The sequence below is a fragment of the Crocodylus siamensis genome, chromosome 4, assembly GCF_052110815.1.
Source record: "Crocodylus siamensis isolate JL-2025a chromosome 4, ASM5211081v1, whole genome shotgun sequence".
NCBI classification, from domain to species: Eukaryota; Metazoa; Chordata; order Crocodylia; family Crocodylidae; genus Crocodylus; species Crocodylus siamensis.
The window spans coordinates 145,677,260-145,791,003 of record NC_143398.1 but is presented as its reverse complement, the minus strand read 5'-3'; the positions used below and the strand labels follow the sequence as shown (position 1 = coordinate 145,791,003).

At 51.3% G+C, this 113,744-nt stretch overlaps 6 protein-coding genes across 10 annotated transcripts; 2 read left to right on the top strand and 4 right to left on the bottom strand.

Annotated features, from left to right (window-relative positions):
- Positions 1–7,747: 7,747 nt before the first annotated feature.
- VPS25 (vacuolar protein sorting 25 homolog) lies at positions 7,748–13,190 on the bottom strand. Its single transcript, XM_090044039.1, has 6 exons — positions 13,046–13,190; positions 12,761–12,906; positions 11,097–11,150; positions 9,753–9,841; positions 9,025–9,100; positions 7,748–8,453 (listed from the first exon to the last, which is right to left on the bottom strand). The coding sequence occupies exons 1-6, from the start codon at positions 13,090–13,092 to the stop codon at positions 8,341–8,343; spliced, it is 525 nt and encodes a 174-aa protein (XP_089900165.1). The 5' UTR covers positions 13,093–13,190; the 3' UTR covers positions 7,748–8,340.
- A 6,631-nt stretch (positions 13,191–19,821) lies between these two features.
- Positions 19,822–26,593, bottom strand: RAMP2 (receptor activity modifying protein 2). The gene is made up of 4 exons (XM_090044038.1): positions 26,502–26,593; positions 23,568–23,657; positions 22,505–22,607; positions 19,822–21,566 (listed from the first exon to the last, which is right to left on the bottom strand). The coding sequence occupies exons 1-4, from the start codon at positions 26,563–26,565 to the stop codon at positions 21,311–21,313; spliced, it is 513 nt and encodes a 170-aa protein (XP_089900164.1). The 5' UTR covers positions 26,566–26,593; the 3' UTR covers positions 19,822–21,310.
- Positions 26,594–30,424: 3,831 nt separating this feature from the next.
- On the bottom strand, positions 30,425–54,700 carry LOC149866714 (receptor activity-modifying protein 1-like; the record flags this gene model as incomplete). Its single annotated transcript, XM_090041648.1, has 5 exons — positions 30,425–30,683; positions 31,690–31,831; positions 33,573–33,599; positions 33,969–34,007; positions 54,661–54,700. Coding segments are annotated over 5 exons (507 nt in total), but the record flags the coding sequence as incomplete, so codon positions are not given.
- A 533-nt stretch (positions 54,701–55,233) lies between these two features.
- EZH1 (enhancer of zeste 1 polycomb repressive complex 2 subunit) lies at positions 55,234–80,975 on the top strand. Of its 2 annotated transcripts, none has more exons than XM_090044037.1 (20): positions 55,234–55,337; positions 58,687–58,807; positions 59,961–60,089; positions 60,419–60,538; positions 61,625–61,745; positions 62,482–62,655; positions 64,060–64,162; positions 64,567–64,730; positions 65,548–65,639; positions 66,840–67,020; positions 67,911–68,107; positions 69,365–69,456; positions 70,114–70,154; positions 70,682–70,807; positions 71,946–72,124; positions 74,982–75,077; positions 76,533–76,614; positions 77,305–77,385; positions 77,836–77,920; positions 78,037–80,975. In XM_090044037.1, the coding sequence occupies exons 2-20, from the start codon at positions 58,691–58,693 to the stop codon at positions 78,095–78,097; spliced, it is 2,241 nt and encodes a 746-aa protein (XP_089900163.1). In that variant the 5' UTR covers positions 55,234–55,337; positions 58,687–58,690; the 3' UTR covers positions 78,098–80,975. The 2 variants fall into 2 exon arrangements, with proteins under 2 accessions (XP_089900163.1, XP_089900162.1); XM_090044036.1 differs by lacking the exon at positions 55,234–55,337 and adding an exon at positions 55,717–55,799.
- Positions 80,976–81,912: 937 nt separating this feature from the next.
- Positions 81,913–104,639, bottom strand: CNTNAP1 (contactin associated protein 1). 4 transcript variants are annotated; one of them, XM_090044032.1, is made up of 24 exons: positions 104,424–104,639; positions 100,489–100,590; positions 99,801–99,994; positions 99,086–99,233; positions 97,153–97,356; positions 96,809–96,993; positions 96,116–96,259; positions 93,766–94,027; positions 93,407–93,556; positions 93,126–93,297; positions 90,937–91,043; positions 90,707–90,826; positions 90,027–90,230; positions 89,462–89,618; positions 88,882–89,009; positions 88,547–88,714; positions 88,098–88,316; positions 87,149–87,388; positions 86,501–86,728; positions 85,926–86,053; positions 85,446–85,539; positions 84,415–84,645; positions 83,712–83,759; positions 81,913–83,421 (listed from the first exon to the last, which is right to left on the bottom strand). In XM_090044032.1, the coding sequence occupies exons 1-24, from the start codon at positions 104,497–104,499 to the stop codon at positions 83,231–83,233; spliced, it is 3,900 nt and encodes a 1,299-aa protein (XP_089900158.1). In that variant the 5' UTR covers positions 104,500–104,639; the 3' UTR covers positions 81,913–83,230. The 4 variants fall into 4 exon arrangements, with proteins under 4 accessions (XP_089900158.1, XP_089900159.1, XP_089900160.1 ...); XM_090044033.1 differs by lacking the exon at positions 104,424–104,639 and adding an exon at positions 103,229–103,325; XM_090044034.1 differs by lacking the exons at positions 100,489–100,590; positions 104,424–104,639 and having other exon boundaries at positions 99,082–99,233; positions 99,801–99,940.
- Positions 104,640–108,771: 4,132 nt separating this feature from the next.
- CCR10 (C-C motif chemokine receptor 10) lies at positions 108,772–111,786 on the top strand. The gene is made up of 2 exons (XM_090041646.1): positions 108,772–108,798; positions 110,546–111,786. Exons 1-2 carry the CDS (start codon positions 108,772–108,774, stop codon positions 111,614–111,616), a joined length of 1,098 nt encoding a protein of 365 aa, XP_089897772.1. The 3' UTR covers positions 111,617–111,786.
- The last annotated feature ends 1,958 nt before the right edge of the window (positions 111,787–113,744 follow it).

Sequence of the window (113,744 nt, the reverse complement as noted above, 5' to 3'; positions counted from 1 at the left end):
TTGGCAGGAAGTTGGCAGTTCAAGAAAGGGACAGGGCGCCTCTCCAACTAGCACTTCTTGACCTAGTCCTAGGCACCACGTGGGAGTCAGACATGGAACAAGGACAGAAACTCTCCACTCTAAATCAACAGCTGAGTTCCAGTGCATAGGAAGTACACACAACACCTGGGTGCCTTATCAGGGTGACATTTCCCTTGGGTTCCTGGGGCTGGTGCTAGCCCTCCTCATTGAGACCTGTTCTAAACTGGCAGATTAACTCATTTTTCACATACATTCAGCTGCCGTGAGAATAACAGAGGCTAGGTAATTACTCTCCCCAGGGACTGGATCACTAATCAAAGGGACGGCTGCTTCACTAAATACTCATGTGTCTCACTTGCTAGCTCCAGCAAATGCTGCCAGGATCCATTCCCTCTGATTTCTAAGCTCCCAGCAGGAAGGCAAAGAAGCTGCAAGAACAGAACACAGAGAGATCTGAGCATCTAATGAACTCAGCACCTCTCACCATTTGGTTATAGGGATTCAGGCCCCTTCTACAAGAGACTGGGTTAGCAAACTGCTACATGGTGCACCATGTAGAGGATGTAACAGGGAACCCGTGTTCTTGTTGCTAGGAAGCCCTGAAAGGCTAAGAAACCCAAAGCCAAAAAGGGCAGCACAGAGTAGCAGTCAAGGTGGATTGAGCAAAGGACTAAAAAGATCAGGCAGCTAATGAAGCAGTTAGCTACACCTGGGTCCCTGGTGCAGACTATCCAGTCACATGGTTGGAAGGAAGCTGGGCTTGGGGATATAAACCCTGTCTCTGACCATGCAAAAGGGCCTCTGCATGTGGTAAGGAGAAGTACTGCCAGAGGTCAGCTAGTTCACCCAACGAAGGTGGGTTGAGAGCATTTTGAAGGAGGTAAACCTGAGGGCAATGTTTACCCAGAGCAAGGGAGACAATTTTTTTTTTTTTTTGTGAAGCAGCTGGCTTGTGTTTGTTACAAAGAAGATGGAGCTAGAGTGTGCTCAGTGTGACAGATGACAGAACAAGGAGCACAGTCTCAAGTTGCAGTGAGGTTTAGGTTGAATGTTAGAAAAAAAGCTGTTTTGTTAGGTGGGTAGTAAAGCACTGGAATGGTTTGCCTAGAGAGGTGGTAGAATCTCTATCCTTCGAGTTTAAGGCCTGGCTCAACAAAGCCTCGGCTGAAATGATCTAGTTAGGAATGCTCCTGCTTTAGGCAGAAGGCTGGACTAGATGACCTCCTGAGGTACCTTTCAACCCTAGTATTCTACGTGCAATTTTGAACTTGAGACCAGAGGACTAGGTTGTGCCTAGAGGGGAGGGAGAAACACTCCCCTGCTGCAGCCAGAGGGGCTGAGACTGGAAACTGGACCCCCAGAAGTGGCCGCCACCATGGCAGGGCTGATACCCAGGAGCTAAGGCCTTAAACAGTGGACCAAGGCTGAGGGTGTAGGCCAGAAGAAAAGGGGTCCAAGGCTGGGATAGCTGAAACCTTGACAGGTACTTGGAAGCCTGGGGGATTACTCTGTTAAGGGAGAAGCACTTGAGGGAGAGCAGAGGCCCCACGTGAGGGGCTGGTCTATCCGGGCAGGCAAAGCTACCAGTGAGGTTACCCCTAGCTCCAAGGACCCCTTTCCCCCAACAAGCAAGATTTGTATGCAACAATTTTGATGTTGAGACTGGGGCACATGGGACCAGGCAAAAGCTGGCAGAGTTGTTGGACCAAAGAAGGAGACCAGGGTGGCAGACTTATTTACACCCCCCCCCACCCCCCAAAAAAGGGGGGGGGTATCAGACAAACTGGCCTGTGTGGAGATTCTGACATGGGGAGGGGGGTCAATCTCTGAGGCTGGTCCTAACCTCTGTACACCCTGGCAAATTATCATGTAGAGAATGGTTCTCTTGTAAGTCCTACTGCATCTTCAAAAGATCCCATCAGAAACCAAACTAAACACAGAACTGAAAACAGCTCTCACAGACCAGCAGGGCTGAAGAAATAGGCAGGAAGATGACAAGCCCCAGGAAAACCATATGTTGTTAGATGTGCTAATTTTACAATACACCTTGGCAGAGTTCTCATTGCAACATAGCCTGCTTCCTGGCAGGCGTGCATGCTGTGCATTGCTTTGGGGGCAAGAGACAATGTCATCTGCTGTAATTGAGAACCAGGAACTTATGAGAGGAAACATGACTAAAGGAGCCCCTAGCTTTCAGCATGCTGATGAGTTTTCAGCATCCTGTTCTTGACTTGTACCATGACCCCATTCACCTTCCTGCTAGGGTTCTAGCCCTGACCTTCTGTACAACTGCAGCTCTCTGGCCCACACATGAGGAGGGAAGGCACCTCAGACCCCAGCCATAGCTTTAGCTCCAGGTGCATAATTCTTCATAAACCCCCAATCCAAAATGGAAGCATCAGGCTAGCCCTGAAATTAGCTATAGGCTCAGTGCATTTTCAGGACTCCTTGAACACAAAATAGTCCTAATTTATCATCTAACTGAAACTACACTTGATCTTAACCATGTACAAAAGTCTACAAGGTTCTTTCCTCCTACTAAGGAGGTATAAGCAGGGCCTGTGCAGCTTGATAACACCTTATCACATTCCTGGGGCCCCTCACACTCCACCTTGTACTGGCTAGTTAGCTTTAATCAGTGTGACCAGCTATAGGGATGGTGACCCACCCTGCAGAACAGCTCACTTGCTGAACTTTGACAGAGATCTGCCAAACTAGACTCCAAAGAGCTTTGTGCAGGGGCAGAGCATGTGCTTTTACATCTGGCAGACCAATCCCAACTGTTGGTCTGGGTTTTGGAGAAGTAGGAACTCTTCCTTCCCTGGCTCAGTGTCCCCAAAAAGCATAGAGTAACAAACCAAAATGACTACAGCCAGGGCCATGGACATTCTGTCTCACAAGGGGTTAAGCTACTTACTGAGGCTCAACCCTGGCTAGAAGAGAGGCATGGAGCTCATTACCACCTATCATCTTCCAGTTTCCTGTGTCTCTTTCTGGCTGCATCTGGGAGCGACAACAAGCCATGTCCCTCCCCAGTGCCTCTGGGGAACCGAAGCCACTTTCTGGACATTGTACCTGAAAGGAGCAGAGCCAAGCAGCTATTGAAAGGCAGATATGCACACTCTTGCTCAACACAGTGCTGCCCAATGCTGCATTTCCAGGCAATGGCTGGTCCTGAAGTCCCCAGACTGCTGAATCTTGGCGCAGGTCACCCATCTGATACCAGCTGCACTGTGCAAACCCAGTCTCTTCTGTATTATAGAATCATAAAAAGTAGGGCTGGGACTTCTGGAGATCATCCAGTCCAAACATGCTGCCCCCCACAGACTCCCAACCTGAGGTAGGATCAACCTTATCCAAGCCATCCCAAGGAAAACTCTATGTAACCTGTGACTAAAGATACATAAATGACCCTGTCAGACAACCACATTACAGTAGGAACTGGTGAAATCTACTCTCCTACTGCTTCTTCAGGTGCCCTTCTCAAGCCCTAGCCCCCACACAGCTCCTGCTGCCCTTCCACCTCAAGCTTTGAACTGCCCCTGCCTGGGTTTTAGAAGCTGACCACCAAAGAATGGACTGCTGTCTTGTCTGCACTGTTAGACTGCAGTTTTCATAGGCGGGTCTGGGAGAACTGGAAGTCTGTTATCTACCCACTCTCAATTCTCCTCTACTCCCAGGAAGCAGAATCTCCGTTGGCTGATGTCCTACTGCTTGGTGGGTCAGAGCCCACATGGAGCTGGATTGTAATTGGCTCTTTCCTCCTCCCTCTGAGCTGAGGTGTGCAATTTCCAGCAAAAATGTTTTCTTGTTGTTTTTATAACTACGTAACATCATTCCATTTCTTTCTGGTCTGCAAAAGAAGTATACAGAAAGAGAGTGAGGTCTTGTGGTTAGTCAGCACTGGGAGAGGGTCAGCCTGCTGCCAAAGGGGTCAGATGTGGAGAAGGCAAGCATGCAAGATGGGCAAATGAGGCAGCCAAGGAGAGATGTCTGCAGCAATAAAAGTGCCACAGCTGGCTCCATGCTTCCTTCCCCATGGAGCATGCACAACTCTTCTGCTCTCCGTAAAGTGCACTGATGAGACGCAATTATTCAAAAGCCAAAGGGGGAAATGTGGTTTGAGGCAATCATGGCAGTTTTCCTCTTACCACTTTAATACCGCCTCCTCCAGCTCCACCCAGCACTTGAGAGCTCTCAAACCAGAACAGCTCAAGCGTAAGCAACACCAGCCCACGTCAGCCAGGTTGGTGCTGATATCCCAATCACGCAATTATCTTGCCAGGCCATGCACTGTATAAAGATGCCAAACAATCAGTGTCACATGACAATAAAAAGTCTTATTTTTATCCTGCTGGCAGCTTTGTTTGCATTGCTGTGGGCTACAAATTATTACTGTTGTCATCCTATGAAGACAGGTAGTAGCTAGCAATATTGTCTGGACTCTAAGGATGCTGTGTTGTCAGCAGGTGGCTGCTATTTTAGTCACAAGGTCTTTCCTATTTATTTGGGCCACTTTGACCATCCTTTTCACACAAAAGGAGCATTTGCCTAGACACCTCTGCTCTGTTGAACATATGTGCTGTAAGAGCAAGCAGGCTTTTTTTTTTTTTAATCGAAGTAACAAAAACTTAGAAGTTCCAACCAAAACAAAAACTTTGAAAGAGCAAGCAGGCACAGGGAAAGTTAATAGTTCTCACAATTAAGGTGAGGTATAACCCAATGGGATGGAGGACAAACATATGCACCCCCCAACTTCCTGGGCCTCCAAGGTGAGGCTGGGTGATGCCTTAATTTGTAAGAGCAAGAAAGACTCCCTTTCTCCTCACCAAATACAAAGCTGGGAAATGAGAACAGGGTAGTGAATGATTGTCAGAATCACTATGGAAAAAGGTGAGTTCTGAGGGCACTGCCTGCTAGTAATAGGTTTATCAAAGACCACATCAGCTGTTTCCAGTGCAGACAGAATGTTTAATTAAGAACACTGACTCAGCCAAGGAGAGCAAGGGTAGGCAATTCCAAAAGGAATGCAAGGTTCAGAGGCAAGTCTGATCCACATGAAGGGGAAAGATGCAAACAACTTGGGCCTGTCTGTCAAGTATTCACTGCTCATGGTCATAGATTATAATTCAGCAGGTACTGTCCTTCAGACATGGCTGGGTGAGGGAAAGGAAGCCTTGTCCTTTGTGTGGACAGAGCAGCCGGCAAGAAAAATAACCTTCGTTGCTATGAATGGAGGGGCACAGAGCCTGGAGTGGGAAAGATGAATGGAGGCAAGAGTCACAGTGTGAAACCTGGTGTCAGACAGCATGGGACAAATGTTAGATATCAGATGTGGCGAACAGGAGGGCCAGGCAAGAATTAAGCCAAAAAGAAAGAACAGGGAGGAATCAAAAGACTCCAGAGATTTCCACTCGTACCAGTCTGGGTTACAAACTCACACAAACTGTTTTTAGGATAGCGATTTAGGGCGCTGCCAAAAAGACCAGCTGAGGGATGCCATTCTGTAAGGAATATTCTGGCTCCCTCTGCTGGGCTAAATACAATAGATAGGATGGGACAGATGATCTGGTACAGACATTTCTGGGGAGTCCTCACAGGAGAAGCCACAGACCCCAACAGAAGACTGTGGCTACTGTTTCCCTGGCACAGCAACTCTCCTGCTTGCTGCTTGTTTGCCTCTATGCTTTGGATGGGCTTGTATCTGTTCTGTCCCTTACACACTTGCTGCCAGATTCCCTTTACCTGCTCAGAACTTGTTTTATCACTTGCTTGCAACCAGGAACCCAAGGCACTTTGGGAAACGGACCAAAAATTTTTGTAGTCTTAGCGGTACCACTTTCCAGTTTAGAGTAGAGGATTTAGGCAGGCAGCATGTTACTCTTAGTATCTATTAACCCAGCAACAATCAGATGGTCAAACAGCCACTAGACTGAGGAGGGAGCAATTCTCCCTAGCTCCCTCCTCCCACGCATTAGGAGGAACAATCAGGTAATGCCAGCAGCAGAGCGGGTACAGTTATGTCTTGCAAAACAAAACAAAACAACCCCATTGTTTAAGGCTTCAACTGTTAAAGTAACAAGCTGTTCTGGCCCCAAGGGGAGGCTGGAACATTTGTGGTGTGCTCCACCATCCTGCTCTGTTTACTCCCCCACCAATAGAGTTTTTGAAGAGATGCAATAGATTCCAGAAAGGACACAAGACTGTGTTAGCCCCATGCTCAGCACTTCCACCTGTACAAAGCCTTCTCCTAGCAGAAAAGCAGAAGCAAGTGAGACTCCCTATGGCAGCATAAAGCACAGTATCCCAGTAGCTGTAGCACAGAGCTGAGACTTTCCATCACAGCCTCCAAATGCTTTTATGACAGAGACATGTCTTGCAAGCATAACTGTAGGGGGCCAGAGGGAGCAGATCCCATTGCTCCCAAGCCAGATGGGCTTCCCCTGCAAGTCAGGGGGAGGTTTTCTTAACAGGCAGCCCAGACTCTGGTACCTTGTCTACACTGAAATTACAAACTGCTGACAACAGATGTCAGCAGCAGCTGCAACTGAACTAGCGCTGAAGGTTGCTTCAGCACAAGGGCAGGACAAACTGTTCAAGGCTGTTTTAGAAATCATGCCTAAGACTGGCCAAGCAGATCGTTCATCTGGGCTCTTTACATTTTGTATGCTGTCATCAGGGTAGTGGCTGCAACAACTAAATTACACCCTTACCGTGATACCTGAAACCTCATTTATGCTCCTACCAACTCTACAGTTGGTTTAATAAAAGACACTGCCCACCAAAAATCCTTGCCTCTTGCATTTTTCCTTAAGTACCACAGCTACAACATCACTCCAACACTACCCTTAGGTACTTCTCATTTCTACAAAGCATGTGTCCCCATCACACCTGCACAGCTCCACTAGCTTTAAGCATGCTGTGGGAGGAGATGAAAGTACATTTATCTTGGAAACACTACTACACAAGCTGGGAAGAATCTAGACAATCTTGCAGTTGGTGGGACATGGACACACAGACAAAACATTTTTCCTTGCAAAGTCAGCCTATTTGTTTTGGAATCAACAAGACCAGGGATTGGCAGCCTACAGCCAGAGGGCTGGATTTAGCCCATGAATATCTGACCCGGTACACAGTAGAGTTCCCCACAGCCGGTAGGGCAGCAGAGGGCTTGCAGGGGTTGTCCTAACATTCCAGGTCTCTTTGTTAGTCTCACACCTCACTTGTGGAAAAAACTGCTGCTGCAGGGGGACGTGTTAATAAGGCCAGCAATCAGGGGGTTAACAAAGGTCCCATACTGCAGCTGCTGCCTTTTTTGCCACCAAATTTAATGCTACAGATTACTACTGACGATGGGAAATGGCAGACCTTGGCAATGGGTGTGAGTGACAATAGTTGCAGTAGGGGATACAAGAGGGTCCTTAGAGCTGATGGCTGCTGCATTACCCTATGAGTTGACACCTCAACAGCAATGGCATCTCTTGGGGTTGTGGGGGAGGGGGCAAAGGAACTGGGGCTACACCTCTGCTGGCAGTGTGCTGGGGCAGGAAGAAAAATTGCCAGCCATTGTTAAAAGGTAGGCAACCCTTCAGCAAGGTGGCACTCTGGACCCCGCACAAGCCCATTTTTACAGTTTTTAGTGACAAATCTCAGGGGAAGGCCAGTGATTCAACATAAAAGCAACACCTATTCTCATACCTGAGAAGTTGGAAGAAAACACCCAGTGCTGGTCTATAAACAGATCTCATTTTAATTATTCAAATTAATTCCCCCAGCACCTGCCCCCAACATACCTGCAGAGTCTGTTTCACAGCAAGCATCACATTATTCCATAGACTGTTTAGAACTCAGAAGTTGGAATTGGTTTTGTGCTCACTCTCACCACACACTTCAATGCAGAAGATGGCTGCAGTGCCCAGCTGTGACCAAGAAGGCAGAGAGAGCTGCCCCTTGAAAGCCAAACCTGGCTAAACCAGCCACCAACTGATTGGTTTGCCAAGGCCTGCTCCTCAGCTGCTTTCTTGGGAACAGGAATCAAGAGGCAAAGTGGTTCCACTTCACTCCCAGAGTGGTCCCCTTAGAATCTTCCTAGAGCAGCTTCAATCCCTCTCATAAACAAAATCAACAGGGAGAAGAAAAAGGCAGGATCTCTGAAGGCTTCTAAAATGTCATGTCTTTGAAAGACTTTACAGCTTCTCTTCACCCCAAGAAATCCAGAATATGCAGCTGCTTCCAGTCACTACTCAATGCCATAGCTGGAGATTGAACCTTCAAAGCTAGAAATGCTTTAGCAGTCAGAAGAGATGGGAAGGGAGGGGTTTAAAAGAACTTGACACCTCGGCCATCATCCAATGTGATAATTTCACTTTTGTGTTCTTGCTGTAAGGCTTGCAGGGCACGAAGTAGTATGGACTCATCCAAGCCATGGAACTCTAGGGAAGGACAAACATATCCCCAGTCAATATGTGCAAAAAGAATCACACTTAATAAAGCAGCATGACTCACAGCAATCCCAGCCTAATAATAGTGAGCTCCAGGGGGTGGTCTTTATGGAGTGTTTCTCAAGTACCAAGAGCACAACGAACAGTGCAGTTAATGCAAACTATTACCACTGTTATCATGGCATAAAAAAAATGGACAACGTGGGTTCTGCTGAACAGCAACAAAAAAAATTACATCATTTCCAGCACAGACTTGAAATCAGAAAGGGAGCCAGGCACATTTTATGAGGAAGAAAATCTTATTCAGATGAAAGCAGCTGAACAAGAGTACTAAGCTTTGGCCGGAGGAAAGAAAATAGCAAACCTGACAAAGCCAACACACCATGGTTAGTCAGATACTGGGACTGACTTGTGACAAGACTTATATACTGCAGCTCTCAGGATGAGAGTTCATTAAAGCAGCAAAACATACAGACCACAACCAATCTGGAATTATTTCACCACTAAAAACTGTAATCTATCAGGAATGTTTATCATTTCTACACCACACAGACAATATTACCTTCATTCTCTGTGTCATCTCCATTGACCAGCTCATACAGCGTGAATACAGAGTTGGTCAGGCCATTCTTCACCACCTGGAAAAATAGAAGAAATTTAGAGAACTTCACTTTAGTAAAAATAAATAAATAAATGAATGAATAGGGCACTCCCAAGACAGCTCTTCACTAGATCTTCATTAAAATGAAGTAGAATCCAGACAGTATTTGTTAGGTAAACAAACACTAAGAGTGCTTAACAACTTTTCAGAAACAAGATTTGGGTCTGGTGCAAAAGGAATAGCTTCCTTCTCTGATCCATCATTCTTATTCCGCTCCAAAATTAACAAGTTTTATGAAAAGTATTCAGGTCTGGAAGGGCAAAGCAACAGCAGTATTATCCTTACTACAGAACACTCAACTATCCTCACTCAGACAGAAGTGTGAGTGTTTAACAGCAGCATTTTATACAAAGTAAGTTCTGTACAACTGCAAGAGCCCATATACTCTGGCAGAAGGAACTGGGACAGGCAAAGGCAAAAGGCAGCAGAAATCAAGACCCCAAAGTTTGAAGGTAGCAGTCTCCACAACGCATAATTAACGTTGCTGTCCTGGAACACAAGGACAGTTTTCAGGCAAGATGACAAATCAACAGTTCAACTTGGTGCTTTTTATAGCAAGTTGGAAACAAAAGCTGCCTTTCCATACACAGAAAGAAAGTCTGCTCTGTGGAGCAAATACAGTCTCTTACCCACTGATAAATGAGCTTCCCCCATTCTTCCGGTCTCCGCCACATGACCAAGAAACTGGATTTGTTCTTGTCTAACCATTCTAGGTTTCCTAGGACACAATGGAAAAAAATGCATTAATCACAGTGTACTGGGCCTAGGATGTCTCCTCATTACAGGTTTTATAGTACACCTTAAATAACATGCATGCATGCAGTCAAGTGCCTGTATTTCTATCGTATTCTCTCACCCCCAGTCGGTTTTCTACACATCTCTTACTTCAACGAAGGCCTCTGACATGTTACATTTGTCACGCTATTCGTGTTTTATCACAACAAAAAGTTAGAGTTTACACATTAGTCTGCTGTACTAAAAAAATGGTAAGTCTGCCACAAAAAACACTGTAGTTTCCAACAGCAACTCCTTTGTCATGTTAAACTTTTCTGCAACAAATCTAACACGCGTGCAAGTCTCTCCCACTACCAGTATCCTACAGTGATCCACTCACATACCCTCCCTCCACCCTGCAAGGTAGGAGGAAGGAAGGACACCTGCTGTCTCCCTGACAGTCTGCCCAACCAGCAAGCTACCAGGGAGCACTGTAGGACTCCTACCACCTCTGTCGTGACTTCCAGGGTACAGTCTTCCCAGTACTCTGACAACAGTGCTTGCATCATGGGAATAACCACAACCATCACCAGTTCTGGCAATGACAAAGCAGGAGTCCCTGCCACCCAATCAGCCTTTACTGCACAGGCAGATTGCAAACAAGTTTCATCAGCTGTTGCTGCTGGATGACAAGGACTGATCAGGAAGCAGAGACTGAACAAAAAGCCCTTGCCACAGTGGCAGGCAGCTCCAACTAACAGGACTTTAGGAATGGCAAGAACTGGTCAGGCAGCAGCAAACAGCTGATGGGGTGGGTGAGTCAGTCAGTGAGCGAGCCTGTTCTGATTATTGAGACTCTTTCCTGGGGGAGCTAAGAAGTAGCCCTCTATCACCCCCTGGTTGGAGAGTGTGCCCTGTTGGCAACTTTGCTGTGCTCCAACCAGGAGGCTGTGTTCACAGGTATGCCTCATAGTGATCTATTTTCTGTAGTGCTACAAAAATCATGCATCAAAAGCCCAAGAAATCCCCCCAATTCTTTTGGGTTTAACTCTCCCACTCCCAAAACAGCAATTTGGGATCCTATAAAAGGAAAGTAGTTCCAAAAATAAAGACTCCATGGATACCAAGGGAATAAAGGAATGTTCCAATAGCAGTGGTAAAACAACCCAGCCTTTTGACACAGCTGCACATCCAGGCACATGGTACTAGGACAGAGCCTGGTGATGTAGCCAACAAGTCAGCAGAGATTTTTCACTCACCTTTTTTTCTCAGCTCTTCTAGCACAACCTGTATAGATTCCATGGGGAGTTTCCCTGTTTCTGCATTGAGGAATCACTCACCATAATTTAGTGCCACAGATAAAGTGCAGAGAATGAGTCAGATGCACGACTATTTCTAAAGCTGTTCAGGGCAGGAATGGGATGAGGGAAGCAATCAGACATATCTGAAGCAACCTAAACTGCACCACTAATGCCTCCTCAACCCCTTTCATCATAGACAGGGCTCACAAAACACATATGTATGTGCCTAATGCATTAGGAACTCTTTTCTACACATACAATCCTTATGATCCTTAATGTCTATCTGGGGCAGGCATACCCATTATAAAAGTTGGCCTAGGACAGTCGTCACCAACCAATGGATCTCTATCCACTGGTAGATCTCGGAGTCTTTTGCAATACTGGAGCCTTCTGGATTCGATCCAAGGCTGGGGTCGGGGGCTGAGTGCCCATGTGCACACCCTAGCCCAGCAGGTCCGTGGGGGAGGGAATGGGCAGGGGCTAGACTGAGGCCCCTGTGGTGAGGGACAGTGCCACAGCGGCAGGAGCAGGGGTAAATTGAGTGGAGCCCTGGCTGGGTGGGACATACCTGGTGGGGAGGTGCATCCCGAAATATTTTTTTCTCCCTCTACCACGATCTGCCCCACAAGCTTCCCTCCCTACAGACTTACCTGCAAGGGGGGGAAGGGTGGCAGCAGCAGATAGATCTTGGATTGTTTTTAAATGCCAGCGGAGACCACTGACCTAGGACCACTAAGGGAACTATAAGCATCCCTTAATCAGAGCAGCCAGTAGGCATCACAATCAATTTGGGGAAACAAGTAAAGGAAAACAGGGCTGGGATTCCACAAGGGGCAGGACGCAGCAAAGCGCTGCAACTTTTTTTTTTTTTTTTTTAATTTCAATTTTCCCTATTCCAGGCCAAATTAGCCAAAACAAATTCCAAATCTGTGACTCAGTCCAGAACCGTAAGTGTCCCTACTACTGGCAAAAATCTTCCACCCCCATTTGGGGCTTTAGATGTTTCCAAAACCTTTGGCGAACATCCTACTTGCAGGTCCAAGCCCAGAGGCTTGGGGTTTGGATGTCCCTGAGTTTTGTTTACCCTCAGCCATATGGCCACAGGAGCAAGCTAGGAAGGAGTCTCCCCTTTCCATAGAGTGAGCATAAAGCCAAGACCTTCTCACTCCAGCAGCTAAGTGGGAGGTTTACTTGACATTACCTTGGCAGGTACTATCCCCATGACAGGAGAGCGGTCTTCCTGGGGTGCGACTGGGAAGACCACCTCAGTGGTCACGGCATTTCCCCTGCCAGGCAAGCACAGGACTACACTTGATCTGAGCCCAATGACTTCAAAAGGAGATTACACTAGCGAATAGGGAACCGCTACTGATGCAACCTTCTTCACTATGGAGCACCACACAAGGGGCTTGCTGCCCTGCTGCTGGGCATCTCCCAGACAAGCCTGGCTTCACGATCAGAGGCGACAGAGCGCCCTTGCAAGTGCCGCAGGCCTGGGCGCAGCACACTGCTCCTACCCCGACCCCAACCCCTTCTCCAGGGCCCCCCTCAGGGCCACCAGCTCCAGAACAGCCCCAGCCGGCTCGCAGCGCTCCTGGGGCAAGGACACGAGACAAGGATACGCTGCAGCTTCCTGTTGTGGAAGAGCGGGCTGTCCTGCGCCTCCATGACCGTCATGCTGCACTGCTTGCTGAGGCGGCAGTAGGACAGCACCAGGGAGCACCAGGCCGCCAGCTGCTTCTGCCGCGTGTCCACATTGGGCTGCAACCTGGGAGAGGACGCGCCGGGCGCCCCAGTCAGCGCCGGGGACGGCCCCGCGGGGAGGGGGAGGGGGAGGGGGAGGAGGGGGCCCGCAGGGCCTGGCCTCCCACCCCCGGGGGGCGGTCCCGCGGGGCGCGCGGACTCACGTGAAGAACGGGGGGAAGCTGTACTGCCACGGCCACTCCGCGCTCATCGCCGCCGCCGCCAACGGAACCGCCGCGCCGCACTTCCGGTCGCCGCACTTCCGGTCCGCCCCGCGAGCCAAGGTTCCGGGCAGCGCCCGTTCCGCCCCCCGCCGCGGCGCCCGCTCGCCCTAGGCCTGGTCGCGGGCCGTGACCCGCGCTCGGACCCTCGATCTCCGCGCCCCGAGACCGTGGGCGGGCTGCTTGGTCGTGTTGCCGACTGTATGACAATTATTCTATTTCTACAATAAGTTCAACCCTTGTACGATCAAGAGTAGCACAAGTGTTCAGAATGCACCACGGTGTTTGAGGTACTTAATTGATGCAGCGTGTGGAAAACCCGCGAGTTTCAGCTGATTTTTTTTTCCAATACATTTTCCGTATTCTAAGCCAAGTTAACCGAAACAAATTCTAAATCTGAGAGTTAGTCCAGAGCCGTAAGTGGCGTCACTACTGGCAAACATCCTCCACCCCCATCTGGGGCTTCAGATGTTTTCAAAACTTTTGGCAGGCATCCTACTTGCAGGCCGGAGGCTTGGGGCTTGGATGCCCCTAAGTTTTGCTCTCCGCTGTAAGGTACCAGAGGCAAAGTACAAGGTAGTCTCCCATTTTTATGAAGTGGGCATAAAGCCAAGATCTTCCTACTCCAACAGCTAAGTCTCTGTATTACCTCCAAAGATATGCCAGTGGGGCTGGGAAGACTGCCTCCATGGTCACAGTGTTTCCTGTGTTAAGTAATCATGGATTATGCTTGACCTAAGTCTTCAAGAGACCAAGCAGCTTTAATTGACACAGTACATGGAAAAGCCAAACCTTGCTCAGGGAATCTCAACTGATTTTTACTTTTCTTGTCAATACTTCATTATGGCTCATTGCTTCAAAATACTAAAATGATTTGACTTTGAGACCCAATTCTCACGGACTCACTAGGCAGCTACAGTGAGCAATATAAAGTAAATAAGAAAACTTATTTGCATGCCTGTTGGTATACTTATCTGCACACTTTCCAGTGTATGGTAGTTTTTCAGCAAATATGATACTTTTGAGCTTCCAATACCATACTTTCACATTTAAGACCTAGGAACAGTGTTACTTTGTGCTGTGTGGGAATGTGGGAGGCCTGCAGCATGGGCTGCAGTGCTTCCTGTGGTCTGAGCAGGGGCAGGCCCACACCTGCTCTCGGATGTGGGGAGCCATTTAGTCAGGCAGGGGCTGATGCCCGGTTGGGCCCTGGGGCCTCTGGCCCAGGTGCTGGTCCCTAGCAGCAGCTGGGAGGCACTTGTGGAACCAGCTGCCTCTGCAGAAGTAACCTGACCTCTGTGATCAGTGTGGTCTACCCAGGTTGCTGCTCCCCACCCTGAGGCAGGGCTGAGCCAGGAGCTGATTCTCTACAGGACACAGGCATCTCCAGGTTAGGCAGCCACTTGTGACTGTCCCAGCCAGAGAGAGGGCAGGGCTTTGCACCTTACAGAGTAACTATATCAAAGATGTCATATCATAGAGGAGTAGGGCTGCAAGGAACCTCCCAAATCATCTAATCCAGGGGTTTTCAACCTTATTTTAATAAGGGTACCCCTGGCAGCTGGATGCAGAGCTAGGGGGGGAGGGCAGCAGGGAGTGCTGCACTGCCAGATGCAGAGCGACAGCAGCACAGGATGGTGGATGGCAGCAGTGGATGCAAGCTTCCCCCCACCCCCAATGCAGCCTGCAGAGGGTTGCCACTGCCCTTGCCCCACCCCGGCCCTGCTTCTGAAAGATGGTGGCCTGGGGTGGTGGGTAGTAGTATTAGGGCCTTTCCAGTATGCCCAGGGATACAAGTATACCCAGCTGGCAACCCCTGGTCTAGGTAACTGCCTTCTGCTTCTACACACCAGGGGGCAGGGTTGCTATTCTGCCTTCACGTGACAAAGACCGGTGACATTGACCTGCACAGTTCAACAGAGGGTAGTGTTGCACTCCTGGTCTCATTCACATGCTACCAGCTGGATGCGCCTGTGTATGATAAGATGGCTGGTGTGCAGTGGTGGCAAGGAGGTGGTGGGTTAGCCATTATCCCAGAGATGACTTCCTCGATGTCCGCTGCTCGGAGATACTGCCTCCCTACATTTGGGATCTACATGGGCTGTACATTAGCTGTTACTGTACTGGAAAGAAATCTAGGTGTCACAGGATGCGTCTACACATGCATTTACACTCCCTTAAATTTACTGTGCAGTAAGGGAATAGGCCAGTGTCTACGCGTGCACGTGTTAAAGCGCATTAATGCTGTGTGTGGTCTGACTTGGGACTAAAGTTAATCCCAAGTCAGTCTACACACAGTGTTACTGTGCAGTAAGACATCTATACGTGTGTTACTGCGCAGTAACTAATTGGGTGTAAATTGCACCTGTATTATGCAGGTATCCAATTTATGCTCAAGTCAACATAAGTCACCATATTTACTGTGCAGTACAGGTGTAGACGCACGCCCATACTGCGCAGTAATTTTGGTTACGGTGCAGTAAATGTGCATGGGTAGATGCGCCCACTGTGTACAATTCACTAAAAACATCAGCTCAGCATTCAGCAGCCATCAAAAAGCCAAACAAAATGTTCGGGATTTTTAAGAATGGACTTCTAAATAAACTGAAAGTATCACCATGTCCCTTTATAAATCCATGGTACCTTTGCACCTTGAATACTATGCCTTATTCTGGTCCCACACCTCAAAGAGCACGTCCCCAAGAGTGGGAATGTACATTTCCCTAAGGACAAAGAGCAGCAGCCCCTGGTGTGGTAGGGAAGCCTTACCTGGGGTCCTGGGGGCCTCTGGGGACTGCAGCTGTGGTGATCCAGCAGCAGGGAGCCTCACCAGCCAGGCTGTGGTTCAGGTGGAGCATGCTACTGCCAAATGCACCATTCTGCTTTTTTTAGGCATATTTTTTTTTACACTGGGATCTCTCAGTGTCAACCCCCGCACTGCAAATTAGCAGCACAGGGAACACCTGCATATGCAATGTATGCAGTGTCACAGACTGGTCTGTAGCACCACATACTGCATGTGTTCACTCAGTTGGACATGCCAAAAAAAAGATACAGAAGAACTAGAGAAGGTACAGAACAGGGCAACAAAAATGATTAGTGGTGTGGAGGGGCTTCCATATGCAAGAGTGATGCGTAGTGGGTGCTCATTGGGTGCACCCCCTGAGCATGGCGCACCCCCTGAGCATGGCGATGCACCCCCTACAAAAAGACACCGCCGACACTGTCAGCAGTCCCTGCGGGCGGTCACCGCTCACCACCCTGCTGCCGACAACTCTGGCGGCATCTGCGGGTGGTCCACAGTCCACGCTGGACACCACTAATGCTGCTGGCGGCATCTGCAAGTGGCTGCTACCCGCTAGTCAGCACTCGCCAGCCCCGCCCCGCCACTGCTGCCAGCACCGGCGGCATCTGCAGGAGCTCCCTGCTTACCATCCCTGCACTCCTGCCAGCGTAGCCATGCCCCCCCAGCCACCTGGGGCACACATCAGTCATGTCAATATGAGGAGAATCTAAAGAGGCTAGGCCTATTCAAAGAGATGCTTGTGTGGGAGGACATGGTAAAGGTTTACAAAATACTACATGGTGAAGAGAAAGTAAATAGGCATTCACTATTTTTAAATCTTTCGCCTTTACTCTTGCACAATACAAGAATTGGGTGTCACAAAACATACTAGTAGGTAGTAAATTGAAAACTAACAAAAGGACGTTCTTTTTCACACAGCACGTAACTAGTGTGGAACTCATTGCACCAAGATGTTGTGGAAGCTGACACTTTAGCCATGCTCAAAAGGGGACTGGAGAAATCTTGGAGAGGTGCATCAATAGCTATGGAGCATGGGAGTTAAGAGTACAGCCTCTGAATCAGAACTTCCTAGAACTGGAGGCTGCAAGTGAAAGAGGAATAGTGGAAAACCCCTGGTGATACGCTGTTCATTTCCCCTTTAAGCATCCAACCTTTGCCTCTGTGATACAGAACACTGTACAAGATGGACCTATAGTCTGACCCAGTAAAGGCAGTTTTTATGTTCTTATTTTCTTATGCTTGGAGAGTGAAGTCTGTCCATGTCTTCAGGAGGGCTCTAGCCCCACACCTTGACCCTGGGCTCTTTGGACTGGTGCAGCATCACACCAATACAGGGAAGGATAGAGAAAGCAGTGCCCACAGCAAGTTGTATTCAACAGGACAGATGTTAGCAAATAGCCATTTCCTTCTCAGCCCAGCACAGGATTGTGACCACTGCACAGCCCTGAGGAACTGGGGCAGCCAGACCCAATGAGGAGCCTGGGGTGTGGGTTGAAGCAGCAGGACTTCCTGCAGTGTGAAAACCACGGTTAAGAGCTGCCCCCACCCATCCCTGCACACACATGGTGCCACTGCTGCTGCTGAGCAACTGAATGCTCAAGGTCCTATATTGGAGATGCCCCAGATGCTCCCCTGGATCTTTCCCCCTGTGCAGTCCAGAGGCAAGTGTCCCAGGTCATGTCAAGGCCATGTCAGCTTTTGCACTCAGCTACACAGAAGTTCTGCCAGAGGGGCCTAGAACAGGGCATTAATGAGTGCTGAGAGATGCAGTCAGGCCCTGGGCGTTGTTCGCCTGGTGTTTCCTTCCACAGGGAGGGAGCTGAAGCTGTTGTCAGCCATCCAGTAGGGTGAGGACAGGAAGGAAGAGGCCAGCCTGGGGGGGCGTGGAGCAGAGTGCAGAGACTGCGTGCAAGGGAAGGGATGGCTCAGCCCAGGCCTCCTGCTCAGCCCAGTAGACCCACATCATATCCACCAGGTCCCCATCAAGCCCTGAGACAGGCCAGCTCCCCACTCTCCTAGTTTCCCAGACTTCCTCAGTTCTGCCATCCAGGTGAAAATGAAACCATAGCAGCAGCATCTCCTTTTCAGCTGTCAGCCTCTGCCCTGGTTGAAGGGGGTTGGCACCCCCAAGGTCCTTAAAACTAGCTTCTGGTCAGGGGTTGGTCAAGCCCCCAACACTAAAGGGAGAGACAGGGACAGTAAGAGGGTTGGTGGGGTGGGGTGGGGCAGAAGGGACCGACAGCCCAGGAATCAGCGTCTACTTGAATTATGGAAGGCAGTAGGAACTACAGCTCTTTCAGTGCCGGAGGAGGGGGGTGCGGGGAATTATGCTGATCACTGGAGAGCAGGGGGTGGGAGTAGAGTCTTACCTGCTCTGGCTTGCTTCATTGTGGGTGGTAGCTTCAACTGCAGCAGCTGAGAAACCAGCAGTGGTGTAGGACCCTTGAGGGCTGCTTCTGGTGCCCTATTTGCTCCTCCACCCTGAGGTACAGGGCTTGTCTCCAATGGCAAAGCCTTCCTGGGAGGGGGGCATGATTTCACTCTCTCCCCCCACAATACATTACTGAGCATGGTTTGTGCCTACCATGACAAAAACTCTTGTGGGGAGGGGACCGCATGGGCACCCCCTCTAAGTTGGTGTGAAGGGCTGGTGCCCTGCTCACTCCTACCTTCTTATGCTACTGAGTGAGATGAGGGGGTGAAGTAGGGGCCAGCCCAGGAGGAAGCCAACTGAAGACAAAGTAAGGGCCAGGAACAATCCCTGTGGCCTGAAGACAGACAACTAATGGGCCTTAGTTCATGCCCCTTCTAGGCCCCATGAAACTCCTGCCTGAAGCAGCTGTGCACCCATGCTGGGGCCCAGCACAGCCAGGTAACTTTGGCTGCAAGGGAGAGGTTAAGCTATTTAGAGAGGCCAAGCTGCCCCTTGTTCTCTGACTGCCACCCAGCCTGGCAGTGGCCCAGGCGGATGGGAGAGGCGGATGAACTGACTGCCTCGGTGTACTCCAGGGGCAGGCACTGGCACTTGAACAAAAAATGTTCCCAGGGTGGGGGCCACACAATGACTCACAGAGCCAGCTAGGGCAGGAAAGGAGGGGCCTCACTTGGGCTCCTGGGTGGGACCTTAAAGGCTGGAGGGCGACCATAGCACAGTGTCCCCCTATGCACAGAGGCACATGTACGCACAGCATACAGGCATACTGACACACACACTTAGATACTGTAGTGATTGCCATGGAGGTGCCTGCCAAGTAACAAACCAGATCCTCCCAGCCCCAGGCCCACCCCCATCCCTGCACAACAGCTAAGCCTTCCTCATGCCCCAGGCCTCAGCCCAACACTGACCCTCCCTGACCATGCCTGGCTCCTTGCCATGTCACTCATACCCTACTCTGCTCCAAGGGAGGAAGCTCCCAAGCCAGGCTTTGGAGTCTGCCTCGCTCTCAGGCCCTATCTGTCTTGGTCTTCCCTATGCCTGCCCCAACATTGCTTTGCATCTGGGACAAATGTGTCCTGATCATTCAGGTCACCCAACAATGTCCGCCCTCCCTCCCTGGATAAGGAGCTGCCTGGCAGTGCAGCAGGGGTGCATCAGATGGACTTGCTGTTACCCAAGAGAGGGACTGCTGAGGCTTGTATGATATAAACAGCAATCTGCTATGGTCCAGGAGGCCTGGGGATTACCGTATGTCCCTGGATAATCCTGGGGAAGGCCCCAAAACAAGGTTGAGCCCCACAAACAGCAGAAGAAAGCACCCAAGAGCCAATTCTCTGTGGGGTTTTAGACTGGAGTGGCACAGGGCAATGCCCAGCTGGCAGCAGGGATGGGGATGTGGTTCTCTCTACCTCCTTGCTCTGTCCAGCATTTGTGTGACACACAGCAACAAACCAATCAGCAGCAGGAAGCAGTCAGTGTCCAGGGAGAGAAGCTCTTTAATCTCCAACAGTGTAACCAATGAGCTGGTTTCCAAAGGGGACTGGAAAACATTTTGGGATGAACCACGACGAGTTGTGTAGCATCCGGTTCTCCACAGAAGGGAAACAGGCACCAGAGTCTAATAAACAAGCAGGGGAAGCCAACTGCCCTGACACCTCTCCAAAGCCACAAGGTTTTCCTGGCAGTGCAAGGCCAGGGGCTGCCTCCACCCATAGCACTAACACCATGCTGCAAGCCAGCTCCTTCTTAGGGGACATACCTACACGTGGGCTGCTGGAGCACCTGGGGCTGCTGGAGCAGGATTCCTAGGGAGACAGGGGTACTGATATGTCCTCCATCGGAGGTCTATATTGAGCAGATTCTTTTTGGTGTTGGGTGGTGGAACCAGAGCTTGCTCCATCCACTCCATGCATTGACCTGGTATTAGTGCTTCCAGGACCGGTGCAAAAAAACAGAACCAACCCGCCCCCCCCCGCCCCCCCCGCCAAAACAAAAAACAAAAAACCAAACTTTCAGCTCAGCTTAGGAGGCTCAGACACAGGAGACTTTAGAGCAGTGGTCAGCAACCTTTCCAGGCTGTAGGTTGGAATGATCCACCTCAGGTCAAAGGCAATAGACAGAACTTTGGGACCCAGCTAATGCCACTGCTTCTCCCCACTGTGGCATGGAGGGAGGGGTGAAGTGCCTGAAGCCGTCTGTGGGTTGGGTCCAATGGCTCCATGGGTCGACTCCAGCTCAAAGGCCATAGGTTACTAATCTCTGCTTTAGAGCATTTAAGTGGCACTGACTGAGTCTTCAGCCCATCCAGTTCTTCCCTGGCAGCTGCCTGGAAAAAAAAATCAGGGACAGACCCTGAGTGTTGGGGCCGCCCAGCCTGAGGTGGCCCCTTCTTCTGGAAGCAGGCTGCATGTGTGAACACCAGCAGGCTGGATTCTGCTCCAAACGTGACCCCAGGGCAAAGTCCTCCAGAATGTGCTGTCCTTACATGGTGGAACTGGTGTTTGGAAGCAAATATGCCTCAGTGCATGGGAGAAGACACAACAAAGATTAGCCACCATGTTCAGCCAGAGATGCATATGGAAGGGTTGCTGAGCTGTTGCTCCAGGGTTCCTCTAAACTGTCAGGTCTGTTAGTCGGCTAGGACCTTTGTGAAACAATGGTTCTTCCAGCTATCAGGTGCAGCCAAATTAGCAACAGCATGAGAAGGGCCGCAATTCCAGTCTGAGCCAGAACCACACACTGCAGGGATTTAGCACTACCCAGCCTCCTTCCAACATTGAACCTTGGTTTGGTTCAGACACTGGACAAAGCTCTGGGGTTGGCATCACAGTGAGCAGGTGACAGAAGTTGGGTTTGTGTTGAAGATTTGGTCCAAGGCCTTGGGTCTGGTTCTTTAATGAGCTTGGGTTAACTCACGTGTCCTTGGTGGCATCTTAACCTGGGATCCCCCACAGGCTCACAATGCTCAGGACTGCATCTTCCCATCCTTGCTCCGCCACACCACCAAAGCAACCAAGAAGGGGATGAGGCAGATGGGGGTGATGATCATGGCCAGCAGCACATCTTCGGGAGGGTCAAAGTACATAGGGCGCTCCAGGGTGCAGTTAAAAAAGTATGTGTGGTGGCTTTGGAAGATGTACTTCTCTGCAACAGCATTGGGGTAGCTGTAATTTATCTTGTCAGCCCAGCCCTCGAGGCAATATCGAAGAATACTGTATGGCCTGGGGGAGAGAGGCAAGAGGTAGCTAAGCCCACTCCAGGACTGGGCATTCTTTGGTGCTGTCAACTGGTGCGAACTGAGAAGAACTGCCACCAGACAACCTCAACACTTTTGCCAAGCAGACGGAGCCAGACCCAACACCACTGGAACAATTCTAAGGAGTCCAGTGTGCCAGCTGGTTCAGAGTAAAAGCCCAGCCTGGGTCTGAGTCAGATATGACATTAGCTCCATCCATTCCTGTGGGTTGGCTCTGAGGACCTTCATCTCACATTTAGTTTTGCCTACCTAGTGCCAGGTATGGCCAAATACCCCTGGCACCTCACTGCCTGAGTTCATCCTCAAGTCCAAATGGCTGTCATGTCACAGCTGCCAGGTAGGAATCAGCCAGCAATGGACAGCTGAAAGAGAACAGCTTTTTGGGTTGCCCTGAAGTGGTTCATGGAGCAATTTTTGGGGGGAAAACAGTTTTCCAGTGTCAAACATTTGTGCCCACAGGGTTTGCACTCTTTGGAATTTCAAGTGTAATGGCTTGAGCTGAATGATTTCATAGCAGTTCCACTGGATCTAGATCACTGTATCAAAAATGCTGCTTAGAAATTGTGAACAAAACAAGCTTTTCCTCTTTCATACAAAATTCTGAGTAGAAAACAACCCCACCCTGCCACCAGCCCTGCACAGGCCTAGAGTGCCACAGGACTCTGGTACAGCCAGTGAGAACCATACCCTGAGTACCAAGGCAGTGCCCATGCACAGCCAGACCCAACTGCTCCCCCAGCAGTTCCCAGCCTTGGACTGAGAGCACCATACATTTAACCTTCTCCCTACTGCCTGGCTAACTGTACTTTAGCAGCTGATGGACATTGGAAAGAGCTCTGTGTGGAGCCTGGCTCACTGGCAAACCCCTGCCAGACGCTATTCAATGCCCTGCACCTCTGGTACCTGCTGATGACACTCCATTCACATAACTGTACCCCGGTCACGTTCTTCATCATTTCAGAGAAATTGGACCAGCAGTCATTCGCTATGTGTGCATAAATCTCACCTGGAAAGAAGAAAACTTAAGCACTGAACAAGATACAAATAGCAGATAGCAAGGATCTAGGAGCCCTGTGCTAGGCACAGGGCCTGCCTGTGGGAGGGAGGGGTAGTGGCTGCACCAACAGAAAGAATGGCAAAGCCAGAGTCTGTATGATCTCAGCAGCTTCCCATGGGACAGAGCCCAAGTACCCTTCTTGCTCTCCTTTACTCATGCCCCAACGGGCCCTCAGTGAGGCCTTTCCTGCACAGTCTAGCGCACAGTGACCTTGGGGAACTCCCCTTCAGGACAGGGGCAGTCTAGCCCTCAGCTAGTGACAAAGCTTCAGCCTGACAGCATAGTAGTGGTTGTGTGTATCTGCTATATTGCTCTATCCAATGGGAAACTGAAGTCAAACTGAGCATCCTACCCCTCTATGGGGATAAGTTACAGCTGTTAAATTAAAATTACTGAAGTTTTGCTTCCTCTTCTCACAGGATACACCACATTCAAGCCAGTTACCATGTATCAGCCTGGCACATAGCAATTTCCCTTCTCTGAAGTTAGTAGAATTATTTTGTCTGTCCAAGCCCGTAGGCACGTGACAGCACCCAGCCCTGAAGCATTTGGGCTCTGCATTCATGGTCATACCCCTCAAGGGGCCCTCACAACTCTCAACACTGGCAGAGGGAAAGCACCAACATGGTCCCTAGTGCCTTCCAAATACAGATGCAGGCTGTGATCCAGAAGGCAGCAAACAAGGGCACAGGGCTAAACCAGGACAAAACATGCCCTGCAGAAATTACAGCACAGGCATTCTATGCAAGTCACCACAGCTGCCCACCTAGGCTGCAACCTGGTAGGGAGACAGTTTCAGAGGAAGAGGCTTCCTGCAGCACTGATCTGATCCCAGCACTGTGGGGGTCTACCCTGATGCTTCTGGCCCTGCTGCTAACCAACCCTAGCCATGCTCTACCCAGTACTTACGTATTAGGAAGTATGCTGCAGTCTCATTTACAGTCAGCTGAGGTGCTTGTGTGGCAGTCCCACCATGGCATACCTTGCTCCCAAGAGCCACTGGGGAGGATGAAAAATCAAAGAATGAAAAACAGGAGTGAAAGGGAGCTCAGCAGTGGTGTAGACCAGCCCCCTGCTCCAGGCAGGACCTGGACTCAAAAGGAGATATGTTGTAAGGACTTTCTTCATCCATCCCTGCAGTTCTGTCTCTCTGGGCACTGCCCCAAAACACCCCCTGGCCTGTGATGTTTGTGAGAAGCTGGGGGCAGCTGTAGGCATAGGGCTAGTGACATAGGTGGTATATTTCTTGGGCTTGGTCAACAGTAGTGTAGAGGTCAAGATTTGCAGAACCGGCCTCTGATACTTGGTACCCAGATGGTTCCGGGCAGCCTGATGGCTACAGGGAACCAAACACTTGCTTGTTGCCGTCAGCTCAGTTGGCACTATGGTGCTCAGGACCCCTCCTGCCCTGGCCCCAGAGTTTCACCCAGCATCCCCACTGCTCCCTGCTACACCCTTCTTTCTGCAACTCTTGGGTGCAGTAGAGGCTGTGTGCAAATGAAATGGCCTGGCGTTGCATGCATGGTGAGTGCCGTGGCCATGGAAGGGCACATAGCACCTGCAGCAGTTGGGAGCACTGGGCAGGGTACCACCCTGCACCAATTCCACAGGGAGATGAACTGGGCATAAGACAGGTAGCTCTAAGACGAAGCATGGGAGCAGAAAGGGGAAGAGGAGAGGACAATCAAAGTGAAGCATGCGATTAGGGGAAGAGCTGGGTTGGGAGGTGTTGGGACCCAGTGGCTTCTGGATCCAGCTTGACAGTACTGGCAATTGGCAAGAGACTACTGTCTGTTTGCTGCATGCTTATTCTTAGCTGCAACCCAGCAGAAATTTGACAGACAGGTGACCCTGACCATGACCTGTCCCTGGTAAAGGAAAAGAAGAAGTCTGGAAGGATCCTGGTTGGATGACCAAAAGCTAATCAGGAAGTTGGCTAACTAAACTGAATAAATATAACTTGGGCAAAAGAGGAACAGTCAGAGCAAAATCTTACCGCCACCTAAGAATAAAAAGATTACCTCAGAATAAAAAAAATTCCAGTTAAAGGTAACCACATATGGCAAGCAGATATTGGCTCGTTAATATGCATTGTAGGGAAGAGTTCATCCTAATATATTAATAGTAATGCAGCAGTGATAAGGTATATAAATACAACCCAGCTTTTCCCCTAATCACATGCTTCACTGTCTCCCTAGGGTAGTGGCTGGACCTGTTCCTCCTACAATGCCATGTCTAAACCTCCCTTGAGATTTCAGAGAGGGAAGAAACTGGTCTTCATGACCTGGACTGCTATTGGTTGGCAGCACCCATTATGATTGTGCAGAGCAGATGAGGTTACCTTGCCCGTCTGGCTGGAGAGTGGACCTGGGTTAGGGCAGCTGTCTTCTTGACCTTTCCTTCCTCATGGGGAGCTGGTCTATGACACAGCAGAGCTGGGGGGCAGTGGGTTGGGTGCTGTTTGTGGTACACTGCCCAGTGGGGGCTGCTCTATGGCATGCCAAGACTGACAGTCCAGTCCCTGAAATTGCAAGGCTGGGCAGACTGGCTAGTGCCATTCCAGCGAGGGCAGGATTGGCTCACTGCTTGGCAGTGCTGGGTGATCCAATCTGTGGCATGCTGAGGCTTGGGACTGGTCTGTGGTATGCCAGGGCTAAGGGACATCTGGCTACTTGCTGTTTCTCTACCTACTTCTGCATTTGTGGGATCTCACAGGCAGCAGTGCTTCCTCTTCCCACCACAGTTTTGCTGTGGGAGCAAATCTGAGGCTCAGTGACAGGCTGCATGCCCCTGGGGAGGGGGAAGTGGGAGGGCAGGCACACTGGTGGAAGACAGGGGTGCCCCACAGTCAAAGTATCACCAGCACCTTTCTGTCCAGGCCCCAGGCAGGTCATCATGCCATTGATTCAGACAGAGGCTTGCAGGTCTGGGGCCTTTCAGTGCGTGTTTTGCCATCCCAAATGTCCCTAAGTCATGATGATAATAAACAGGGGAAAAGGATGGGAAGCAGGAAGAGGTACCCAAAGCCAAGCAGCAGCATTTGCATACCTTCTGTGGTGCAGGCTCAGCATGCTGTTACAGATGCTCACATAGACCTCTCACAAGCTGCTCCCCAGCACAGACACACACCAACCCCATGGCCAGGACTCCCACCAGGCACGTGTGCTAAACGTGCTTCCCACTGCTCACAAGCACCTTGCCAGCCTAGCCTCCTGCCAGATTCCCATCCCCTTTATGCAGGGGGGGACCGAGGCATAGAGGCACAGGTCATCAGAGCCAGAGCCGGGGCTGAAGCCCAGGAGCCCTGTCTCAGAAAGGTAAAAAGGACTCCCTGGAGCCTTCTCCTCTCTGTGGGTTAGTGATTCATTTTTTAGATTTGTGTGCTGCTGTCCCCAGAAGAGGCTCAGGAACAGTCCCACTTTTCACTGGGGCTGCTGTCCCTGCCCTTTTCCCTGCTCCCCTGTACAGAGGGGTCACTGAACCTGGTCAGCAGCATGTACTGCCCTCCCATGCAGAGCTCCCCCGGCTGGAGGCTATCACACAGAAGGAGAGAATATTTGATCTAGAGTCAGTAAAGAGGGCACATTGCTGGAAGGGGAGAAGCCATGCTTGCTCCTGCAAAGCTGCATTTGGGGCTCCCCTGCCTTGCAGTCCCACCCCAAAGAGAGGTGAATATAGCCAGGCTCCAGCAGGGGTCACAGCTCAGAGAGGCTGCAGCCAAGTCTAACATGTCATAGAGCCCAAATCTGTGAACCCTTCCACCCCTTAAAGGCCCCTGGCAGGGAGAAGAGCCAGCCCCAGGCAGCCCCGCACCAGGCTGAGCTCAGCTAGAATTGCACTTACCCCAGAGCAGCAGTAGGAGCCCCCGGGAAAGGCAGCCAGAGCCTGTCTCTTTGCATAGTGCCATCCTACAAAGTCTGCCTGCTAATGACCAGGACAAGTATTTCAATGGAAATAACAGGAAGCAACTCCTTTCCTCTGACAGGGGTGGTATCTACTACAGGAGACGTGTGAAAACTGAGATTACTCAGTGCTGCTTTAAAACAGATCTCCCAGTGGGACTCCTGTCAGAACAGAGCAACCGCTGGGCCCCCATGCTGCTAGGTGTGTGCTTGGCGCCTGTGGGCACCGATCCTCACCACCCAGAGCTGCCCCAGCCTTGGGGTATCTCCGTCACTTTACCCACACATCTGGCCAGTGGCAGGGAGAACTCTGCTCCCTTTACAACACATAAAACTTTTACAAGGCCCATTATTTGTTTGTGTATTTCACTTTAATCCTGTCTGGGCTGGGTTGTGAAATCACCAGTCTCCTGCAAGGAGAGCAGGCAGCCCGGGGGAATGGATGGGGAAAGTGTAATATCTCAGTCGGGCACTGATATTCATGAGCTATGCAGTTTGTGAGCTTGGAGGCAGGTTCAGGGGGCTTCAGAGCCAACCACCCTATGTCTGCTGCTACTACCTCAAAGCCATCTCTCAGCATTTACCTCTGAACGCAGCCTGAACACCACTGCTCAGGGGGTAATCTTTCCACACTCTCCAGCCCCCCGGAAAGCAATGAGGAAGACAGCACTTGTCGCCCACCCCCAGGAGTGCCAGGAAGCCTCACACCAACACAGGAAAACCCTGAGGGAATTCGTGTTTACCAAAGTGGGGGAGCCCAGCAGCTGCTCAAGGCAGGAAAGAAGAGCAAGCACCCACCCCATTGCTCTGCTGAGTGCCTCCACTCCTGATTCCTGGTCCCTGCTAACCCAGCCTTGGGCTCCCCAACCTCACAGCTCTGCTGGTGCCCCTCACTCCTGACCCCAGCCCCTGTTAGCCCAGCCCTGGGCTACCACAAACAGAAATGAATGGCTAGTCCGAATGACACTGCACAGTGCATTCGTTCTGTGATGTGCTCACAGGGGGAAACATGCTGAGACCAAACACACTCATTTCACTTCTGGCTTGAGGCAGAATTTGAGCCTAATGTTTCCTGTTTAGCAGGCAGTTTGTTGAGCTCACAAACCATGTGTAAACTGTGGGGCAAAAAGACTGCAGCTCAGAGGAACCCTCCCTGAACTGGAAAGATAATATCACTCTGTGCTTTGTGCTTTCCCTGCAAATGTCCTCGCCTAATAGGCCAATTGTCTCTGGGCTGCGCAATAGTAGCTTGTTCCAGGACACTGCAAGATCTTCCATGGGAGAGCGGCTGCATCTGGAACACATAATGACCCGCACATGAAGCTCCTGGGGTGTGCTCAGGGGTTAGAGCCCCTCGATCCCATTCTTTGTTGTCTGCACACTTGGAGCCGAGCCTCAAGTTCTGCAGATGGTGTTTCCTTGCCAAGGCAACACCCACTGATGTCATCTGGAGTACTGCTGCTTGAACAGGGCCATGCTTGTCACTCATGTGTGACGCTCCCAGCCAGGACTGGCTGTGGAGGAGTCCCTAGTGCACAGATCCAGGCTGGAGCAGTTCCACAAGCCCGACTGCCTCACTCTGCCAGGCAAACACCATGTTCTTTCCTGATCCCTGAGGAGGAACTCTAGTGGGGCAAGGTGACCAGTGAGTGGCAGACTGAGGACAACGCGCTCCCAAAGAGCCAGGATCCTGAGAGGGGAGCCAGGGGTGACAGTCATGCCTGTCAGTGCTACCTGACTGATAGGGGCCAGGCTGTGCCTCCAGGCTTGCAGGGGGTCTTCTTTCTCCATCCAGGCTGGGGCCTCTCTGGGCAGGGAGAACCCACACCAGAGTGAACAATAAACACTTCTCCTGGTGCTCAGCCTCCAGCCCCTCCCAGCAGGACCTGGAGAAGTCAGCACAGAACCACAGAGCAAGTCCCAGGGTCCTGCTGCAGAGTGAGAAGGGTCTTATAATGAGTCAATGGCAGAGCTTTGAACAGATCCCGGGAGCCCTGACCTCCAGCCTCCTGCACTGCAACCTCATCTCCCCCTACACTTTCAGGGCTAGGACCCCAGAGTCCTGACTAACCCTTTGCTAGACAGCCTTTGGGCCCCATTCCCCTCCCACCTACATCTAGCAGTAGAGCCCAGGAGACCTGACCCCCAGTCCAGTCCCACCCCTATTATTTTAAACTTGATCCTGGTGTCTTCCTGATCCCTCCTGTATTCAGCCGACTCCTGATACACATTAGATCTGGGGGCCTTACACAGTGATGGGTGAGCAGGCATTTGTGACCTGTCTGTTGCTGTGGACCACTGCTCCCCCCTAGCATGCCCCTCCACAGTACCCCAGCTGCCTGCTGCTGTCTCTGTCATGAACCCCACTTCCACCACCTGCACCATATGTTGCTGGTGCCCACTATCCACTAGCAACAGCAGGGAGGAGCAACAATAAACAGTGCCTGCTGTAGGGAGCAAGAAAGATAGCAGGAGGGAGGATTAAGTGGGGTGCTACATATAGCATCTTGCTGAGGCTTCTGGGATGCAAACAACACTCTTGATTATGTACTTAAAGAACTATTGACATGAGAAAAGTAACAGTCTCCCTACTGCCCTTGCAAGGTCTGGGGTCTGCCCTTATTGTGGTCCTGCCACACCAGGAAGTTCCTGCTGGTCCCACCCAGATTATCTCTGAAAATGCCATGCTACTTGGATCCTTTCTGTTTCCAAGATGACTTTGTTATGTTGAGGAGGCACAGCGCAGAGTGGAGAAGGAGGACATGTTGGGCCAAGCTGAGCTGTGTACTGTCAGTCCCCTGTGCCGCCATGGGCCCAACTGGACCATCACAGGCTACATCTAGACCCTTTGTGGGCTGGGCTGGCCAGTGGGCCCTAGGTTGCTGATGCCTGTACTAGACCCTATTCCTGGGGTGGGCAAAATGTGGCCCATGGACCGGATCCAGCCCATGGAGCAATTTTGTCTGGCCCACAGTGGGTTCCTCAGCCCTGCCTGGCCCAGGCATGGGAGCAGTCCAGGTTGTGGCATGTTTTGGGGGGGTTTTTTCTGTTTTTTTGCACTGGTCCTGGAAGCACTTCAATACCAGGTCAATGCATGGAATGGATGGAGCAAGCTCTGGTTCCACCACCCAACACCAAAAAGAATCTGCTCAATATAGACCTCCGATGGAGGACATATCAGAGACGATCACCTGCCCAGGGGAGCCCGCCGACATGGTCACGGTGCTTCCTCTGCCAGCATGTGCCTAGTTGCAATGCAGGGCTGGGGCGGTGCAGCTGCTGGATTCAGCCCTGCTGCTCAGGCACCCCAGCCCATCCACCGACGAGGGCAGGGTGCTTAGCCAGGCAGCTGGGATGGGGCTGCAGGCTGGTGGGGAGTGGTGTTTGGGAGTGGGATAGGCTGAGGAGACCCTGGGATCTTGGGGCAGTGACAGCATGGGGACCAGGATGGGGCAGAGCTACAATCTGTTCTCTGCCCGTGGAATCCACTCTCATCACAGGGGCATGTGGGCAGCAGATCATGGCTCTGCCCTGCCCCATGATCCCAGCCTTGCTTGCCCCTCCCACTCCTGAACACTGCTCCCAGCTCGCCTGTGGGTTTTGGTGAAGTTGCTGCACAAGGATGGGGATGCTAACCTGGCCCGTAAAACTGCAACAAACTCCCTATGCGGTCCATGGGCCCAAGCAAGTACCCGCTATTCCCTGCTAGACCCAACACTCTACGCTGTAGCAGGCCTGTGTTCACAGCCCTCTGCTCGAAGCACTGGACACTCATTTGTCCTTAAGGCTGTTATACATAATGTCCTTTGTCTTCTAAGCCTGGAGAAGGGTGCAAGGAGCACAGAGGGGTGAGGCTGGGCCCCGTTATGGTTTTGGCTCAGACCTCCTGGTTTTGTGGAGAGTGAGAGCAACTGCGAGGGGGGTCAGACAAATTGACAGAGTGGCCAGAGCGTGGATGGGCCTGATGGGAGGCTCAAGGGGCCCAGAGCTTTCAGCTGCTGTGCAGTTGGGAAAATATTCCATATGAATCCGCAGGAAGAAGGAATCAAGAGTAGGGCTGGGCCATGGGCAAGCCAGGGCCTCAGCCAGCAGCTCCGTGCAGTTGGCAAGATTGCTGTAGGCGCTGAGGAAGGAGAGGAGAGGATGTGAGTCTGTGTGTGGCTCAGAGCAGCTTGAATAGTTGGAGTTGGGTCCCTCTGGTAGCCATTCAAGGGGCCATGAGAAACTCAGAGCCCAACATGTGATAGTGACAGAAACCAGCCTCTGTCCTGTCACTGTGTGCTGTACTTCCCCCAGGTGCTCTGTGCTGCACACACTAGACAGTGCTGCATCCAGAATGCTGCACACTGTATACATCAGATGGGGATGCACACAGCACACTATCCAACCAAATGGCATGTGCCATACAGCACCGCATGCACCAGGAAGCATGTGCCACATGCTTACTATGCAGCACCCTGCACACTGAATGCACCGGATGGCAGTGCATGCATCACCTGTCACAGAGCACTGTGCACAGCATGCTTCACATACCAGGCAGCATGGACCATGCAGCGCTGTGCACACTATGTCTCACTGTATGCACCAGAGAGCATACACCATGCAACATGCTATACTGTCCAGCTTCTTACTGGCCAGGGGTTTCACACTACAGGGTCTCCACCAGAAGAGGCTAAGGCCCACCCTCACTTTCCTGACTGCAGGCTCCCCCACTGCACCAAGCTGTGAGCTCTGCATCACTGTGGGCTGTGCTGCACTGCCATCCCACCTCCTGGGGTAGGAGCAGGAGAGAGGGAGTGGGAGCCCAGAGGCTGAAGATTAACCCCTGAAAAGTTGCTTGTGGCCTACAAGCCACCAGTTGGACAGCCCCATGCTTTACTGTGCCCAGCATGCTCCACATAACATGCAGCATTGCATCTTGAGTCCAACCATATTGCAAGGGAAGCCATTTTGGCTCAGGACATAAGGCATCCCTGCCTTTTGCACCTTTCTCCCCCAGATCTTTCCACTGAACCCTCAGGATGTGATACTCGGGAACTCTCCTGGCCATGTGGTTGTATTTAGCTCCCACTCCCCAGAAGACCTCATGTGGGCTCCATGAGGATGCTGCCCTAACCCCAAGTTCAAACCTGCTTATCTGGTCCCACTGGCACTGGCTCCCATCTGGCATGGCCATCACTGAGGCATGGAATGTGGTCCAACAATATAGCGAAATCCAGTCCTGGTAGGTGCTCCTGCAGCGCGCCAGACCATCCAGCTCAGCAAAGGGGCCTATGGGAAAGGCTCAACTATTAGCTGCCTGGGGCAGATGTAGGGGCCCTTTTACCTGGGGTGGGCAGAGATCCTGGTACCACCAGCTGTCCTTGGCTATTCCTCTATGCCCCCAGCTCCTTCCACAACCTGTGAGCATGATGTCGAGGAAGAAAGTACCTGGACCAGGAAGGGGGTTTTGTCCCTTGGCACATGGCTGGCCCATGGTGGGGAAACCTCAGTCCCTGTTGGATGGTGCTGTGCTGTGACCTTGAGGCTAGGGGATTACAGGACCAGGGCATGGGCTGTTAGTGAGGAGGCTGCCTGCCATCCTTCTACAGCTGGGCATTGCCTGGGGACTCTGCACATTGGCACTGGGTGCATTAACAATTTCCAACCCTCCATCAAACTAACTCTGGAATACTCCATGTAGCAAATTAATTTCCTAGAAACTACAGTGAAGGCTTGCAATGGCCACATTGTTACCACATTGTATTGAAAACCAAGGGACCACCACAGCAACCTTCACCCCACCAGCTGTCACCCTAAGCATATCACTAGTCCATCATCTACAACCAGGCTTTATGTTACAACCAGATCTGCTTTGATCCCACTGGCCAGGGCGAACAGCTTAAGGAACTGGAGCAAGGATTCCTACAGTTGTAATACAATCCCCAATCTGTAGCCACTCAAACCAACAAAGCCAGATCCAGATCTTGCTCCAACCCACTACAATACCAACCCCAGGACAAAAATAACAATGTCTCTGGTTGTCACCTACAGCCCACAGCTTGAACACCTGCAACACATCATTATGCCCTCCAACCCCTCCTGGAAAAAGATGAACATCTTGAAGAAGCCATGGGAGATAAACCTGTCCTGGCTTACAGATGGCTCCCCAACCTCAAACTGTTTCTCAAGTAACAAATTAATTCCCATCCTCACAAAGGCACCAGCCTTGCAATGGACACAAATGTCTCCTGGGCCCCCACATAAATACAGACTATATAATCACTGGACTGAATAACAAGAAATACAACATCTGAGGTTAATTCACCTGCAACTCTATCAATGTCATATATGCTATCACCTGCTTACAGTGTCCCTCTGGTGTCTACTTTGGAAAGGTGGGGTGATCCCTGTGTATAAGAATGAATGAACAATATTCTGACATCAGCTGCAGAAAGACAAAAAGGCCTCTGGCCGACCACTTTAAGCTCCCCAGACATTCCAATGCTGACCCCAGGCTTGTTGTTCTCCAGCAGCAAAATTTTAAAAGCCAATCTGAAAGGGGAAATTGCAGGACTAGATCATGTTAAGTATGGTTTAAACAGGGACTACAGAATCTCATCCCATTACCTGGATTAGTTTTTGACCCCTTTGTTCCTATGATGGGTTCATTTCTTATTTACTTCTCCCAGCACTGTCCCCCTTCCCTCTTCCTCTCCCTCCTCCCTTCTCACCTTTTGTATTCAAATCACTGACTCTACTTTATATGCTGCTCTATGCTGGTCCTTTCACAGCAGCTGATGAAGGAGTGAGCTTGAGTTCATGAATGCTTATGACAGCTTATCTTATTTAGTTAGTCTATAAGGTGCATCTCTACCTTGCCTTCTGTTTGGCTCCAGACTAACATGGCTAACTACCACTCACCATGTTGCTGAAGTGGTGGTGGGGGGGAAGTGGGGGTTGGGGGGGACAAAGGAATTAACTGGGTCTGCTAGTACGGAGCAGGAGGCACTGTGAAGGTAGATTTACTCACTGTCCTCATCCAGATAGATGTAGTGACCTGAAACAGCAAAGGGCAAAGTTAATGTTGGCAAGGAGCTGCCAGTAGGGATGGCCCTGTCTGCTCCCATCCCAACCTCCAAACACTATCTCTGAGGTATGGGTGGGGAAGTGGCTCCCTCCAAAGTCAGGCTGCCTTACCCACTGGCCCATGACCTTGGAGAAGAGATGCTGGGTAGAGTTTTGGGGGGATCCCACTACTGCTGGGATGGAGAACCCCAAGCACAAGTGAAAGCAGGGCCAACAGCACCTACAGCCACAGGAGGAACAGGTAAGGGTGCAAGTAAGAGAGGAGGGGCACCAAACTCAGAGCCAGGCCTGGCTGGTCTCAGGACTTGCATGCTAGGTGGCAAATGCAGGGGCTTCTTACTTTCATCCTCAAGGTCTCCATATGTTAGTTCGCTGAGCCCTGCAACAGGAAGACACAAGAGTTTTCAGCCTGGGGCCAGGCTTGGGCTGCAGGTGGTGAAGAACACAAGGGAAAGAGCCTGGCTAGATGTAATCACCCCTCCCCGCCCCTACACATACATTGGGGATCCTGTATCCCTAAGAACCCAGTTGAGGCATTTGCTGGGGTCCTTTCCTGGTTTGGTTTTGGAAGGAGAAACCAGAGAAGACAGGCAGGAGCTCCTCTTGGGCTCCTGCCCCTAATGAGATCCCTGGGAAACACAGCACAGGAGCTTGGTACCATGTATCTCCTCCAACAAAGCTATGACAAAGGCTTCCTCCTGCTTTGGTCCCCTTAGGAGCCAGCACCAAGCAAGGTACTATCCTGTGCTAGCACCACCATGATTTTCTTTTGCCCTGCTCTGCTGTCCCCTCTACCCAGCACTGTGCCTGCAAGTTACTTATTGAGAAGGGCCAGTTCAGTGCTGTGTAGACCCTGGCTGGGAAGGGAAGGCACTGAGTTTTCTTTTCAGGGTCTTGCACTGCCAGTAAATCACCTAGGGGCATATTCACAGTGTTGTTGCCAAGTAGCTCCTGTGGACCCTGAGCAACCAGGTTTGGGTCACTTCTGGGGCAGGTGCAGGAGGGTTAGAAGAACAGAGCCTATGAAAACTCTCAGCCACATGCAGAGCAGGCTTCAGAAGTATCTAAACAAATGGTGGGAGGACAGGGTGCTGGGCACAACACACAATGGGGGAGTGTAAGCAGGACAGATAGCACAGGCACACCCCACCCCACACAAGCAGCTAACAGGTGACAGAACAGGAGTCCTCAACAGCCGTTTGCGCTCAGCCCTAACTCAGCCTCCCAGTGCATGGTACCCAGGAATGTTAGCCTGAAGATGGGCCCATACCCCCTGTAGCCCTCTTCCACAGCCTGAGGTCAATGCCAACATGCACAGCATTGCTGGTGGCTGCAATGATGGTGTCACCAAGTATAATCAGGCAGACTCTGAGGGATCCTGACTGCTGTGCTTCCATTAACTCCCCCAAGGAGAAGGCAGCAGAGGAAGGGCATCCCAGGAACCATGGAGGCTCTAGCAGGACTGAGCCATGGAGCAGATCCCCTCCATAACCCAAACTGTCCCGGCACTTGTCACATGGGTAACTTCTGCTGAGGCTGCTTGTCCTAGGGTCCCTCTGCTGACATGCTTTATCCCAGCTGGACAGGAGCTTTCTTTGCCTTGGCTAAAGGAGCCTTCTCTTTTCTGATCAAACCAACCCCTTCTCCGCTGAAAGCAGCTAGAGTCCCTCACACAACACCCAGACAATAAGGCAGAAGCACCTGAGCCACACTGAGGGAGGGAGTGGATATAAATCTGCTGAATGCATGACTGCTCTCAAGGGTCAGACTACATTTTGAAGGGCCACTGCCGGGTAGCTGAAGACAGAATCTAGCTGAGCTCAGAACCCAATGCACCCATGAGCCAGAGCTAGGGACTATGGGCAGCATGGAAAAGCTGGGCCCACACACTAACTTTCCTAGACAAAGGTTGAAAAGAAAGTAGAAATCAAGGTAGGAGGAGTTGATCTTACCCCACTGGAGAAGAGAGAGTAGGAGAAAGCAACAGAGTTGCCTGCATGCCTGGAAGGTCATTCTCTCAGGGACGGTACTAAGGCAAAGAGAGGGTTCAATAAGAGATGCTGCTTAGACAGGAACTTCTGGCTGGGCCCTTTCCAAGGTATAACTGGTTGCTTATCATCCCATCAACACACCTGCTGACGGATGACTGCAATGCAGCCAATGGCAAGGAAGGACACAGAGAAAACATCTGCTTCCCAAGTGGTTGGATTTCCCAGTGTCAGCAGGGGAAACCCTAAAGGCCTCACAAGAGAGGATATACAAGAGCTCAAGGTCAAGAAGAATTTAAGAGTGATTCTTTGCCCAGGAAAGACAGTGTGGGCCCATGGGGACCGAAGCAGCGAGTGCCTCAGGGTCCCAGTGTACTCTGGCTGCACCCCCAGATGGCCCTAGCACAACCTGTCCTAACCACACCACCAGCATACCTCCTACCCAAGGGCTGTGAACTGGGACAGCACAACCCTTCAAGTCAGCTCCTCACTGGCAGAAAGCTTGTGTGATGGGGGTTCCTGAAGAACCATTTCCACCTACGTTTAGGCCTTTTCTACATTGGCAAAGCAACATAGAAGTGTCTGAGTGCTGGTGAGCATCAGATTCCAGGTCATTTTAATCTGCCATGCCAACCTCATCAACACCCACAACTTGACCTTTTTCCATGGGTGTATTTAACGGCACAGTGGTGAGGGCTGCTGAGAAGCCTCACAACCCAGGGCCAGGCTTTGGGGGAAAAGATGTAACAGTAACTCAGGAGTGTACATGCCCTGGGATCTGGGAAAAGTGAGAGCTCACAAAGCCAGAGATCACAAATCCTTTGACAAGCAGCAGCCCCCAGTGTCTTACATCTCCTGAAACTGATGATGGGCCAAGCACTACACATCACTGAGCTGAGTGGGGCCAGTGCAGTGCTGGCTCTGGAAACACCAGGGCAGAAGTCCATCAGCATCAGCACCTGGGAGCAAAGAGAAGAAACTGGGCAGCACGAATGATGTAGCATAAACAGGCCAGGACCACAGAACTGGGAAATGAAAAGTCAGTCTAGGGATCACAGTGTTCCCCTGGGGAGAGAACCAAGAGGCCTCCTTGCAGGGTCAGACCTTTGGTGAGTGTGAGTCAGCTGTGAGACAGGCCTGGCCTTCAGTCCAATCCAGCAAAGGCACATGAGACATGTTGGCACCTGGAAAACACCTGCAGGGCGGTCTGAAGTAGGGAAGGAAAAATATATATTATGCGTCAAGGATGGCTCCTAATAGGAGAGCTGGGGAAGACAGAAGGTGACCATGGAGCCAGCATTGCTATAGGAAGAGGGCAATGGCTGCTTTGGCATGGACTGTCAGGGCTCAGCAGCAGGTTAATGGAGTCATACAATCATAGAAAATTAGGGCTGGAAGGGATCTCAGGATGTTATCTACTCCAGCCTCCTGCTCAAAGCAGAACCATCCCCAATTATATCATCTCAGCTAAGGCTTTGTCTACTCGGGTATTAAAAACCTCCAAGGATGGAGATTCCACCACCTCTCTGAGTAACCTGTTCCAGTGCTTTACTACACTTCTAGTGAGAAAGTTTCCCCAATATCTAACCTAAACTTCCCTTGCTGCATCTTGAGGTCATTGCTCCTTGCTCTGTTATCTGCCACCACAGAGAACAGTTAGTTCCATCTGCTTTGGAACCACCCTTCAGGTAGTTGAAGGCTGCTATTAAATCTCCCCTCGCTTTTCTCTTCTCCAAACTAATAAGCCCAGTTCCCTCAGCTTTTTCTCATAAGTCAGATGCCCCAACTCCCTATTTTTGATGCCCTCGGCTGGAGTCAGTACAACATGGTCATAGAATCACAGAATCATAGATTCATAAATGTTAGGGTCAGAAGGGACCTCAGTAGGTCATTGAGCCCAACTCCCTGGCCCAGGCAGGAAAGAGCGCTGGGGTCATATGACCCCAGCTAGGTGCTTGTCCATAGAAGACTCAGGATGCCAAGGCCCTCTGGGGGTCATCTAGTCCAGCCCTTGCTCAGAGCATGTTCCTCCGCGACTAAACCAGCCCAGCCAAGTGTCTGTCTAACTTGCTTTGAAAACTTCTAGGGATGGTGATTCCACAACTCTCTAGGTAGCCTGTTCCAGTGCTTGACCACGGGAAGTTTGTTCCTTGCTTCCAACCTAAATTTCCCTTGCTGCAGAGGCCATTGATCCTTGACCTGTCCCTCATAGCCACAGAGAAAAGTCTATGTCCACCTTTTTTAGAGTCACCCTTTGGGTATTTGAACATCAATCCAATCCCACCGCAGTCTTCTGTTTTGGTCACCAGAGCAGGAGCAATGGACCATGATGCAGCAGCTTATCTGGCTCTGCAAGTGAACCAAAATGTGACACTGGGGGAGGCATGGCCACCCTTTGAGACGGTATCCCCTGTAAGAACAACTGTGTGCTGCACAGCACAAAGGTAGATTTTGCTATAGAACAACTGCTGAATACTTTGATATCTGGGGGGAAGGCCTGTCACATTATCCATTGTTAAAGTTGAAGAACAGAGTAATTCCCACAAGACCCTTCCTGGGATTAGTTGGCTTGCCCTGGGGCTGCTGATTAACCCTGCACTAGGGATTCTCTATGTGGCAGGACACTGCAGGTGCCTAAGGCCCTGGAGCTGGCAGCCACCAGGTGCCTAATGAGGGCATCCATTTTGGATTCAGGGCTGCCCATATAAGCAGGGCAGTGGCTGTTGGAGGCCAGCTGACAATGTTGCCTGGTCAGAAGGCTGCTGAGTTTCATCTGGAGGTAAGGGAGGAGCTGTAGGGGATGATGGTCAGGAGGCTTCTGGTTCTGGGTATGACCTAAAACTATACCCTGCCAGGAGTGGGTAGCCTGGTGGGGCTCTCAGTGGTGTGGGAGCCCTCAGGAAATGCCAGGCCAGTGATCACCCTGGTGAAAGGTGAGTTGGGGTGCTTTAACCCCTAGCCCTCACCTTTGGGTGGGTTGTGTTCCATTGGAGGTAGTTGTGGGGATGCTAGCCCTGAGGAGGAGAGTAGGGAGCCAGGTATGTCTGAGGTCATCTGAGCCCTGTGGGTGTGAGACCCTGAGGGGGAGAGTTGGGGTCAGGCATGGCTGTGGCCACCTGAGCCCACCTGAGGAGGGAAGTCTTGAGACCCTGAGTAAAGGGGGTGTTATGAGCAATGAGGAGCTGAGGAGGGAAGCTGTGAAGAGGAGCTCCAGTGTGAGGGTGATGTGGAGCCCCAAGTAGGGGACCAGGCCCAGGTAGTCTCTGGATGCCTGAGGTGAAGATCTGAGCTAAGGGCTGAGTAGATAGCGGGGCTCCACTGCAGAGTGGGAGAGGTGAGTCCTGACCCTGATAAGCCCTCCAATGTTGGGAGGCAGAGTGTGGGTTGAAAATAACATGGGTAGTAGCACCATGACCTGCTGCCTAGGTGGGGAGTGAGTCCCCTGTGAGACCCTGAGGCACCAGTCATGATGTGATGTACCCCAGCTCCCCCTGTCCATGAAGGAGGACCCAGAGAGGGGGACTCTGGGGAAAGAACAAGGGTCATACATTGAGACCGGTCAAAGTTTCCCCTGACTGGCCCAGGTCGGGGCCAGGGCCAGGACCAGGAGGGTCAGAAGGGCTAGGGGGCCCACCAAAAGGGATTCCCAAGAGCCAGGGGCCTGGGGTCCCAACTGGCCTGGGGGTGGACTGGGGCTAGAGGAGCTGAAGGTCCCAATGAGGGGACTGTACCCAAAGGGGAACTGGTTGCAAGGAGATATGTAGCCTGGTATGATGACAGCAGAGTCTGCCTGAAGGGAGGAACCTGGGTGGGATCCTGCAGTACGATTCTGTGGCCCAGTGTGGGACTGGCACATATGAGAACACCATGTTATCTGCAAGGCTTGAGCTGCGGTATAGGGGAGGAATGGAGCAGCAGATAGCACCCCCTGGCATTGGGGCAGAGAATAGGCAGCCTCCCACTTAACTTGCATCTTTATTAATCAATCAAGATCAAGGCAGGTGGTTAGCCCAAGAACAGGTGGGTGGGCCATGCGGAGATGGGCCCCGAGCAGGCCCCCTTTTGCACTCTGCAAAGCCTGTTTGCTGTGACAGATCAGCTCTGACAGATAAGAGCCTTTCCTGGGCAGGAACTACAGTCCCCCATCAGAGTACCACGTGCGTATACAATGCTTCCTGCTTTGGCGCCATGCCCTGGGATAAAGGGAAACAGTGGGGCTTTTCCTGCAAACCCTGGGTAATCCCAGTTTCTGGGTCAGTTTGCATGAAAGGGACATGGCCAGGAGGTACAGACCACTTTGTGCAAGGCAAAGAGAGGCAGCGCTAGAAAACAAGAGGACTTTCACTCTGGGCTGGTGTCCCACACTGCATGGGGGTTCTAATAATGGGTGAATCAGGCCATTATAGGCCTTTGGCTCCTCTCTGGAGGGCCTGCCCCTAGAAAACACAAAGATCTAAATGACTTGCACCTCACATGCAGACTCCATCCTGACTTGCCAGGTGCCCTCTCTCACCTGCCCTTGGAGGTTCCACAAGATGGGTATTTTTCAAGAATTCCTCCACTCCCAAGTCTTATTTGGGCACTTAGGAATAATTCTACATATGGAAAGTCACTGAAATAGCTGTTCCAGAACAATAAAGCCAGAACAACTACATCAGTCAATTTCCAGAAGTGCATGAGCCCTGAGATACGGGCTGATGGGTGACATTGGCACTCCCTGCCTTCTGACATGTTTAATTGTAGCCCATAGCAGCCCAGCGGTCTCCCTTCATAGATGCTACAGAATGGCCATTCACATGTCATTCCCAAAAAGGTCCCAACCACCTGAGGGATGATTCCATGGTCATGGGATTCTCTGACAGGTCTCTAGTGCCACTCCCATATTACTGCAGCCTATTGTAGCACCACATTTCTGGTGGCCTCAGCTCTGATTATTTTGGAATACAGAGGTAGCCTCTAATAGGGAGGCAGAGCCCCACCATAGCCCTTTCAGCAGCTGTGTTAGCTTCTTGCCCAGGAATGGCCACTGTTTAACCCTCACCCAGTTCTTATTTTTATTCTTGCTGCTAGAGCTGGGTCTGAGTTGTGTGGGGAACATTCTGGGAAGAGTAGATGTGCCAATGGATAACAAGTCACCAGGGCACTGCATAGGCTGGGCCCCCACAAAAAAGTAATAGCCAGGAGCTGGGTTTGCTTTGCAGGTGGGTATATGGGCATAACACGCTGTTCTTCTTCAAGCAGGCACCAGGCAAGGCTCTGCTATCTACTGGAATCTGTCTCCTGCCCCCCAGTGAAGTCAAGACAGAAAGTGAAGGTCAAGGGGAAAAACTGAGTGTCCATTACCACACGTAACAGTGGCAGCACAACCTTTGTCTTTCCAGTGGGAGCATGCACAATATGAACAGTGCAGACATGCCCTGAACTCACCCACATCAAACTGGTAATAGGAAAAATGTGACTTGGAAACTAACAAGGTAAAACAAAACATAACCAGGGAGATCTGTGCTGGAGATACCAAAGCATAAATAATTCCCATTTCCTTAAAAGAGCAATGTGAGCTGGTATTAATCAGTTCTTGTGCTGCTGCAAGCACAGACCCTCGGCCAGCATGCTGGAGATCTAGCGCCAAAGCAAATGGAGTGTAGGGTTTCTGCAGTGGAAGACAGCGTTTTGCTATGTCGAGTGCAGGGAATGAGGTCTTCTAGGGTGAAATGGGCCTGTCTGCATCTCAGCACCATCTGCTCAACATACCCAGAAGAAATGTTTCACTGGGAGATCTGTTCAAGAGAGAAATAAAGCAAAACTCAAGCTGGTCAGTGCCTCTCCCCTGCCATGACCAGGTCCAGCAGTGATTTTATGCCAACCACAGTTGAGTGACTGACCCTTCCCCCTCCCTTCCCCTTACAGTATATGATTCTTTCAGTTCCAGGATTGGGGTAAGCAGCACTAGGCCTGGTTTCCTTTCTCAGCACCTCACCTCACCCCTGTGTGAGGACAGTTCAAGGCCTGTATCTACCCCCAACTCTTCAGCCCAGCACAAGGGCAGCATTGGTTCTGAACCTCTTCCTGCACCCCTCACTTCTGCACAGGGGACCTAAAGCTTCCCCCTTCCAAAACCTAAATCTGGGACATGTCACCATATGGGAATCCATCAGGGCAGCTGAATACTGATTATCTGTTACTTTTCTTACAAGTATTTTGACAAAAAAGGTCACCACATTTTCACAAACATCATGGAAGACTGAAATCCTAACACTGCCATTCAATGGAAAGAATCCTTCCAAACAAAGACAGAAGGAGCACTAGAAACACTGGAAGGTAAGCATAAACATATCTACAGGCCAAAACTGAGCTACCACTGCACCAACCAAATGCAACCAGGATGCAAAATTTGGGCTGTTCAGTGGCTGATAAATACCCCAGTGGGAGAGGTATTTATCAGAGTGGGTATGTGATGAAAGTATTCTTGTTTGGCAGAAACTGGTCATGAAAGTCTGTGCATGAAGATTCAAAATACACTTTGGCAGCTACTCTGCTGTAAGTAGAAATGTATTTTCTCTTCTGCTCTAACCTGTTGGAAGAAACAAGACTCTCCACTAGTTCATTGGTTCTAGGTAGAGCTCAAACAAATTCAAGGTAAATGATTTGCTGTGAGTTTTCCTTTGTTCTGAAGCACACAAATATCTCTCTCCAGCTATCTCAACAATTGTCTTGTTGTTGTTCCACTTAGAGACATTAGGAGGATTTAAGACTTGCCACAAGATACTTCATCAAATAAAGGTCCATCATCGAGGCTTCCCTGATGAAAACAGCCTGGTGGGGGTTCTGTCCATGATACTCAGCTGGGAACTTCAGTCCAGGCACCATTCAAAACTCCAGTGGCTTCCTCTGCTGTGGGTCTGTCTAGAGCTAGCCCAGTTTTTTTCAGGAAGGTTTCCCTTGGTGCCTCACACATATTGTGGAGAATATAGAAAGCAGCCATGAAAATGGGGATGTTCCTCAGCCTGAATTCAAGGCAGGCCTTGCCCAACCCTTTTAGTGGCTGCAGCCGGTTCCTCAAGAAGAGGGTCTCCCTGTACAGAGGATGAGCCTTGCAAACAGGGTTAACTATATACAGGATTTAGTTATATACAGTATCAGTTACAAATAATCAAACAGGCTTAATTCATAAAGGCTATTAAAGAGAACATATACTACACACCCACAACACTGGTAATGACAGTCACAACATATAACCTTTCCTTTGAATACCCATAACCTAAAAGAAGGGTTTTAATCACAGATAGATATTAAGGCACCAACATTGAACCAACTGAGTTACAGACTTATAGGCTTGCCTCTACTTATGTACACATTCAATCAATAACTTTTATACACAAGGATGAATATAATGGCTTTCTGCACACTTAGCAGCCTGGGGCGACGCCTTGAGAGGAATAGCCGCTCCATTGCCCCTCTCACTGGTGCATGGCCAGGTCCTTCTTGGCTTGGGTCCCTCTGTGCTTGCTTCAGGCATCACATGCTGCCAGCCATCACTTCCTCCTGGTGTCTCTGCAATACTCTTCTCTTCCCTGATCTGTGTCCTCTGACGGTGGCCTTCATAGAGGACATTTTTGTTTTCTGCTACTCTGTCCTCTGTTGATACAAAACCAGGCACCTTTATGTCCTCTATTTTTTTTTGAAGAGAAAAAAAGAACATAAAGGCATCAGTTTTCGTATCAATAGAGGACAGAGGACAACTGGACTGTCCTCTATAATGGCTACCCTAGACACAGCAGGTCACAGGGTCTGGGCTTATGGCTCAGGTAGTCCCCCTGGCCAGTACACACACACACTGCCAGGCAATCAGGAGAGGGCTTTGTCACCTCCTTGTCCCAGCTTTCTACAGAATGCCTCCCCCAGGTAGGTAGGGTCTAGCATCCCCTACACCCCACCTTTCCCCACTCCAAACCAGGTGGATGCTCTGGCTCCCTGCAGCCTGTGTCCCACCTCCTCCTACCCCACATGCAGATAAACTGGGCCTGTCTCCCTCTGGTCCCTCTTGGTCCGTGCAGGGCTTGTGGGCTCCTTCCACGCTAAGCTACTGCACAGCTCTCCTGTGTCCCAGGGGGGATTCCTGGGCTCAGACGTATCCCAGGGCCTGCAGCAACTCCCTCCGTGGCTCTGCAGGCTCCAGGGAAGAACCACGCAGACAGGTTCCCTCCTGCCTTCAGCATGCAGTGTCAACCCTTTTCTCTCTGTTCCCCAGGGAGTGGGGGAAACCTTGTTATCCAGGACCTCCCTATCCAATCCCCCATAGGGATTTCTTCTGAAGGCTGCCACAATGGCCCCTTTTCCTTTTTTTCTCTCCCAGAATGGGTCCCTCCAGGCAGGCTTCATATACCCATGCTATGATGACATCCTTGGGACAAACATCCCACTTTTTCAGCACATTGTCTCTAGAGGGGCAGTCTTCCCATGCTGCTGCCCAGCTGTGCTTCTCATGAGACACTCGCCCTTTAGGGAGTCACAACCTTCCTGCCTGTTACAGAACATTTCACTATCATCTGGCACATGGGTGACTGGTGCCTCCTGAGTCAGGGCGGGGCACTTGCCCCTCCAGTAGCCAGTCAGCAACTGGGGGCATCCCCCCATGGCCAGTCACATGCACAGACCCAGAAGCAGCATTCCCTCTAAGCTGACTCTAAGGGAAGTGCCAGGGGTGCTTCTCCTGGCACCCCCGCTCCCCGGCCAGCACTCTCAGGGGGTCACCAGCACTCCTGCCTGCCCTCCCTGCTTGTTACCTAAGTGGGGAATGTTGGCTGTGAGGGGGTGCGCCAGCACCCTCAGGGGGTGCATGTGCACCCCCATGCACCCGTTACATGTTGCCACTGATCTGGCAGCTATTCAGGTGGTAATTGAAGAACTCCTTCCTGGGGTCCAGCTAGCCGGTGTATGGCTTTGCGAGCCATGGTAGCAGTGAGTAAGTCGGGTCACTGATGATCAATGTGGGAATGATCAGCCCACCCAAATGCATAGTAGGAGTGCTAGGGGAGAACTCCCTTTACTCCATCATCCCCAGGAAACCAGAGGTCCTGAATACACAGGCATGTGTATCTGGCCCAATCACCCAACATTGAAGTTAGTGAAATGCTCCCTGTGGTTCATGACTGCCTAGAGCGTAACTGAAAAGAACTGAGGTGTGGTGAGTGGGGCGCAGAACAGGTATGTGGGTCCCATCAATGTCCCTCGTGCAATTCAGGAAGCCCATTGGGTCAAATCCAGCAATGACTATGTGTGGGACCCTGAGCCGGATGGACCGAGGTGCCAGCTCCTCAAGTATGACATTGTATACTTTGTACTTGGCCGTCACTGCTGTTGTCTACCCCATGCTGAACCGGTTGGTGATAGAATGAAAGTTGTTGGTGTGTGCCAACTTCTTGATTACGCGGCTCATGTTTTTTGATGAACATAGGGTGCTGAAGCTTAATGTCCTGGCACTGGAGCTGGGGGTGGGGGGGTGAGGGGCAGCTCAGTGTCCATGAATGTGCCACGGGACATCCTAAAGTTCTGTTGCAATGACTTCTTGTCCCAGGTTCTGAGCACTGCCCAGCAGCAATGAGGCGACATCCAGTACTGCGCCTGCAGCATCCCAGTTTTCACAATGTCATGTTGTGCCTGATGCTCATCATGGTCCTCTTAGCAGTGCCTCACCCGGGCCTGGAGCTCGCATCTCCAAAGAACAGAGTGCCTGGGAATTAGAGTGGCCAAAGCAAGGATTTACTCAGATCTGCCACTCATCCAGGATGCCCTTGGAGATCCAATGCCACTTAGAACAGTTGGTCAAAGAGAGACTGGAGATCCTGTGCCAGCCCAAGGACGGACTGGAATTCATGTCCTCACCTCAGTGAGAGTCAGCCAATCAATGCTTTTATCTGCACTCAACTGTTTGCAGTCACTGTCAGAAAGCTGGAAAAAAGTCATTCTGGCACTGCCACCAGCTCTCTAGCAGCGTGGAGTGCGAGCTGTGCATGTAGGGCTCATAGTAAGTGTTATCATGTGATTGCTCAGAACACATTCTAACCCTAATGCCACATAACATTCTACAGATTTAACACAGACAAAGAGCCCCATGCAACAAGGTCCCCTTTCTGCCTAGAGAACTGCCTCATCTCTCCTGACTGCTTTCCTGAAAGTAGCTTCCCTTTTCAGTATCAGTTATCCCAGCTTTTGCCAGCTTGAGAACTAAATCACCCAAAGCCATTGGGATTTTTAGACCAAAAAAACCTTTTTTCCAAGGCATCCCTTAATACCATCACCTTATTTACTTATCTATATTCTTCTATTCAAATCTTGGGGAACATGTGTACATTATGCAGATGACTCCCTGCCCCCACCCCGCCCTCACACCCCCACCCCGATATGCACCTTTCTGTCAGGCCAGTTGATGTTCCTGATTTACAATTATATCTAAGAAATGTAGAAATATTTGGATCTTCTCAGACTGATAGACCACTAATCCAATTTCCTTAGCCATCAGTTTTTTCAGTGAGATATAGACTCTCTCTCATTCTATTCAGGGGTGGAAAATATCAATATCTAATGACATTCCTTCCAGGTATCCATCTCCTGAGAATGAATCATCCCTCTGAAAGGCTTTCTCCTTTGAAATGTAAATCACACTCGTTTGTGGATGAGCTCATGTCCACACTGTCACCTGCCTGGCTGTTTGATATACACAGTAACTCCAGCAAAAACTTTCAGAATTTAACTTCCATTCAGCCAGCCAGGATTTCCCTGAAATGTGAATAGCTATGTTCTGGCCTGGGTATTCCTGACTCTTAGCATTTACTCCACTGACTACTAGTCACATGATAAAAATACAAAAATACATTCATATCAAATTCCATGGTTCATACAAATTCAAAATGGTAAAACTGAACATAGCTTAACTTTAGCTACAAATAGAAACCAAAAACTCATCTAATTTGGGGAAAAAAACAATGCACAGTACACTGTGAACCCTCAAATCAACCTTGCTTTTGGGATGAGTTTGTAACACCTATATTCTTGCAATTTATTTTGGAGACTTTGAAATTCTTTATCTGCCTCAGTGGTTGGAAACTGTTTTTGTTCCAGTCTCTTCCTAAGTGACTTGAGATGTGGTACATTTCAGATGGTTGATACTTTGCAGGATGTCCAGCTGGAAGAAGACATCATCGTCAGTGCTCCCTCACAATCAAGGATGATCACTCCCATGGGTCAAGTGAAGGGTTGTAAATGAGTCTGTCGATGGCTAAGGCTGATCCTAGAGCTGCAGATTCTCTGGCCAATGCCATAGGTGGTGGTTAAAGGGAGGGTCAGACCACAGATTTCTCAGTCTTGTTTTTCTTCCTTCTGTTCCTGTTGTTTTTCTGTCTCCAGGATAAGATGATTTTTCTCAGAGTAAGATGTACCTTCTCTCACAAGGTGTTGCCATGTACCCTGCCCCTGGCTAGTTTTTCCCAATTTGTAGTGTTAATGTCACACTTCTTAATGTTTGCCTTGAGGGTGTCCTTGAACCGTTTCCGCTGGTCTGTACGTGTCCTTTGTCCTTGGCTGAGTTAGGAATATAGCAGTTGTTTCAATATACGTACATCAGGCATATGCACACAATGCCCTATCCACTGCAAGTGATGTTGAATAATTAACACGTACATACTGGTGGTGTTAGCATTGGTGAGGACACCAGCATTTGTGCAATGATCCTCCCCCTTTAGGCCAACAACTTTCTGGAGGAAGCACTGGGAAAGGTGTCTCAGGCTTTTCAGGTGGTCCATGTAGGTCACCCAAGCTTCACAGCTGTAGAGAAGAGTTGGGATTACCACAGCTTTGTAAAGTAGGAGCTTTGTTCAAGTCCTGATGTCATAATTGTTGAACACGTGATAATTCAGTCTTCTGAAGGCAGAGCTGATACACTGGATCCTATATTGGATCTCATTGATATTGACGTAGGTACCAAGTACATAGGGTCCTGAAGGCCCTGGCGCACCTTGGGAAGAGGATAGGGTGACCACCTGTCCCTAATTGGGTGGGACAGTCCTGAAATGGGAATATCATGTCCTGGTCCTGGGCTGCATGACTCTGGGACAGCATTTGTCCCAGATTCCCAGTATCATGTATGGATCTCAGTCTCCATTCACTGTGAAAAAACGCAGGAAACAGTGGGTTTCCCCTTGCAGGCTGGCACAGTTCCAGCTTGCAAGGGGCTGTGTAGAACAGAACACAGGGAGTGCCACATGCATGTGTGCACATACACACATACATGTGGCCAGGAATACAGCCACAAGCAGCAGCGGACCTGGGGGTGCTGCCTAGCTGGGGCAGTGCATGAGCCCTGGAGGCAGGGTGCGGAATGGGACAGAGCCATGGGTGGCTCATCCAGTGGGTAGGGGGAGGCAGGGGGGGCAGATCCTTGCTGCTGCATGCACTCCGGGGGAGTGGGGCATGGGGGAGCATATGCCCCCCAGATTTGTGTGCACTTTGCTGCCCTCCCCCCAGTCCTATGCCAGCCACATTGCCATGGTGAAGCGCTCCCTTACCACCCAGCAGCCCCTGATGCTGCCAGGAGGGCAGGGGTGCCTCACCATGGCAGTGGGGCTGATGCGAGACTCCCAGGGGGAGGGTAGCAAAGTGGGGAGCCATGAGCCCACAGGGGGCAGCCCCTGCCCCACCACGGGCTCCACTTGGCTCTGCTCTAGCGGTGCTGGGTGGGGGGAAGACGTGGGAACATCATCTTAGGCCCTCCCCCGGCAAAAATAAAAGTCAGCATCTATGAATGTTGGCTGCCTTTGAGAGTTGGCTACCGAGTTATGCAAAGTGTTCAACATTCTCCAGCTCCTGTCTGTCTATGAGGATCTTTGCCTGGGGAGCTGATTGGCCTGGAGCAAGCTGGAAGAAGAAATAGCCAATAACTGTTTCAGTGTCCTGGTATACTTTGTTAAACATGCCAAGCTCTTTCAGTTCTTGTACTCAGACAGTATGCATGGAAGCATGCTTAAATATTTGTGACTATGTATTCCATATCAAAAATGAATCAGCAGCAGATTGCCCAGTATATAAGCAGTGTAGCCAGTCCATTAATCTCTCACCCCATGGAAGTTTTCATTTTGTACTAAACAATTTTAATACTGGCTGAAGTAACTGTGGGTCCAAACATCTTTGCCAACTTTGTGGTGCAATCCATTGACTTGAGACTTTGCAAATAAACTAACTGTATGTAACACCCACACACATTTGGGTTGTGTGTGGTAGTGTGCTCTGGTTTCATGTTGCTGGGTATTTTTTTTTTTTTGCTGTATATTGTGCCTTTTCTGGGACTGAAGGATGATCAAATCCCACCCCCACACCTCATTGTGTCCAGGTCATTGTCTTAAGATTCCCTCCAAGGGACCTGTGGAACCAGTTTGATGACTCTGGCCACTTCACCAGGAGTGCTGACCACCTTTGAATTGACTGGTCTGCATTAGCAGTGTTCAAATGATGCTGCTTCTGGTGGGGACCAGGTGACCATGTCAGAAAAGTGATTTATGGGTCAGGCTACCTGGCCTGGGTCTCTCTTTTTTCCTCCTGGGGCTGCTGAAGCATGAAAGCTGAATTGGGAGCTAGAAAGCCTGCTCCCCATGTGGAAAGGTCTCCATCTTCACTGGAGAAGCAAACAGAAGCTGTGTGAAAGGAAAGCCTCAGGTATAGGGAGAAAGTCTGTCTCAGGGCTTAAGACCTCTGTTCTCTCCCTCTTCTTTCTCTTTTTGTTTTTTTCTGGGTTTTGGGTGGGCTGATGCCATGTGGGGTATCAATCCCTGCAGCAGACTAGCCAAGGTCAGAGCCTGGCAGTTTTCCTGGTACACTGGGCCAGGGCTAAAAGTCTGGCATGTTTTAGTTGCTATTGCAACTTCTTTTAGGTTCATCATAGCTGTGTCACTGAACCCCAGCTGTGTGCCTTGCTGGCAGTTTTGGCTTTGCAGGCCTGGAGGGGTGGCATAGATGAGACTGGATGTCCAGGGTGCAGTCATAAACCTGGGCCTTTTTTGCTGTTTCACAGCTGCTGCATTTCAGCCCACCTGTATGGGGCTGACCCCCAGCCATATGTTGGATGGCAGATTTGGGTCAGAGTGAAGCCCCGGCACTTCTTGTTGTTTATCCAGGCCTCAGTGCTGTATAGGCTTCGCCAGCTTTTTGTTGCCCAGTCCGGGCCCAGTGAAATAGGCCTGGGGTTTTTTTTGTCCCTTTTGCAGTTTATAACCCAACCCAAGCGGTGTGGTTGGGTGCTAGTTGTAGTTCAGGCCCAGCCCAAAATAGGTCTGTCCCCCCTGCCCCTTCTGTTATTTCGTAGCTGTTAGGTCTCAGTATAGCAATGTAGCTGAAACAAATGTCCAGGCCACAGACAAATAGGCCTGGCGCTGTTTAGTTGTATGTTTAGGTCCTGATGCAGGAGTGGCCCAAGTCTCCCATTTGTTGTTTTACAGCTGTTATGTCTCAGCATAGCTGCATTGCTGAGCCCTGATGTACATTTGCTGCACAACTGGGCCTGCCTTGGGGTGCAATACTTTGACAAAAGCTGTGGTTAACCCCTCAAAGCCACTACATGGAAGTGGAGATCAGTGCTACAGCTTTACAAGAAGCAACAAGGGACCCTTGAAACACAGAAGGACCTACACTCTCTAGCAGTTCCCTGCAGTGCTGTCAACCGATGGAGCAGGTCATAGGACTCTGTGGTGTGGGCCCCTCTCTCCAGGCCATTGGTGAAGGGTAGGTATAGGGGTGCAGGCCCCTGGAACTACCCGTTGGGGAGCCTCAACTTCCAGACTGCCTGGGTATGATTAAAGCCTCCCCAAGAGGTAGCCACCTATAGACCTTGTTTTGTAGTTTATAGCATTTTAAAATTATAGTTAGTGTTTACTTTTGTTTTTTCTGTGTTTGTAATAAATTTAGTTTTTGTATTTACACTGCTTGCGACGGAAGGGCTGTTGGTTTTATTGGACACCCTGGTAGTTCATTTAGTGTTTCCCAGGTAGTCTGGGTAGGGGCTTGAGCCAATGTGAAGTATATTTAGTACCCCAAAATTGAAACTGGCCCTTGTTACTGCTGACAGGTGCTCAGCAGAAGGGCTCCATGTACAAATCTAGAACTTTTTGCTACGGTGGTATCTTGATGCTTATGTGCTTTGATGTGAGTGGTTACATCTGGCTTTCTTCCATGAATGATGCAAAACTATGTGTTGCATTACTTGCATTAATAACGTCCATCTTTTAATTTCTTTCCAAGAAACAGGCATTCATTTTACAATACTTTGTTTAAATCTAGTGTTCCTCTTCCCCATAGTTCTGAGTGCTATGTCCTGAAGATTTTTAAAAAAAATCAGCCTCATCTCAATTTAATACTTTGGTGAGCAGACCTTTTAAAAATAAGCTGCTGACAGATGATTGCCAGGAAAGAGAACATGGAAATGCCTGGAGGCTGAAGGCACTGACAGAAGTGACACTTTGTCATGTGCTCTGCCACTAAAAGTGCCCTACAGCCATCCACCCAACTCCAGGGCAGGCTGGGCAAACCCCTGAATGGACCCCACTCCCCTGCCTTCTCCCTCTCCCATCCTAAGATAGCCTCCGGAGCTGGAGGTGGTGGTGGGGAGGTGGGGTAGGGCTAGGGGAAGAGGCTGCAGAGGCCTCTTTTGCTGGATGGGCTCTGAAGTGGAGCTCAATCCCCCACCCTCCCAGCCCAACAGTGAACGTCTGTTGGGTCAGGAAGGTCAGTCTAACTCATGGTACTTTCAGTAAAGTGCCATGAGTTAGACTGGGGAGCTGCACATCTGTCAGTGCCCAGAAAGTGCTGTTGAGTAACACCGCAGCAGTTCTGAAGTCAGCTGATGTTCACATCAGTGTGTCAGAGGGATGATAAATTACTGTACAGTTCTGGCCAAACATTTGTAAAAATGGAACAAAACTTGGACCAAGCTAAGATTCTACAAGCCTTGTGGAGACACCAGGACATGGGGACAGAGAGGCTTTCAAGGCATGTGGTGGGTGGCATGGTACTTGCGGTATCTCCGAGTTACCAGTTTCTACAAGAGACAACGTGGTTGTCTGCTGTCCCAGGAGGACACAAGCAGAGGCCCCGGAGCACCCTCCCATGGTGGGACCTGAGGCAGGGCTGACTCGCCCAAAGAAGAAAGAGAAAAATCCTGAAAGCAAGGCATGCTCACTGTTTTTAGGAAAAGTGGAGCCAGCTGAGCCGCACCGAGACGAACTGCCTGTGCAGTTCGTCAGCTGCTTTTATTGCTGGCTGGGATCAACGATGGCAGAGGACATCACCAAAAATTGCCACCTGGCTGATTTAAAAGCCAGGAGGCAGGGAAATAGAGGGGAGATCAGCAATGCCAGAGCCAGAAGGCAAGGCTGCTCCCCAGGCTGCACACATGCTGTGTTGGCAGCTCAGCAGAGATCTGGATGGAGACCTGATGGAAGGGTCCAGGATCCATTAAAAGAAGCATCATGCCGGCTCATCAGGTCAGCCAAGCCAAGGAGGATGGTGTCGAGGGATCCTAGAGCCGCAGATGCTGGATCAGTGAGTGGGGCGGGCTGAGGCCCCATGCCCCAACTATTCCTTCTTTTTTTCTTAATTTATTTTGAGTTTTGCAGAGCCCCAAGCCAGGGAGAGGGGCCATGAGTGACTTTTCGGGTCAAGGGGAGCCAAGGCAGTGCAGCAGACTGCTACGCTTTGAAGAAAGACCCAATGCATTGACAAGGGCGGTCTTACGTCCTGTGGTTATCCCGTATGGAGGGACACTGGGAGATGGGCAGGGAGAAGAGAGGGCAGGTGATGACATCAGAGGACAGGCCGGTGCATGGCTGGGGTGTAGGGGAAGTGGAGCCCCAAAAATGCCCAGCTGTGGACAGTGCCTGGGTGGTCTGCAAGGAGTTGCGAGAAGGAGCCCCACCACTAAAACGGAAGATCAAGTCATGGCAGGAAAGTATCGGGGCTTCCTTTGGGGTGAATGCAACCCAATGCCTAAGCCTCAAGAATAAACCCTGCTGCTGGCACCGGGTGTGTGCTCCAAGGCAGCTAGAGAATGCCTACATGAGGCCAGATGGGTGCATCTGCAACAGCAGAAGACTGGACTCTGTGGCCCAAGAGGCCCCCTGCAGTCCATTGCACTTCATGTCTGGGTAGGACTTAGCCTAAGGCTGGCCCTCGCTGCTTTTTTTTTTTTAATTATTATTTTGTGTCTCAGGCCAAATTAGTCAAATCATTTCCAAATTCTAATCAACTGAGCAGAGTTCAGTCATTGAAATCTGTGTGGTGCTACTGCCAGTAAGTATCCAATCTCCCAGACTCTGTACCCTGGGACTTCAGTTATTCCCAAATCCATGGCAAGCATCCTATGTGCAAGGGCCCAAGCCCAGAGGTCTTGGAGTTCAAATGGTCCCTAGCCTTGCCTGCCCCTAGCCAAAGGCCATAGGAGCAAGTTAAGAGAGAGAGCCTGAGCACAGCCAAACACAGGTCTCAGGGCACTGGAAATACAAACAGGACAAAGATCAGATAGGCCTTTGTCTTCCTTCCCCTGCAAGCTTGCTGTAAGTGAAAGGGTGAGGCTGTGGCAGGAGGATATGATGTGTAATTCCTTTGTCTACCATAGTTATTTGTTTATTGTTCATGCAGGAGATGCACCTGATAGCTCATTTCCAGGTGGGTGAGCAACATATACTATATTGTGGAAATTTAGAAACAAAGCTGCTCTGGAAAAAATCCCTGACACAGCAGCTCAGCCAAGTTTTCTGCCCCTCCCAACAGAGCCAAAGGAAACAGATGGCCCTTTGACCATGCCCCAAAGATCAACAAACTTTAGCTCTCTCAGACCCAAGGGGAAGTGCTCTCTGGAGTCAAAACTCTGCTACCACAAAGTATATTCTACAGCCAATCCCCAAGTGCGTGATTCTTGGGATAGTTAGCTAGATACTAGCTAATCTAGCTCCTGGTGAGAGGAATCTCTCAGGTAGCTAGACTGCAAGGAAGCATCCAGGATTGTACCCAGATGGCAGCAGAAAGCTAGGGAAGAGTTGGTATAATGTACCCTCTGGGGTTATGACTGCTAAATGGAAGGATAGCACAAGTTATATATATGATGAGCCCCATGTCCTTGAATATACAGCCTGATAGCACAGGACAGAATAAATTATATTGTTACTGAAGGAAATCCAGGTGTTCAGTATTACCATGACATCCTGAGACCAAGTTTCTCCAACAGAACAGGCAACCTAGAAAAGCTTCAGTTCTCCATTATCTCAGCAGGAACCCACTCACTCTACAGGAATTAAAAACAAGGGAAATCACCCTCTCATTCTTTTACCTCTCAATCCTCCAAAAAGCTATTTCACAGTTCCTTGGAAACTGCTCTTTGGATTGCTAAAAAACAAAAATCCCCCATGCCAGAGCTTCTCAAATCTAAAATGTAATGCTATCACCCTGTAAAATCTGTCCTCTGGACAGTGTGTCACACCCTGTGACATCTCCCCTTGTTCTCCCCTAAAAAAGCTGCCTAAAATCATATTAAAGCCCTGAGTTCCGGCACTTCTATATGTCCTCGTAGCCAGGAGTGATTGCAGGGGGGAATTCTAGAGCCAGGTCCAAGAGCACCCTTTGGGCAGACTCTGACTGGCTGCATTTTTGAGACTGTAAAAGCAAATGATGCCAGATCACCGCTGAACATGTGCAAACGGCCACCATCAGAAAAGCTTTTAAGTGCCCAGTCTGAGTGCATTTTCCCATGCAGCAAGAGGCACCGCCCTGATCCCAGCATAATCTCCCTACCAGATATCCAGCCAGCTTTCAACTAAAAAGATTCAAGTATAGGTTTCCCTTGCTTTATACTGTACAGTACATGCGTTCCTGGAAAACAGCGCATAACTCGAATTCGCATAAAGGGAACCCACTTTACAACATAAGAAATAGGGATACATTCCAAGACATCAACTGTACTGACTCCCAGACCCATTTCTACCACTTTTACAAGACAGTTTTGGTACTCACAACAGCAGCAGTGTACACAAGCACAGGGCAGTGGTGAATGTTACCATAATGGGGACAGCAACTACAGAACCACGTGTGGCAGACAACAAGCTAGGAGCCCAGATCCACCCAGAAGACCGTATTTTGGAGCATGTCACTTCCGCAATGCACTGCAAAAAAGCAGCTGACAGCGGGCGTTCACCACACCCATCGCATAAGAGTGAATTTACCTCACGTATAATGAATTTTTGGTATTTAAAAAGGTTATTGCATAAGAGTGAATTTGCACATACAGAAACCGCATAAGGAGAGGGAAACCTGTATGTTTTAACACAGACAACATAAGAGCTCTCCTCATTTCATTCTCCACCATTTTCTGCTGAAATTTTCTGAAGAAACCGCCTGAGACAGACACGGGGCATGGGAAAATTAGCTGCAATTAAAATTAGGCGTGGGCAGAAGCAACCCACCCCAGAGCCGCCTGACGGGAAGCACTAGGCGATCTGGGCATTCCTGCAAATCTGGGCGTGGAGCAGGGCTGCCGGCCACCCAGCCATGAGCCAAGATCTCCTGAGCTGACAGGAGGCGGCAGCCGTGGGCACGGACCTGGCTCCAAACATCTCAACTCATCACGAGGGGCCGATCTGAAACACGCCGCGGACTTCTGTGCCGGGGAAAGGACCCTGGAAAAGGCCGTGGTAATGCAACAAATGTCCAAACAATACTCCTTACACCCCCCCCGGGGTTGCGGCCGGGACTCCGGGGCCCTTTCTGCAGGGCACCTATTTGCCTCGCCCGGCTCTTATTTGCTTCGCAAGTCCGCGCTCGCGAACGTGGGCACACGTGACCCTTCCCCCCACGGCGCTCCGCGGCTCCCCCCCTCCTGCAGTGGTACAGTCCTGCCTCCCTCCCTCAGAGTGGCACATCCCATCCTGCCGCCGCATGTCTCCCACAATGGTACAGCCCTAGCTCAGCGTTCTTCCCCTGCGCTGCGAATGCGTAGCGGGATGGGCGGAGCCTCACGAGCGGATGCGGCGCTTGCGGGGGGGGGCCGCGTGGGAGGGGGCGGGGCCGCGCGGGGGGAGGCGAGCGAGCTGGTTGGCGCAGGCGCGCAGGTGGTGTCGGCGTCTGCGGCCTCTCCGGAGCGTGATGGCTGAGGAGTGAGTGCTGGGCCGGGCCGGGCCAGGGGTCTCTGGCGGCGGACTGCTGCGGTGGGGAGGGTGAAGTGCGAGGGCCGGGCCGGGCCGGGCCAGGGCAGGGGTCGCGGGGAGGGGTCCGTGGGCTGCCCCCGGCCCCGCATGCCCGCAGCAAGCAGGCCACGTGGGCCGGGCGGGAGGGCTGCTGGCGTCGCCTCCACGACGGCCCACGCGGGAGCGGGGCTGCAGCAGTGACAGGTCCCCTCGGCACTGCGCAGGGCCCGGCTGCCTGGGGCACGCTCCACGAGTCTCCATGGTCCTGGCGTGGGCATAGCAGTCTTGCCTGGGGCTCCCACCTGAGGAGGGCTGCGACGGAGCCATCCTTGTACTGTCACGGGAGCCCTGTGCAGTAGATGAGGTTCGGAGGCTGGGGGAATCAGCCTTTGAAGCTGTGTCCTAAGGGCAGTGGGGGAGGCGCACCCCAGATATGGGAGCATGGGCCTGAAACCTTGGAAAGCTCCAGCTTGCGCTGCTCTGTAGCATGCATTTTGTCGCTGTTGCATCGGGTCTGCCTGGCTGGCCTGAAATGGGAGGTGGGCACGTCTGCCAGGGAGAGATGCAGGGATCTGGATGAATGGGCAGTAATGCATACAGAAGAGCTAAGCAGTGGCATGAACAGAGTATAATATGTTTCAAAGGGTAATAGGACTCCTAGGGAAAACCAGGTTTCCCTGGACAGTGTTGCTGACATCCGCCCCCTGCTTGCTGATGCTGTATCTGTGGTAGGGGGGAGTCGCATTTCTGCTTCCACAGGGGTAGGGCAACAATTTGTTCACAGTAGTAGGCAGCTGTAGCAGCTGGGTGTGTTACGGGTTGCATGTTGTGTTGGGGAGGATATGACATCACTTTATTCAGAGGAAATGTGCAGAGCTGGCACCGGGTATGAAGATGAGATGAGCCAGTGTTTTGGTTTTGACTACCTCAGAGAGTGTTTGACATCTTGAGTAAATAACTGGGGAAGGATCTTAGAAGGCCCATTAGCCTGACTTCTATCCTGGGAAAGATCTTAGAAAAGTTTATTAAGGAGGCCATCCTTGAGGGACTGGCCCAGGCTAACATCCTAAGGGACAGCCAGCATGGGTTTGTTGCGGGTAGGTCTTGTTTGACCAATCTCATTTCCTCCTATGACCAGGTGACCTATCACCTGGACAAGGGAGAAGAGATTGATGTCATATATCTTGACTTCAAAAAAGCTTTTGATCTGGTATCCCATGATCACCTCTTGGCCAAACTGCCCAGTTGTGGCCTTGGCTCCACCACGATCCGCTGGCTGGGAAATTGGCTTCGTGGTCGGACCCAGAGGGTTGCGATTGATGGCAGTCACTCATTGTGGTGCCCTGTGACCAGTGGGGTCCCTCAAGGCTCTGTCCTGGGACCCATACTGTTCAACATCTTCATTAATGATGTGGACGTTGGAGTCAGGAGTGGACTGGCCAAGTTCGCCGATGACACCAAACTTTGGGGCAAAGCATCCATGCCAGAAGATAGGCGGGTGATCCAGGCTGACCTGGACAAGCTCAGCAAATGGGCAGACGAGAACCTCATGGTGTTTAACACCGAAAAATACAAGATTCTCCACCTTGGGAGGAAAAACCTGCAGCACCCTTATAGGCTCGGCAGTGCTACGTTGGTTAGCACTACAGAAGAAAGAGACTTGGGGGTCATCATTGACCACAAGATGAACATGAGCCTGCAATGCGATGCTGCGGCTAGTAAAGCAACCAAAATGCTGGCGTGCATCCATAGATGCTTCTCGAGCAAATCCCGGGACGTCATTCTCCCCTTGTACTCGGCCTTGGTGAGGCCACAGCTGGAGTACTGCGTCCAGTTTTGGGCTCCACAATTCAAAAAGGATGTGGAGAAGCTTGAGAGAGTCCAGAGGAGAGCCACACGCATGATCAGAGGTCAGGAAAACAGATCTTACGATGACAGGCTGAGAGCCATAGGACTCTTTAGCCTGGAAAAGCGCAGGCTCAGGGGTGATCTGATGGCCACCTATAAGTTTATCAGGGGTGACCACCAGGATCTGGGGGAACGTGTGTTCACCAGAGCGCCCCAAGGGATGACGAGGTCAAACGGTCACAAACTCCTGCAAGACCGTTTCAGGCTGGACATAAGGAAGAATTTCTTTACTATCCGAGCCCCCAAGGTCTGGAACAGTCTGCCAGCAGAGGTGGTTCAAGCACCTACATTGAACACCTTCAAGAGTAAATTGGATGCTTATCTTGCTGGGATCCTATGAACCCAGCTGACTTCCTGCCCTTTGGCAGGATGATCTCCCGAGGTCCCTTCCAGCCCTAATGTCTATGAAACTTTTTTTTTTTTTCTATGAAAAAATGTCTGTGATCAAAACAAGCTTCTCAACTGCCCAGCACCACAAGGAAAACGTTGGGGTAAGATCCCAGTTTGTGGAGGGGAGAGCAGCTTATCCTTTCCACCCTTACAAGTCTGCATGTAATGAGGCCAGTGTTATCTTTGCTATCACTCTGGTGCTGTGGGTAAAACGAACTGAGCTGCTCAGGGTAGTTGGTCAAAAAGGAGTTCACCCCAGTTCTCACTGGATAGTCAAGGAGCACAATTGGTAGAGTCCTTGTACAGTATGCTTGGCCCTGAGCAATTGGTTGTCTCAGTTCTAAGAGCTTTTAGGTCGGCCCTTCTTGGTCCCTTTTAAATATACTTTGCACTGTAATTATTTCTTAAACAAGTAGTACCAATATAGCCTACTTGAGGAATTACTCTTTTCCTGAGTAAGATCAGTGATTCATTTAAAATCCCAACGTACAATATTTTTTAACAACTACTGCTCACATAATGATATCCAAGTATTAATCTTTCCTTGTTTGTTTTACAGGAAAATGGAAATTGCAGCTCCTTCAACTTCAAAGTGTATTATATATTGGAAAAGGAAAGTCAAATCTGAATATATGCGTCTTCGGCAACTCAAGAGGTTTCAAGCGAACATGGGAGCCAAGGTAAACGTGTACAGTAGCAGTAGGTCTTTTCTGTTTGAACTACAGCCTTGATCCCAGGTACCACTAGTCAGTACAGATGCTGTCACGTGTGTATTTCTCCCATAGTTTCATAGTTTCATGGTTGGTAGGGTCGGAAGGGACCTGAGCAGATCATCAAGTCCAACCCCCTCCCATGGCAGGAAAACGTACTGGGGTCAAATGACCCTGGCAAGGTGTTCATCTCGCCTCCTCTTAAAGACCCCCAGGGTAGGAGCCAGCACCACTTCTCTTGGAAGTTGGTTCCATGTTACTACCTGGTATGTATAATCTTAGCCGTTACTTTGCAGAGATGTATGTTTTCATCATTGGTTATGTCACTTGACCAGAAGATTGTTTTTTGTATCTGATGTCTGGGGTGAGCATTAGGTGCTTCAGATTCCTTGAGCTCAGGGCATGCCTCATATGCATGAAGCAACTCTGCTATTTCCTGAGTTTTGACTCCATGTCTTAAAGACAGTCAGTCTTTAGTTGCTTTTTACTCAGTCTTCTCTTAACTCTCAGCTGGGAGTCTGGTAAAAGTCAATAATGACTGGAAGGTATCACCAGCTATTGGTTGTTCAGTTGATTTGAGATGAGGAACAGCATTATGCACATGCATCCAGTGAATTCAATTATAAATATTTTTAAAGGAGAGCTATCAACTTGAAATCTTAGCAACTGTTTAAATAAGGAGGTAAGTAATTTCAGGCCTTTTACCTGCTAAGTTTTGTGGTCCTGTAGCAGATTCTAACCGCCTATTTTTATTTTTTTTTTTATTGTGACAGGCTCACACAAACAATGGAAACAGTGAAATCAAGTTACCCAAATGCCAAATATAGGCTTCTTGTTTTTAGCTGTTTAGTAACAATAGCCAGGTCAGTAACGAGAGCATTTGCCTAAGGGTTGCTGCAGATTCAGTTCCCTCCTCTGCCCTAGACTTCCTGTGTGACTTGATCAAGTCACTCTATCTGTGAGCTTCCATTTACCATTTGTCAAATGGAATTACAGTCCTTTGGAAATGACACCTGCACTGAGTCTGCAGCTTGGTGCGTAGGACACATGCCAGTAGGTATCTCATTACTCTGAATCTTCATTTGCCTTTTGATTTCAAGGACTTGTCTCTTTCTTGTTTAAGGCTCTGTTTGTGACCAATTTTGCAAAGGTTCAAGAAAAAACACAACTTTTAAATGAAGAATGGAAGAGGCTTCGAGTGCAGCCAGTGCAGTTAATGAAGCCAGTCAGTGGACACCCTTTCCTGAAACAGGTACAACAGCTGCTCTGCTGTTTCTGCCTCCTTCCAAAAACACTGATTACAGCCTGGGTTTTGCTGGGAACTCTGAAGGCAGCCGCACGTTTCTTTGTGCTTTTATGTTTCAATATGTTACTGTGCCAAATATTCCCCCCATGCTGCAGAACCAGGGGGAAAAAGAAAATTTACTTAAGCTAATGTTTAAGGAGGAAATGGGGTATGTGTAAAACTGACTGGAACTATATTTTGCCTATATCATGAGGTTTAAGTGTTTGGTCCTGTTCTATAATGACTCTGTCCCAGGAGCCTGTTCCTTACTGTCTCTGTGTTTGCTTATACTCTAGTGCACTGTTGAGAGCATTTTCCCTGGATTCCCAAGCCAGACCTTGTTCATGAGAACCCTCAACACAGTGGCATTAGTTCCTATCATGTATTCCTGGTCCCCTCTTCAGCAGAATTTTATGGTATGTGAAAAAGCAATACAAAATAAGATACTTGTGGTGCTTCTAAATCTTGATTTGCAGATACACCTTTCTAGATGCGCTTGCTTTGAATTGTGCACTGCTTCAGAGATAGCTGAAAATGGTCATTTTGTTGTTTGTTGCATTATGTTTCCTAATAAGCCAAACTACATTTAATGCTTCCTTCTCTAGCTGCATTTTAGGTTAGTATACTGTTCTGGGAAATAAAGTACCTGAATTTAGTTATGAAGGTTTTATTTTTTAACTGTATTTTTTTTTCTGTTAAAAAAGATGCAGCAGTCCATTTAGAAGGATCTTATTCTTTGCAACTGGGCTACCCTGCTGACTTTCTTTCATGGTATTGCTAAGGATAGTTGTGCTGCCTAGAATGATTTAAATATACAGCTTGGTGTAGCAGTAATACTGACCTTAGGTGCCTGATTAAAATGACGTATTAGGCAAACAGATGGAGTTTTGCAGTTAAACTGTCCCCACTTGTTCCCTTACCTAGTGCTTGAGTGGGCATCTAGGCCTGCCTGCTGCAGTAACTCTCATGGCAGCTTGGAAGGCTTCTGTAGCAGGGTGGAGTGACATCCATGCTTTTGGTGTCAGAAGACACATGGTAATGTACTCTGGAAGGGTACTTAAGCGCCCTTTTGCCCAGCATTGATAATGAATGCTTCCTCTTTGTATGTTCCGTTTCATATGGAGGCGATTTGCCATTTGCTTTTCATTGTGTGGTGTTCCAGCTCTGCTTATTCATGCTCTGTCTTATTTATTTCACCATTTACTCACCTTGCGTCTCTGAATATCTTTTGGGCCTATAGAGAAAACCTTTTATTTTTCTTTTAAGCCAGGTATTCTTTCAAGTTGGCAGTAAGCTACAATGCATGTCTTACACTGGGATGGTTTGCAGGGTAGCATACCTCTGCTACAGAGACCTTTGAAGGTCCATCTAGGAAGGCTAAATCTTTGCAGAGTGCTGCATATTGACTGTATATATTAATGTAAACAAACAGCCACAAAGCTGCCTTCTGATTGGATGCTGGCAAGTGCTAGCTGACCAAATTGTTTCTGATCTGCTTGCAGGTGGAAGATGAAACTGTTCTGTGCAATATTCCTTACATGGGAGATGAAGTGAAAGAGGAAGATGAAACTTTCATTGAAGAACTTATTAATAATTATGACGGGAAAGTTCATGGAGAGGAGGGTAAGCTAGGGGCAGGGACCCTACTACATTTCCCACTCAGTCTCTTGCAAGCAGGGAGAATACAAGGGATTATGAAGCAGTTAAGAACCCAAAGAGCAGCAGCAGAGACTATATAGCTTCTTTTTCAGAGCCTTTAGACCAACTGCATAAAGCTGAAGCACTTTTAGTATTCCAGTCCTGTCTCTTGCCCTCATCTCCACCAAGGCACCTCAGTCCTGACCATCGGTATCCCAGTTAGTCTTGGACATTAGACTTCCCTTAGTAGATGCTGCCATTTTTGCAAGTTCATGGGGTGGTTTTGAACACTGGCAGCTGTTTATTAAAGATTACTGTGAAACCAGCAAACTCATTTCAGTTGTGACCTGAGCCAAAAAATTCAGTCGAGCTCTTCAGTTTTGTATTTTCCTACAGACCTGCCCAATCTGGCCTATCACAAACCTTTGTCTGGAGATAGGAAAGCAGTTACATTCTGTCCATCTTACCTCCCCAGGCAGCTTTGTTATGAGTATCTATGTATAAAGCAGTTACTGCCCAGCTGGGCTGGCTGTATTGACCATGTATTGATCAGCATTTCAGTTTGCAAGTCTCCCACTTCCCCAAGCATTAACATCCTCCCCCATTCACACTCTGGTTCCTACAATAGCACTGCTCTTCCATGGTTGCTCTGTGGTTTCCACCAAACATAGCTGAAAAATCACAGCACACCCACCAACTAACTAATATTACTGTGTTTCAGAGATGATTTCAGGGTCTGTCCTCATCAGTGATGCTGTATTCCTGGAGTTAGTGAATGCCTTGAATCAGTACTCTGATGAGGAAGATGAAGGACATAATGACTCTGAGGGTAAACAGGAGGATGGGAAGGAAGAGTTGCCCGTTACAAGGAAAAGAAAACGAATAACTGTGGAAGGTAGGCTTGGCAGCAGAGATTTGGATGGCCTCTCTACCTCACATCTGCCTTGTTTAGCTCACCAGTGCCCTCTTGCAGTCACCATGTTGAATATTAATTTGTCATTAAAGTAGTAACCAATTTTGGAAGTGTTCCTGCATATTCCTCCTCTGTTTCCTTGTGCCCAGCTAACGTTAGTCTCGAGTGGGAGGAAGCTGGACCTGAGATTGTGTCTCCTGCCTAATCTTGCATACGCTTGCTGGTGGTTGCATCTCTACTTTCAACCTTGTGATATGAGCAATACCAGTAGCTGTTATCTATAAGGTCCTGACTTCCACACCGAATGCATGTTCTTTCAGATATTTTAAGTTTGCTAATGAAGTATCCAAGAACAGAATTGCAGTTTGCAGACTCCTATGTCTTTGTAAATCCCATAGTCACAAACTTCTTATAGTACAAACGAGACATAATGTTCCCCTACCAATAATACGCACGATTTGCTGATTGGTGTACTTTGCTTAAGTGCATAAAGGTTGTATGGTTACTCCTGCCTGTTATCAAAATTTCAAAACATAATATAAGCAAAGTTTATTAAGTACATGGTGTTGTCACTGTTGTGGTACTAGCATACCTAGAACAGGTTAGTTCCTCTTATTTTCGAGGCTTCTTGTACTGTATGATGGGGGATGCCTTGCAAATGAGAGAACATAGTCATGGAACAGACTAGTGCCCATTATTATGAAGTTTTCTCTTTTTAGCAGTCCTTTGATACCTGCTTCCCTTTTGTCCTTTCTGACAACAGGATAGAAGCAGGTACAGTAAGTTATAAGGTAGACAAATAAAGTTACTATGCAGTTAAGGGAAATACAGTTAAGGTACAAAAATGAAGACTGGATAATTAAGACGACTGTGGGGAGGTTGAAAGTGGGGCACTAGCCCTGGATGCTGACTTGGGGTGGGGAGGGCACAAATATAGACATATAGTAGTCACTACATCATTGTCCACAGTATAGTTATGGTTCCTGTTCCATGCGCTGCTGTTGTCCAGGGCACATAATTGACCAGTTATGCCTCTGTTGATAAATGCTATGTGTTTAAGTGTTTTGTTTATTAAACCAATATGCAGATAACCAGAGTTCGCTACAATAAATAGTCAGTAACAAATTGGGACTGGTATTGTGTTAGGCAGTTAAGCAAGTTATGCATGTAAGTTGAGTGTTGCTGTTCAGTTGACAGGTGCAAGTTGCCCTGAATCTGTACATTCCTTAATCTAGTTGCAGGACTAAGGAGAGATTAGTTATCATTAGGATAGCTGTGTGAATCACATTTCCTACCTCTTAAAAATGATACAAGTAATCCTCCCTCTTATAGGAAAATGCTATTTGGAATCTAACCTAACTCAGGAATTATTTCTTTTTGGCTTAGGCAACAAAAAGTGTTCAAAGAAGCGGTTTCCAAATGATATGATCTTCACTGCTATTTCTTCAATGTTTCCAGAATATGGTTTTCCAGAAGATATGAAAGAGAGGTAGGTAATAATTTCTGGTTAAATCACCTAGCACGACCATTACAATTTTAACAAAGACTCTTTGAAAATAATGTGCTTTGCCTAGTGCAGTAGAATTAGATGTGCCTGTGGACGGAGCTTAATCTCTGAGGAAGGACAGAAAGTGCAGTTTTTGGGAAGGGTGAGCTATAGATCAGCTAGGGACACAGGCTTCATGGAAACAAAATGAAAATAACCTACCAAGTACTTGTTAGATGACATAGAGTTTGAAAAGCAAAGTCTGGACAGTGTGAGGATCCTTATCCCAGCTCAAGGATACCTGGGTTTGGCCGTACACATCTCCTGAAAGCTGGTTGTCATACACAGAGCATTGTTTCCTGCCATTGGGAAAATATATGTGTACATTTGTTTTGTTCAAAACACAGGTACAGAGAACTAACTGAGGTATCTGACCCAAATGCACTGCCCCCGCAGTGCACACCAAACATTGATGGGCCATGCGCAAAGTCAGTCCAGCGGGAGCAGTCTCTGCATTCCTTCCACACGCTCTTCTGCAGGCGTTGCTTCAAATACGACTGTTTCCTGCATCGTAAGTTTGATGTCACCTATAAATTCCCCTGGAGCAATCTTTCTCCATATCTTACGTGTTTTTTTACTCTCTTTCTTTTTTTCCTCCCACTCCATCCCACCTCTGCTTTTGCTGGCAGAGGTCCAGAAAGAATAATATGTGTAGTGGTATGAATACCAATGTCTGGCTCTTGCTCTGGGTCTTCCTTGTTGATCTCCACAAAGGGGAAGGTTTAACAGAACTTAGCTAGTGGAGCTGACTGACTTTAACATAGTTCAGTATACTGTGATTAAGCCTTGTGGTTCTTTATAGCTGGAGATACTGGCATGATGTGGCTTTACTCTTTAGCTACAGAGACTTGTCTGTGTAAAGGGTGAATGTCACATTCCTGGTAACCTTGCTAGCCCCCATATTTTGCTGCCTCCCTTTTTTTTTTTTAACTGCTTCATCTTTGCCTGTTCCTGGTCCAGTGTTTTGTCATGCTTAAGTCTTATAAACATTGCATTGGCTCCTGGACATGCAGCATTACAGTTCATGGATGATCCTTGAGTTTTACTTCAAGAGCTATACAGTTATAGGAAAAAAGCACTATCCCATTCCTAGGCATGCCAACATCACAGAACTGGGTTTCCTGCCTGTATCAGGGCAGGGGCTGGATAAGACACCTAGCCAAGAATTCCTCCTGACTAGTGTAGGACACTAGGCTTGTGCCCCTTGTGAGTGTCTGAGTGTTGCAATATAGTGCTTTTCATCATGTGGGTCCCTCTGTTGTGGGAACAAGCCTCTCGTGTTGAAGATGGCCATTGTTCACATGGTGAGAGTGGCTTATATTTTTCAGCTTTTCATGCTACTCCTAATGTCTACAAACGGAAGAACAGGGAGACCAAGATCGAGCCAGATCCCTGTGGGGCAGACTGTTTCCTCTGGCTGGTATGTTTCTGGGACAGCCTCCTGCTAAACACTGTCAGACAAACAGGCCTGGCTACCCTTTCCCTGCAGGACCAGGTGATATCTTTGTGTAGCCTCAGTGGCTCTGTCATCAGGTAGTGAGGGGCTGCTGAGCATGAATCCAAATACAATTGTCATTGGAGGCTGATGCCATCAGGTCCTCAGCACAGATCAGTCTGGTAACAAACAGACAAGGAATTGCAGGATAGGTGATACTATTCACTCTGTAGTGCATATAGAGCCCAAGATAAATGTTTGGGCAGGAATCGGAGAAAAAAATACAGGTAAAATGACTTCTAGGTGTACAACCCAGGTGCATTCCCAAAATATAAAAGCATGACCTCAAACTTCTGAGCATCAGGTAACACCATGAAGAGAGAAACATCAGTAAGAAGGTTGATGTCCTTAGTGCTGTAGTACATATGAGATGGCATAGTTCTCACAGCAAGGAGCTCTCTGTTTACCTAAGGCTCCCAGTGCATTGCTTGGGGAGTAGACTTACATGACAATAGCAGCAAGGGTACTAATCCAAGCTGTTAGGTCCTAACTTTTAGATCTGTACACTAATATGGCAATACACATGTAGCAAAATAGCTGCAACTTTAAACGTTTCATTCAAGGTCAGACAGAAGGCAGGGTAGAGATGTATCTTACAGACTAACTGAATTAGAAGCATAAGGCTAAGTACATCTTACTATTCAAAGTTAGTTTCAGCAGTTTAACTGACTTGTATTGCAAATAGGCCTGGCTAGCTTCACTATACAAGGGCACTCTTTACTGTGCAGGAGTAGCATCTTCTGTGCACTTCTGAGTGGCAGCTTCCCATTCCTTTTCAAAGTGATTAAAAGGTTCCTTTGTCCACAGTCCTAGAGGTGCAGGCTAAAAGCAGGGGAGCTGTCCAGGAGACAGCTTCTGGACCGACTTCCTGGGAGAGTTGTAAAGGAGGAGAAATGGGGTGCTAGAAGCACAGGATGAAGGAGCTGTTTCCTAATGGGTAGCATTGGGGGAGGATATGGGGCAACAGGCATGCTCTGTGGGGCCTTGTCCTCAAGGGTGTTTATAGATCCCTAGCCCCTACTAGGTGGCCACAGCATTGATCTACAGACCCTGTGCTGTGTAAGCCTTTCTGCATTTGTTGGTTGGTTATTGTCTTCCTCATGCAGTGTGTGGTTTTTGTTGCAGGAGGGGGCCAAAGAGTTTGCTGCACTGCATAATCCCAGGTCCAAATGCTCAGGCAGGCGACGCCGGAGGCATCACATGGTCAATGCATCCTGCTCGAACACCTTGGCTTCCACAGTCACTGAGACAAAGGAGGGAGACAGTGACAGAGACACAGGCAATGACTGGGCCTCCAGTTCCTCAGGTATGATGCCTAAAGGTCTGAGTATTTCTGTGGAGTCACCCCTTTTGAGCCAGTTGGAAACCCCTTCCCATGTAGTGCACAGGCCCAGTCATGACAAGCCTGCTGTATTTTGTTTGTGTGTGATCTGCAGTGGGTGTCTAGGGTTTGCTGCTAGAAAAATCGTCCTGCTGTTTACAGGTAACCATACATAAACGTGAAGGACACAGCCCCTTACCCCAAAGTGCAGTGTAAACTGCTGCCCTTCTGTTCCCTTGACAGTAGCAAAGAGAGGAGTATGCGCAGCTCACAGAAGCCATGCACTCTGGGAAATCTTCCACTGCTTGCCACTGCTCTGCAGCATGTTGCAGGGGAAAATTCAGATAGCTGTGTAAGAAGTAGGAGCACCTAGCCCTTCATGGACAGCCCTGCTAGCCAGCCTAGGTTGCTTCACAAGGTGAGTGCTTGCAGCCCCCACCTGTGCAAGCAAAATGTGTCAGCCATGACCTGATTCCTTGCTGTATGGTGGTGAAATAGGCAGGGGAAGCCAGTGGTCAGCATTTAGCTAACCAAACCACCCCTTCCTGCCTTACCCTGATGTGTGTCAGTTCATGAGAGCAAGGTCAGGTCTCCTCCAAAACTGGATTCCTGGGGCTGAGCTAGTGGTCCTACAAACTGCCCTGTGGAGGGGGGCTGGAAATTTCCCTGTGTGCCCCAGAAAGAGGGGAGTGACTTGGACACCTGTCTAGCACCACCTTTGTGTGGGAAGATGAAGTGGTGTAGCAGGAGATGACAAGCAGCATTGTTCCTCCACAGTGAAAAGTGTCCTTGTATGGCAGGGCAGCAGCAGGACTGGGGAAGGGAGGTTGAAGCTAGCCTAACTGCTGTGTTTCCTGTCCCCTGGGGATTATTAGAGGCAAACTCCCGTTGCCAGACTCCCACCAAGCAGAAGCTCAGCCCTGCCTCCTCCCAGCTCTTTTCAATGGAAACACCACAAGAACCTGTTGAGTGGACAGGGGCTGAGGAGTCGCTCTTCCGTGTGTTCCATGGCACCTACTTCAACAACTTCTGTTCCATTGCCAGGCTGCTGGGAACCAAAACGTGCAAACAGGTATGGCCTGGCATCTTCACCTGGAGCTGTAGCCCCTAGGTAGGCAGGTCCAGCAGCAGCAACAGAAGGGGAGGAAGGCCTAAACTGATGCCTGCATTTAATTTCCCTTCTTTGTCCAAGTTGATGCTAGGAAATGTCTTTGAGTCGTAGTGAGAGAGCTGCATCATTCTTTCTCTGACATGGCTGCTGTGAGTCGACTCCCAAGTTTGCTGTGTGTCTGTGATTGCTTTGGTGGGTAAAGGAAGTGCTAATCTGATGTTCTGTGTGCTAGCAACACAGGGCAGGCTCTACTCCCTGCCTGATTTCTTTTAGTCTTCTGCAATGTTGGGGATTCAGTGCCTAATATTTCCTGCTGTCCTATCCCCTTCATTGGCCAGTTGCCACGTTCAGAAAGGTGCAGAGCTGAGTTGCTCCTGATCTTGGTCTCATGCCTCCCTTCCTTCCACTGTAGAGTAAATGTAAAGGGATTTACAAGGCTGGGGGCAGAGTATCTCCTGATTTTGCTTTCTTCTGAAGTGAGTTCCAGAGGGACTTGCCATATCCCAGTCTTTGACTTAGGCTGTAGCACGCTCAGGGGGATTTTCACATGTGCAGAAGGGATAGCAGATGTGTTTCTCAGAAGACCTCTAAAACAGCACATCTGCATGCTGCTGTGTATGAAGTTGCTCCCTCCTTGTATTATTTTCCTGAGTTTTTGGAAGCATTTTTGCTGCTTCCCTCTCCTTTTTTATCTTCCTTCTGTGGGCCAGTGCCTCACTGTTCTGGCATTAGCTCCAGAAGGGGCGAGTCATGCTCAACATTGGAACTAGCTGTAGTACAGAATGAGAAGCAATTGAAGCCTACACAAGATGAAGAATTTGGGGAAGCAAGAGCAAAGCATGGCCCTAGTTTTGTGAGATCAAGGGTTGATTCTTCAGCTTCCCTAGGTCTAGTGCTGTTGCGTAGTATTTATTACTGGATGTAAAGGTTTCAGTTGTGCTAATCAGATTGGTTTTGCTTCAGCATATCACATTACAGAACTCTCTGATTTTTGAGGCATCAGGTTGATGTTGCTGACCTTCCCCACAGGACAACTAAGGGGGCTGAAAGATGGAGGGCTTTGCTTCCTAAATGAAAAAACAGCAATGACATTCTCTGGCTCAGTGAGGCTGGGGTGGGGTTGCTGGTCCTCAGGCACTATGCCTGGCAGCCTGTTGTCTTCCATCTGTTTGTGCTGCAGACAACATAATTTGAACATGGTAAACTTTTCCCCCCCAGGTCTTTCAGTTTGCAGTGAAAGAGTCCCTTGTAACAAAACTGCCAACAAATGAGCTTATGAATCCATCCCAGAAGAAGAAAAGGAAGCACAGGCAAGTGTTCAACAAGCTTGTTTTGTTCTTAACATGCAGCAGGAGCCTCTGCTGGCCGTGCCAGAGTGTTCTTGGCAATCCCCATCTGCCTCACTTCTGAACGCCTTCCCAGTGTCACACAGGGCTGCTTGTGCTGTTGCCTGGGAATTGGCCCAAGCCTCTTTCCTCTGTGCTGCTGCTGTAATTAGAAGGCTGTATACAGTTCTGTGGGCATAGATTTGCTTAACCATGATGTTGAGGAAATGACTTGGTGGCTGCCTTAAGGGCAGTGGCTTCTATTGCTGCATCTCACTGTCAGTCACACAGGTTTCTCTCTTGAGATCCCTTTAAGTTGTCTGATTCCAGCCTACTTCTCTCATGCTTGGTCCTAATGTATCTGCTGAGATGTTTTTTTTTCTGTGAGACTCATCCTGCTTCTAGTGGCTTTCTGAAGGAGCTTGTTATGCAGCTGTATTGTTCTTTTTCACTTCTGTGACGAGCAGGTGATGATGATGATTAATGCACGAAGCTGGCATACAGGCTTACAATGGAATCTTCTGTATCTAGTTCCATGCTGACTGGCATCGTTGAGTTGCTGGGCGCAGGTGATCTTGGCCAAACGTTCCTAAAGATAGCAGTGGTTTCCCCCCAGATGCTATCTCTTCATTTCTCTTTCAGGTTGTGGGCTGCACACTGCAGGAAGATCCAGCTGAAGAAAGGTAGGGCAGGCTATTGCCACTAGATGGTTTGCGCCCTTTGTGCAAAGAAATGTAGTGCATCAGCCCTGATTTGAGCAATGTAAAGAGCTGCAAGGCACTTTCCAGACTGGCGGCTCTCACCATGGGAGTCCAGAGGTGGGAAAGCTGATGCTGCAGTTGCCTCCCCTGTTCAAGCCTTGTTTGGATGGTGTGGGAAGCTTCTGTAACATTCTGTGTTAATGATTCCAGCTGTGTCAGTGTTCTAAGTCCAAGTCAGTACAAGTGGTGCTGTCTTGTTCCCAGTCAGGAGAGGCTGAGATTTGGCATAATAGCTACAGGGTGAAATTGGCTGTTCAGGACTAAAGTAAACATAGGTCATGTGCTTGCGAGCACAGCTTAAGAGGCTTCTCCTAGTTGTCAGTGGGTTGCCTGCCCTCTGCTGAAAATTTTATGTCCTTTTCCAGTTCCTTTAGCACTGTTACTGCATTTAAATATGTCCCTTCACAGCACAGATTCTTACCCTGGCATTTTCCCTCTTCTCGTTTTAGACAACTCCCCCACCCAGGTGTACAACTACCAGCCCTGCGACCATCCTGAGCACCCTTGTGACAGCTCTTGCCCCTGCATCATGACTCAGAATTTCTGTGAGAAGTTCTGCCAGTGCAATCCTGACTGTAAGGACAAAGCTGGGGCATCTGTGCACACAGGCGCCCCCAGCCACACAGATTTGCTAATAGGGCAAAAACCTATTATCATGTTCTGGCATTCACACAGCCAATCCATAGTCACCCAAGGGCTGATTAGCAGTCTGGTAAAAGTTAGAGGGGAAGTGGTGTATTCTGTTTGTAAGTCATGAAAGTGTGTATTACGCACTGGGGTGTCTTATTAGGAAGCTCATGACTGCCCATTGCCTTTAGGCTTCCCATGCTGCTGCTGTTTTCCTTGAGAGGAAGAAAGTTTCAATGATTAGAAGGCCAGCTGACTTTTTCTCTAGCCTGGGCAAATTGCTTAGTGTCTGGGCCTTGATTCCCAGCTGTATGTTGGGGAATATAGCTGTCCTGATATGCCAGGGTTGTGAGAATAAATCCACTAAGACAGCAACACACTTGGACCCTGTGACAGTAGGGCTATACTGTATAAGTACCATCACTAGATTAACAATTCTGTGTGCAGCTCTGCTGTTCAACTACACTGGGGTTATGTTGTCAAAGGGTTTTATTTTTTTTAAATTGCATGTACTTATCCCCCTCCTGGGAGTAAATATCTGTGTTGAATCCAATTGTGGGGCTGGAAGGATGAGTAATGTTCCTAGTCTTAATGCAAGGAGAGATGCAGGCAGCACTCAAGGGGCTCCCTTTGTGCCCTGAAATGTTTGTTTTCAGAATGTAGGGTGCTGAAACCAGCTTCCCATTGTAGATTTGTCCCGTTGCTTTTCATAGCAAGCTGTGTCCCGGGTGCTGTCAGGTTGGCATGGTGAGATAGGCAGTACTGTCTGAGCATTAGTATCATTCCCTCTGTTGGTTTCTGCATCAGCTGCACTTCTGAGAGACCCACAGCAATGGAGTGTGTGTTTCCTAGTGCAAAGACCCAGCCACTTTCCTTTCGTACGAGTCAGACAGGCAGGCAACACAGCCTTGGGCAAAGGCAGGCTTCTCGGTTTGTTTGTCCCTATCCTGCACAGCCCCTTCACTCTGGCTTGGCTGTGCTCCTACTCTTGTTAGACCATGGGCAGTTCCTGGGGTATGGTTGTCCCATTTTCTCATTTACTTTTTGTAAAGGTACATAGTTAGAACATGGGCTTTTCTCTTTCAGGCCAGAACCGCTTCCCAGGTTGCCGCTGTAAGACTCAGTGTAATACCAAGCAGTGTCCATGCTACCTGGCTGTACGAGAGTGTGATCCTGACCTGTGCCTGACCTGTGGGGCTTCCGAGCACTGGGACTGCAAAGTGGTCTTCTGCAAGAACTGCAGCATCCAGCGTGGGCTCAAAAAGGTATTGACAACATGCTGTTTAGTGGCAGACCTGGCTGTCAGCATGCCTCCTGTTTCATGCCCCATGCTTGTGACAAATCTGCCTGCCTAGCAACTCTGCTAACTTTTGCTCACCTGAGTGAGGTGAAGCTGAGGCTATGAGAGCTGGGGGGATGCCCTTCACCCAGCTTCTGAAGGGTATATAGAATCACAGAAAAATAGGGCTGGCAGGACCCTCAGGAGGTCATCTAGTCCAACCCTCTGCTAAGGGCTGGATCAGCTTTGACTAAAACTGCTTCCCTGCCTGCCAAGTGCTTGTCTCATCTGCACTTCAAAATTTTGAGTGCTGGAGGTTTCGCACCTTCTAGGTAATTTCTTCCAGCACTTAAACTTCCCTCAGAGATAGAAAATTCTAACATTTAACCTACATCTCCTTTGTAATTTAAGACCCATATTTCTTGTCCTGCCCCAGTGAACACAGAAAACAGGCAATTACCCTTCTCTTTGTAACCCCCTTAGTGTATTTGAATCTCTAGCAAAATGCTATTAGTCTTCTGTCCAGACAGAATAATCCCAGTACTTCCCATCTTTCCTTGTTTCATTATGGGGCATGAATAACAAATAATTATGTAGTCAAGGGGCAGGATATAAAATCATAGTAAAAAATTAAGTGAGAGAATTGGAAAAGGCTGGTGCTAAACAATAACCCAAGGGAGAGGTGGGAGCCCAGGTGTGTTGGTCAACCTTCCAAATAAAGGCAAATGCAGAAGGGGACTGAAATAGATGCAAATAATTAGACACGTGGCTGGGGTTAGATATAATGAAAGATCAAGAATCATAGAAAAGTAGGGTTTGAAGGGACTTCCAGAGGACATCTAGTCCATCCCTGGTCAGGGATAGGATCATCCCTATCCAAACTATTCTATACAAATCCACTGTCTAACCTATTAGTAAAATGACAGTCAGCTGATGCCACCACAAGGCCTGATCTGCCATAGGTAAAGCACGGAGACAACAGTGGCCAATATATTGCTGCTGTGAGGGTTGTTAAAATACATTTTAAAAAATCCAAGGAAGAGGGCCATGCCCCCAAGTATAGTCTGTGGAGGGTTTTGCCGTCTTCCATACCAATATGACCATGGCGTAAAATTCCTTCCTGACCCCAAATATAATGATTTGATTTAACCCTGAGTGGAGGGGCAAGACCATCTAGCTAGGAATCCCTGGGTATTAGTCCCAACTGGAAGAATGCTAAACCCCAGTCACAGTCTCCAACCTTAGCTGCAGCTAATGCCCAGTGCTTCTAAGAGAGGCAAGAAAAAACCCTGTGTCATGTAGCAACAAGAGAGGGGGGAAAAAACTTCCCAGCCCCATGTGGCAACCAACAAAGCCCATAAGTATGAGAACTACCTTCGGTATAACACTGGCACAACTACTCTTAGATCAGCTCTGACTAATATTGCCCAATCTCTTCTTGAACACCTCCAACGATAGAGAATTCCACAACTTCCCTAGGGAGCCTATTCTACTGCCTCACTGTTCTAACAGTGAAGACACTTTCCCTAATATCCAAATTTAAACCTACTTTACTGCAACTTTAAGTCTTTAGTCCGTGTCTATGGTCTGTAGCCAGAGGGAAAATGTGTTTTCCCTCTTCTTTATGATAGCCCTTCAGCTATTTGAAGACTGCTATTATGTCCCTTCATGAAACCCTTTTCCACAAGCTGAATATACCTATTTCCTTCAACATCTCCTTGTATAACTTACCTGCCAAATCCTTTATTGTTTTGTTGGCCACCTCTGGACTCTCCCTAACTTCTCCATGTCCTTTTTAAAATGCAGAGCCCAAAACTACAGACAGCACTCTAGATGAAGCATAACCAATGCCAAGTAAAAGGCACTGTTACCTCACATGTCTTGCACCTAATGCTTTTATTGATGCAACCCAAAACTGTATTTGCCTTCTGTGCAGCTGTAGACTGATATTAAATCTGTGATCCATTAACACTCCCAGATCCTTCTCCATAGTGCTGCCATTCAGCCAGATATCACCCATTTTGTATCTGTTTTATTTATTCTTCCTGAGGGGGGAGCACCTGGCATTTGTCCATATTGAACTTCATCCTGTTAGCTCTAGCTCAGCTTTCCAGTTTTTCAAGATCCTTCTGAATTGTGCTCCTGTCCTCCAATGTCTTTGTGTTCCTTTCCTGTTTCATGCTGTTTGCAGATTTGCTCAAGCCTCTCTCTATTCCAGCATCCAAGCCATTAACAGACGCATTGAACAGCACTGGGCCCAGGAAACCTCCAAACCCTCCTGCCTACCATTCTGACAGGCATCCATTTATATTTACCGTTTGCTCATGGCTTTTCAAACCAGTTGTCTGTCCACCTTTAGTAGTTTTGTCTAGTCCACATTTCTCCAATTTATTTATAAGGTCATGCAGGACCTTGTCAAAAGCCTTGGTGAAGTTTAGATGCACCATATCCACTGCATTCCCTTCTTCCATCTAAGTAGTTACTCTTATCAAAGGCAAGTAGGTTCATTGACAGCTTCCTGGCATTCCTCATAGTGGCTGCTGGGAAAACAGTCTCCCCCCTTCCTCGGTCTTTGGGCTGGGACTGTGTGCGTGGGTGTGCATGCATGAATGTATGCAGGCCCATATGTGTGCATGACACAGGGAAGCCTGATCTTGATGGGTTTATTGTTGTGGGTTTTGCTGGGAACCAGAAATGCACAAATCTGCCCAGAGGGCATGGGAGTTTATTCCCTCCCAGAGTCCTGAACTTGTCTGTGATGTTTTCATAATGTTCTTTGCACTGATTACATGTCTCTGGAGCAGCTCTGCAAACTGTAACAGCTTGAATCTCTTGTACTCTAGCATTTGCTGCTGGCTCCATCGGATGTTGCTGGCTGGGGGACCTTCATCAAAGAGTCTGTGCAGAAGAATGAATTCATCTCTGAGTACTGTGGTGAGGTTAGTTTTTCTGTCCCTTTTGCTGGGAACATGGGTGCTGTTCTGAAGGGCTGTGGAGTCGGACAAATTTTTTGGAGGCAATGTGTAAAATGCTTGGTTCTCCCTCCAGTGTAGAACTGTTAATGGAGCCCCAGCTCAGCCTGCAACAGTACCTACTCTGCAGCACACCTACAGCACAACTTACTGAGCAGCCCCTTTTTAAGTCTTGTGGTTCAGAGTTCCCGTACAACCTACTCAAAGGGGACTTTTAGCAGAATTTGACCAGCTTTACTTCTGCTTAGCTGAAACACAGGTGCTTAATATCAAACGGAGCATGTATCAGGCTTAAAGAAATACCATGTTTACTCACATACCACATGCACCCTTTACTCAAAAATCAGGCCTCCAAAATTAATGTGCGTCTTAAGCAGGGGAGCTGATTTTTGCACTGGAATTGAAGCATGGCGTTGCTCTAATGGCTGCCAGGGGTGCCCTTTTCAGCTAGGGAGAGAGTACAGTTTCCAGTCTCACAGTTAGTTTTAACCTTTCAAAAGCCCACTGACAAATTGGCAGTAGTTTTTGGTTGAGGAGCCAAAAGCTGCTGCCAATTTGACAGCAGCTGTAATAAGCTAAAATTACATCACCTTTTGCTGGGCAGTGATGATGAGGATTGAGCCAGTATGGTCAGGATTCAGCCGACTCTGGAAAAATCTTTTTTTCCTTCATTCTGCCTTCCCAAAACAAGATGGGTGTCTTGTTTGGGGACATGTGATATGCAAGAAAATATGGTAATGTTGTCATCTTCTGCTTAGTTCCTGGAGCAGGGCAGAGGCCTAAGGACTGCAGAGCTGTGCTCTGTGCCCAGATGTGCCACAGAGTTCTGACCTTGGACTAGGATTTTGAAAAATGGCCTCTGATTGGAGGACCCAGCTTGAAAGCACGTGGTACTGATAGACAGATGGTACTGAACACCTGATAATCTAAATAACTTGGAGAGAGGAAGGGAGGTTGCATTGAAAAAATCAGACTTAAGCTTAAGCCCCTATGGGTCTGATTTTTCCTTTTGGGGGCCACTTGACAAAGTGGGGGGCGTGACTCTCTGAGCCTCAGCTTCCCTGCCAGTTTGTTTCAGGAGTAAGCCGGCTCCTAGATGCTCAGAAGAAACTGCAGAAGGGTATTGCCTTAGCATGAGTCTAGCATGGAACCAGGCTTTACTTCCACAGCAGCAGCTGAATGTAAAACAGGGTTATTAGCTCAGCAGACTGCCTGAAAAGGGAGGTGACCCTGCTCACAGCTAGTGGCACAAGACGGGTGGGTACTCTTCTGAGCATGGTTGGCTGTCACCCCTGTCCTAGCACACACAAAGGACTGAGTGTTTCTTGCTTCTGGGAACCTGCAAGAATTTTGTCTCTTCCTGCAATTATCTCTCAGGACACTCAGCAACTGTCACACTCCTAAAACCTGCCTGTTCTTCAGCTTATTTCACAGGACGAGGCTGACCGGCGTGGAAAGGTCTATGATAAATACATGTCCAGCTTCCTCTTCAACCTCAACAATGGTAACTCTCTGGGGAGAGCTCTTGAAGTGCAGTTTATTGCACTGTTTAAGGACCTGGACTTCCTAACCTTATCAGGCTGGGTGGTTGTGCTCTGCTGCTGGGCAGGAGCAGGCAGCGTACACCAGTGATTGTCTGTTGGCTGGCCCAAGCAGCACAGTTTGTATTGCCACTTTGTCTTCTCCACTTGGAGGCCTCAGCTCCTGGATACCTCCCCTTCCCCAGCTCCAGCAATGGTCTAGGGCAGGGGTGGCCAACCTGCAGCTCCAGAGCCACATGTGGCTCCTCAGAAGTTAATATGTCTCCTTGAATCTTTGCACAAGCATACTGTGACTAGCTTCCATAGCTGTTATGTCACACTGTAGAGCTATCCTGGCCTAGGTGCCGGTGTTGCTTCCTGAGCCTGTGCTTTGCCTGCTTTTATGTTCTGGAGTCAGCAAGTGGGTTTGGAGGTGCTGGGCTATGTGTAAATGTGGCCAAGCTGGTGGAGTAATTGGTCCCCCACTTACTGGGTTTTGCATGAGGAAATCTTCCCTTGCCTACAGTACACAGTATGATTGACTTGTCTCAGAGTTGGAGTGGGATGGATATAGCCATGGCTTTACTTGGGGTGGTATGGCAAGCTAAGTCCCACGTTAGTGGCATCTTTATCATTGTGGAAAATTCCAAGGCACTTTTTCATTTTTTGAATAGATTTTGTGGTTGATGCCACCCGCAAAGGAAACAAGATCCGCTTTGCCAACCACTCCGTGAACCCCAATTGCTATGCTAAAGGTAGGAGCTCTGTGCCAACCTGCTGTCGGGCAGGGGCAGCTGGGAATTGCGGCAGTGACCAGCGGTGTCTTTGGAGGCTTTTTGACATCTGGGAGTGCATGGCTGGTTTTGGAAGCATCCTTGGCACTGAGTGGGACTTTATACCTCTGAGCTTTGGAGGGAAGGGTTTTAAGGGAAAATATGTATGTTGTACTTGCCTCTGCAGTGAGACACTTCCGTGCTTATAAAGACCCTGACTGGTCTTGCTAGGGCCCTGCTACTTTGTGGTGAAAGCCCATAAGCCCGTTCCAAAGAGAACTTCCAGCTCTTTCAAAGCCCTTCAGGAGCCAGGAAGTGCCATTACTACCACAGGCCAGACTGACCTGTGAGGAGTCAGGGTTCTGGTGATGCCCAAATGCATGGTTTGGGCTGGAAATGCTGGGGCCTGATACCATGTCTCTTTTATTGCAGTTGTGATGGTGAATGGAGACCACCGGATAGGAATCTTTGCGAAGAGGGCCATCCAAGCAGGGGAGGAGCTCTTCTTTGATTACAGGTGATATGGGCAGCTCAGGGGAGTCTGTGGCTGGGGTTTAGCTGTACCCTGTATTCACAGATTTATAACCGAGTAGTGTAGAAAAGCGACTACCTGTCAGCCTTCCTGTGTTGTAGGTACAGCCAGGCGGATGCCTTGAAATATGTCGGCATAGAGAGGGAGACGGACGTCATCTAGGCCCCTGTGGGGCAGGCCCCTGTGCACTTTGCTGCTACTGCACCTTGTAAGCAATGCCATGTTTGCTTCCATGCTTACATCATGGCTGCCCATGTTCCCGTCGCTGTGTGAGTCGTGAGTGCTGCATTCCATCCAGATGCCTGGGAGTGGAGCTATGAGGAGTGTGACAGAGTCGCTGCCAGATCCAAGCAAGAATCTTGCTCTAGTTCTGAGCCAGGGCAGAATTCAGTATTGTGTTTCATCAATGCTCTCCAGGGCTGACAAGAGGGATTCCAGAAACCAGGTGGGACTGGAAGGCAGGTGACTGCATGGGAATGCTTTGAGTTTCCTTCCATCTACCAGATGCTGAAAGAACAAACCTGAGTAAGGTACAACCTGCTCGCAGCCTGTAGGGATGGTAATGCAATGGCCCTGCCTGGCAGGGCTTGCCTTAGCAGGAAAATAGGTGGAGTGGCTGATGCCATTCCATTGAAAATTCTCCCCTGGAGCCAAACGTTTGTTTCTGGTGTGTGTTTGGTGCTCTCTCTTGATTTCCTTTGCTGCTAATCAGGATGCTTGTTCACTGTTAGGAACCTTAGGGACTCTGGCCCATGCCCCAACAGCGAGGCTAAGTCAACTTGCCAGCTGTTGTGCCCACAAGGCTCTCTTCTTCCCTGCTGGCCAGAGGACAGAGACCAGGTGAACCCTGTTTCTGCAATGGGGCCTTTCAATGTTATGCAATGAGTTACTTTGGTATGGAAAGCAATTGTGCTGGAAAGAGATGAGCACATTGTTGCCAGAGGTGCAAGAAGGAGTTGGCAGGGAAAATGGGGTGTGAAGACAGCTAGTTCACAAGGCCCCTTCCTACCTGCCCCTACTTCTGTGCCTGCCTAATGGCCAGGCTCAGGAAAACGATGAATGAATGTTGCCCATTTCCACTGGCTGTGATGTCTGGGCCCTCTGAATATGTCAAGACACACAAAGCTCTAGGGGAATTGGTCCAGGACCTGGGCTCTGTTCAGCCCTGATGCCCTCATTAGTCTCTATTCTGGCTGTCACTCTCCTATTGAATGTTTCCAAGCTACTCAGAGATGCTGTGCCTGGGGCCTTCCTGGGAGAGCCATCTAGGTCTGCAGGGCCTCGTGCTGCTCTGTTCTGATGGGCATGGGCTGACCTTGTGGGGAGGCTGTTGGATGAACAATGTCCCGCAGTACATGGCCCCTCTGACACAAGGAAAAGCTGAAGGAACAAATATCTTTGCTGGGAGTCAACAAGCTGGTTTAGGAAGGCCTGCTGCTCCAGAGGTATCTGGCATGGCACAGGAATGTTCTGATTAGGTGCTCTGACTGCAGCACTGAATCTGTTTCCTCAGTCCAACCTTGCTGCCGCAGCATCCAGTCATGGCTTCCCTTCTCACAGTTACCAATCCTGGGTGCTGTCTGAAGCACTTTGCCAACCCATTGGCACACCCTCCCCTTCATGGCTATGGCCTCTTCCATTGCACAGAGCTCTTCCTTGACTGCCATTGCTGTTGCCGTGTTCTGAACAACATCAGCACATTGCTATTTTGGCAGTGTCTGAGTCTAAAGGCTGCCTAAGGGCTCTGTTGTGAGACCCTGTCCCAGGTGTGGAGATGGCTCTTGAGCTGGACAATGCAGGGGCTAGATCTTAGCACCCCCTGCAAAAAAAACAAGGAAGCACATTAAAATAACCCTCCCCAGCCAGCAGCTGGGACTCTTCCTGTTTCCAAGGAGCTTCTGGGTTGTAGAAACCACGTGAATCTCAACCCCTGCTTCTCCTGTTCCTTCTGCAGGCTGTGGGGGAGCTGGGAGGAGTCTTACCCCAAATAGGAAGAAATATTGGGGGGAGGCACCCTCATGTCTGTATGTACAAGTACTTGGGTGTTGGGGGAGAGGCATCCAGAGTCCCAGCAACCACATGATGCAGAGGACAGGCTGTGATGAAGGGGAGCCTTCTTGCCTGGCCCCTCAGTCCTCTCTCCTTTCCAGACATAGTTCTGGTTCTTCCCTGCTTTTCTGGTGTATTGCTGCCATGTGACGAACATATGCATATGCAGTCAGCGGAAGGGTTTGAAGTGGACTTGGAAGAAGCTGGGGTCTACCACTAGACTCTTAGTTGTGCTGTTGCCTGCATAAGGATCTTTGAGATTGGGGTGATGGCACCAGCACATCCAGGACAGCTGGAGTTCGGCAGCAGCTGTGAGGGTGTCCCTGAGTGCACAACTGGAATTGAGCCATCAGGGACCCTGTGAGTACAATACAAGGATGGGAAGTAGAGCCTGCCTCACTGTCCAGTGCCATCAGTCTGGCATGGTAAGATAAGAATAAGGAGGTCTTTTACTGAGTGAGCACTGAGGGTGAGTCCTGAGTCAAGCACCCAGCCATGCACAGGCAACACCTCTTGTTTGTTACTAAAGATGCAGGACTGGGCTGTGATACAGGGGAGATGGGAGCCTGGGTCTAGTCCTGTGCAGATGCTTCTCCAGGCACAGGCATGTCCAGTGCATTCAATTTTCAGGATTGGAGCTGCTGCAGCTGGCTGCTGAGGGTCCCAAGGGCTTGTCTGGGCTGTGTGTCTCCTCTCTGCTGGGGCTGCTAAGCACAGGACTTGCCCCTGGGTCTTGCTGGAGTTCAGGTTTGTTTGGAGCAGGCACTCTTGTTCTTCCTGTATCTGCCTGAAAGCCAACTCTCTCCCCTGCTTTATTATACCCTTGTCCACATGGCTGGTCCCTGCCCTCTGTGTCATTAAATGTTCCCCTGCAACTTTGGCCATATCTGCACTGCAAGAGGCTTTGTGTCTGTGGCTTGCTGCCAGTGAATTATATGCACTTTAAAAATCATGTGGCTTGTAACCTTTGTCATAATAAAGTGGTAGTGAACATCCTGTGTCCAGCCACTACCTCTGTTCCTGAGAAGAGTTAACTTACCTGCATGCAGTCTGAAGCTTGGCCTACACATGCACTGGCCAGAAAGCTGCTGGGCCAGCAGCTCCAGAACATGATACATGGTCAGCATGATGTCTGCTGTTCTCTGAGCAGCTGGCTCAGAGGAGAAGGGTGAGTGAGCTAACTCATTGACTAGCCCTTATTGAAGCCCCATGTTTACAGCCGGGGGAGCTGATGATGCTCTATTTATTGTTAAGGACAAGTCTTCAGTGCTGCTTGGCTCCCCAGTCACAATCTCCAACCTTAGCTGCAGCTAATGCCCAGTGCTTCTGAGAGAGGCAAGAAAAAACCCTGTCATGTAGCAACAAGAGAGGGGAAAAATCTTCTCAGCTTCATATGCGAGTCAGCTGAACTGTTGCACGGGAGAGGGGAGGCTGGTGGGTAATGAGTCTGTTGGAAGACCCTGGACCAGTCCTTCAGCTGGAGCAAATCAAAGCACCACTTTCCCTGGGGTAGTGCTGAGGATTAGAGTCCTGAGGTATCCCACAATGCCCTACCTGTCCATCTCTGCTGCTGTTTTCTCAAGGGCTTCAGCATCCTCCTTAGGTAAGCACTGACCTGCAGTCCTGGGGACTGCTGTGCAGGATATTTCAGTTCATGTAGATGCATTCTCCTTGACTCCCAATGTCCTTTGCCTCCAGAAGGAGCGGTGTGTGCACAAAAGGCAGCTGAGCTGAGGGGGGAAGCTCAAAGGACAGAGCCTTTCATGGGAAGAAGGGGAGTGCTTAGAGCATTTCACTCTCCCTAGTGGCTTTCTGCCAGGAATCAGCATAGCTGACAGCTGTTGCCCTAGCAGTGTAGGCTGTGTCACTCCTCTGCCTCCCACTTCCCCTCTCCCCACATCCACTGTGAGGTCGGGGAGTGTGTCGAACGCTATCATTCTGCATTTATTTGAATATCTTCACACTTCATTCAACAAAACAGATTTTTCAAAAATAAAGTGCCTGGTGGAGCCAGACCTTTGGGAAGATAAATGCATTTCTGTAACATCATCTCATCACAATGAAGCGTGTGACTGACACTTTCACTGGGCTAGAAGTTATCAGCACAACTAGCACTTCTTACAGAGAAGTAGCAAACTACAGACCATTTACCACAACACTCACTTGAAATGTAGCATCTGACGTTAAGTTCTGTTTTGTTGGTTTTTTTGTTTGGTTTTGGTACTTTTTTATACAAAGTGACAGAATAAAAAAACCCAGTGAGTAATATAGAACTTGACAACAAAAATGGTAGAAAGAATCAGATGGTTGGTACCTGATTGTATGGAAGCAGCATCTCAGCAAAGTGCAGGCTCATGCATGGCAGCAGCTGCCACTGCATATACTGGCAGGGATATTGCACAGGTTTCAGAGCACGACCTAAGGATTGTGCTCATACGCTCTATATTGCATGGTTCACTTAATGGCTTTTGCTAAGCGAGTAAACAAGCAGGTAATCTAGGTGCTATCTTTGCTAACCAGACATGTGGAAGGCCAGGCTATACTGTAGTGCATATTCCCCCTACAAAACAACAGGTTTGGAGCATGTAAAATAGACACAAGCATGTCTCCTCAACTGGGGCCATGCCTGGGTGGCTGTGTGGAAAACAGCCTCTGTAAGCCTGGGATGGGCAATTTTACAGGTCACAGGTGTATAGCCCTGTCCCAGCCTGGGCTCAGAAAGCAGCTTCATGTTGATGCATGGGCTGCAATCGTTCTCTGAGAGTTGGGAGGAGTTTTGGCTGCAGCTTGACCCCCAGAGGGGGAAAGGGAAGGGGAAGGGGTTTGCAGCTTGGTAGGTGTAAACCACAGTGGGCAGAGCCACCTGGCATATGACTTCCACCATGCGTCTGGGCTGAGGACTTAGGGGCTGGCCTTGATGTACAATAGGAGGAAGACAATCCTCACACAGGTGGCTCACAGGCTATGCAAGGCACAGCCCCAAGCAACGCTTGGTGTGATGTGGGCAGGTAGAAGCAGCACAAGAGGAAGGCGTTGCTGCCCCAGTCCAGCATTGGGTTTTGGCAGTTCGGGTTCAATTGACCTTTTGGTCCCGCAACGCTCACTACCCTCCTGGCCATGGCAGGAGACGCCTTCCAGTACTGCTCCTGGGAGAGGAACACCTCTGGCGAGTCTCCTGCGGGTGCAGGATGCCAAGTGCCTGTGGAGCTAACCCTTCCCCCCGTCCACCCAGCCCTGCTCCAGCAGCTAGTCACTTTTTGCCTCCTCCAGGATCTGGGGCAGGTTCTGGTCCTTGCGGCTGGCAAGGGGCTTGACTGCGCTGCTGTAGTCCTGAATGGCTTTCGGCTCATTGGTGTGGTATGAGCCCTTGTAGCGGTGATAGTAGAGATACAGTAGCACCAGTAGGCCACCAAGGAGCAGCAGCAGAAATATCACAACTGGAAGAGGAAGGAGAACAGTGCTAAGGATACTGGCAGGGCTGGGGGCCTGACAGCAGGGTATGGAGGGCACCCGAGACTTTGAGCCATAGTTCAGCATTGCCAGGACCAAAAGGCTCTGCTTGTAGCTGGAAGGCACTACTCCCCCAGCCCCTCTGCTCTTTGACCATGTCCTACACCTGAGCAAATTGGGCTACTGCCACACCAGCATGGGGCCTGTGCAGAACCACCCCACGGGGAAGAGGGCAAAGGCTGTTAGATGGGTTTGAACACAGCAGGGAGTCACTTACATCCAATGATTATCCCAATCCAGCCGTCATCATGCACATGAGGGAACTCTGCAGAAGACAAAGCAGGGACAATGCTGAAAGGCGACAGGGCTGGGCTGACAGCACCAGCAGCTGGCTGAAGCAGCTTGATGGGGAGGAGCCAAGAGCTGGCATCAAGGGAGGGATCTGGGGATGGTCCTTCCATTACCAAGCCCCTCTCATGAGCACAGTCCAGACCAATCCCGTACCAGCACACTCCCCTGGCTTGCCCCAAAGAGTCCCACCAAGAAAGAGGGCAGTGCAAGTCCTTACAACCGGAGAAAAGAACTTCTTGCACTAGTGCCCCTTACTGCTGTGCCACCTGCCCTGCTTGTTGGGGAAGGGCCCTAACCCAGGGCCTGAAGAACTGGGAGGGGCAAGGCAACAACTCTCCAGTTTGACCCAGAACATCTGTTGGGAAGGCCCACCAGAGGCCAAGAAGAAGGGACACACCTTGGCTGTCATCTTCCTGGAGCAGAACCTAGGAGTCCTGGCTCTCAGCTCTGATCACTCGAGTTGTGCAACCTCCCCTTCCCTCACTATGCTCCAGTCTTTACCATGTTGGAGGACCCCTTGTAGTACAGCTACCCTCTAGGCTACAGAAGTGCTAACAGGTACAGTGGTGCAGACAGCCTGGCACAACCTTGTCTGAGTTTTAGAGGCAGGTGTCAAGAAAGGGCCCTACCTGTGCCCATGTACCAGGGATCCATCTCCGGGGGGATGGGCATGGTGCTGAGAGGCATGGATGCACAGTTGGACTCCACCAATTCCCCCCGGATATTGTAGTGCACCATCGTGCTGCTCGGGCGGAAGATGGACTTGAGAGGCACAATGGTGTTAAACTTCACCCCTGAGAGGCAGCCGGAGAAGCCAGGTGTGTTGTACCTCTGGATCTCTGAGTCAATCACACCCGTCTCTACACAGCACAGAGAGGGAAGGGTTAATCAGTGCCCCAGGGCACCTCCTCACCTCCCTGTATGAAACCAGAGTTGGGAATGGTTCTAGGGAGATCTGGAGGGAAAGGGAACAGGACTGGAGGGGTACCTTTCCCTGCAGCAGGGAGCATGCAGTGGCACGCCGAGGTGGGGTAGGAGGGAGCCGTGGCTCCTGGGAGGGGGAGGGGGCACCAGCTGGGCCCTTCCAAGTTCTTATTGTGCAACGTGACTTTAAGCATTGCTACAAGAAGGGGGCGGGGTGGGGGGTGCTAATACAAGCATTGGCCCCTGGGTGCCAGAGACCCACAGCATGTCACTGGGAGCATGGCTCTCAGCCCGAGATCTCTTGAGCATATACTAAAGAAGCACCATGTTGGCTTCTGTGGTCCCCTTGCTTTACCTGTGGCAGGTCAGGGTGTTAGGTCTTGTGGTGTGTCAGGGCTGACAGCAATTTTACTAGGAGGTAGACAGTGGATTTGTATGGATGGTTTAGATTGGGATGATCCTGCCTCGGTCAAGAGGGTTGGACTAGGAGACCTCTTTCAGCCCTACTTCTCTAGGATTCAAATGAAAGGAGGGGACCTGTCTTGATAAGGGGAATGAGCCGTTCCAGCCCCTAGAGAGCAGGTAGGGGACTTCCCAGCAACTCTGTGGTGTAGAGGAAATGTCTCCATCAGGGGCAACACAGGAAGCAGGGAGTTCCCAGCCCTCATGGCAGGCAAAGGTGTCAGGGGAAGGAAAGCAGTTGGGCCCTGGGAATAGGTCCCCAGGCCCCACTCACCCATCACACGGCCCAGGTACAGGTTCTTGGGTGAGTCCAGCTTGCTGTCCACGAACAGGGAGAACTGCTGTTCCATGACAGGGAAGAAGTCCACCTAGGACCAAGGTCAAGAGCACAGGCCCCATCAGCACCACCACAGCCAGCTTCCTCTAGGGGTTAGGCCCAGAGGGCAGCTTTGCTCCCTTGACTCCACCCATCTTTGCTGGCACGAATTACAGAAGACCCAGGCAAGAAAGCCTCATTCTTTCCAGTGCCCCATTGTCCCTGCCTCCTGTGGCAACTCTGTCCAGCAACAGCCCAACTACTACGTCAACATTCCTTCCCTAATGCCCGCTCCATGTCACCCTCTGGAGCTGATCCCCAACCCCTGGTGTCCAAATCCCAGTGAAGCCCCTTTCTGCATAGGGCCGATTGGCACAGCCCTCCCAGCCTGCATAGATGGTCCCTGCCCGGTGCAGCCCCCACAAGCCCACCAGGCACCTGTGTGTAGAGAGTGCGGTGGACACGGGTGATGTTGACACGATGGGGCCTCCCATCTGTCACAGGTTTGGTGGTCAGTGCGAAGACATAGGGGCTGGTGCCCAGCTGGTACCGCAACTGCAGGCTGCCTGCCAAGGCAAGACTCAGAGTGTGATGGGGGTGCTGAGGGGTTGGGAGCTCCCCTGCCTTATCAGAGATTTGCCACAGCTGCGACAGGCTGCTGAGTGCTCTGAACAGGTGCAAAGCCTCCTCTCAGGTGCCTAGCTCCTGTGTCTTGTTCTCATGCACAGGGCCCAGCTGATGGCCAGATCTGGGCTCAAGGCATTTCTGGCCTGTGGATTCCAGGGCACTTGGCCTGGATGGCGGAACGGTCCCTTCTGGCCTCAAGCTTTATGAGCCTGCAGACAGAGCCTCCCCACAGCAGACAGGGTCTGAGATCCCCAAGGCCAGAAGGGAGAAAAGTGTAGCTAACAGCTCCAGCCAGGGCCCCTGAGAAGGAACGGAGGCTGATAGGAGAGTGGGATAAAGGGGAGCCGAGACAGGGCAGGGTTTGGCACCTCATCCCCCAGACTCACCATCATCCTTGATAAGCACAGCCATATAGTCCTTGACAAAGGAGCTGACGTAGAGCAGCACAGCAGGGGCAGAAGTGGTGCTGAAGCTGAAGCTCACCTCCTCACTTGTCAAGTTGTAGCCAGGCAGGGGCTGGCTCACAATACTGGCAAACTCATGGGTAGCATAGAGTGAAGCTGACAGAATGTTGTAGCGAACCCAAGTGCCCTCCTCGAAGTAGCCACCAATATCTGTGGGGCAGGGGCAGGTGGCCACAGGGGCAGCAAGGTAGGAAGGTAGCCACAGTGGCAGTTACACTCCTGCCCCTACATCCCAGCTGCCCAAGGAAACAGGGTCCATCCCACTCCCCAGCATGCAGGTACCTCAATAGCGCCTGGCCACAGTCATGCTCTTATACAGGAACAACATGCTGCTTCTTGCACTGTTTTCTGGGCTGGCACTTGTGCCATGGATACCACTGGCTAACCCCTCCCGCCCCAACCACCATAGCCCTCACCTTGGCTTAAGGCCTAGCAGCTGCACCCTACAATTCCTTGCCTACCCCCACTAACTCTTCTCATCTTGGCCCTCACTTCTGTCCTCAAGTTCACAGGTGTGACTCCACAACTCAATCTGTCCCCATCCCCACCCATGGCCCAGGCAGCACTGACCACGGTTGCAGAAGGGCCCATCGAAGGCAGAGATGCTGCAGTTGCAGGTGTAGTGGCTGTAGCGCTCCACGCAGAGCCCGCTGTTCTGGCAGGGCACCCGTGGGTTCTGGCAGTAGCCGGTGCAGTTCACCCGCACACCCTCCGTCTCATTAGCCTTGCCCTCCAGGTTCAGCGTCACACCATTCATCCGCAATCCCCGAAGGCAGCCCAGGAAAGGACGCAGCTTGTGCTCAGCTGCCCCTGGCACCAGGAAGACAGCATCAGCACAGGCACAAGCCCCCTCCAGCACTGGGTTGCCAGACAACTGGTGCTACCAGAGTAGGGTTGGCCCCTGACCTGTTCCCTGGCAGAAGGAGTTGGCTCATGCAGGCTGAGTTCTGTCTGCCCCTCAGTGGGGTCAGCCCATTCCTAAGCCATTCACCTCCCTAGTATCCTCTGCCCCAGAGCTCAGGGTCCTGGGAACACCCTGGTGCCCCACAGTCACTTGGAGGGGTGACCATTCTCACCTGAAAGATGGGAAAACCAAAGTACTGAGAGAAGGGCCACAACCAAGGTCACACAGGAGAGTCGGAAGCGGAGTGTGGGGTAGAGCCCAAGCTTCCTAGCTCAGCACCTCCCCCAGCTTTCACCAGTAGTCAGTGCTGCATTAACCAAGCTGCAGCATTAGTGTCAAAGAGAAACCCTACTACAGCAGCCCAGGGGATTCCTCTGCCTTGCACCAAACCAGTGTGCCAGGGCTGGGACTTATAGGGCTCAGTGGGACATCTGCCTCTGAAGAGTAGCTGCAATTGCTGTTATTTGCTTCTGCACAAGGAAGAGCGAGATTATGGGGGGGGATTTTCTAAGAATTTCTGGAGAGATTCTTTGGGTAATCTGCCAGCTCTGAGAATCCCGCAGATGGGGAGGGCTCGGGGTGGCAGGGAAGGGTTCCTCCTTTCCCTGCACTCACCAACGTGAAGGGGCTTGTCAAACTCCAGCTGTACGTAGGTCTGGGGTGGGGCTGCCCGCACAACCCAGGGTAGCTCATCTACTCGCAGTCGTACCATCTTCACATTGAGCTCGGCCTGCACCCAGTGCCATTCGTCATTATTGAAGGGGAAGATGGAACTCACTGTCAGGTTCTCGTGCCCATTCCCAATGTCATAGGCAAAGAGCACATCCCTGGTAGCTGCGCAAGGAGGAGACATCAGTTCCCAGGAGGCCTCTGTGCCACTGCTCCCAACCCTGGGCTTCTTACTGAAGAGGCCCTAGTCCTGGCTCTTTCCAACGCCAGCTCCCTCCTATTCTCAGCTAGCCCTGCTGTGCCAGCACTGGAAACTCAGCCCAGAATCTCTAGCCAAGCTCTGGCCATCCCACCAGAGCCCCCAACTCTGTGCTGAGGCAGGCCCAGCCACTCACTGTTGAGTTCAACACGGATATAGTTCTTGTAGCCCGAATTCTCTAGGAAGACGCCAGACAAGGAAGTGGTTTTGAAGTAGAAGGAGATGTCAAGGCTCTGGTTGACCTGGAAGGTGGGGAAGAGCAGGACAGCGCCTTTGTTGAAGGAGACTGTGTTCCAGGTATTCCCTGCAAGGAGACAGGAAGGTCAAAGCAGGGCCCTGCACTGTGCCAGCTCGTTGCTGGACCAGCAACAGGGACCCAGGGGCTGGCCCTGTTCCCTGTAGAAAGCCCCAGGACTCTGTGACCTGTACCAGCACCCAGCCACAGCCCTTTCCTCCACAGCAAGCACTCACGGTCTCCATAGCACCGCAACGGCCCCACCAGGAACTGGGCCTCAGAGCTGGATCGGTTGGTATCTCCAACCACAACCTGAGTGACAGGTAGGTGATCCACGAAGTTCAAGAGTCCCTTGTCTACCCTCCTGCAGCCAGAGCCAGTGGGGCAGAGGAGTGGAAATGGGAGAAGCTAGCATCACAATGGAGCTGGGGCAAACCCCCAGCACACCTTCTACGGTGTTACTCTGGCCTACTGTCTGCCTGCCCATAACCTGAACCAAGTCAGCCTGCATTCCTGTGGTGAACCAGCCTCCCAATCCCCAACCTTCCATGCTGCCTCAGCCTATCCCCAGATGTCCCATACTACTGCAGCCTAATCTCCCTGGCTACCGTGTACCAAACTGCTGGTGCTGTTCCCCAGCAACCCCTTCTTTGGCTGTTATCTTTCCCAGCTGCTCTGCTGACATTTCATGCTGCTTCACTCCTCCCCAGTAGCCCCTCCTGGTTCCTCCATCACAGTCACATCCTGCTGCCCTGACCAATTCCTCCAGCCATGTGTCTACCAAGCCCTTCCCTGGTCCAGGGGTATGGGGCTTACCAAAGGGCATGGTCAGCATCACAGTTGCAGAAGAACCTGGAGTCAGCACAGTTCTTGTCCAGGCCACAGGCACAGCGCTGGATGCCCGGGCGTGAGCCTCCCCAGTAGTAATGGCGCTGGTTATGGCGGCCCATCCAGAAACTGAAGGGCAGCCCAACTGGGGACAGGATGCAGAGATGGGAGGTTAAGGACATGGGCCTGGAGTTACTTGGTGCTGAGTGCAGGACAGCCTCAAGGGAGCAGTACTGATGTGCAGGGAGTGCTTGGCAGACTAAAAGGGGGCATGGAAGCACCAGGGCAGCAGACTCTACCCAGAGGGAAGCATTGTCCTCTGTCACCCAAGGGCAGCCCCACAAGCTAGATGGCCCCTGCCTCAAGATAGGGGTCAGAGCAGGGCCAGGGGCATTGTCAGCCCTCCACACCCACACACTCACTGGCACACAGTGATGTGGTGACCCAGCCCCCCGTCACACCCTTGCCCTTCCGCCCCCCGCCCCACTGACATGGTAGCAATGACTTTCCTACAGCAGACATACTTGCATGCACTTGCCCATGGCACACTCACAGGGTGTGTTGAGCAGGCGGGAGTTGTAGCAGGAGAACTCAATACGCTGCTCGCAGTATTCAGAGGCATTGGCCAGGGCTGACACCTCAGCCCACGAGGCATTCCAGTACTCCACTGCCCCCAAGTAAGGCCGGTCCACACTGGAGCCTAACACCCGTGTGGCATAGTGCCGGTTGTGCCGGATGATGGTCCATGCTCGATCCTCTAGGGAAGGGCCAGAAGCCCCTGTGAGAACAGACTGGAAGCTCCTGACCCCCAAGCCTCCTACCTTCACTTCAACCCCATCCCTACCACCCCAGTTCCCTCATCTCCATCCTAGCCCTGCTTCAAGCCCCACCCCAGACCTACGTCCATCTGTGGAGCAGGGGCTGTCACTCCCTACAGCCTCACCACAAAGGACAAAGTAATACTGTTTCTGATGTGGAAACCCTTTCCCTGGAACTGGGCTGAGACTGCATACACAAGTGGTACCTATGCGTTTCCTCCCAGGGAGAGGCTCCAGATCCAGTTTCCTAACCCCCACCATAGGGGTAGATGGGAGAGGCCTGGCTTGGAGGGGAAAAGCTCTATGCCCTGTTCCCCACCCTTACAGCCAGCTAATCCCCCCACCTGGAGCTGGATAGGGACCTTGCGTTTCATTTCTGGAACACAAGACCCTTGTTGCCACTTATTCCCAGTACCTCTCATATCGCAGTACACAGTGAAGGGCTTGAGGGGCCCACTGCCATCAGGGTCAATGGTGTAGTTCCCAGCTGTTTTCCCACTGAGCCGATATGCTTCACATGACTCTTTGTAAATGGCTATAATGAGGAACCAACAGGCTGGGTTAGAATACTGAGGAAATAGGGCAACCTGCCAGGGGCTGGGAATGGCTTCATGACAACCCAAGTCCCCATCCCCAGGGGCTCACGTTTGTGGCAGGTCTCTCCCTTGTATCCCGTCAGGTCACAGATGCAGATGAAATCATCCCAGGACTGCAAGCAACGACCACCATGCTCACAAAGATTGGGGGTGCACCTGGCAGAAGCAGAGGAAGGGGAGCAAGGGGGGGACTAAGCTCAGACACCCTGTGCCACTCTGATGCTTACTAAGACAATCTGCCAATGCAGGGGGTATATAGAGCAGAGACCCCCCCGCCCCCATCAACAACATGGATGAACATGGGTTCATCAGTGGCAGGTCTTGTCAGACCAACCTGGTGGCCTTTTACGATCAGGTCACCAAATCATTAGACGCAGGGGTTGCTGTGGATGTAGTCTTTCTGGACTTCCGGAAGGCTTTCGACACTGTCTCTCACCCTGTCCTCATCAAAAAGCTGGGAGACTGTGGTGTCAATGCCCACACAGTCAAATGGGTCGCTAACTGGTTGGAGGGCCGCACCCAGAGGGTGGTAGTGGACGGGTTCTTCTTGACCTGGAAGGACGTGGGCAGTGGGGTTCCGCAGGGCTCGGTCCTCGGGCCCGCACTGTTCAACATCTTCATCAGTGACTTGGATGAGGGGGTAGAAAGCACCTTGTTCAAGTTTGCTGATGACACTAAGATGTGGGGGGATGTGGGTGCACTAGAAGGGTGCAATAGGCTACAAGCTGACCTTGACAGGTTGCAACGGTGGGCGGATGAGAATAGGATGGGGTTTAACACTGATAAGTGCAAGGTGTTGCACATGGGGAGGAAGAACCGGCACCACATTTACAGGTTGGGGAACTCCCCTCTTGCCAGCACGGAGACGGAAAAGGATCTTGGAGTTGTCATTGACTCCACGATGAACATGGGTCAGCAGTGTGGGGAGGCAGTCAAGAAGGCCAACCGTACCCTGTCATGCATCCACAGATGCATCTCGAGCAGGTCCAGGGAGGTGATCCTCCCCCTCTATGCGGCACTGGTCAGGCTGCAGCTGGAGTACTGCGTCCAGTTCTGGGTGCCACACTTCAAGAGGGACGTGGACGATATGGAAAGAGTCCAGAGGAGGGCCACTCGTATGATCAGGGGTCAGCAGGGCAGGCCTTATGAGGAGAGGCTACAGGACCTGAACCTGTTTAGCCTCCACAAGAGAAGGTTAAGGGGGGACCTTGTGGCCTGCTACAAACTGGTCAGGGGGGATCAGCAGGTATTGGGGGAGTCCCTGTTCCCCCGTGTGCTGCCAGGAGTGACCAGGAATAACGGTCACAAGCTGGCGGAGAGTAGGTTTAGATTAGATATTAGGAGGCACTACTTCACAGTCAGGGCGGCTAGGGCCTGGAACCGGCTTTCAGGGGAAGTGGTGCAGGCTCCTGGCCTGGGGATTTTTAAAAGGAAGTTAGATGAGCACCTTGCCGGGGTCATCTGACCCCGGTGCTCTTTCCTGCCAAGGCAGGGGGTCGGACTAGATGATCTACCTAGGTCCCTTCCGACTCTAGCTACTATGAAACTATGAAACAAGGTTTACAGCTACCCAGGCTAGGCAATCTGCTCCATCTACCACTATCAGCAGACCTGCACCAAAGGAAATTGTTCAGGTAGGCAGCACAGCATAGTGTGGAGGACAGGAAAGGTGATTCTCACTGCTGGAGGCAGTGAGGTCCACACAGAGATGCATGGACTTACCCAGGTATGTCAGTGACAGGACAAGGACAGGAGCCCAGGTCTCTTGAGTTTCTCCCATCCCCACTGCAATGGGTACCCCTTGTCTTCCTTCCTCTGAAGGAGGGTAGCAGTGGGGAGGCTTGCCCTTCATGGGCAGGCCAGCTGCTTCCAGTTTCCCCATTTCAAAAGCATGTAAAGACCAAGCTAGAACACAGCAGTCAGCTGCTCTCTGCAGGCAGCCCCTAGTCAGAGAGGCTGTGGGAAAGCAGGCAGAGTAGTAAATCTAGGCGGCTGTGGTCAGGGTCAAAGGCCACATGGTTGAAGGCACAAGGTTGCTGAAACACTCCACCCCAAGCTGAAATAGTAATTGTAGATGGCAGTGCTAAACAACCCTTCTATTTAGCCACTACACTACTGTCCCTTCAAGGGTTGGCAGAACTGAAGGAGAGCCACCCCAGCAATACATCTTAAGGGGTACAAGCTGGGCTCGGAACAGGTGCCCTGTCCGTCCATCCATCCATCCATCCGATGTGGTACCTGTCCGTGATGCCACACATGTCAAAGAACACATCCGAGTACTTTCCCAGGCGGTGATATTTCAGTAACTCCAAGTCCACAGGCTGTGCATCCACATTTATCATCTGCAGGCAGCCATGGAAAGTAGTCTGGTTCGATAGGCAGCCAGTGATGGAGGCAGGCTTGGGGCAACCTGGATCATCGAGAAGACGGATGGAGACAGAGAGAGTGCTGCCAATGGTTTGAACCTCCCTTGGCCCTGCCCCCTCTGCTTTCATCCCCCCCTAGCCTGGGCCACTCACCCCCAAAGAAGTACTGGCTCCCAGTGCGCAGCTGGAAAGGGTGCGCCACGCGGAACTCTGCCCCATCATCATCATCGATGGTTACCACAGCTGAGCCATCCCGTGCCACCAGCAGCACTGAATGCCAGAAGCCATCATTGAGGCGGTACCCTGGAAGCAAGGAGGAGTTGTACGTGGGGTTTGGTGATGGAGGCATGGTGGGCAAAGGGTCTGCTGCCCCCCATTAGTCCCCAGGAGCCTTCATGTAACCAGCAGCAAGAGTGGGAGACAATTCCCTGCTGAGGCCCTGGGCCTCCCAGTACAAGTCCCTGATGGACAGGCCTCATGGGCCCCCAGCCTCCTTTCCCGAGCTCCTGTACCTGCTGCAAACTCCAGCTTCTTTTTGCCAGGCTGGGCAATGGAGACATTGATCTGGCCCTCACTTAGCACCATCTCCAAGGAACCCAGACGATCAGCAAAGCTGGTGTACATCAGTAGCCCCACCGTATCCCAAGAGCGGAACTTGAAGCTGACAGACATACGGTTCCTGCGTGGGATCCCCGGTACCTGCAGGTAGTTGTTGATGCCTGCGAAGGTGATGGGTGCGTAGGGTGGGTTCTCGCAGTAGTGGCCGACGCGGCCCTGGAAGCAACCACACAAGACCCAGTGAGAGCCACATGTCACAAAGAGCTGGTGGCTCCTGTTACTTTAAGAAGAAAAGCTGCAGCAAGAAAGGCCAAGCAGTGGAGAGACTTATCAGGGTAAAGGGTTGCACCTGCTCTTTGCCTAGAGCGAGCTCACTGCAAGGAAACAGGCACTGGAAACTTGAGGTTATGTTAGAAAATCACCTGACCAGAAAGTGGCTGGACTTGAAACAGGCAAGCCCAGGACCCGAGTTGGCCAGGAAGCTAGCTCTATAGGCTGCTACATGAAGAGCTCTGGGCCAGAAAGACTGCTGGGGAATGCCAGGCTGACTTGAGAGCTGCTCTTAGTACTGCCAGCCAAATACTAGTGCCTTACAAAAGGACCACAACCTGGGGTAAGGGAAGACCTGGCTTCAAGGTAGCTAACTACTGTTGTGGAATGGATACACCTAGGGCAGGTTAAGTTTGCTACAGCTTATTACTGGCAATTTGAAAGGGACTGTGAGTGGGGGTGGGTTTGGAGGTCCCATTAGTGCCCTAGGGGCACCTGAGGGCCTTGAGCCCTGGTAGGGCTCAGCCAGAGCCTGGAGCAGAGCAGCATGTGGGGCACCCAGAGCCTGGCAGGCAGGGCAAGACTGGAACTGGTGCCTAGAAGCCAGGTCTAATACAGCAGGCCCAAGCTAGAAGGTTCAGCTAGAGAAAAGGGGTGGAGGCTGAAGCCCCAAGAGGAGAGTGATGGTACAGCAACACCTGCAAGGCATGGGTGTAGGTATTGGAGAGGACAGAACCCAAGCAATTGGCCCTTAAAGGCAGTGACCATAAACACCTCTGGTCACAAGGCCACGATCAGGCTTGGGAAGCCCTAGGGCAGCCTTCCTGGTTTCTAAAAGACTATCACATCAAGGTCTGGTGGGTGACTGAAGGGGAGTGCACTCATGAAAGACAAAGAAACTAGGGGGCGTTGTGGCCACCAGGACCTAGCCCCCTAACCCTGAATCAGTGGCACCATAGCCACATATCTTGCTGCTGTGAAGAGGGGCAGGGACAGGGGGTTACAGCCCAGCTACTTCCTGACCCAGGAGACTACCCCAGCAGCCATGGAGAAGGTGGCTGGCATTGCTGGAGCTGGGCAGGGCTAGCAGATAGGAACTCTGCTCCTCACTCCTGTCTGGCATAGGTCTAGACTCTAGGGCTGTGTTCCCAGGGGTGCAGGTGGCTGTTCCCCTTCCTGATGGGGGTGAGGTGATGCTCCCAGGGTAGTGCCGACTACAGGATGAGGCTAGGGCCACTTCATTGCAGGAAGAGATTCAACCCCCCTAACAGAGGAGTGGGGTAGGGCACAGGTCTGCTATCACATGGCTGATATGGACAAGGCTCTGGGGCGCAGATCCTCATGGCACAAGTACCTTAACTTCTTCCTGACCCCAGAAGGCCCCCCGAGTGGCTGCCTACTGGCATGAAGGAGATTCTAGGATTAAGGAGACTGTGACTGAATGGAGTTTGGCAAGATGTCAAATGCCTATAGTTATGCTGGGCTGGTCCCTCTTCCAGTACTGGGCATATCCTAGGAAAGGAGCCCAGAGCCCTCAGCCACCCCCTGCTCATCATCACAAGAGCTTAGGGATTGTGAGGGATTTCTGCTGAGCTTGGATAACAGGGCATGGGACTATGGAAAGCCCTGCAGAGAGGCAGCTGACATGAGACCCATCCCTGGCAACTCAGATGTATGGGCTCGTTCAGGCTATGGGGAGCAGTTGTGACCTATCTGAAGCCTCCATGGTGAGCTCACTCCCCATCACTCCTGCTGCCTAGTGACAGTAGCCGATGGCCCCAGGCCCAAGACGACCTTTCAGGATTGATCTGGGGCAGTTCACCGAGTGCTAGGCTGGCCAGCTACTGGCACTGGGCCAGCTGTAGCTTCAGCCTCATCACTGAGCTCAGGCTGATGGCCCTCATCCTTGTAGCCAGAGACTCTGCCACGCAAAAGGTCCCCAGGCCAAGGGACAAGCCATGGTTCTCTTTTCCCAGCTGCTCTCTCCCAGTCTTCCAGGTCTTTCAACCTCTTCTCCCTGCCCAAGCCCCTCACCTCAAAACGGATGTTGGACTTCTTCCTGCGAGCCAGATCAGCAATGTGGGCACCATTGAAGTAGATGTTTTCTATGCAGCCCCGGAAGTTTTGCCGATAGACCAGCCTCTGCTTCTCCTGGTTGACCACACCCCCAAAGAACACCTGTGGGGAAGCAGGGACACACGACTGGAGCACTGCTCACCGTCTGCATGGATGGGATGGCATGCCTGCCTTGCAGGGACCTGTTCCCACTCTCTCCTAAGCTGGGTTGGGGAGCTCTATCTAACTGCTGAGCCATATCCTGGGCCCCTTCTCCCCAGTCAAGGGGTATCCCCCTCATTAATCCACACCCAGCTCAGAGTGGAAATCTCCCATAGCACAGGGAGGGCCCTGGTTATGATCTGCTACTGGCTTATCTCCAAATCTTGGCTTAGAGGGCATCACATGGTACAGGATGAGCTGCCTCCAGCTGTTGTTCCAGCAATGTGATAAGTTGTGTCTGACCCCTTTGCAGCTGCTTGTGGGAGAGATGTTATCAGGGCCTGGAGCCTAGGCAGAGCTATGAGCTGAGGGGGGAACACTCACGGCACTATGGCCAAGCCTCCCTTGCAGGGACCTCCATACTGCTCTGGCTGTGCTCTGTAGCAGGAAGCATCTCCACCTGCTCCAGCTGCAGCCCCCACCTCCACCGCACCTGCCAGAATGGCTCACCTCGGTGTCTAGGTTCAGCTGGTCAAAATCCCCATTGCAGCGGAAGTGTTTGACTTCCCCATCCAGGCTCAGGTTGACATGTTGGCCGTAGCGATCAATATGCAGTGAATGCCAGTGCTGGTCATCCAGGAGGCTACCCACTGTCACTGTTGTGTGCCCCTCACTGGAGTGCAGTGGGCTGCTTCCTAGGGAGGGCAGTCAGTCATTCTACTGTCCAGAGGGGTGGGTACTTAAAGAGCACTCTGCCCCACTGCTGCTGAAAGCTCATCCCTACCTGTTAGCCCCCAGCCCCTCAACCTGACAGAGCACCACTACCACTGTCCCCTGGGATCCCTGAGGCTCACCTAAGCTGATGTGCAGTACCAGCTGGGCCTGTTTCAGCTCTACAGTGATGTAGTCACCCTGCGAGCCCTCCCCATGCATCAGCACCCCGTCCCGCTCCAACGTCTTGAAGTTGAAAGAGATGGTGTCCTGCAGGGTGCTGACAGTCTTGCCTCGGAATCGGTAGGAGATGGCGTCATCCCCATCAAAGTAGAGCACATCAGACCCTGGGTGATGAAATCTGGCTTGAAATCACAACACCACCAGGGACAGATGACCAAATTGCCCACACCCCATTTCCACCCTCCTGCCACAGACTTCATTTTTCTGCCCCAAGGACAGCCCAGCAGAGAGTAGACTCCTTGTTACCTTCCTGCCACAGCCACAGTGTTGAGACTGGTTCCCATTTTTGGTCAGCCATGCACAAGTCCTGTATCCCCCCCACCACCTGTCTCTGCACCCATCCAGAGCAGATCCAGCCCTCAGACAGGAGGAGACCGCCAGGAAATAGGCTGTGTGACATGACAGGATTTACAGAAGCTTGGGTCATGGGAAATCAAGGCTTTTCAATCCTAACACAAGAGGCCTAGCTGCAGGAATGACCCAACCTAATGCTTTGTTGACTGTGCAAGACAGATCCCATGATGCTGAACTGACCTTACATTATAGGATGGGTGCTGAATCAAGGGGCCCAGCACACAAGAAGCTTTAGCCTGTCACATGGCCTTTCAACCAGGACATGGGTGAGCAAAGGCTGGGAGTGCCCAGGACAGAGAAGCAGATGTCTAATGATGCTTGTAAATACTGCCAGCAGATCCTGACGTACTCCTTTTGTAAAGCTTTTACTGGAATGAAAAAGGTCCTCTGGCTCATGCTTTTTAGGACCATGTGAGACCATGTGATCCCTGGGCAACTGCACCTCCCAGGCCTTGGCATTTGCAGATGCAGTGTTTGAATATTCTGCAATAGCAGCTCTTCCCCCCCTTATGGTGTAATTTCTTTTGGGATCTCACTTGCAGAAGAACTGTGCTAGGTTTCAAACCACATGGGAGACATTTACAAATGGCTGGTGCAGGGCCCAGCTCATGCCATGCTTCTCAGGACAAATCAGTGTTGAAGGGTCAGGACATAGGTGACATACTGGGGGGTGGGGAACATGCCCCCCTAGATTTCTGTGCCAACAGCAGGATGCAGGTGCTGATGGCAGGGCTACAGCCTGGCCAAAGCCAATGCCTAGCGGCAGCAGCGCACACTTCTCCCCCCTCCCCCTTCCTCCACTGCCAACCACTTATGTATTGCCTATGGCAAGGGTTCCCAACCTTTTTATGCCGAGGACCGGCAAACCTCGGACTGAAAGTGACCGCTACACTGCAAGAAGGCAGATAACTCATTTTTGTACTCAGTAAAAAAAAGGGTTGGGCTGCCGGTCTGCAGTATACCAGTCACCTTCAGTCCACAGTTTGCCTGTCTGGCAGCCAGCCCTCCTGCGGACCAGCAGCCAACACTTTGCGGCCTAGCACTGGGCAGCAGCCCAGGGGTTGGGGACCCCCGGCCTCTGGGGTTCCATGATGCGACTCACCTGCTTTGCTCCAAGATTGGCACATGCACTGCAGTTTCCAGAAGGTGGGGCTGCAGTTCAGCTCTGGTGGCATCACGGAGCTGAATGAGCTCCCCTTCATTTTATCCCCAGTCACCTGCAAGCCCACTGGCTGTGCTCAGCCTAGACTGTGATGGGTACCAAAGAAGGGATGTGGCTCAAGGTCAAGCCAGCTCTCCAGTTTACTGACCTCACAACCCCCACCTCTCCATAAACCTTAGATTCTCCTGTGCAGGGGCTAAGACTCTCTTCCTGCTGCTCTGCCCTGGGGTGAGATGAAGCACCTGTGCAAGTGGCCAAGCAGGGCCAGCCCCATCATCCTGTCCCAGTCCCTCAATCCCCAGGGCCCACTCACTCACGGTAGGGGCAGCCAAAGAGGCCCAGGCGTAGCCCAATCTTGCCACTGGGGTTCCAGCCCACCGGGATGATGCGGAGGTAGCGAGCCAGGATGGGGTAGTGCAAGTCATGGATCACCACACCACTCTCATTCACGTTCCCAAAGAACGTCTGGGGAAGAAGGCCCAAGGTCAGCAGAAGCCTTGCACTCGTGTGACAGCCAACAATCACCTCCTTCCAGGGCAGTCACGCTCCCAAGCTCTGGGACTGTGCCCCTATGGTTCTCTCGCTAGCTCTTCCTCACTCACTTTCACCAGTTATGACAGGAAGCACAGAAAAGCCCAGGAGCTGAGGCTATCCAGCCCATGTGCCATACCCAGCTGCCTTTGAGGAAAGTGCAAGAGCCCAGAGTAGGTCATGGCCCCTCCATTTGGGCCCTTCCTTGTCCAATACCCAGAAGCTGTTTTCAGCTGGAATCAGGAGGCATACTGTCCCCCTTCACTGACTTCACCCCCTTCACCCCAGGCCCCCAGAGTGTCGGGAGGCTTACCCTGGCTGCCCTCTGTGGGTCATGTGCTGTGGGAAGCTTTTATCTGCCCACCCATTCCATTTCAGGAGCTGGGACGGGGAAGACAGCTGCTCCCCAGCTCCTGACAGATGGACTCTTTTCACATGCCCATGGGAGCACTCCAGCACGTAGCAGGGAGTCTACAGGAGGGGACAGAAACAACATCATACCCAGTTACTCCCTCGCTGAAAGAAGGGCTTCCAGCTGCTTGGGTGGTCTCCATAGAGTACAGTGTAGTGGGTAAGCCAGTCACGTGTGTTGTATGTCCCCTGAGTAGCCACTGCATTGATCATGTGCTTCTGCATCAAGTCAATCTGGAGCCAGGGCTGCTTGTCCCTGGGGTCTGGAGACCAGCCACTGCTGCCTGCACAAGGAGGAATGGTAAGAGCTCAGCCCCATAGCCCAACCTGGCTTTGCCTGCTCAGCCCTCTGTGCTTCCAAGACCAGTGGCTCCCTCCCACTTTACTGCTCAGGGGAGGGCCCCCTCATCCTAGATGCAGAGTTATGGGTTCCACGGCATTGAGGCTGTGGTCAGAGCTGCTCAAGGCAGCAGGGGCAAGTGCTTGAGGGGGTCTACAAAGCCCAATTCCAGCAGCATGTCAGGGCGGCAGGGGTGGCCCCAGAGGGTCCCTTGCCACACACTGTTGGGACCCCAGGACCATTGCTCAAGGTTCTAAAGACCAGGCAGCTTGTTCTGCTCTTCCAAAGACCAAACAAGGAAGAAATCCCCTGGGAGCCTGGCTCTCATTCTCAGGCCTTCTTGCTATTGCTGCCTGCAACATGCCAGTGCCCTGGAAACTCTTAGGCCCTCAAGTTAAAGGCTGGGATCCCAACCCCAGGCAGGTGGGCAAGACTTACTGTAGAGCCGGGCAAAGCCAGGTGTGTAGAGGATGTTGTATCTGGAGGAAGCACCGAGGGACGAAGAGTACAGAGGAGCGACCAGGTCATCGTAACAATGTCCTGTGGGGGAGAGGCTGTGGTTAAAGCTGCCTTGCCCAGACTGGCACATCCCCCACACCTCTCACCATCTCCCAATGACAGACTCCACAGAAAGGCTCAAGGCTAATGGGACCTGCTGCCCACCAGGGCCAGTCCCATGGCTGCAGTGCTCTAGTGGGACCTCCCACAGCAGGGAAAGGACCTCTCCCACTGTGAGAAGTATAGCCCAAGGTCTCCTCCTGACATGGGTCCCAGATGCTGAGTCTGCTCCTGTACTGCCCCCCTGACTTTTTCCATCAGCATCCAAGCTACACTCAACCCCCTGCATCATACAAGCTGCACCCCTGTGGCACCTGCAGGCATGCAGCTTCAGCCACAGTCTTAGACAGCCTCAGGCAACATTCAAGAAAGTCCTGTTTTAAAGCCCTTGACCCTGGCTGGGGCAGGAATCTAGCCTCCCAGGACTTTGTGGGATCTGGTACTTACAGGACAATGGCTTGGCTCATTTGTAGGAGAGTGTGCAGCTGCATGCACATCTGGCAAAGCAAACAAGAAGTCTCTGGCTCCAATGGAGCATTCAGCACCTGCTCAGTCCATGAGCAGGAGATGACCCAGGCCTACACTAGGCCGTAAGTGACAGCTCCAGAGGGACATTAATGCTGAAGCCAGCCTTTGCTCCAATGCTGAAGATCCAACACTTCAATGCACCCTTTCCCCCTGCCCCTCTTCCAGCCACTGTGAAGCTTATTTGAGTCTGTGGAGCAGCAGTACACTCCTGACCCGCTGTAGGCTGGTATCCCATGTAAAACATGCCATGCACACATGCCACACATACATCCCATGCACATGCCAGTCATCTTGGAGCAGAAAATCTTGTTTACTGGGACTCTGTCCCCTGTCTAGCAGGCAGGGTCCAGGCTGTGCAGGAGAGGGGGAAATGCACATTGCAGGGACATGTGGAGCTGCCATTGACCCAGAGGCAGCCAACAGAATGAGGATGGACTTTGCCCATTAGGTCCTAGAGGGATGCCACAGTCTGTTCAAATGAGCAATGACAAGTGATGGGTAGCCCTGGGACGCTGGCAAAAGTGGAGAACAGCCACAGGGTGGGAGCATCCCAGGCTAGTTTCCAACTGCAGAGATGGGACTACCACTGAACTGGGTTCACCTTGACCTAGAAAACAATCTCTCCTGTCCAACCCCCCATGCACTCAGCAGGATGAACCCGTGTCAGGCAGAGGCTGCTGATGTGGTGGGGGGCTCCTATGCTGCCTACAGATAGGGGCCTGCTACAGATGCTTCAGCACTAGACAAATTGGGACCATTGCTTTTTGCAAAACAAAGCTTTGGGAGGGGTCTGCTCTGTGTGGAGCTGCCCCTCCCCCTCCCCGGTTCAACCTAGGACACGCTCTGCGCAGAGCTCCAGTTCTGCTTTGCTCACTGAAGCAGCAGAGCAGCTCCCGGTTACTCTCACTCCCGGTTTTTTCCTCCCACTGCAGAGTGTTGACACACCTCTGCAGGCATAGATGCTGCCTGCACCAGCCAGCCAGCCGCCAGCTGGCCAGCCAGCCTCCACACTGAAGGCTCTGACATACATGAGCAGGGGGGCAAGTGATGGGAGCCCCTCACTTCATTCTGCCAGCTCGTAGGCCCAGCTCGCACTGCAGCGCAGTGCAGGGGATGTGCTGGAAAGGGTCTGGGCTGCCACAGCCTCTGCTTGTGGGGAGCCGGAGGCCTGGCAGGGAGGAGCCTATGCTAATTTATTTGGCCTCTGCAGAGGACTCCAGATAGGGCTGGGCTGGGACTGGAACGGGGCTGGACACATCCAATATCATGGAGACTGGGCCCAGCCCCTGCTCTCCAGGGGCCTTGACAGAGCAGTGTACAACCCACTGCAGAGGCTTCAGGCTGAAGGTAGGGTATCAGCTGGGAGAGCCATTTCCTCACTCCCTCTTCTGCGCTCCAGGCAATACGCTAGCTGGTTACATGCTACCCCCTGCCCTTATCCCTCCCTCAGCTGTGCTGGATCCAACAACAATACAGTAAGGCAAACAGGAACAGTACAGGGGGCTACACTAATTGCTCAGCCTCCAACTCCGTCAGCTTTTAAGTCATGTTCCTCTCTCCGTCCAGATGGCCCACAACCTTACCTGGTTTCTACTAAGCTGCAGGGTGTAATTCTGAAACCCCTCACATCCTATAGGGCTTGGAGGGTTAATTCCGGTCTGGGACTGTGCAAGACACCCCGAAGGCACCAACCCGCATGAGCTGCAGGGGTTGTGCTATTAGTATCACCATGAACTGTGCTTTGCCTGGGCCATGCTAGGATCCAGCAGACCAGGCTCAAACACTCACCCCAACTCCAGCCTAGGGGAGCAGAGTAAGGCTGCCTGGACAGCCTATGTCAGGGCACCTGCCCTAGCTCATGGCGAAAAGCAGCCATTGCAAGGCAGTCCCACAGCTCCTAGCATAATTTGTAGGGCTGGGGCTGAGCCCTGCAGAGGGCAGACCCCCCCCCCCCCCCCCACCGAAGGTGTTGCCTGGAGCCGGAGAGGGGAGAACAGGAAGAGAGGAATACCTGCAGCTTACTCGAGACCCAGAGGGATTTGGCACAAGGGCTCAGGATTCCCTGCTACTCAGCTCTGTGCTCAGATCCTACCTGGGTACCAGAGGGAGGGAGCAGTGGCCACATGGTCTTGCCATCAGCTTTCCCCAGGCATTCAGCCTTGTTTCTGCTGACTCCAGGGATGCAGACAGGCCCAGATGCTTGCCTGAATCCTAGCGGTCCTGGTCGGGGAGCTAGAGCCCTGGGATGGGTAATGGCAGACAGCAGGGGAGTCAGGCTGCAGCTGCTGCGTCTCTCCAGCCCGCCCTGCCAGCCCCACCTCAGTCTGCAGGGTCATCATCCACACTTCCCTTGCAGGGCACACTGCTCAAGACCAAAGAGCAACCACCCAAAGGGTCTCACCCACAGAGGATCTCAAGCTCTGGCAAAGCCACTGAATGACTCTCAGGGTTGGTACTCACATGCTCCTGACCCTGCCTGCTGGAGCCTGTCTCTCCTGCCCCATCACACCAATCCACCACTGCCATCTCCCCTGCCTGGCAGGCTCCAGCTCCCTGCTGCCCAGCAGCAGCCCTCAGAAAAGCCTTGCTCTCACTCCACCTGCCAGCAGGTCACTCCTGAGGGAATGGGAATTGCCTGTTTCTACATAGCAGAAAGACCCTGCCTTAGCAACCCGTCCCACCCCCACGTCAGCAGCACAGCCCTGCCGCAGGGCCCCCAGGCAAGGCCTACCATCCTGAGAGGCCTGGAGCGGCATTACCAGCCCGCTGGGCCCCCACAGGGCATGAGTAATTGGGGGGCCTGGCTTTAAGCTGCTGGCACAGCCCAAGGCAGCAGCGGCCTCCATGGAAAACCCGGGCAGGGCTGGGCAGGCTGCGGCCCTGGCATGAGGCCAACCCTGCCGGGCCTTCAGGAGGATGCTGCGAGGTGCAGGCGGAGGGCGGAGTGGGCTCTTCTGTGCCCCTTGGCCTCCTCCCCGTCCCCACCCCGTGGCTGGGCGACAGCGGGGGACTGCAGTGTCGCTCCCCTCAGCGCCCGGGGCTGGGAGGATGCTCCGGCGCTGGAGCGGCTGCTGCCAGCATGCCCCCTAGGCCTCTGCAAGCAGCAGGGGCCCCCGCCCCGCCTGGGGGGAGAGGGCGCGGGGGGCGGCTCGGCGCTCCCCTCGCCCCGCCGGGGCCACGCGTGACCTTGGCAGGGCGCCGCCCGCGGGCCCCGCGCGGCGCGGGGGGCTGCCGCAGAGCCCGGCTGCAGGGAGCCGCCGCAGTGCGGGGCCCCTCCGCCAACTTACGTGCCAGGCAGCCGCTGTCCCGCGGCAGAAGCCCCGCGCAGGCGGCCAGCAGGACGCAGAGCAGGTGGCCGCCCATGCTGGCGGCGGCGGGAGCGCTGGCTGCCTCCTGCTCCGCCCGCCGGGGCTCGCCCGCCGGGCCCGAGGCTCCTCCCGCTGCCGCCGGAGCCGGAGCCCGAGCCCAAGCCCAGCCCGAGCCCGGGCCAGAGCACGCCCCGCTCCCCCGCCCGCCGCGATCAATCAGCGGCTCCGGCGGGGCGGGGCGGGGCGGGGCGGCCTGGCCCACCTGCGGCGGCGGCGGCGGCGGCTCCGCTGCGGTGCCGCCCTCGGAGCGCCCAGGCCGGGCACAGCCGCCTTGCGCCCGCCGGCCCTCGGGGCTGAGAAGGTGCAGCCCCTGTCCTGGGCGCTGCCAGTCGCCTTTCAGGCCGAGGGGAGCCTGGCCTGAGGCGCAGCAAGGGGCAGGCGGTGCTAGGGGCTGCCCCAGGCGCTGTGGGAAAAGAAGAACTGACCTGACTGGGGACCTGCTGTGTATCTGGGTCCGTGAAGGCAGGAGACCCGTCAAAAGACTTTGGAAATATCTGGGTGGGGGTGGAGGGTGTTTGCTGGGAGTCAGGGCACCTTAGGTTCTGGGGATTTGGATTTGATTTGCATTAGAACACGAAAAATGTCTTTCACAATAAAAATAAAGAAATAAATGTATCAGGGTCCATGACAGCAAGTTTCCCGTAAGCTTTCCCGAGGATAGCCGTTCTGTGGTTCAGTACCCGCTGACGGGTTGGGGCTTAAAGCCGCTTTATGGAAATAGGAGGCTCCTCCCTACCTTGCTCCTGTGGCCATATGGCGCAGGGCAGGCGAAACTCAGGGGCATCTTGGGGAAAGCACCAAGCTGCCTTGCAGAGGCAGATGGGGCAAGAGTGTAGGATACAGTGAGGCCTCTGGGGCTGTGGAGATTGCTGTGCAGGACACAGAGGCAGCTGGCTTTAGCCTCCTGCAGGGAGGTGGGGTGAGACAGTAACAGCGGATGCTTGGGAACAGAACCAGGCTAAATCCCAAGCAGTGGAGAGTTAGGCAGCCCCTTAACCCTGCAGGGCTTAATCTGTTTGCTGGCTATCACATCTGCCTGGGGCCTGCTTTACAAACACACTGTTAACTGTTTCCCTCCTCTCCCTCATGCTCTGCTTCTTGTAGTGGGGGCTGGTTCCCTGGAGCCCTCATCTTTTAGGTGTGCCTGGACCTGTAAGACACCCCTGACTCTTGGACCAGTTCAAGGTGTTTCCCAGGTTGCAATCAGAATCCCCAGATTTTGGGTGAGCAAAACCTTCATCCCAAACCCATCCCTGTTAGTACTGACTGCCCCCTTGTCAGCCCTTCTGAACCCTCTTTCCACCCAGCTGCTGTTCCACAGTCCAGGCTGTGGATTGACAGGGCCACGGAAATGATATCCTCCTCTGTCCTAGAAGGGCTGCTGCAGCACAGAGCTATAGCATATTAGCTAGGCAGAGAGGGGGTTCAGAGGCTGCCCCTGGTCCTGGGACAGGCACAGCAGGGGTCTGAATCTGAAACCCTGTGGCAACAAGGCACAATGGTGCTGAGGGCCTACCATTAGGGAAGGAAGTGCTTTTGGGCTGGGGATGCTCTCTGCAAACAGCAGGCAGCCTACCTGGGCTGTTTCTTAGTATAGTAGTTGTGGCATCAGAAGGGATATGTGCTGCATGCATCTCTTCTGTGACAGTCTGCACTGCCATGGGGTGGCCAGCCTTTGCCAAGAGAAGTCCTAAGCATGCATGCACCCCAGAAGCTTGTTGTTGGCGTGTACCATCCCTGGGGAGGGACCTAGGTCAGTCATTGGAGACCACACAGCACGATTCACAAGGAAGAGGCTTCCCAGCCCTATAGGAAAGGTCATGGCCACAAGGGGCTCATTTCTGCTAGGTCCTGTCATGTGGTACCTTGGCTTATGTAATAGGGTGCAGGCAGGCTGCTGGAGGCAGGAAGAGGCGTCTTCTTCCGTGAGCTGAAGAGCATCTGGGGCAGAGGGGGCAGGGAACAAGGCCATGACCAGGCTGGGGTCATACAGACCCTTGTCTTTTGCTTGCGGTGGGTGCTGACTCTTTTCTGTCAGTGAGGGGGTGGTAGCTTGGCTTGAGACACAGAACCTAGGATGAGGGTGAAAGAGAGAACAGAAAGCCCCAGGTGCAGCTGGGCCACAGGCTGTGGTGGCGACAGGACATCTGTTTGCTTTCTTAGCAGAGACACAGCAGTGCCAGTCTTGCTTGCTGGGTTTAAGTGAAGGCTAGAGCCATCAAACCAAGCCACTGACCACAGGCAGGCCAGGAACCCCCATCATGCCAACAACCTCTGCCTGACACAGGCTGAAACAGGGGGTTGGATGGGGCAAGTGTCTTTCTAGGCCAGGTTGAAGCCAGTTTAGTGCTGGCTCCATCTCTGCAGTTGGTATCTAGCCTGGGATGCTCCTACCCTGCAGGTGTTCCTCACTCCTGCCAAGGTCCTAAGGCTGTCCATCACTTGAAAGTCCACCTGCAACTTGGCTGTTCTGTAGTGTCTTCAGGAGCTGGAGTAGCTGAGCATTGGTCCCCAACCTTGCGGTGCAGGGTGAAACAGGGATTTGGGGGCAGCAAATCATAGTGATGACAGCCATGTGTGTGCCCTGAGCACTATTCCCAGCAGGAATGGGGTTGCACCCTCTCTACAACTTATATGGGCCACTTTGCATGCACCCTGAGATGCCTTCCCTTTTGCTTTAAATCCCTTACCTCCCTTTGGCTTTAACCCCCTTCTCCCTCACCTTCCCAGACACCATGCTGAGCTGGGGGTTTTGCTCCTTTCTTTGCATGAACACTAGTGGTAGGTGCCAGAATGCAAAGCAGCTGCACCTGGAAAGGTTCTATCCCAGGTTTCTGTACTGCAGCTTGATGCTTGACTAGTTGGGGAGCTTGGATCCTGCTGCTCATAGGAAGTGAGACTAAAAGTATTATACAACAAAGGAGGGTAGAGGAACCACAGAGATAAACAGACTCCCTAATAAGGTTGCACACACCTTACTGCTCTAACGGATCTCTAGCAGCTTCTAAAAGAGAACACAGTAAGCACTAGTAGATCACCAGTGAGAGGCTCTCCTCCCTTCCACCACAGGCTGGCTGGGGGACAGGCATAGCAGCTTGGATGGACAGGGTCTGAAAGGCGAAACAGGGATAAACCGCTGTGGGAATGACTGCATCACCCGAGAAAGGGAGGATTGTGGGATTATCACTGCAAAAGGCAGAAAGTCTGTTAAAGACTTGCATTGACTTGTTGCCCCATCCCTGACAAAAACTAATCTGCATGTTAATAAGAAGCTTACCAATTCTGTTTCCAAATTATAAAAAGTACTACTGCATCCACTAAGAGCAGGAGGAGTGGACCTCTTCCAAAGGCCCTAGCTCTGGGAAGCTGGTGGGGCTTATGGGGAGACCAGAGGGGAGGCCCAGGGGAGATGTAACAGTGGCTGCCTATGCTTCCCAGAACCCACTGCATTTCCTCTAAGGAAGCCAGGCTCCAGCCCTGTGTTCTGGAGCAATACCTCATCACATGGCTAGGAGCATCAGGCCAGATCCCCAACTGGCATAGAGTAGCAGTGATCCACTGCAAGTAATGGGACTGCACCTCACTCACAGTCCCACTGGCATAAACTAGCATCATTCCACTGAGAGCAGTGCTGCCACTATGCTAACACACAGCACAGTATATCTAGCACACTTTGGCACAGTTTATCTAGCACACCTTGCTGTGCTGCGTTTCCCTGTAGGCCTCCGGATGAGTCACTTGGAATGAGCATCCTGGGACTGGGAGCATGTGTTCTTGCTGGGGTGTCAGATGCAGCTCTCCTGCCCCAGTGGGGGCTAGCAGGGGAGCAGGTGCCATACATGACCCATTGCTCCATCAGGTAAAGTAGCAAACACCCAGAGTAGTAGGGCTGGTCCCAAATGTTCCCCCCCATTCAGTGGCACCAAGGGGGTCTCTGCTGTATTGCGTTCTGTGGCCTATGCCACAGAGCGATCCAGTCACCCAGACAGGATCCCAAGGCCTTGCCTTCTGGGCCTGGTTTCCAAAGAGTTGGCATGTGGAGTACCCCTAGGAGCTGAGCCTTATGCTTTTTCTGCCCCCCTTTTTTGGACACGTATGCTTGAGGGAGGGCTCAGACTGCTGCAGGACACACCCCGAGGTCAGAAGCAGGGGTGGGGGAAAGGGAGAGGGCTGTGTTATTGGTATCGGCTCAGCATATGCTCAACCACAGCACAGCCACAGTGTTTTGTGGCTCAACCTACGAATAAGACATCTCTGCAACTTCGCCATGGCTGAGATGCCTGCTCCCAACCAGGTGAGGGTTTGCCGGCTTGCTAAGGTGGGGGTGGGGACACGTTTCTGTTTGAGATGAAACCCATGTTTTCCTGATAAAGATTCTTTTTTAACTCATAAAAATAAGTGAATCAGCTTGACCAGGAGCCACTGGCAGGGCTGATCTGAGTGCCTTGTCCTGAGTAGCCCTCCTGGGACCCACCATGGTCCTATCCAAGCTGGGATTCACCACCATACCCGAACTCCCACTAGCGGGGAGTGCAGCCCCCAGGCCTTGGCCCTGTATGGAGCTCCAGGATGTATCCACACCAAGTTCCATGCAGGGCTCAGGGGCTAAACTACATCTGCAAGGAAGCTGCTTCCCGTGTAGTTGGACTGGCACAGTGGTACTGCTGAAGGACAGGGCAGTGCTTTGTGCTCCAGGATTTCAGTGGATGAATGTTGGGCAGAAGCCAGCATGGATGCATAGAGAGTGTTGACTGTCTGTGCCATCACTAGGCTGCTTCACGCTCCAAAGTACACCACACAGCCCTGCAGTTGCTGTAGCTGAGAGCAGGAGAAGGCATCCAGGTCGCTGTAAGGCCTGAGCTTGTAGGTCTTACCACAGCCCTGAGTTCAGCACACAGCCAAGTAAGAAAGAAACTGCAGTGGTAAGACCTTTCTTGGTTGCTGTCTGTTGTTGTAGCCTCCCTTTGGCAGAGGTGCTTACACCAGTTTGCACCAGTGGGACACAAGCTCATCACCACTGATGAGAGCTCTGCAGGGATGCCCCAAGCAGCACTGGGGGAATGTCATGGCTGGGAGGGCTTTGCCTGCCCACCCCCATGGCTGGGCTGGAGACACTGAGACTAATGTGTTGCATTCAGCGAAGCAGGCACCTAGAAATGAGGGGAGGAAGCAAGCCCCCAGGAGGGCCTCAGGACTGAGAGCAGGGTTGTTGCTAAGTGGGGAGAGGGTGTGTCCCTGTGGCCCTCCATCTTTGTAACCTGTGTTGAAGCAGAAGGGTGTGTGCTTTGAACTCTGTGTACATGTCTGCTGGTTTCTGGACGCACGTATGCACCTTCTCCCCCAGGATGCCTTGCACTGGCTGGCTTAGTTTCGCTGGGATCCATTCTCTTTTGAGATCCCCGATACCTGCTTGTATGGCTTGCTCACCCATTGCAGCCTACAGAGGCCCAGGCCCTGTCCCAGCTCAGGTCAGTGAGTGTGCAAGCCTGTGTGTGGATGCTGAGCACTGGGCAGCTCGAGGGCAGGGTGCTAAGCATTCATCCCTCCCATGTCACTCCTGCCTTATTGGCCTCAGATATTTTTCTTGTTTGCTAGAAAATGCTGAGCTGTCCGCAAGTCCTCCAGCTGCAGCCCAGAGCGAGGGCTGCTTACGTGGTGCCTGGGGAGTGATGTGTACCAGCTGCAGGGCTTCCCTGAATACAGGGAAACTGTGATTGAGGTTGCTCTTCCTACGCAAGGATGGTAGAGCGGCACCGCTCTTGCAATGACTGGGTGTCTGGAAATCACCCTGCTGCCTTGTTGTGGGTGAGGCGTGAGACAGAAACTCACTCACGGCGTCCAGAGGCCTCCCCATCTGGCAGGGCCAGCGCTAAGATGCCTGTTGTCAGGGTCTCAGCCCAGGGCCCATTTCACTATCTGGCCTGCAATGCTGTGCCGCTGCGTAGTGGTATGTGCTGTGTTGTGTTGAATTGTGCTGTGCTGTGCTGTGCTCTGCTTCCTAGGGGGCATTCTTGCTAATGTTATTTCTTTGTCAATCCCAGACTTTCAGCCCCTGGGAGGTCGAGGCCGCAGTTACCACTGATTTATACTTTGACGCCACATGGGAGGATGGCATCATTCCCAAGCTGTGTGAGAAGGGGGCTGTGCAAGGCTTTGCTCGCATTTACCAGCCGGCAGTCTATGTGTTGCTGTCTCTACTGGGCGTGATGGGAAATGGCTTGGTGCTGCTCACCCATGCCCGCTACCGCCAGGCACACAGCGTGACCGACGTCTGCCTGCTCCACTTGGCTGTGTCTGACCTCCTGCTGCTCCTGACGTTGCCCTTTGCTGTGGCCGGCCTGATGCAGGGCTGGCTTATGGGCACTGGCTCGTGCCAGGCCCTGCAGGGCCTCTATGCTCTCAACTTCTACAGCGGCTTCCTGTTCCTGACCTTCATCAGCATTGACCGCTACGTGGCCGTTACCCGGGCACCCCTTGCCTACCGTCTGCGGCCCCGTGCCAAGCGCTATGGCTGGCTTGCTGTTGGGCTGGCCTGGGTGTTCTCCACCTTGCTAGCCCTGCCCCAGTTCGTGTACAGCCAAACTGAGCAGCACCAGGGCCTGCAGCTCTGCAGGGTGGTCTTCCCTAAGGGCATCTCCAAAGCAGCCAGGGGAGCCACCAACTTGGCCCAGGTTGTGCTAGGGTTTGTGGTGCCATTCCTGGTCATGGCCTCCTGCTACACTGCCATCGCCCACACCCTGCTGACCACTCGTACCTGCCCGCGATATAAAGCCCTGCGGGTAATCCTGGCTCTGGTGCTTGTCTTTGTGGCTTTGCAGCTGCCCCACAGCCTGATGGTGCTCCTGGACACGGCTGACTTGCTGGGCCATCGGGAGATGAGCTGTGCCCAGAGCCGGAGTAAAGACCTGGCCCTGGTTATCACCAGTGGCCTGGCTTATCTCCGCTGCTGCCTCAACCCTGTACTCTACGCCTTTGTGGGCGAGCGCTTCCAGAGGGAGCTGTGGCTCCTGGCTAGCGATGCCGGCTGCGTGGGCCAGGCACAGGGTGGGTGCCCTGCCTGCTCCGGCACCAGCTGTCGAGGATCACTCTCCACCTGCCAGGAGGTGATATAGGGGGCAGTGTTCTCAATGTATCCCTGGTCTGCAGTGCAGGAGGCCAGACCTAGAGTCCCATGGCCGGCCTCTCCCTGTCCCTGGCTTAAATTAAGTGTTAAGTGCCAGTGAGGGCAAGGCAGAGTTTCATGTTCACACAGCAACTTCTTCTGGCCATTGCAGAGCCATCATTCCCAGCTGGGGAAAAAGTGTGACCCACCCCTTGCTCCTTCCTCACCAGGCAAAAAATACAGCAAGGGTCTGTTGTGCCTGAAGGCTTGTTTGACATCTCTCCCTTCTATGCAACTTGACCAATAAAAGATATCACCAAACCAGCCCTGGTTTCCGCATGCTCCCTGGACCATGACAGCTACAGCAACATGATGTACTGCTGCCCTCATCACACACTGTTCTGTGAGCTGCCCCAGGCCAAGGAAGGCACCTGACCATATGCTACCAAGCCCCATCTTCAAATGGCCTTCATCAGAACAAATGAAGGAGTGGGCCATATGTTCTCAGAGCCCATGTCTCCCTGCCCCTGACTGCTATTGCCCCTGGTCCATCTGGGGCCCTAGTGGTCCCAGATGGTAGCTGCCACATCCAGCTTTTCAGGGTTTGGTTCTGGGTGCTTAGACCTCCCTGGCTTCCAGAGCTGCTGGAAATGCTGGGGGATTGCAATTGAAAGTGATGGTGGCCACTGGCAAAACATCAATCTACTGGTATAGGGGGCCATTGGTCTGGCCCAGTATGGGACTTCTTATCTTCTCATGGGTTCCCCAGATGGGCTACAGTGGGATGAAACCATGCCATGCTGCAGTGCCCAGTATAGCTGTCATGGGCTTAGCGCCACTAGATCCATTAGTTGTTCCCCCTGCCAGAAACCCACCTGGCTGGGAATCCATGCTTCATCCCTGGATGCCCTGCAGGGGGCAGCAGAACCCAGCTCTGCCTCCTGTCCCTTACCAGGGCTGAGTCCTGCAGCTGGCTCACCTTGTATCAGTGCCTGGCTGTGGACTCCCTGCCTGGTCAAGGGGGTCATGCAAGCAGGTGCTGGAGTCTCAAAAAGACAGCTCAGCCCAACCTTTATAAGCCAGCACTCAGCCTGCCAGCTGGCCCGCTGCTAGTGGGAGCCTGAGCTCAGTTGCGCTCTGGCCCACAGCCACTCTGTCTGGAAAGTTCCTCTGCCAGGTGGGCACTCATTGGCCCTAGCAAGGTCACAGGGATGGTGCCTTCTCCTGGCCTGGCCCTGAGACACCTGGGAACTGCTCACAGATGTAAGCGAGGTGCTGGTAAATGGTTTCCCGAGTGAGCGGATCACGATAGTCGGGGGTCTGTCAGGGCTGCCCATTCTCCCCAATCCTCTTCATCTGTGCCATTGAACCCCTGGCTCAGTGCATCAGGCAGGACCCTGGGATCCATGGAGTCCAGGTCCCTGTGGGAGGTAAGGAACAAGCCAAAGTCCTGGCCTACGTGGATGATTTGAACATCCTGTGCAAGAATAAGTGAGCAGTAAAAAGAGTCCTGTGGCACACATGGATTTATGAAGCAGCACCAGAGGCCAAGCTCAATGTGAGCAAAAGCACCTGCCTGGCTGTAGGCAAGCTCAGGGACCTGGAGTCCCTGGGGGTCTTGGTCTCCCGCAAAAGGGTCAAGATCCTTGTGGTGGAATTTGACCTGGAGCTGAGTGGAAGGAGGGCGTGGGAGAAGAAAGAGGCCAAGGTGAAGCAGAGGTTGAGTATGTGGCATTGGCATCACCTCTCCATGGGTGGCCATGTGGCACTCATAAAGGCAGTGTTGCTACCAGTGCTTCTGTACATTGCACTGGTCTTCCCCCCTGCAAAGCGTATCATCTACAGACTCCAGAGAGCCGTAAGTGTCTTCTGGGGGTCCTGAATGAAGAAGGTGGCAAGGAAGACCCTGTACAAAAAGAAATGAGCTAGGGGCAGGGGGATGCCAGACATCCACCTGTCCCTGGGAGCACGGTACGTGTCAGTTTTACAAGCTGCTGACTGGACCAGAGACAAAAACAGCCTGTCTAGTAAAGATTTTGCAGGTCACCTGCGATGGTGGGGGTGTACACACCAACCAATGGGAGACCGTGGACCATGGAGCAGCCCTGGTTCTATGGGGTGCTGAACAAGTTCCAGAG

Coding starts and splice junctions, on each gene's coding strand:
- VPS25 (XM_090044039.1), bottom strand. CDS start 13,092: ATGAGCGCGGAGTGGCCGTGGCAGTACAGCTTCCCCCCGTTCTTCAC. Junction 9,101..9,752: donor GGAAGCTCATTTATCAGTGG/GTAAGAGACTGT, acceptor CTATTTTTCCAG/GTGGTGAAGAATGGCCTGAC. Junction 8,454..9,024: donor AGATGACACAGAGAATGAAG/GTAATATTGTCT, acceptor GTCCTTCCCTAG/AGTTCCATGGCTTGGATGAG.
- RAMP2 (XM_090044038.1), bottom strand. CDS start 26,565: ATGGCACTATGCAAAGAGACAGGCTCTGGCTGCCTTTCCCGGGGGCTC. Junction 23,658..26,501: donor GCTCCTACTGCTGCTCTGGG/GTAAGTGCAATT, acceptor CATCCTCCCCAG/TGGCTCTTGGGAGCAAGGTA. Junction 21,567..22,504: donor GAATGGAGTGTCATCAGCAG/GTACCAGAGGTG, acceptor TCTCTCCCCCAG/GCCATACAGTATTCTTCGAT.
- EZH1 (XM_090044036.1), top strand. Junction 61,746..62,481: donor GAAAGTTCATGGAGAGGAGG/GTAAGCTAGGGG, acceptor ACTGTGTTTCAG/AGATGATTTCAGGGTCTGTC. Junction 62,656..64,059: donor AAAACGAATAACTGTGGAAG/GTAGGCTTGGCA, acceptor TTTTTGGCTTAG/GCAACAAAAAGTGTTCAAAG.
- CNTNAP1 (XM_090044032.1), bottom strand. CDS start 104,499: ATGGGCGGCCACCTGCTCTGCGTCCTGCTGGCCGCCTGCGCGGGGCTT. Junction 100,591..104,423: donor GGACAGCGGCTGCCTGGCAC/GTAAGTTGGCGG, acceptor TCTCCCCCACAG/GACATTGTTACGATGACCTG. Junction 89,619..90,026: donor CCGCCTGCTCAACACACCCT/GTGAGTGTGCCA, acceptor TCCTGTCCCCAG/TTGGGCTGCCCTTCAGTTTC.
- CCR10 (XM_090041646.1), top strand. CDS start 108,772: ATGGCTGAGATGCCTGCTCCCAACCAG. Junction 108,799..110,545: donor AGATGCCTGCTCCCAACCAG/GTGAGGGTTTGC, acceptor TGTCAATCCCAG/ACTTTCAGCCCCTGGGAGGT.